General features: G+C 46.3%; 12 protein-coding genes across 15 annotated transcripts; 6 read left to right on the forward strand and 6 right to left on the reverse strand.

Annotated features, from left to right (window-relative positions):
* The first annotated feature begins 1,328 nt into the window (after positions 1–1,328).
* On the forward strand, positions 1,329–10,701 carry LOC128307359 (cytochrome P450 4c3-like). The gene is made up of 5 exons (XM_053045150.1): positions 1,329–1,548; positions 4,639–4,754; positions 9,070–9,349; positions 9,426–9,495; positions 9,579–10,701. Exons 1-5 carry the CDS (start codon positions 1,329–1,331, stop codon positions 10,534–10,536), a joined length of 1,644 nt encoding a protein of 547 aa, XP_052901110.1. The 3' UTR covers positions 10,537–10,701.
* A 1,163-nt stretch (positions 10,702–11,864) lies between these two features.
* Positions 11,865–17,494, reverse strand: LOC128306457 (cytoplasmic FMR1-interacting protein). Its single transcript, XM_053043978.1, has 8 exons — positions 17,337–17,494; positions 16,890–17,115; positions 16,541–16,720; positions 14,844–16,352; positions 13,177–14,556; positions 12,872–13,110; positions 12,643–12,790; positions 11,865–12,574 (listed from the first exon to the last, which is right to left on the reverse strand). Exons 2-8 carry the CDS (start codon positions 17,097–17,099, stop codon positions 12,377–12,379), a joined length of 3,864 nt encoding a protein of 1,287 aa, XP_052899938.1. The 5' UTR covers positions 17,100–17,115; positions 17,337–17,494; the 3' UTR covers positions 11,865–12,376.
* Positions 17,495–18,371: 877 nt separating this feature from the next.
* Positions 18,372–21,840, forward strand: LOC128306856 (zinc finger protein 91-like). The gene is made up of 4 exons (XM_053044484.1): positions 18,372–18,591; positions 18,652–19,514; positions 19,583–20,341; positions 20,409–21,840. Exons 1-4 carry the CDS (start codon positions 18,445–18,447, stop codon positions 20,758–20,760), a joined length of 2,121 nt encoding a protein of 706 aa, XP_052900444.1. The 5' UTR covers positions 18,372–18,444; the 3' UTR covers positions 20,761–21,840.
* Positions 21,841–29,331: 7,491 nt separating this feature from the next.
* Positions 29,332–44,323, forward strand: LOC128306321 (mucin-5AC-like). Its single transcript, XM_053043785.1, has 7 exons — positions 29,332–29,340; positions 34,730–34,985; positions 35,056–35,570; positions 35,657–36,108; positions 36,233–36,504; positions 36,580–37,693; positions 37,780–44,323. Exons 1-7 carry the CDS (start codon positions 29,332–29,334, stop codon positions 44,321–44,323), a joined length of 9,162 nt encoding a protein of 3,053 aa, XP_052899745.1.
* On the forward strand, positions 38,697–55,707 carry LOC128306322 (uncharacterized). The gene is made up of 6 exons (XM_053043786.1): positions 38,697–38,848; positions 51,223–51,727; positions 51,838–51,840; positions 53,745–54,341; positions 54,420–54,718; positions 54,800–55,707. The coding sequence occupies exons 2-6, from the start codon at positions 51,514–51,516 to the stop codon at positions 55,007–55,009; spliced, it is 1,323 nt and encodes a 440-aa protein (XP_052899746.1). The 5' UTR covers positions 38,697–38,848; positions 51,223–51,513; the 3' UTR covers positions 55,010–55,707.
* Positions 55,708–56,236: 529 nt separating this feature from the next.
* Positions 56,237–59,427, reverse strand: LOC128306954 (5'-3' exonuclease PLD3-like). Its single transcript, XM_053044635.1, has 3 exons — positions 58,064–59,427; positions 57,320–57,459; positions 56,237–57,220 (listed from the first exon to the last, which is right to left on the reverse strand). The coding sequence occupies exons 1-3, from the start codon at positions 59,042–59,044 to the stop codon at positions 56,803–56,805; spliced, it is 1,539 nt and encodes a 512-aa protein (XP_052900595.1). The 5' UTR covers positions 59,045–59,427; the 3' UTR covers positions 56,237–56,802.
* Positions 59,428–60,997: 1,570 nt separating this feature from the next.
* On the reverse strand, positions 60,998–67,694 carry LOC128307006 (DDB1- and CUL4-associated factor 10 homolog). 4 transcript variants are annotated; one of them, XM_053044707.1, is made up of 8 exons: positions 67,614–67,694; positions 66,330–66,642; positions 62,932–63,045; positions 62,475–62,844; positions 62,211–62,366; positions 61,978–62,037; positions 61,646–61,893; positions 60,998–61,581 (listed from the first exon to the last, which is right to left on the reverse strand). In XM_053044707.1, exons 2-8 carry the CDS (start codon positions 66,515–66,517, stop codon positions 61,065–61,067), a joined length of 1,653 nt encoding a protein of 550 aa, XP_052900667.1. In that variant the 5' UTR covers positions 66,518–66,642; positions 67,614–67,694; the 3' UTR covers positions 60,998–61,064. The 4 variants fall into 4 exon arrangements, with proteins under 4 accessions (XP_052900667.1, XP_052900668.1, XP_052900669.1 ...); XM_053044708.1 differs by having other exon boundaries at positions 67,650–67,691; XM_053044709.1 differs by having other exon boundaries at positions 60,998–61,521; positions 67,447–67,689.
* Positions 67,695–68,849: 1,155 nt separating this feature from the next.
* On the reverse strand, positions 68,850–70,040 carry LOC128307224 (26S proteasome non-ATPase regulatory subunit 9). The gene is made up of 3 exons (XM_053044981.1): positions 69,858–70,040; positions 69,455–69,775; positions 68,850–69,298 (listed from the first exon to the last, which is right to left on the reverse strand). The coding sequence occupies exons 1-3, from the start codon at positions 69,942–69,944 to the stop codon at positions 69,080–69,082; spliced, it is 627 nt and encodes a 208-aa protein (XP_052900941.1). The 5' UTR covers positions 69,945–70,040; the 3' UTR covers positions 68,850–69,079.
* Positions 70,041–72,432: 2,392 nt separating this feature from the next.
* LOC128307049 (uncharacterized) lies at positions 72,433–74,584 on the forward strand. Its single transcript, XM_053044766.1, has 3 exons — positions 72,433–72,640; positions 72,708–74,072; positions 74,154–74,584. Exons 1-3 carry the CDS (start codon positions 72,451–72,453, stop codon positions 74,525–74,527), a joined length of 1,929 nt encoding a protein of 642 aa, XP_052900726.1. The 5' UTR covers positions 72,433–72,450; the 3' UTR covers positions 74,528–74,584.
* On the reverse strand, positions 74,562–75,324 carry LOC128307051 (ragulator complex protein LAMTOR3 homolog). The gene is made up of 2 exons (XM_053044767.1): positions 75,166–75,324; positions 74,562–75,085 (listed from the first exon to the last, which is right to left on the reverse strand). Exons 1-2 carry the CDS (start codon positions 75,207–75,209, stop codon positions 74,755–74,757), a joined length of 375 nt encoding a protein of 124 aa, XP_052900727.1. The 5' UTR covers positions 75,210–75,324; the 3' UTR covers positions 74,562–74,754.
* A 915-nt stretch (positions 75,325–76,239) lies between these two features.
* LOC128307184 (cation-independent mannose-6-phosphate receptor) lies at positions 76,240–80,697 on the forward strand. Its single transcript, XM_053044921.1, has 3 exons — positions 76,240–77,267; positions 78,334–80,260; positions 80,564–80,697. Exons 1-3 carry the CDS (start codon positions 77,157–77,159, stop codon positions 80,668–80,670), a joined length of 2,145 nt encoding a protein of 714 aa, XP_052900881.1. The 5' UTR covers positions 76,240–77,156; the 3' UTR covers positions 80,671–80,697.
* Positions 80,698–80,936: 239 nt separating this feature from the next.
* LOC128306495 (uncharacterized) lies at positions 80,937–108,196 on the reverse strand. The gene is made up of 9 exons (XM_053044027.1): positions 107,978–108,196; positions 106,326–106,390; positions 90,589–92,008; positions 88,950–90,522; positions 88,268–88,876; positions 85,533–85,556; positions 83,420–84,651; positions 81,872–83,342; positions 80,937–81,793 (listed from the first exon to the last, which is right to left on the reverse strand). The coding sequence occupies exons 3-9, from the start codon at positions 91,845–91,847 to the stop codon at positions 81,281–81,283; spliced, it is 6,681 nt and encodes a 2,226-aa protein (XP_052899987.1). The 5' UTR covers positions 91,848–92,008; positions 106,326–106,390; positions 107,978–108,196; the 3' UTR covers positions 80,937–81,280.
* Between the last annotated feature and the right edge of the window lie 4,494 nt (positions 108,197–112,690).

The following is a 112,690-nucleotide window of genomic DNA, read 5'->3' on the forward strand; positions in this document are numbered from 1 at the left end:
TCTGGTCTGAGGATCTAATCTTTGTATACTGATCTTGACTTATTCAACATTATGTACGACAGCATCGAACAACTTGTTTTGCACATGTTGCAGAGTTTTCCATTACCGACCGATATTATTTGAATGGCCCATCGATCAGACAGTGTAAGTACTTCCTGTTCGCTAGCAAAGGACTCCATCGATGCTAGTAATACCTGCATGAATGTCGCCCTTCTGTCAGCTTCTGACAGCCATCTGTGGGACGTTAAATTTAATGAGACAACCATTTACTGTCACTACATTAAGCGAGAGCAAATAAATTAAAGCATAAACGCAACGAGTAGAACAGTAACTGACAGCCGACCTCACATGCTTTCCAATGTGAGACCATCGGTAGGAAAAGGAAACCCCTGCGCTCGTGACATTCAATGTAGAGCAGTACCGGCAGCAATTGTACCATGCCGCTGACAATAAATGAATAAAGTAACTATCAATAAATACCGAGCAAATGCTCCACCCAATCTCGTTAGACGCAGTCGTGCAGCAAGGCCTTACCTTAACATTGTCTTTAAGCATCCTTAGCCCTGACAGTTATCGCTGTAAAATGACAGAAATAAACAAAACCGATTCGGCGTACCCGTCCACCGACCGTCAACTGCCCGGCCGTGCGGATAGCGTTCGTTTCACCTGTCCGGCCGTTCGATCGCACAAGTCCGACGGTGATCGTTCCCATTCCCGAGCGTTACACTCGGACACGAACGCTGGTCTAATCCGTTCCTGCTCGTTCGTTCGCGCAATCGTTGCTTTCGTGCGTACGCACAGCATTCGTCATCTCTGCACGCGCGCGCTCTCTCTCCCCGCGGTTCACGGCTAGCGGCACACGCTCTGCCCAAAGGGGGAGCTTATAAATATTGGACTATCGGAAATGGACTAAGTCAGTGTGCGGTGACTACTTCTCGACAGCTGACACAGGTTTTTGCGCGGTTTGGCGTGCAACAGATATACCGCTGTGGCACGTTTCCCCGGGGAAGGTGCGCGTGTGAATGTTTATTCTTTTACATTTCCCATTCTATTTGTGTGCCCGGAAGCACTAATGTGCGGTGTAGTGCAGTGAGCGGGTGCGCGCGTGTGGCCAAGACAAAGAACACTAAACAGTGCTTTCACCAACGGGTTTTAATTCTACGCGGTATCGGAGCATACCCTCTAACGTCCAGCGACACGACCAGCACCAACCAAAAATCCTAACACCTATCAAAACAAGTACGTGTGGTGCAGAATAAAGGCGAAGCGTACCAGACCAGAGCTTCGTGCTTGCAATATTCAAACGCATTTGAGCAGGCCAGGCAAGCATGGAGGGCCTTCTCGGCGGTAGCCTGCTGTTGAGCAAGCTGTCCAAAGTGTTCACACTGTTCTCGCCCGTAACGCTGCTGCTGCTGACCACCGTATCCTGCGCAATCTACGTGTACAACCGCCGGCGTGCCCACATTGTGCGGAACATTGAAAAAATTCCCGGCCCTGCTGGGTTACCCATCATCGGCAACACGCTGCACATCAACGTGGACCACGATGGTGAGTAGATGGCAATGCAGTAACGGTGACACACTCCTGCGATGGACGAATTGGTTCCAAAACTCGCACCACCGCGGCCTTGGGCCCTGTTTGTCCCTAAACAGCAGCTTAAAGATAGCGCTCCAATCGCACGCTGGTCGTCATCGTTAAAGAACCTTCAAACCGCACCACTTCCTTGTTACCGACCTACTCCGGTTCATTTCCTGCTTTAGCGTGCCAACGACGGTCACTAACTCTAATCACCAGCACAAACAAAATCCTTTAGAGGCTGTGAATTTGTCGGCCGAATACCAACCGAAACGTTTCAATCGAAGCATCCACAACACACATCGAAGAGGTCGGAGCGGGGTCTTCAAACACAGCGACAGCCATCGCTGTTGTTATCAACCTCATCATCACCATCCCTACCACACTGCATCTGGGTTAACAAACCAGCGGCAACTCAACCCCAACACGCCAAACGAGATGATATTTTGTTCGCCTGAATGGGCTGTTGGTGTTTTATCTGTGCGTGTCTAGCTGGTTTTTCTTTTACGGGTGACACGTACCAAACGAGCTTCTCAACAAAACATTTGCATTTTAAATTGTGCCAATCGAATGAGATGGGGAGCAATAGTTTTGAATATCTCGTATCTGTGGGGAGCTAGTTTGTTATTAAGTAATATGTTTAGAAATATTTTTTCCTAGAAAGGGATTTCTAAAACATCGACTAGCGGGAAAGGGTTCGTCGCTTATTTTTTTTAAAACAAGTCTTTCGTTTTATCGAACGGTTTATGCTCATTATTCGATATTGTAAATTATTTTATTTGCACAACAAGTATCGAAACGATAAAAATAACAAATTGAACAATAAATAAAACAATAAAAAAATAATAAATGACTTTTTTGATACAGAAAATCGCAATAATCGCTTCGATATTACGAAAGACTTGAGTGCTAAAAAAAACAAGCGACGAACCTTTTTTCTCGCACGTTCAATAATCTTCCGTTCGCGTTCGCACGTACGGGAAGAGCAAAACCCGACCAAATGTGTGGTGGTCAAGGTGAGCACAATTACCTGCACTGTCTTCAAGTGTACTTGAAACATGCGCTCACCTGCACGTGCCCGAGCATTTTCAAGTTGAATGATTTTGAGATTTTCACTGTCAGGGTAAATGGGCGTCCTGGCGGCTCGGTACGCTCGGTGTACGATGCGCGCAAAATAGAAGGGCCCGTTTGCATTGCGAAAGCCACCGCTGCTACTAGCTGGCTGCTTCGTATCGGTGTTACGGGTGTCGCCGCATAACATATATCCGCCCTCCGTGTGCATCACCTTCACCTGCCCGAGCTAAACGAGCCGAGTCCGATTGGAGAGGTTGCATAAGCGGACCAGCTAGCTAGCTAGTAGTAAAAAAAACTAATAAAACTAATCATTTTTCCTACTTTTAACCATACCACGGTATACGGTATACCGGTCACCGGGCCATTCATTCAAATGCGTTCGTACAGCATGCTCGCCTAGGGGGCTTTCGTAAGATCTTACCAATCCCGCCCGTGAAGCGAACGAATACGCAACCCCGCCACAGAGTGTGTTTTTGGTGGATAGTTCGAACAAATGAAACTAGCCGTTTTAAAAACCGATTCCAAAGCGCGACAGACACAACTTTACAATATCTCCTTGTTGCTTTTTTTTTTTCCTTAGTTATTCTCCCTTTTCCTCTTGCTTTCGTGCAACAAAAAGGGAGAGTTCAGTGAAGGGGTGAGTTTCCTTCACTCTTCTTCTTTGCCTGCTTTTGATCAATCACTTGTTGAACGAAACCCGCTTTCAAAGGGGGGGGATTTTCGGACCCGCTCCCCGCTTATTGCATCCTGGCAAAGTTGTACAACCTTCGCCTAATCTTCAACCTTTTTTTTGTTTTTTTTTTCTCGGAGAAACTAAAACCTAAGGAATAGGCAACAACTGGTGACATAATAGCGGGTTGATGAAGGTTTGTTTTATATTTGGTAAGATCAAATCCGGATAAATCGATGCTTGAAAAATAGTCAGGGTGAAGAATGCTGCCTGGGAAGATCTTTGTAGAAGCGAGAGAAAATCATTTATGATATTGATTAATATGACTTATTGTCGTATCATTAATTTAAAAGATTCAACCTCTTTATCATTCTTTTTTTAACTTCTCTCTTAGGGATATTTCATTTCCAATCCGTAGGAACACATTCCGAAAACAGCAGTCAATGAAACGTTAAATAATTTTTAGAAAGATCTAAAAAAAACTGTTAAATATTAAACAACTTTCACAGCTCTCATACGATGAGGACGATGCTTTTGCCAATGCAATTTCAAACGATTGTCCCAAACTCGCTGCTTTAAAAAAAAAGATGAGGCGAATTTTGACTCGATCTGGGGTTTTTTTTTTCAAATACCATATGACGAATGGACGATGACGGTGATGGTGGATGGGGTACCATACCCGGTACCCGGTACCCGGGGTTTGGTTTGAAAGATGCGGTTAGTTCATTCACAGTTACCGTAAGCTATTGTGCCTTTGTGTGTAACACGCAACACGCATTTTCCCAGCAAATTTTCTTTCCACAGACCTAGATGTCGTCCACCCGGTCAGCTGTTGCACAACCCAATGCTAAGGTCTTTCACCGAAATAGTGCGATGATGCAAAGGGTGTATACAATGATACGCGACGAAACCGGTATGGGGTTTTTGCGTTTTGACCGCACCTAACCTTGGCGCTAATCATCCCAGATTGACACATTGTTAAAGAAAAAAACAAACCAACGTTTTTGAAAAAAGCTTTAAACACCAACACCAGCATGCAATGGCGTGGCGGAATAGTAAAACTTCCAACTCATCTTGCAGCTAAGAGCGAAGTAAAGAATATAAAAGTGGGAAAAATTTAATCAAACGAATACGAAACTTTAAAAGAATCCGGAAAAGGGGAAAACCACTTCAAATTAACCATAACGTTAATGGGTATGAACTGCAGCGAATGAATTTTGTTTTGTATTTTCTCTTCAAGAACTTCGTTGAACCATTTGCGTCAATCTAAAAATGAGTTTGCAGTTTTTTTTACAAAACGTGTACGATTTTTCTTTTAGAAATTTTCAACCGCATCATCGCTATTCGGAAGCTGTACGGGCGAATGCAAGGGTTCAGCAGAGCCTGGAACGGTCCATTGCCGTATGTGATGATCTCCAAAGCCAGTGCTGTTGAGGTAAGTATTCCAATACACCATTTTAACATAATGTTGAAGATTAAGCCGTACGCCGTACAGAAACATTGGTCTAAGAAGAACTACCTTTAGTGTGTTTTTAGAATACATCTTTTTTATTCGAAAAGACGTCAGAGATATCGAAGTTTACCTCCAATAAAAATCTCACAACTCTCACACTAACTTCCTGTGCAATTCTGCGAAACTAAAGCTAAAAGTTTGTATAGTCATCATATCGTAAAAGGACAGCGTTTTGTTATCATCTGCACCATCCTCCTGTGAGGTAAAAATAGAGGAAGTGTAACAAACCTTCAGCAACCGAATCGATCATGACCTCGGCATTGTCTCTACGGTTTGTTGATTAAATAGACACGATGGCGCTAACAACGCGTTACTTCCGAACATGCCTTGTCAATAAAGCATCAGAGGTCACCTCCCCGAAGCTAAACACTACGCCGAAGTAGAGCAAATAAAACAATACTGAGCAAGAGGAAAATACGGTTGACCAGTCAAATCCATTTGAAACGGCATAAAAATAGCCATGCGGGAAATAAACGTACCTGAAAATGTCGTAAAGTTTATATTATTATGATTGCAATCAAAACCCCTCCCTCCACTTAAGTTATATAAACTTAACTATAAAAACCTTCATACACTTTTTCCGCTTGTATAGCAACGTACCTACACGCATGTCCCTGCAGATGTATACAGCAAACAATAGACGATCTTTAAAATATCGAAAAACTCCATTAGAAACGGAATGTAAAATCATTCCAGTCGCGCCGGACGCTGATCTCACTTTCAGTACGTGTTTGACAGCTGAAAATATGTGTGGTTAAGTTAGTATTCATCTGGGATGTTTTATTTATTTTGTTGTTTCAAAGGTCACCATTCGAAGATCAAAGTATCGTCGGTGCATTCTGCCACTCAACCTCAAGCCTCGCACCGCCAGATATTTTGGCACGTTAGCATCATAAAGATTCTTGCCAAAAAAAAAACAAGTAAAAAGAATACAACAGATTACGTTAAAACCCTGCTCAGCTTGATGTTTTCACTTCATACTCGCAGCGAAAAGCGAATGTAAACAAGTTTTGCTGTGCGAACGGGATACATTCCCAACTTTAAACAGAAACCGTGCCATTAGATTAGGATGCCAAAAAAGAACCTTCTGGATCTTGCAAAACCAGAAAGACGAGCACACTAACACCGCTTACTATAAGCGGGAAGTGGAAGATGAACACTGTAATCACGCCAAGAACATCGGCATAGTCATAGAAATTCATGTTCTGTTCTGTTCTTTTGCAATAGATCTTTTAGTACATAATAAATGTTCCAACTACTGGCAACCCCAAGTGATTCTTTGAAGAGTCATGATTCTTCAGTGATTGCCTTGCATTATACTCTTTGCTTCATGCATCTTCAGAGAATTAGGAATCTCAAGACATGCATGAATGTTTAGAGAAGATTCACGACTCTAAAGACATTCATGAGTTTTCAGTTACGATTCTTCAGTAATTCTTGGATCTTTAGAGATTCTTGAATCTACTGACATCCATAATTCTTCAGCATTTTTTAGAATCTATAGATACTCGCTAACCAGACAACATTTAAGAATCTTCAGAGATTGACGAGTATCTTCAGACGTATCTTGATAGATCTCTTCGACCGATAATTCGAATGATTCCTCGCAGAAGCTTCGTTCTATCTCATTCGGTGAAGTTTCCAAAAATATGTTAATTAATTACTTGACAAATGTGCTAGTTGCTAAAAATGCTGCTTGATATTCGCCAAGAAAGCTTAGCATACTGTCAATTAGTTGCATATTTTAACATGCAGCCTTCGGCAAAACTTGTTTTAAAGTTTCTTTATTTGCTTGTATTTTCGGGAAAACAGTGTTTATTTCCTGAGCTACAGACGTCATTCACCGAATGTAGGAAATTCGATTCATTGGCAATTTCGCTACGGTAGAGTTAAACCGGTTAGCAGACATTAGTCCGGCTCTACCCACTGTTCTATACAGTCACTGTCACAGTGTGCAGTTTAGAAAATACACAAAACAACCGATCTCCACACACCTTGAACAGGGTAAGCGGTGTGAGAAGTTGTTTTTGAAATGGGTTGTTAACGTCGTCTAGACAAACGGCAGAATATTTCACGTATCGATTTGCATTCTCAGGCGACAACACGGTCCCGCTACTAACGCTTGTGGTGCTCGGATTCGGGATTTAACTAGCGAAAGTTTTCTCACGAATCTGCCACCGTTCAATGCCAGTTGCGGGTAAAACAAATCTTTTTTAATCACACTCCATTACGAACCGACAACGGCAACACGATACGCTAAATTTCATCTAGCAAACAAAAATAACGAGAACCCATGTTAACGGTTGTACTTTAACTACGCAACAAAACTGACCGATGAGATTGATGGCCATTGGATGGAGCTGAACGTCTTTGCCGGATGCCGCGGCTTCGTTAGGCATCGCTGACTGACTACATTATACAAATTTATTTATCGCCCAACCAGTGGTTTTATTTTCGGCAAATGGAGGTTCAACACCATGCCACCTTTTCTGCCCCATTTTGTTGCTTGTAATCGGTACCAATAGTGTCCAATTAAAATAATCTTTGTTGATTACGCATTTACGCGTTTGTTTCGCAGTAGTACACATCAAGCGGTTAATGTATCACCTCTGTATCGCCAGCTACATTTTAATTAATGCAATTTCTTTCCACTAACAAACGCAACGTATTAGTCATAAAAAATATATTTAAAATTATGTTACAACAACTGATTGCATAGTGCAACGCATACGCAGAGAGCATCGACATTCAAACTGCAGCAAGTGCCCACTACCAGCAGTGAGAGTCTATTATGAGCTGCAGACAACAACCTTCGAATAGTCGTATCAGAAAATAGCGTTCAGAAAGAAGGAAAAAGAAAAATCCCACACGTGTCGCCTTTCAGTTTTGTGTGTCAGAAGCATATCAAACTCCCCACCACCCACAAATAAAAAGACAAACAAGAAAAAGAAGCAAACGGCGTCCTCGAATCCGGACCCCCCCCCCCCCGTTCAAAAATGGTCCGGATTGCCCGTCTCTTTTTATTGCCAATCTGCCAACGGCTTGCCGAGAGATAAGTTTTCGATAGAGCTACGGACGCGTCCGAAAAGTTCAAAGCGTTGGAAGCTACTCAACGCTTTCAAACAGGTTGCGGAACATAAATTTCGATGATCTTACATTAGCGTTTTTTTTGTTTTGGTGAGCCGAATAGTATTAGAGTGCATGCAGTGGTTTGTGTGTGTCTAGATTTTTTGTTCCTTTTAATCAACTGCATTTTAATCTCAAGGAAGTGTGCACATTAGCTAAAGAAGTCGTCTTCTTTTATCGTATCGATCTCACATCCACTCCCAACGACCTTGGGATTTCAAGATCGTCCGTTGCTCTATCATGGCGTACCATGGCGTACCGAAAGACTATTTCCCGACACCTATTCCGCATACAGCAACCTACAATCATTCTTGAAATCATAAGTGCAAAAATGTTTTATGTACAAATTTTGGGTGGAAAGTTTGTTTGGGCCCCAAACATTAAAAGGAACTTCATTCGTAGGTATTTTCACGTGTCAATCGTCCAAGTTATTGTCCAAAAGTCCAACGACCCTAGTGATTCAGCTGTGGTTCGAGGATAGAAAAGCGAAGAATATGAAGTGCTCGACGTCTGGACAAACACTTCGTGAGACGGGCATCCTTCCGAGGTTGCACACTTCATCTTGGAGACTTGGAGGAACATTCTTACCTTCGCTAAGCATTAGAATAAATATAGATTGGTCCAAATATCGACCAGCACAATGCAATCTAACATCTGTCAACCAGATATGGCATTATTGATACAGATGTGCGGAATGGCGCAAATTTGTGTACGGCAAAATAAATCATCTCAGGCATTTGAAGGTATTCCTAGCCGGAACTCCGCTAGACATCAAGTCGCAAGATCCTAGAGGTGTTGAAGAACAGCTGGGGTTATGGAAGCTGTGCTGACGTCGTGTTGGAAGATTCTGACAATGGGCAATATCCGGGAGTGCTCACGAACCAGAACAGCAAACAAGAAAAATTATCAGCAATATCTGTGACGCTTGCTGTTTTTTTTTTCAAGCATTCCACTTAGTTATCGGATTGTGTATTTGCATACCTGATGCTCCTCGCGAATTAACCTTGGATATTTGAATATCTGATCCTTTTTCGCGATAAAAGGTTAAAGCAAACATTGAAATTGAATAACTGCTTTATTATCTAACGTGTGTCTGTCCACTTCCTCGCAGCGCATCCTTGGCAGCCAGAAGCATATCGAGAAGAGCCACGATTACGAGTTCCTGAAACCATGGCTGGGCACGGGCCTGCTTACCAGCGCGGGCAAGAAGTGGCATCCGCGACGCAAGATCCTGACACCGGCCTTCCATTTTAAGATACTGGACGACTTTGTGGACATCTTTCAGGAGCAGAGTGCGGTGCTGGTGAAGCGCCTGGAAGCGGAACTGGGCAACGAGCAAGGATTTAACTGCTTCCCGTACGTGACGCTGTGTGCACTGGACGTGGTGTGTGGTAAGTAGAGCTCAACCACTGACGACATACTGACAGCATACTGACGACATCTTACGGTTCACTGCACACTCTACAGAAACGGCCATGGGAAGACAGGTGAATGCGCAGTGCAATTCTGATTCCGATTATGTGAAAGCTGTGTACCAGTAAGTGTGCGAACGGAACCAGATTTCCAGGAATGTTTTTTGGGGATATTGGCTGGTAATACCCTAACTTTATGTCTCCTCAGAATTGGAAGTATCGTGCAAAATCGGCAGCAAAAGATTTGGCTACAACCAGATTTCATCTTCAAGCTAACGCAGGACTATAAGGACCACCAGAAGTGTCTCGGCATACTGCACGAATTTTCCAACCGCGTCATTCACGAAAGAAAGGAGGAGATCCGGCAGCAAAAGCTAGTTGATGACAAGAACAACAACAATGCGAACCGCCGTACCAACACGAACCAGGACGGCAACAACAACAAGGACGACTATCTCTCGCATGAGGAGCTCGGGCGCAAGAAGCGGCTCGCCTTTCTGGATCTGCTGATCGAGGCGTCGCAGGATGGTACGGTGCTGTCCCACGAGGACATCCGCGAGGAGGTGGATACGTTCATGTTCGAGGGTCACGACACAACGTCCGCCGCCATCTCGTGGATTCTACTGCTGCTCGGTACCGAACCTACCATCCAGGACCGGATCGTCGAGGAAATCGATCAGATCATGGGCGGTGACCGGGAGCGGTTCCCAACGATGCAGGAACTGAACGAGATGAAGTATCTGGAGGCCTGCATCAAGGAGGGTTTGCGGTTGTACCCGAGCGTGCCGCTTATCGCGCGCCGACTCACCGAGGACGTGGATATCGATGGTTATGTGCTACCGGCCGGTACTACCGCCATGATCGTGGTGTACCAGCTCCACCGCAATCCGGAGGTCTTCCCGAACCCGGACAAGTTCAACCCGGACCACTTCCTGCCGGAGAACTGCCGCGGCCGGCATCCGTACGCGTACATCCCGTTCAGTGCCGGGCCGAGAAATTGCATCGGCCAGAAGTTTGCCGTGCTGGAGGAGAAGTCCATCATTTCGGCCGTGCTGCGGAAGTACCGGGTGGAAGCGATCGATCGAAGGGAGAACCTAACACTGCTCGGGGAGTTGATCTTACGCCCGAAGAATGGTTTGCGCATACGTATTGCAAGACGCAACTGATGCATCGGTCAACCGGTCTGCTTGGCATAACTGTCCGCTACTAGGTCCTCACATAGCCGGTGAGAAGGTAGTGTGCGAATACAGAGCAACATTACGATACGACTAATCATAACCTAACATTTAGCATTTGGAGCGTTATGACAATTATGTAATATATATATATATAAAAAGACAACATAAACGGAATCGTTCCGCGAACTTCGTGCACACTGCACAGTTGCTCAGTTATGAATAAATCAACACGTTTATTCATAATTTGACCAATCTGCAATGTACTGCTTTTCTGCTGCTTCTTGCGAACTGGTATTGTTTGGGGAGTTTGGTTTAGTGTGTGATTCATTTCGTGTTTTTTTTTAATTTTATAGCACGTATCTTGCATACGCATGTATATATTGGTTTTTGAATATATACGTTATTATGTAAGCTACCATAGTCGCTATAATTCTCGTACGTGGATATGTATCGGCAAACTCTCACTAGAAGCTATACAACACAATCTTGAGCATACAGTTTGATTTACTACAGACGGTTCCTGACGACAACGAAATGAAATTCAAGAGCCAAAGCCTTTCTTATACACAGCAGCAAGATTGTCGAGCTACGTACTCTTAGCGACGTGAAGGGAGGGAGTGATTTAAAATGATTTATAAGATTACTACAATAGGGTAATAAAGTAAAAGGCGTTCATCTTAATGTGTGATATTTTCTACCGCTGACCTCTGCATTTGACTTTATCCGAAAAGTATGCAAGTAATTAAACTACAATAGAAATAACAAAACAATAAAATACCAATATTACTAGAGAATGGTTTACATTTCCCTTTGTTTTCTTTGTTCAGAATAGATATATGATGGAATAAAATCTAGTTATACACACTGCAAAAAATAACTTTCTTCTAATGCATATTAATAATTTGTATTTACGACGTTTTGATACTTGGTACATTCATTCATTCATCGCCTGCACACATGTTGACTGTAGGCCAATAAAGGTGTTTATGATGATTTCAGTAAAGCATGAAAATTTGCCTATTTTCGCTGAATGGAAGCGCACTAACACCGCCAGCTGTAAAACGATAGACAGTGCCCATTTTGCCTACAACGCCTAACTTTTAATCCCGAATATTGCCTGGGTTTCCGCAAAACCATACAGAAACCGCGTAAGATATGGAAAACGTTACGCAAGTATGTAACTCATTTCATTATTTGCCATTATGACGACGGTTTGCATGTTACCTAATAGTTAAATTGCCTTAATTTTGAATTGAAACAAAATCGATTATTTAGCGTAGCAGTGGCGGTTGGTTCACAATCGTCATGATGCCAACACGAAGTACTATTGCAAATATAGTTCCTATTCGATTGTGAACCAACTGCATAATCGGTACACGACGCGGTACACCGTATACCCCACCCCTAATGGGGTCAGCAAAAAGCATATTTGCACGATTTTTTTCAAATGTGTATACAAATGTAAATTTATGTGTATAATTATACGTAAAAGTGTAGAGATGTATATAAATATAAACCAATGCGCGAGCAACGGTTACATAAACATATAAACAATTGCTTTAATCTAGCCTGGCTGCATCAGAGCACAGAACAAGAATGAAATAATTAAATTAGCAAAAAAAAAACAAACCTTATAAAAATAAACATACAAGCTCAGTTGAAGGAAATCCAACATAGATATAAAAGCAGTATGTGTAATACATCCTCGTGAGTTGTTCAACACACAACGTGAAAAGCTGCATTACAATTTGGCCTAAATAATGTAGGTATTTGAGTGTTTGTTAATAAAAAAAATGAATTGCTGTCGAAGAACAACAACATGCGCACTTTACTGAGTTCGTAGTTTGTTTGGATCGTGGTAGTGCGAGGGCGCTACGCTCGGGTGTGGTGGAGGCGGGAAACACCGAACGTGCTCCACATTCGATCCTTCGATGTCGTTGCTTTTCAGATATTTGTTTAGCACAGCAAAGATCTGCGAGTTCAGCACCTGGAAGCGACGGATGCGATCGACCATGCGCTTCAAATTCTGAGGAGAAAAATGCAAACAAATGGGTTTAGATAAAGCGATAAAAAAAAAAATCACATAACACATACAATTCCTTTCACCGTATCATCCTTGCCGTCGACGCGTTGTACACGTAGAATGTGGTAGCAAAAATCAAGTGCTTCGAACTTTCGCTGCTGGTTCAGCAGCACGATAATAGTGCAACCGGCCCAGTGAAGACCTTCGCCGAAAAGTTCTCTGCAACAATTAAGAGAAGAAAAAACGCTCAGTTAGAAACGAATGCCCTTCTTAACGTCGCGCCAAAATTCCACGACATACTCGACCATATATTCCGTGCCAGCAACCGGTATGCAGTAGACAAACTGTAAAGCTGACCACAGACGATGAAATTCCGAACATTCGTCAATGTTCATCACACCGTTGATTGGTGGCGGACCCATCCAGATGGGATCGTCCAGGAACGATTTAACGCGCCCAAGAATCACCTCGAAAATGCTCAACCCACAGCACAACCGTTCGCGCGTCAACAAATCACCTTCGCGTGCAATCATGGCTTGCTGTAAACGCAAAATAAATCATAAATAAATTTATCAAAGCGTCTAGAGGTAGGCGAAACAGTTTACCTTTGCCGTGCCCAACTTTTCCACATTCGGCACTATCTGCAGTGAGGCGTACTTTGCCTCGAGTCGCTTCTGTTTGCTCTCCGGCTTCTCGCCATCCTTGCAGAACGGTCTGGGCAGTATGTTCTGGAACGGTGCGGCATGCAGCAGATCACATACCTCCTCCTGCGACAGGGCCTGTTCGATCAGCAAACAGAACAGCAACGAATTGCCCATCTCGCGGAACGACTGGAACAGTTCCGTTTTCGCATCCGGGTACTGGACGATATCAACCAGATGTGCCTGATAGTAGCTCAGCACACCAGGCGACCCATAATCGCACAGCGGCAGCTTGCAGCACTTGGGCATTGCGGACATCAGCGTCTTCGTGAACTGCAGCAAATTGCCCTGTACTAGCGGTTTAACGATATCCTTCAGTATGATCTCCATCACGACCGCTATGCCCTGATAACCGAGCAGGCGACAGATCGCATGGAAATGGGGCGCACCGACAAACCCCCCGTACTGGCTGTACTGCGTCGAGTAGGCCGCATTCAATGGTTTCGAACCCCACAGATAGTAGTGCGACATAACCGGTGCCTTATCGCGCGTGATCGGCCCGGAAAACGCAATCTGCAGCTTGTTCCGCACGAACCGGTTCGTGGCCGCATTGTAGCAGTAGTTGGCGAGAAAATCGTAGTTCAGCTCAACGAACACGTGCAGCGTGATGCGACCGTACGGTGCGAGTACGTTGTGATTCGCCTCCTTCAGCATCGCATCAAAATCGTCCAGCGCTAACCACTTCGAGAGCAGCTTGTGGCACAGCTTGTTCACTGACAGCAATGCTTCCAGCTCTACCACGCCGGTTATATCGCTAGCCTCGAACCGACAGATCGCCAGCTCCAGACTCTTCTGCATATCCGCATTGATGCGCTGCGTGATTAGCTTGTTCAGATCAATCGAACGTCCCAGCAGCTGCACGTGCCGCTGCTTCAACAACGTTTCGTACCGATTATTGCGCGGGTACGATTGGAAGTTAAACCCGAGCACCTCACACTCGACGCGGAAACGCTTGTCGAGATAGATGCTACCAGCCAGTTGCTTGTAATGGGCAAACACCTGTTCGCTTAGCTTGTAAACGAACTGATCGAAGCACAGATTCACCTCGGCCTCTACCTCGTCGTAAAGGAATTGCTTCCGGAAGATGGTGAGCGCGTACAGGGCAGAATCGTTGTACAGATCGAGCGGATAAAGCACATACTCCATCATTGACGGTTCCTTTGTGCGTAGAATGTGATCGGTCAGAATCCAGGGCATTGACATTTCGATCGGAAACTGGATGCGCTTTTCCATGGTGATCAGGTCGCTACACTCTTCGTTGTGTTGATGGCGAACCGTGCATTTCTAAAACAGATGTAAAAAGAATGATTTATATAAATGTTACATTCTTTAGTTCATTTATAACAGGTTTTTAAAGAGTTTTGGTTGCTTTGTTCCTTCTAAAATTTGAAGTACTTAGGAATTCTTTTCAGGGAAGATATTTCTAAGTTTCATTCTAAATACTTCCCCGCTTCGTCTATTTACTCGACTATGATTTTGTTTCCTCAAATTTTAAACACCAAGCGTTTTCTTTTTTTCTAATTGAACATGGCGAAAATATTACAAAAATTATAAAAAGTAGCTTTACTTACATTAACCTTTCTGCCCATTGTCATCTCGAGATAAAACTCCCGGTACCACAGCTGCGATAAATCGCAACACTTCTGGAGCGTTTCACTGAAGCTAAGCAAGTACGTCCAATAAAACGATGCCTTGTGGAATGCATCGATCTGCGACAGGCAGGACCCGTCAATGTCCTTCCTCAGCGTGCGCTTGCCTCCGGACTTGTCCGCTATCAACGATTCCAGCATCGTGCGCACCATATACAGCTGGGTGGAGGATGGGCCAACATTCAGGCGGGGCACATTGATCGGGAACCCACTGTCCGGATCCTTCTTACCCTTCAGCGCTGGATCCTGCGATGGTTCCGTCCCCTTCTGCCAATCGGCACACGTTTCCCGCACGGACATCACGATCGACCGTATCAAATCTTTCTTGTTCTTGACCGCCTTCCGGAGCGGTTCACGCAACACCAGCTGCACAAAGTCCTGCAGCTCCGCGTAGATGCTGCGCCTTATCGCTTCGCACAGGACCGTTTCAATGCGGGCCATCAACACCTGCAGCCCTTTAATCATTGCAATTACCTCAATCAGTGCAAACTTTTCATCCTCGGAATAGTTGTACCGTGTCGCCCGTTCGTACTCTTCCGCCTCGGCCGGACATTCCTTGTTCTGGTGGTGATCGGTCGGGTGCAGCAACTTCCACGAGTACAGTTCCGTCACGACGGATGTCCATTCGGACAGCAGCTGCAAACCTCGCAACGCCAAATCAGCGGTAGATTTATTTTCCGCATCCGTCGCGTTATCCTTGTACGTGGTCGTTACCTCGTTGCTGTAGCGCGACAACTCCGAAATGTACTTCACGTGGTCTTCACGAATCGTCGGCAGATGCACCATCAGATCCGCCTGCGGGCTAATAGCGGTCGAGCTAGACAGTGGCCATTTGCTTGGATCAAAGTGTTTGCTGCGCTTAATATAGTTAAACGGCGCTATCTGCATGTCACCGAACAGTGGCACCACCTCCAGGTTTTTAAATATACGATCAATCCGATCCAGCCGCAGCTTCTTCTTTTGGTCTAGCTTGTTAATGTTACAAATTTCCGAATCCATCAAAAACAACCCGAAACCCATCACCTTCACCAGCATGTGCTTCTCCTCCGGCGTCATGTACATCTTCGAGTCGTACATGTGCACGCAGATATTCACCACCTCGGACAGCAAATCCTCGTACCCCGGAATCTTCTCGAGCGTATCCTTTACCGTGTCGCGGATCTTGTTCTGCGTCGCGAGAAACATGGACAGATTCTGCGACTCCTGCAAACTGTGGGAGTCCGTCATTACTTTCAGAAACTGGGCCGCCCGACGGTACGTGCTGTAATCGTTTTTCACGCTCGACTTCATGTTCTTTAGCTCGTCCAGCACCGCGAACATGTTGATAAACTTGCCAAGCGTTAGCAGATACGCTTCCGACACAAAATCCTTACGCTTTTCCGCATGGCATAATCTTTTCACCTCGCCGGAAAATGCTTCTATCGCTTTGCGCTAAAACGAGACAGTGAAGATTCAGGAGGAAAAATTACAATTTGTTATTGTGTTTGTAAAAAACACAAAGTCAGCTGAGTCACGCAGACTGTTAGTAAATTATAGATTGATTGTTTGCTGGTTTATTTGTTGAGTGCTGGATTGATTGTAGTGAATGTGAAGGAGATATTGCATGACCGAATGCTTACTTGGAAGTACATGAAGTTCAGCAATTTGTTCACTTCCGGACTGAGGACTTCGACCGTTTTCTCGTAGATTTCCACCCGATTGGGCTGTTCGTTCGATTTCGGTTGCGGTATGGCTCGCGAACAGCAACGCCAGGTGTAAAGCATAACCGCATGCTTCTGGCCCTCGTCCAGTAGTTGATTCTAGTGGTAGAGCACAAGAAACCGTCGTAAGTACACCTTTATTTCTCATGCAGTACAGGATGCAGCGGATGCTGCGTGGCATGCCACAGCGCTGTTCATGCTTGAGCACATCTAGCCTCCGAAGCTACATCTAGGGCAGCACAACGTCTGCGAACTACTTGATACGTACCAGGTTAGCATGAGTCGTTGCTTCCTCGATGTATTTAGCGATTCCCGTCACGAAACCGTTCCGATCCTCGAAATTTGTATCGAAGTTTGCTTGATACACCACGGAACAGGGCTGAGCCTCTATGCATGGCTGCTCGTCTGGCAAGGGTAGCTCGTCCAGTACCTCCACGTTGGACAATGCATCCGCTAGCGTTATCTTTTCTTGAGCCATTACGTGGATAGTGATGCTGCGAACCAAAACGGAAACGATTCTTTTAAGTTAACTTTTTGCACTTTTTGTGCACATCGTATTTAGGCGAAGCGTTCTCGGAGTGTCATATATCCCTCGGTTAGCCGAGATTGTAACTATCGACAGGGCACTAAATGCAATCAGAACATTTATGCATGAGTCATGCGAAGAATGATGCATCGATACCAGTTCGCTCCAAACTCGTACAATAAAACTTACCGTCAAAAGCGGATGTCACCAATATGTTCTATGAAGTTGATTAATATTGATTGATGATGCACAGTTAACTACATAGAACACGATAGTTGTACCGTCTAACACTAAAACTATTACTCTATGTCCCTTCGCAAAGAATGTAGAAACTCTTTACTTAATTGTAATATTATTATCAACTAGTCCCATTCACCACCTTACTGTACAAAACATATTTTTTTTAATGAAAACAGTCTAAACTACCGATTACCGTCTAAACCAACGCCAGCGATTTACGCTATCGTAGCGTTTGGCTATGGTGTGGTGTCGGACTTCGTACTTGTGCCTGTGTTAGTGATGTACAGCGACAGCCGTCAACGCCTTTTAATCTGGGACAGGTACAGACGTCTGGTTCAGCGAAAAGAACTATGAATACAGGCAGTCTACGAGATACGCTATTATAGCAAACCGCTATAACCCGGGAAAAATTCGCGTAACTCGAATTTCAGCGTAAGTCGAATCCTGGTGCAAATTCGTTAATACTTCCTTTCGCCACAGAGTCGACATCCTTCTATGCACTTAGTTTATTCATCAAATCAGGTGATTTTTAGAGAGATTACATTAAAATAAGATAGAAAGAAATGTTTTACATAAGGTATTTACGATAAATTTTTCACATTATTGCTTAGATTGTGTGCTATAAACTAGCTCATCTGTCAAATTTCCAAAAACCGCGTATCTCCGAATCCGCGTATCCCGGGGACTGCCTGTATTCTAAATTTATTGTTTGTTGCAAAATAAATTTGAAAATAATTTATTATTTGAACTATTGAATAAACTTGACTTTGTACAGCTCCATGCATTTCTTGCACCTCACTGTCACATCACATCTGTCAAAACTCCTGCTTTACAATGGCTGCCCTTTTGTTTTGGACCAACCTTTTGATTCGAAGCTACACTGCTACACAACAACCGTAGCAACCTGCTCAAAAACAAACACCAGGGATGGTAAAATGAGAATCGGATTGAGTTTTTAATATTTTAAACGTGTGTAATAACCGGAGAGACGACATTCAACATGTTTAGATTAGACATTAAATAGGTCGTCGAGATTAAACAGCAAGATAAAGCTGCAATGGAGGTAAAGACAGATCAGCCGGTTTGTTTTGATGTTTGTTTACTGTGTCAGTTAAAGTGCACCGATCGGCACTGCTTAACTGAGCGGATAAATATCAGCAATGGCCCGATGGCTGATGTTATATGCAAGCACTTCTGGTTGTCGGTAAGTAGGTTGGCAGTATATTTAACAAAACAGTTCGATAAACTCTTTCCTTTACTTCAGAAATCCTCTTGTAAAGGGCGATACATCTGCGCTACATGCTGGGACTCCACGTATTCCTTCCATAAATTCTACATCGAAATTGAACGAGTGCACTCTGTACATCCAACAGTAACGATTAAAGAAGAGTCAGCTTACACAGAACATAAGCAATCCTGCTCAACCGAGCAGCTGGACTGGTTGCACGATGAAAATACTTTGCTAACAAGTGCAAATGAAGTTTACGTAAAAGAAAGCTATACTGGCAGCGATACTGAATCGACAGTGGAGCGCACGGATGCTACTGATCGAGACGCCACATCAGATAATGATTCCAATATTCCTTTATCGGCTCTCAAGGATGAAATCACAGCTTCCCGCATCGCGCAACAAAAAAACGCTCCCGAAAGACTTTCGCCATTCCCCGGTGTAGGATTGTCGTTAAGCCGAATAATTGGCCGTAGGCTCGAGCTTATCTGTCACGACTGTTTCCGTCAAGCGAGTTCCGATACCAAATCGCCCAAAAATGTAACCACCGCAAGCTTTACCTTCGCCGCATTGTTGAAACACTATCGGCAAGCGCACAGCAAGGCTGGTTATGCAGTTTGCTGCAACCGAAAGTACACGCGTAGAACGTCCATAAAGATGCACCTGCTCTCACACGGTAGGAAGGCTACATACTGTTGCATTCCCTGTGGTATAAAGTTTCGCAAACAGGAATCTTTAGACGAGCACAACCTGCTCATCCATACGTCGGAGGAGGAAAAACAGTTCAAGTGCGGACAGTGCGATAAATCGTTCGCGACCGAGCACCTGCTAAATTCGCACGGAACGTGGCATGAAAATATTGCCAAAAAGAATATAACTTGCAACATTTGTAACCTATTGTAAGTGGGTTCGCAAAACGTTTCCTAATAATAAGGACTATAACATTGATCTGGTTTTCCTCCCGTAGCTTTGCCAGTCAGCCATCGCTGAGAAAGCATCTTGCACTACATCACCCATCGCCGGAGAGCACTGAGACGCACCTGGTTTCTGGCAATAGCAGCAGTACCGAACCCAACGAAGAGCGGCTAGTTGGTTGCCAGTATCGCACACGCATTTCGGCGGCAAAAATCAGTGAACAAGACGAGCTTATTAAGTGCCACTGTCTGTTAAACTGTAGCAAATGTGATTTTATCGCGGATAGCTTCATACAGCTCAGGCAGCACATGATGCAGGCGCACGGTTTGCGACGTTGCGAGGTTACGTGCTGCGACCGTACGTACAGTAAGCGTCAATCGCTCTACGAGCATTGCTTGGTGCACGAAAATCCCGAATGCTTCCGATGCGATGTGTGCGGCAACAGCTACTCCAGCAGCCGCAGTCTGCAAAATCACAAATGGCGCATACATACACCGGCCGCTGAGCGACCCTTCTGCTGCGATGTGTGTGGTGAAACTTTTGTGAAGGATTACATGCTGAAGCAACATTTAGTGCACCATTTGGCGAAGCATAAGCAGCTAAACTACTGCCAAGAGTGCAAACGTTCGTTTACGACGGCGACGGTGCTCAAATCCCACCAGCAGACGTTCCACGGTGGTGGTTTCAACTGGATCTGTGATATCTGTGCGAAAGGGTTTAACGGTCGCACGCTGTTCGAAAATCATCGTTTAACACATTCGGTCGAGGGAAAGACGCAACTTAAACATCAATGCGACCTTTGCAACAAATGGTACGTAGAAGGGTTTTGTCCGCAAATTCCTTTTTTATTAATCTGTTTATATTACATTAATTTATAGGTTGCGAAATAAAAAATCCTACCAACAGCATCGGATACGCTGTCACAGTAGCGACGGACCGGTGACATGTAAATTCTGCGGTAAGGAGTCAGTTAACGCGAGTGCATTAAAGTCTCACATACATCTGCATCACGCATCACGCCCCGAATATCCCTGCACGTACTGCAGCAAAAGCTTCAAGACGCCGTTACGCCTGCGGGAGCATGAAGCCACACACACCGGTACGATACTGTACCGATGCCCGTGGTGTACGCGTACCTTTGCCTGTGGTTCGAACATGTACAAACATAAGAAGGCGGCCCATCCGCAGGAGTGGGCTGCCTCGGTGAAGAAACGGTTCGGGGAGCGTTGAATGAGGTATTGCGCTGTATTGTGTTCGAGATGTCAATTGTCAATCGAATCGGATTTATCATATGCTGGCTAAAGCAATGTTCCAAGAGTTATGAGTTATGACCTTCTTAATTCTTACGAAAGTTAAGAATTGTTATCTATCTGAGGTTTAGAATAACCTTTCCATTAAATTCGCTTATCATATCAATATTTATGTTGGCCATTCCCAGGGGTCGGTCAGGGACTCGTTAGTGTATCGTCAGGACTAACTATCCAGCTACGGGTAAATAGCGTCAAAGAAAGCCAGAAAGGGCAGGCCTAGACCTCTTCAGGTTTTTGGTACCGATAAAGAAAAAGACCATTTGTTTTAAGATTTGTTTATTGATTGTGGTCAGGCAAACTAGTATTAAATAATTTTTTTCTCGTTCTCGTGAAACTGTAACCGTGGACATGCAATTAAAAATAGCTCAAACAATGATTATTGCTCATAACAGGCTATGCTCAATGCATCCAAAAGGGCGCTCCGGAGTTGTTAGTGTAGTCGGCGCAGCATCAGAGATTTACAATAGCCAACACGGTGGCTCTTCTTTGTGCGAGGTCCCACAAGCCTCCAAAGTCCCTACGCATTATCCAAAACGTGATGGTTTCTTGCCGAACCGAAAGTTTCCTCTCATCAGCTTTCTAAAAAAACTTCTTAAGTTAGATGCCTTAATTATCCTGGCATTTGCAATGGATTACAACATATATTTTTGATTTGACCAGAGCTATATATATATGAAGTTGAAAATATCGCAGTCTGGATGAAGGGTATGAACATGGTTAGGGTAATACAGAAAACAGCTTGAGGCAGTTTAGCTAGTTGCAATTGAAACCGAAGCAGAAATGAAGTGAATATTTCTTCAATAACATCTCGACGGATCGTGCTACGCTTGAACTTGGCTGGAACATCCAAAACATATTGTTTAGCTTGAAGAAGGCTTGATGTCTTTTGCTTTGTACTGACACTAGAACGGCGATGACTTGGCGCATGCTTGAGCTTGTTTGTGTAGGCTACTCTTGTGTTTTCTTTCTTCCGTTTCATTATTTGTAATAAACAAACCCCCCTAACAAATGCACACGTACTCCACGAGAAATGGGTAATCATCAATGAACAACATTATTATTCGAACGTATCTGTTTGCCAGTTATGTCAAGTTATGTGAGTTTTATAAGCCTTGCCTTCTTTCCATAGATTATGTTACATAGTGTGTTGTGTATCTGTAGCTTTTTTGTTTCTCGCTCTCTTACTGCTCTCACCTACCAAATGCCCCATCGAATGAATAGCATTTAGGCCACATAACAACATTGACATCGATCCAGACGCGCGCAGATTAAAATATTCATCGTCTTGCACAGGCAAAATGCGGGGTACCGCACCATGAATGGAATCCAGTGGAAAAACAATAAAATTGATCCACAAAAGCTTCCTCGATGTGCCGGGGGGGGGGGGAAAACATAACACACCGCACCATTCAGCCGATATTACGAACGCCGAGGGACAAGACACACGGCCGTGCGAGATGAACAGAGAAATAAAACTCCCGGTACGTGGAAAGGTAATCTTCCACCAAAAACCAAATGAGGAAAAGCAGTGCGGAGTAAGGAAAATGATAACAGCGAATAACGAACAAGAAGAAAAAACAAATACGAAACATACACAGACAATCAATGAAGTGTGTACTCTCTCGGCAATAATCCTAAAAGAATAGGCTTGATCAAATAATGAAAAACCAACGTCCTTAGGTGGGGGAAGGAAAAACGTACCGTGCGGAGATGCACAAAGCTGTTGGAGAGATCGAGACACAACGGAGCAGTGGAAAAGGGGTGGTTGGAAAAATGTGCGAACGGTCTGCTGTGTGCGCATGAAACACACCGGGTGGGAAATAGGTGACAGACGTGGAAGAGCCCTGGCCAAGAAGAGCAAGCAATGTGCAGCACTCGAGATGAGCGCTAGACATCGGGTGACGGGAGCCTCACTAGTGCGCTTGGGTAACTCCACTGGGTGCCGACTTCATGCCGAATCCGGACGCTCCAACGAGTATTGAAAGTGAAACGCTAATGGTACCTACTCACCAACAACATCTCCACATAGATATAGGCACATACATACATACACACACACACACACAATCAGTGTGGCTGCACAGATACCGCGTCCTCTCGTCCATCGTTGATTCCTCCTGGCTTCGCATGCTGTTGCTGCTGTGGGCCCGTCGACCCAACAACACCTCGCGGCCCGTCTCAATCTCCCCAATTCCCCCCCTCCCTCCGTGACACCTCTCGTGCGACCCTTTCTCGTGTGATCCTCTCCCCATCGGCTCCCCTACCCCTATTTTGCCCAACCACCTAGCCGCCTGCTGTTGGCCGTTTTGCCTGGCGGGTACCGGTTTTAGGAATGCATTCACCACCTCCACCGAAACATCGGCTGCGCGCGACGGCGCGAAGGAATATGCGGCGCTACTTGGCCTTTTTCGAGCGTGCTGGGCTGGTTCGCTACCATAGGGACGACGCAACGTTCAGTAAGCCGCCGACTGCGCTCAAGAGTAGTTTGCTGTCTACTTCGATACGGTTTCGTCGTACGTCGACGTCGAGCAACGAACAAGAAAAAAAAAAACAAGTCACTTTTTAAAAAGCTCTCCTACTGCTGCATACGGTAAGCACCGGTAGTGTTTTTAATACGGAATAGAAGAAGAGGCGACGGAGGGCGAACAAGTCTTCAAAAACGTGTGTGCATAGGTTTCGAATGTTGAGCAAAAGCTGCACCACCGTTCTAGTTTTTTTTTTTTGTTTTATTGTGGAGCTCCGTCTTAAACCAGCTCTGGTTGAAACCCCTCCAACCGGTAGCGACAATCTCGTTGACCCCCTACCCATTGAAGTGTGTCTCCAAAAGCCCCTCTCGGATCTCCGTGTGTGAACGTCTAGTGCTACTACTAATTTCCAGCCAACGTGCGAGTAGCAAACCGTCGCACGACAGCATCACACAATCAACACCAAACCGAAGAAACTTCAAATGGAATTGGAATGCGCTGCGTAAGATCAGGCCCAGGCTGGGGCTGCTAACTGGCTGAAACTAGCCCCGGGTATCTAAGGGCATTCAGCTCTGCTGTGAGTGTTTTGCAGTCAGCCTGCAGTCGGGTGTAATTGTCTTGAAGTTGGCCTACATAGGGTCTCAACAACAACTAAACCTCGTGAGATGTTAGGCGTGGTGGATGTGGTGCTAAAGTGTGACTACGAACAGATACAGATGCCCTCAGGGTGGTCCCTTTGCTCACTTGGTCGTACGTTTCCTCTTTTCCCCCTGATCTGTCGTGCAAGCGAGCCTCGAAATCTTTCGCAAATCCCCCACTCAAAAGGACGTCAGAAATTGCAGAAGATCTTTAACGAAAAGACACACAACGGAAACCTGAAGTTTTAAACCACCGCGTGTGTATCGTACGACGGTGTCGTGGCGGTGTGTTTGACTTCTTTCGCCTGTATAACATTATCTCGTATCTCGAGTGTGCTTGCCCACTACGGCGAAGGATAAGTGAATGTCTTGGCCGTCTTTTTCGTATTTCTTACCTTCTAAATTGCAAAACGCGAATCCAAAATCAAAACAAAACCCGTCTATAACATCGTTTTGCTCCAAACATCGCTCAACAGTGCGTATCCTATCAGAAACACAAGGTAAGCGTTATTGGGTCTGCTGTACGTCTTTGTTGTTTTTTTTTTTGGCTGAACACTGGAAACTTATCTGACCAGATACTTGAAGAAGTAAGAAAAAAACAACATCAAAACAACTAACGTTTGTAGATCTCCACATCAGCGACACCATCGCCCATTCTGCATCAATCAACCAGAAACGAAACCAGTGCTTCCCCTAACGAGAAGCGTCATATCAAAAGTGACGTTAAGTGTCTCAAATTCCTACATCCAGTGTTCTAGTTCACTTTTGATCGCTGCTTGATCGCTGAACATACGCTTCCTGGTACGGTTCGAGACAGGTCTCGGCTAAGTGATAGCTAGTGGTGTAACCTTCACTTTGCCTACCCTACCTGTTTACACCCGATGATCAGCGATCCATTCCCAGCTTATATACGTATCGGTGTCCTTCACATTTTGTCGCCTCCGTGCGCCTAGGCTTAGGTTTTTGCCAGCTGCCGCTGGTATATACATAGGAGTAGTTTTCCCTTTCTTTTAAGGCCGACTCTTGACTGCACCGGTCAGAGGCAACCGGTAACGAGCTCCACCGCAAACGCTTGAGCGACGGGGGCAGGAAAAAAAAGGAAGAGGGCAGAGAAAAAAACTAGTCTAGAAAGAGAGAAAGGAACGCGTATCCGTTGACTGTTGCGTTGGGGTGATCTTGCTGACACGGTACACGGTTGCGTGAAGCCGTACCACTCCAAGCAATCGTCGTAGTTGCTGCTTCCTTTTTAAAAGTTTCATCAAATTGTCTACTACACATCGGCAGTAGTACACGATTTAGGAGAGAGATAGATGCTTCTCAAAGACCTGTCGATGCTAGGGCAAAGCCGTTGGTCATTAGACATCGACAAACTTTGTAGCAAAGTTGGAGGGGAATTGGGCAAAAATGGAGAAAAAAAAAATAACAACCAACAACTGCAATTGTTGGTACGCTCGCATCTCCTGTACGTAATGCAATAAGATCATCAGTGGACATGAAGCTCGACTTTCATGCGGAAGCTTAGGGTAGGGCTCCTATTGCCTATCGGCAAACAACTGCGCTGGAGATACCTTCAAGATGTCACCAGAAGTCATCGGAAAGGTGCACACGGCCAATTCGTTGTGCCTGTGTGCAGACATTCCTTTGCGCGTGTCGTGTTGTGTTGGTCCACCGAGCGTCTCCTCAATTATCGCATCTGTCATGTATATGGTAAGGTTATGTAAGTGTTTTGCGTTTTTTTTTTTGCTTTTTCTTTATTATTATGTAATTATCATACTGACCCGAACATGATGTGTGGCTCATTGATTCACGCTGTCGCCCGATCGAGTCAACGCTGATACGGTGACTAAGTGTGACACTGCGCACATCATCATTACTAAGCGATTGGAATGTTGGGGTTGCGTTTATACCGCATAGTTGACGGGGCCGCATACTTGGCAAACGGTCAACTAAACACCATTTTGAACGCACATTGGTCATGCCGTGTGTGTGTTTTTTTTTCCTCTGTGTTTTTTTTTGTGAAGCAATCTGGGGTAATATGAATGCATTTTGTTTCTTTTTCTTGCTTCCATTTGCAAACCCCAACTGGAGGTGCGGATTGCGCACTCTTACATTTCTCCATCTCATGGGAATCGGCCACAGCACAGACCAATATTCAGGAGGCAGTTCTATTGTCTCGCAGTGTATTGAGGTAGTTTTTGTTGTTGTTGTTTTCTGCTGCTACTTCGTTGCTGCTACTATATCTCTCACTCTACGCGGCCACATCCACAATGGCCACCGTTTGGAGACCCAGCGCGCCTAAAATGGTGGACGCTGGGGGTCTAGGAAAACAAATGCCCGAATAGTGAAACAAACCATCGAATGACGACACATGCATTGTCCATTATGTTCGGGAACTGGTGTAAACGTGTAGTGGAATGCAAGCGAGCGGTTTGGATATTGAAAGATCAATTTCTGGGCTCCACGCATTCCGGTTGCGGCGAGCGATTGCACGTGTATTATAGAGGCGAATGTGTACTTTATAAAACACCGTGTGGTTAAGCATTCCAGATGCAAAAAAAAACACACACGTCACACGGTTCTGGCTTGGCGTTTGGGTAGAACGAAGACTCAGGATATGCACTGTGGGGTGTTTGCAAACCTGATTGACGTCCATTGTCGATATATACACCTGGTGTGTCATTTAACTGCTAATTTATACGCAGCTAACGACTCCTCATACCCAAAACCTTGAGATGTCTATTTCTATTGTATTGCACAGCTAGCGGGTACGGGTAGTCTCATACACCTACTATAACCTCCTAGTCGTCCACAAACCCCGGTAGCGAGCTGCCCCTCAAACCAAACCTTCGCAACACAGGAACCACTACCATCCGGAGATGGTAATCCACCGGTGGAAACTCATCAGTAAATCAAAGTCGGTTCGAAAAAGGAAATGGAAATGGAACGGACAAATTTCGTACTTGAAAATGGTATTCTAACCCGGGCAGCACAAAAGCGTGATCACGGACCTTCCGCAGGAAAGAGCAACACCATAAATCGTGGGCCTTCTGTCATGTATAGGTCGCGGGTGGCCCCCGATGATTCCCCTTTCGAATCGTGAGTTGGCGTTAGGTTCTTCGTTGTGTTTTGTTTGGTTTTTGTTTTTCACTAAGTTCATCTTGTTCTTAGAATCTAAATACAAACCCCAAACGGGGTTGTTGGTTGCGTCTTGCAGGTCGTGTAATACCCCCTTTAGGGGCCCCCCAAAAGGTTCGCAGGTTCTTGAAACCAGCCATTCCACTGCCTGCACAACAACCAAAACCGTGGCAACATGTGGAGCACTCGCCTTAATCCATCACAATGTCGGTAATGCAATGCATTCCACTGCTGGGATCGGTGATCGTGCAGGGCTTATTGTTCCACACACCAATGTTCCGGTAGTGTTTGAGGGGGGAGTTTCACGTGCTATTATCGTTATAGTTATTTAAAGCCCTTTTGCCCTAAAGTAAGGGTTTTCTTAATCTACTGTGTGCGTTTTTCTTCCTTCTTTTGGTTAGTAAATCGAACCACCCTAACACCAGGCTCGCGCTAGTTGTAACCTAGTGGTTCCGGGTGATTTCAATGCTCAGTGAAGCTCTTACTTTTCCCCACGTTTCTTACAAGTACTTTCATTGAATTCGCGAACAGGAAACAGCGCGAGAGCTTGTCGGTATTGGAACCAGAAGAGAAAAAGGAGCGCGAATAAAAAAAACCCACACACAACTTTGTACACTACGGGGGCAAACAATCGCGCGCGTACTGCGTAGATAGTTGGCCATTTTCTCTTTCGTCCAAAAAAAAAAAAAAAAAGAAACGAAGCAACAACAGATTTGCCTTTTGCGGACCTGCCGAGGGTAGAATTGCAATGTAGTTTCGTAGCTTGTAATGCATGCGCCGCTCGTTGGCACGCACAATATACAGTCGCGACCGTTCCGAGCTTTTTCGCTTCCGGCGGTAATGCCTTCGATGCCTTTTTGTTGTTGCTGCTGCTGCTGCTGTTAGACGTATCGATACGTATCGTACGGGGCCCCCGCCGACTCATCGGGAAAATCTTTGGCTACGATCGCGTGTGCCTGGGTGCATTTTGAAATGTCTATGTTAATTGCATCATTTCGCGCTTTCTTCCACCGTGTTTGGCCACGTTTTCCCTTTTTTGCAGGGGACTTCCCCCCTCCGCCGTATTTAGCTGCACGCGCTTAATTTGTGTGGCTTGTTTCGGTGCTGCAAGACAGCATTTTTTGATTAGGATGGAGTTTCTGCCGGAACGCATCTGTGCAGGGCGAACGGAGGATGCGCGGTAATGAGGACGGATCGCTAGAAATGGTTGTCCGATTGGCAAAATGCCGTCCCTATATGTTCTATGGAGCGTAATAAGTAGATCACCGGTACCAATGTGGAGCGAACGCTTGCATTACACTGCCCGACACATGCTCGACACATGCGGCGAGTGAGTGGAACCATTTCGCGCATACCTTTCGCGCATTCGCTGGGACAGGAAAGTTTCCTTTTCGGACTGGGTCAATCAGTGGTAGAGCTGTTGGAACTACTACGTCTAGCAGATAGATAGACCTGCAGGCCTGAAAACTAGTAGACCTCACAGAAAGCTATAAGCGTTGGTATATCTCATACTTTCACACAACCTCCTTTTAGCAAGAATATTGAAGTTAAAGCAACTTTGAGGAGGACAACAAAAAAATACTCGACGGTATCTTAATGCGGTATCTGCACAGTAGTCCCGCATGAAAGTTGCTGTTCGGGAGGTCAGCTAGCTGGACTATGTCCAGGAGCTTTCTGTTACTTGTCTTATTTGCTCAACATTCGTCGAACACGCAAGATTCATGGTCTTGTATTGCAGAGTAGTCCTCCCTAGAAGACTCCCATAGTAGACGTGGAAGTCGCTCATTCTGATATTATCATATAGCTGCTAGTCTCCCCTGTAACTTATCTTCATTTCCAAATTTCCTGTACAGATTTTTCATTTAGGATGATGTGATGCACTAAACCGGGTAGGAACGAAACAGTTGTCCCAAAACAAACTCCTCTACATACAGGAGCCTGCTGTACAGAAGGCAAGCAGTACACGGTACGTGTCTCAGTAGAAAAACCTCCCGTCATTCACAGTCATTCACAACTAACCACGCCTGCCTGTTTATTTGTTTCACCCCAAATCTTTCGACAGCCGATTTGGGAGATCGCCACATCAACCACAGAAGCAGAAGGCGGACGAGGTGAAACGTCATCCTCACGTCAAAGGTGCAACGTACGGAGAACCGCAGCAACGCAACCCACGGTTCTGTGGGGGTTTTGCCTGTTCTGGGCCTGCCCTGGTGTCAGCAGCAGAATCAAAATCGGAGGCGAACGAGCACAACCATGTTTCCGGTAAGTCGGCAACTGTCATACATCTACCTATATGCATTGTTTTTTGGAGGGGTCTAACCGATGCAGCTTGCGATACCGTTAGCAGTTGCTGTTGGGTAGTTAATACACCCGCGTACGGCTCTATTAATAGTTAGAATGGGTTTGTGCATTCTGACCAGGTACATCCTTAATTGGTTGCACTTTCCGCTGGACAAGCGTTTACACATTGTTGTCCTAACCCGCGCTACAGCCATCGACTAAAGTAGCGATCGGTACAACGTGCGTAGAAGGTGTAGAAGTCACGGCAAAGCGCACTCTAAGCTAACCACGCAAGCTCCCAAAACAAAACCAACGAAAAGAAAAAAAACTCACCATAGCTGTTTCGGGTAGAATGGTGTGTGTTGTAATATCCCAGAACCACCTACGAAGTGAGTCACGCTTTTGTGCGTGATCATCATTCCGATCCCGTGCAGTTAAAATCGGGTACTGCTCGTACGGATTTACAGCTTCAAGCCGAATTTAAATTCATGCTGGGACACCGCTCACCGGTAATGGCCGTTCCCAGTCGACGCTTTGTCGCAAGCGCTGTGTCCATTGCCCCCTTTTGCGTTCATCCGAAGGGGTGAGTTCATTTCTAACCCGCGCAACGTTTCGTCACTGTACTTCTCTGTTTTTTTTTTTCGTTGTCTATTGCTCCTCTTTGTTTTAACCTTTTCGCCTTACCTTGATGATTGTTCATGTCAAAAATATTTATTTGGCAAATGATGCATCGTGTTTGTTTTTCTTCGATTTCTTCAGTTCTGTGCTTCATCGTTTAAATATTTACACACGCAACATTTCCGTAACGTGGTGGGAGTTGGATATTAGAAGAGGGGAACAATGAAGCGCTACAAGATATAAGTAGCAACATCACCAGTAGCCTCACAGGTAGCTTGAAAGTTGGCTACCGAAAAAAAAAAACATAAATTTACCTCATGATTTAATAATAATGTAATTAAAAGCACACAACTTTGGACAAATGTTATCCAGGTTCCATTAAACCTGTGTCTGCGCGAAATAAAAAAAAGCGAAACTTCTCACAGGCAGTAATTAGACTACAATCGGGCTATAGCAGCACCGGACGGTGGTGTGGTGACGTGTGAAGCCTGCTGAGATGGTTGTCTTCGGCATGATCAGCCATGCGTTACACCGATAGGCAATGCATGCTGAAGATAATGAAGCCTCTTTAAAGGGAAGAAGAAAAAAGAAACAAAACACCATCACTCGTTTGGCCTCGTAACCCAGTCATTCAAGTCAAGAGTTTCTCATATAGATTGTGCACTGTTGTGCTCGTGTGGTGAAGATGCGTTTCCTCTTCCTGCCAGCAAAAAAAAAAAACATTACGTATTATTACAATTGCATGACTGTGCACACAACACAGTCAACTATTACACGCGCAAAGGCTGATCGATTATGGTTAACACTGGTAATATGTTAATCTTGTGTGAGATTTGCTATTTGTTGAGATGGGGATTGTAAGATGATTAGAAAGGAGGTTAGATTATTTCATTATTCAACAAGCGTTAACGCGTGCCAGTGTTGGATATACACAACCAGGGGGTGGAAAAATAAAAGGAAAGATACCGAAGTGATGTGTTCATTTTAACAGCAAACAATACCAATTTCCACTACCGAAAGCTTCAATAGTTAACGACAAAGAGATGCTGCTTGTGTCATTGTTTGCTGCTGTTTTTTTTTTTGTTTTTGTTGTTTGTGCTTAGAAGGCCACCATATTGATTTGACCTTAAAGGTAATGAATTTGATTCATTTGTACAATGAATTAAAAGCGAAGCCCAGCAATAAGTATCGGATGACCGAAACGGTTCATCGCACATTGGGTGCGACAAAACGTAGCATTCGAAATGAATGCGCTAACTCGCGGACGAATGTTTGCGAAAGCGTCATACGCACATCGGGCTGGCCACACGCGCTGTGTTGCAATACGTTTTATCGAACCTCGAGCAAACACAAAACCGAACGCTACCGGCTCAAACAATTTCACTTTTACTATGTACACACTTCATTTGCATCGGTGCGGTAAGAAGTGTCACTTTCGCCGGTGTCGCACATTCCGGTAGTAGCTGATACGTCAACATGAGCGTAGTGTGTACGCTAATTAGTAAACCGCGACCACTGCGTAGGGATATTACGATTAAATAGCGTCATAATCGTACGGCAAAAGACGGAACTAGGTAACAAAGCGTGTTAATAAATACCTCGATTTCGTTGCCGTTGCACGGGCCAACCTTGTGAAATTGGGCGACCCCGCGGGCGTGATGTCACATAGCGTTTTGCTAAGTGGGGAACGCTGTATATGTCCGGTATGCGACCCAGTCATGCAAACACATCGAAACGTAGCCAATGTGCGGTCTATTTCGTGCCCCTAAATGTGCCAATTCTCGCCCGGTTTTGTTCGGTTTTGTACGTGATTCTACGCATCCATAAACATCAGCTTCCAAAACGTAACGCCGAGCGGTTCGCTTATCCACGCGCCGAACGTCCCGAATAAAGCACCGAATTAAAGCAAATGGCCTCGAGCGATTTTTATATTTTCGGGGTTGGGGCGGGTGGGGGTGCAGCCTCATTCGTTCGTTTGAAAGGAAAATCGGCATTTTAAGCCCGTAAGCGGCGTATCACCGCACCACCGATGACCGAGAAGCTTGCGATCAATTTCTGGTTATGGGTCGGGTCTCCCATCGGCCATTATGTTTGGTGTCCGCATTTTTGTTTTTTTTTTTTTGGGTGGAAAACATTACGCTATTAGCCAACGCACCCGAAAAACATCCTGCTAGCGATGGAACAGGTTTCAGTGATGTTGCTTGCCTGTTTGGTTTGGTGCTTCTTCTGCTTTTTGTTTTTTTTTTGTCATTTCTCCCTGCTGTTTCTCTCCACTCTTTTATCGGCTCTTCCCTCTTGTTGTAGCTGTAGCACAACACTCAAAAACAAAAAAAAAACCACAAGCATTACGCAACGGCTTTTGAGCAATATCACCTTTAGCTCTGTTGACGGTACCGGTTTCACGCCGCCTTCTTGGCGGAATAGGCACGGCGGGGAGTAACGCGGGAAACGTGGGCTACCACATTAAGCAACCCGATTGCAAGACTGGGCGATGATTAGCCTGATACGCACACACTGTTGGTGGCAAAAAAAAGCTGATAACTCGAAAGAAATTCCAAACCGCGTGTACGAAAAACAAAAAAAAAAAACAACCGTGAAGCAACAGAACAGGTTGCCAATTTCGGGGAGGGAAGGCCTTTTTTCGATGTGACTATTTAATCCTGCTTCATTTTTTTTGTTTCTGTTGCGTGTTATGGCACTGGCTGCAAGTACTTTTACTTTATCACCTCCGGTGAACGTTGCTCTCCTGTTCGATAATTGATTTTTTATCGTCCAACCGCCCAAGGTCCTTCCCTCCAATGCGGCAATGCGTGCTGTTGCGTGTCCTTGTTGCGACACGGCGTTACATCCCGAATCATGTAGCTTGGGATGCACAACTGTCACATGCGTGCGGAGCGTGACGCGTTGAAGAATTTTCGTATAATCCAGCACCCATCCCGAAAAAAAATGCAACCTGATCCGCTCCACGGAAAAGGAAAGTTTATAAACAGCATCACACCAAGAGGGGGAGGGGATGGGTGAGGTACAAAAGAAAAATGGGAAGGCACCATCCCCCACCCCTCTCCCCCTTCCTTTCCTTCGCCCAAAAAAAACGAACGGGACGATAAATTTAACCCTCACACCCGTTCACCTTTTCAACGCCGCGATCTTGCCCATCCGGCGCGAGATGGAATTTCCGGATGACACACCTTAACCGCTGTCGGAGGCCACACCACACTTGAACCAATCAGTTTCACCGGTCACCTTACACACACACACACAGACACACAAATTGTGTGTGATTCGATTTTTGTCCACCGATCTTTCACCGGTCCACACGGAAACACCCCTGAAGTCGGGAGGATGGTATTCGGGGCTGGGCTCACCGTGGGTATTGCGCGCTCACCCATCACCATATCAACCTGATGACGCGGCCCGGAATAGGGGGGTTAACTGCCGTTACCGAAGATTCGACTACAACTTTCACTTAGCGCTGTGCCCACCGTACGGTTGTTGTTGCTTTCGTAATGGCAATCAAAACAACACACCACACCATCATCCACCATCACCCACCGCCGCACAATGGCATAAGCCGTTTAGTTTCCCACATACGCGTACGCGGCGGAAGGCGGTTGGGTGAGGTGTGTGGACAGGCGGGACTTTATGTGGAGCCAACCTGCCAGCTATTTGGATCCGGGAAAGGATATTGGATGGGAGGGAGCTTTTGCTTTTCTCTCTCTCTCTCTCTCTATCTACCTTTCTTTCTCGTGCTTCTTCTGCCGTTGTAGTGTTTCGTAATACCTGTCGTGGTGGAAAGATACTTTTCTAGCCCCCCCCCGAAAGAGAGAACGTGCCAGAAGTCATCGGACGCCGGACCAAACAACCAAAAAAAGCAACATACATGAGCTTTAATGATGCGTGTGTACGGGTTTTACAACCATGAAGCACGTTGTTATGCTTGTGAACCTTACTGACTGCTGCAATCATTTGTCGGAATAGAGGAATTCCCACTATTCTTGAAGTTTGACGGTGTAACACTTATGAAGAATTGCTTATCGTTCCAATCAATCTTATCTCTGGACATTGGTTCCGCATCTCAGAAGCAAAAGATAGATTAGAACCTCAAGAATTCTGACTACGTTCAACCGAACATGGGTTCCAAAGAGTTCTGACTTCGTCGATCGTTTGGAACCGGATTTTCAGTTAATTTTATTCATTGAAGGCGGCAAAAACCCTTGGGTGCTAGCTTGTTCTAATCGTCGGTCAAACATTAAACATATTATTTACACCTAAGCTATTTCGCTTCAGTCTGTTAAAAGCTAACCCAAGATAGACATCTTGAGCGTGAGTTTGAGGCAATTCGCCAGAATGACGAACTCATAACAAACTCCGGGCTAACAAAGGGGCATAAAAGTTAAAAAGTATTTCGCCGCTATTCTACGTGGGTTGTCTAGCTCTCCATTCGGACTACTTGTCAGAATTGCGAGGTTGAAAAGAATTGTTTTCGTATATAGGCACGTTAATAGAGTTAGCGCGTCCCAATGCCCAAATATGCGACTGTATGACATCTCTTTGATACGTTTGATGTGAGATGATCGCAATCTTTTGAAAGCTTTTTGGGGGATGGATCGTTAAAGGAAAGCAAAATTGGAGCTCACTTCCAGGGAATGTTGTACCATAAAAGCGAGATGTTAATCTTCTTGGGCGCTTCTGAGCAGACGAGTTCTACCGCAATCATTTAGCATCGTACAATTCTCTTCTCACTTTTGCACAGCTTCACAAAGGAGCGGAGCTATTCTTGGCAATAGCGATTCTAGCATTATGGAGCAGCAATGAATCACTGGCAGCCGACAATAACCAGCGTGTCGTTTGCTACTACACAAACTGGTCCGTCTACCGACCGGGTACAGCGAAGTTTACGCCGCAAAACATAAACCCATACCTCTGCACACATCTGATCTACTCGTTCGGGGGTTTTACGAAAGAGAACACGTTGAAACCGTACGACAAATATCAGGATATCGAGCAAGGTAAGTGCACCACCATCGACCATTTGCAAACGCTTCCACACGACATCATGTCACCTTCCCGCATTAACAGGTGGATTTGCAAAGTTTACCGGCTTGAAGACGTACAACAAAAATCTGAAAACCCTGCTTGCGATCGGTGGTTGGAATGAGGGTTCATCGCGATTCTCCCCGTTGGTGGCGGACGCGGAACGACGCAACCAGTTCGTGAAGAATACGATCAAATTTTTGCGCCAAAACCAATTCGATGGGCTCGATCTGGACTGGGAGTATCCGGCATTCCGCGATGGTTCGAAGCCGAAGGATCGGGAAAACTACGCCCAACTGGTGCAGGAGCTGCGCGAGGAGTTTGAGCGCGAAGCGTCGAAAACGGGCCGACCAAGACTGCTGCTGACGATGGCGGTACCAGCCGGTATCGAATACGTCGAAAAGGGTTACGATGTGCCGAAGTTGAACAAGTATCTCGATTGGTTCAATCTGCTGTCGTACGATTATCACAGTGCGTACGAACCAGCTGTAAATCATCATTCGCCGCTGTTTTCGCTGGAAGAAGCGTCTGAGTATAACTTCGATTCCGAGCTGAACATTGTAAGTAGCTCAGCTACATCCTACCATGTCAGGAGTTGTGGTCTAACGTGCTATTTTTGTGTCGTTGTCTTTTGCCCTTTCTGCAGGATTACAGTGTGAAGTTCTACTTGAAAGCTGGAGCAGATCGTGAGAAGCTCGTGCTGGGTATTCCGACGTACGGCCGATCGTACACGCTGTACAACCCGGACGCTACTGACATTGGAGCACCCGCCGACGGTCCGGGAGAGCAGGGCGATGCAACGCGCGAAAAAGGCTACCTCGCGTACTACGAGATCTGTTCGAGCCTGAAGGAAAGCTCCGACTGGACGGTGGTCCAACCAAACCCAAAGGCAATGGGACCGTACGCGTACAAGGGTAACCAGTGGGTCGGCTACGACGATGAAGCAATCGCCCGCCGTAAGGCGAAGTACGTCGCGGAGAACGGGCTCGGTGGTATCATGTTCTGGTCGATCGATAACGATGACTTCAGAGGTACCTGTCACGGCAAACCGTACCCGATCATTGAAGCAGCGAAGGAAGCACTGCTAGCTAGCACCGAGTAAGTACCGATCCGTACCGAGATCTCAAGCTCACGTAGACAAGAACGTACAGCGCGGGAGCGTGTGGCGTTGCGCAACCATCGGACTAATTGTGTTTTTTTTTTGTTTCATCAACCATTTCAGAGTGGGCATAAACGATGTTGCTTCATCGGGCAGACCGCGGAAACCGAACCGTTCGCGCAGTCGCCCCGGTTCGGCAACGCGCAACCGTGTGAATACTGACAACAATAACGAAATTAAGGCATCGTTCAAAACATCTCAAGGGCGCAAGGTAGCTAGGCCGGCACGCGTTACCACGACCAGCACCACCACCACGACCACGACGGAAGATTCTTTGTACATTGGCGGAAGAACGACCACCCCGCAACCACCAACCACTCCTGATCCGGGAGCAGGTATATGTCGCTTACACGTGTACAGAGGCGTGATCGAGACTAACGTTCGTTTTCCTTTCGTTTACCCCTTTGCAGACTTTAAATGCGAGGATGAAGGTTTCTTTCCACATCCGCGAGATTGTAAGAAATACTTCTGGTGTCTGGATAGTCCCAGCCTTGGTTTGGTGGCGCATCAGTTCACCTGCCCATCCGGGTTGGTGTTTAACAAGCTGGCCGATTCGTGCGATTATGCGCGCAATGTGATCTGCTCCAAGACCGTCGCAACCACTTCCACCACAAGCACCACGAGCACCACGACGACGGTGGCAACACCGACAACTTCAACCACGCAACGGCCCCGCATCACGGTACCCACCAACCGGAGCAACTTCTTCAACCGAGGAACGTTCACCACCACGACCACGACTGAGCCGACCGTGGAGGTAGACTACTCCGATGAAGATAACACCGAAACCCAGCCGGAAGAAGATCCCAAGGTGATCAAGGAGCTGATTGCGCTGATCAAAAAGGTCGGTGGTATTGAGGAGCTGGAGAAGCAGCTCCAGGCACAGGAGGATGGGTCCATACTGCTGAAGGATGCGGAATCGGACCAAATATCGACGACCGCACCGACCATCAGCAAGTCCCTGTACGAGCGTGTGCTGAGCCGCACTGGTAACGTTGGGCAAAAGTTCCGCCCGGCCATCACGTTTACCCAGCAGGATAAGACGGGTTCGCTGCCGGAAAACAAATACTCGTCCGTGGTGCGCAACTCGTATACGAACAGTCGCGTTGGGCCCCAGAATGAAGGGCTGGACCAGTTGCCCGAGTTTGAGGGTGTGTTCCGCGAAAAGCCCAAATACGTTACGCTGAACCGGGTGCGCCCAACGAAGGCAACGTCGATCGAGGATCGGTACGACGACGACGACGATATAGATGAGGAAGAGAACCAACCATCTACGTTTGCGACGAACAAACCGACCTCGGTGCCGAAGTATGTCAGCATTAGACGTCAGCGTCCGACAACGATTGCCGAGCAGGAGGGTGAGGAGGTAGAGGGTGACGATGCGGCACAGGACGAGGACAGAGAGCCGGAGAAAGCTGCTGCTGGTGGGGCGCAGTACAATACGGTGAATCGGAACTGGTTCCGCAAACCGACGGAAGCAACGACTGTGGCAGAAAGTGAACCGGAGCGTTCGTCTCCAAATCGGTAGGTTGAAAGGATACTAAAACAAATCTGGCGTCAAATCTGATCTGGCGTGTCATCACTCTCACTTCTCTTTCGTTCGTCTGCAGCTACAACACCATCGACCGTAGGCGGACGACCAGCATACCGTACACCAGCAGTAGGTTGCAGGATGCCGAACGTGATGATGTAGGCACAGATTCTTCTCTTTTGGTACCATCTACAGACTTCCAAACCATATACACTACAGCTTCCACCACCACGATCGATCCATCACAATCTTCAGAACCAAACTTGATACCTTACAGCACACGACAGTATAGTAGTGTTGAGCGCGTTAACAGCAACACCATTAGCAACGACAACGACCGCAGCGGCAATAGCGAAAGTAGTAGTAGTAGTAATAGTAGTAACGATAGCGATAGTAGTACTAGCAATGGTAGCGACACTGCTGCCACCACCAAACCAACCAATTTAGCATTTTCGAGCGCTACAAATGCCCCGAACAGTGACAGTAGTGCTGCCGAACTGCCGGTGCAGCAGGTCCTGTCGAATGTCGATTACCAGCCTAATCCGGAGGTGACTGACACCACTGTACCAATTGTTTCAACTTTGCACAAAATGGACGATGGTATTAATAGTGACGGTTCCCAAGCAACACACAGTGAAACGACGCTAGAGGTAACCACCATACTAAACACAGGTGAAAGCGTTACTGGTAGTAGTGTTAGCAGTCTGGACGCTGGTTTGGAGGGTAGTGATACTTTTGCTAATAACGATAAGCGCTTCGAGCCACCGTACGACGGTGGTGTGCAGGGTTCCACCGACTATGAGGCGATCGTTACCACCATCACCACGACGACCGGTGTGCCGTCTGTGTCGACGACCCTCCCGGTCTCAGCTACGGCTAGTTCCCTCACTAACGATGCTACTTCTAACTCAGTTTTCAAATTCACAAGAACTAGGAAGCCAACGACTACCACCGCTACACTAGAACCTGTCACTAACCCTAGTCGGAAAGTTCCCCCGGGAAGTGGTGTCGCTCCGATAAAGGCAGCGCCACGCCCATTCGCAGCAGGCGCACGTCGCACACGTCCGACGCGCCTGCCAGATACTGCGAACAGCTTAGCTACCACTTCCGCACCAGAGCAAGAGTCGACGACACTCCGATCGGTAAAGGTGAGTTTTTCCAATGCCCAGAGATTTGATCTTTCAGCAAGCCGGCAGCGTAGGGTCGGCACCGCTACGCCCGAGAGTAGTGAAGTTGTAGATGGTAGACAGAGTAATGAGCAGACGCCCGCGACGCGGGCAACCGTGCGCGGTAATCGTGGCCGGGTGCGGTTCCGTACCGCGCCCGAATCGTTGGTCGCTTCCACGCCGTTGTCTTACGTTGAACCGCAAAGCGCACGCTCGGCGGACGGGGTTGTTAGCACGACCACCACCACGCAAACTACGCGTCGCCGCTCGAGACCATCTACCGGAGAACTGGCCGCTAATCGTTTCGCAATCGGTCGCACTCCACCGTCCGGCTTTACGACGAGCGCACCGACCGCGGAACCGTTGACGACGGCGTCCGACCGTGGTTCGTTACGGCGCGTTAACTTTAGTCTATATAGTGGTCGTCGCACGAGCGATGCAGCGCCGACACCATCGACCGAAGAGCCACGCATAGAGACGGAAACGTACGGCAACGTGACACCGTTCGATCAGGGAGAGGTTAAATCGTACACACGCATTGCGGAGGATCCGTTCATGACGCAGGAGCGCATTCTGCTCACACTCGGTACCGCGTTGCGCTATGGGTTTAGCAGTCGTAACGAGCTGACGAGTGGTACGCCGAGTCCCACCTTCCCGACGCAACCGGTGCAAGAGTTTTCCAGCACACTGCCGTCCGCCTCCCGGTCCACCTTTAGGGGTCGTCCATTTGGGCGTGAAAATCTGGACAACATGGTAAACAACGGATTGGCTGAGAACTTAAATGACATGTCCACGGAACAGGCCAATCTGCCATTCAATGAGGAGACCGTCACACCGGACGGTAGGTTACTGAACGAGCTCACCACGGTGTACAATGTGAATGCTGCCGAGGTCGATACGACTACGCCCCAGCCGAGAAAGCTAGTTTCGTCCAGCTTGAGAGATCGGTACACAGCCAGTAGCACCACCGAAGCCGTCGACACAACGCTGAACGTTGTCGTTTCGGAGGTCAACACGAACAAAACCTTCATCCCGGGACGCACGCGTCCAACGCGCCCGGCACGGTTGCGAACGACACTGGATTCTAGCACGGGATCTGCTGCCTCGGAGCAGGAAGCAACAAGATCACCGTCGCGTAGACCGTTCGTGCCCAGGAAACAGCTGAACGCTGATGGTGTCGTCGGATCTCGGTTGTCTGTGGCGGAAGAACCGCTCGGCAACGATGTGACGGAACGGGCGACGGGTATTTCCACTACCAAACGTCAGCGGGCAAACCGCCGCCGTACGACCACCACAACGGTAGCTGCTACCGCGACGACCTCAACTGAGGAAAGTCCTGTCGCTAGACCACGGACCACATTCAACACGGAGCAACGCCGCCAACGGTTACCAGGTAATCGGTTTTTGAAGACATCTTCAACGGCGACCTCCACTGAAGCGTTTACCGCGGAACCCACGTTCCCGGACAGCAATGTGGCCAACTCGGACTTTACCACCGTCATTACGGACACGTCGAACGAAATCGCACCGGGTTACGATCTGCTGAACAGTGACAATTTACTCAACCTACCAAATCTTCGCACCAACGAAGATCTTGATGAGGAAGATGAGACTGAAAGCCTATCCACGCTAGCCGCATCCGTTACCGAAGCGAATCCGAGTGCCAATCTGGTTTCCGCCAGTCTGTCGCCGCAGAAACCATCGTACACGCCTCAGAAATCAGACGGTACGCGCATTACCGATAGCCAGCAGATTGAATCGGAGTCAATCCCAAGCCGTAGTTCGACGCGTGTCTTCGGTGGTGGTGTGACGAGACGCAAGTTTACGGGCAAGTTTGTCACCACCGAAGCACCGGAACCGACAGAGCCGATCAAGAAGTTTGTACCGACGCGACGTAACCGGCCCTCGTTCTCGTTGGCCCGCAACGGTCGGCTGTCCACCACGACGGAAGAATCGGTTGTCGCTACTACGGCGGACGGTGACAGTGCCGTGTCGGCCGGTCCAGCACCATTCGTGCCATCGCGCAAACGGAAACCGCTGGTACTCGGCAGCCGCACAACGACGACCGCGGCACCGCTGAATGAAGCGGCAAACGGTGACGACACCGCTCAACCGTCGGCACGCCCAACGAGGCGTCGGCAGGCGTACTCACTGAACCGTCCCGCACGACCGCAAGCGTTTGAGAATTCGTTCGACAAAGCAACGGTCACATCGAAACCGGTCGAGCAGAAGTCGATCAACCGCACCTCGGTACTGTTGCCGAAGAGACCGAACCTGTTCGCGCGTACTACGACCACCACCAGCACGACCACCGTGGCACCACCGGGGTCGGATGCCACCGACAGAACGACGCTGGAAGATAGGTTCACCTCGTCGGAGGAGCAGCGCTACAGTGGTGAGGAAAACGAGGGTGACAATGAGATTCAACGTCAAGGTAAGAAACTGTTCGGACAGCTGGGCAACGACGCTAGCAATGGTTTGGTGCCGCAGGACGCCGAGACGGAGAAGCCACGTCCGGAAGCGGCGTACGGTGGTGTGCGACGGCCAGGATCCCGCGTGGGTCCAACGCCGCCACGCGTACAGCCGAACGCGGGCAGCAATCGGTTCATCTTCAAGAATAACCAACCGGCAGCGCCGGGTAATGCGGACGCTTCCGCATCAGCGACCACGCAGCGCACATTTACCACGCGCACCCGACGACCGTTCGGCAATGTTGGTGGTTACAAACCGACGGCACAGAACGGTACCGTGCTGAGCGGTGACCCGGGTGTACCGGTGGCAGGCAGCGTCACGACACCGCGCCCACGCTTCACGCTTACGACCCGCACGCGGCTCACATTCGGGCGCCATCGGTCGACGACCGTTGCGCTGCCGAACAAACCGGACGCTGGTGTGGAGGGCGAACGCGTCCAGGTTGCCTCGACGCTGAACGATCTGGAGCAGGGGGCAGGGTTCGCGACACGTCGCTACCAGCCACGCAAACCCACCAGCCGACGTAACTTCACCTCCGTGAGCGTACCGGTCACGTCGGTCGGTAGTGGCTTGGGCAGCTTTTACAATGGTACGCGCGCGGGGCAGAACGTAACACTGCCGGCGGTGTTCTTACTAACAACGAAAGATACGGCAGAAGGTGTAGCACAGACAACGCCACAAACGCACAAGGAGACAACGCTATCCGTGGCCGAGTTTCCCACCGACGACACAAAACAGCCACACTCATCAACGACCGCTTTTACCGTTGCCCCTATCGCTAGCCAGAACGGTACGGAGGAGCTAACACCACCAACCACCACCACCTCACCCTGGCTACTCGAGACAGTAAGCGAGGCCGAAAACACTACCTCGTACGAGGATACAGTCAACACATTCAGAACCACCACCGAATACTACACCGCATCCGATGAGACTCACTACACGACACTCAATACGGCTGACACGATCTACACGATTAATGATAATATCGATATTGATGATGTCAATGTATTGCAGGACCGTAGTAGAACGTCGACGACCACCGTCAAGCCGACCACGCTGTACCACGTGTTCTCGATCGATAAGGAAAACGAATCGGTCCCGTCGTCGACCGAGATTTATCGGACCGAGGAGCAGGAGATTGAACTGCCGGCGGCGAACAGGACGGACAAGCTGGTGAAGATACACCGGGTCGTTGAAATCTACACGAAGAACACGAGCAATCCGGACGAGCTGCCCGTCATGCAGAAGCTTGGTGAGATCAATCGGAAGATTATCATACGGCTGGTGGAGCCGAACCGGGCCAACAATCGGACGGGTAGTGCGACCAGTACCAGCAGCAGTAGCTACACGACAACCACGCTCGGCAGTGGTGCGCCAGTGACGGAGCGGGTCCTCGACGATGAGGACGCGGATAGCGGACGTGGTCGCACTGTGGTACTGTCGTCTAACAGTGTGTTCACCGTGGAGACGTCGACCATACCGCTCGAGGGTTTGTTCGATCCGGAGAAGGGTGTTGGGTTCCCGACCACCGACATGCCACCGCAGGTCGAGACAGAGCAGGATACGGCAACTGTGGCGCCTCATCAGGAAATAGAGCGCATCTCGAGTGTAGATTTTAGCTCGGCTACTGGTGCTAGCCCACCGGAGCAGGACGATGAACTGCCGGCGGTGACCCAGCTGGCGGCGGAAACAGATCGCTACGTGCAGGTAACTAGCTTGCGGCCAGACCTGACGGACGATACCGATACGGAGCCGGCCAACGAGGACAGACAGAGGGGCAACGGGTTCAAACCACAGACGACTGACTACTACGGTCCGGGTGAAGAACTAACCACTACGGTGGTGGTCGAGCCGGAAGACACCACCTTCAAGAGCGTCACGCTGAGTTCCACCCGAACGACACCGGTGGTATCTTCCTCGACGCAGCGCGAAATCGTGCACAAGTACACACTGCCGGCGGAGTTCTCTTTCCAGGAGCCGTCGAGCGAAACGACCACCACCAAGACGACCACGACGACGACACCCGCAACGACCAGCTCATCCTCAGCACCGGAGCTACTGACGACCACGGCGGCAGACCTGCCGTCCGACAGTAGTACGGTGGTCGATCGCGTCCAGTCGCTGGTGCTGCCGAGCAAAGAGAGCAAGAGAAAGTACACCAAGCGCCCGGAACCGGTCCTGACTGCGTCGCGGGTGTCCGACTTTGCCTACAGCAAGGACAGTTCCGCCGAAGCTGACAATGAGCGGGTGTTCGCCACTACCGAACCGTTGTTCACGACCGAACCGGCACCGATCACGACGACCAAAGCGACCAACACACGCCATTACACAAACAACCGCAAGTACGTATCGTCCCTGTCGTTGCGTCCGAACTTTAGCACACCGGACGCGGCACAGAACGGCGGTGGTGGTCCATCATACAGGAAGTCGAAAGACATCCCGGTGGTGCCACTGCCGAAGGTGATCAGCTCGAAAGCGTCCACGTACCGTGTACCGACCACTACCGAAACGACGACGACCACCAGTACCACGACCACCACCACAACCACGCCCGCACCGATCACTAAGATAGACTTCAACATCAAGTACGTGCTGCCGGTGAACCTGCCGGACGCGCAATCGCACGAGCTCAAGATCGAAAGCAAAAACGATAAGTACAGCATACCGCTGTCACCGATACTGCGGCCCGATTTTACCACGCGCGAAATCTCCGGCGAGCGGCAGGATCGGCTGCTGTTCTCGCCCGTCTACCGGCCGGAGCTGGATAACGATGAGCTGACGCGCCAGCTAACCAGCGACGCCGATCCGGTTGCCCTCGAGGCGGAACATCTCGATCGCGAAATACTCGGCGACGGTGACAGTAGACAGTCGGCGGAGAGTGGACAGACGCCGCTCGGCAGCGGTACGGCAGAACAGCTCGTCAGCCATAGTATACCGTCGTCCGCGGCATACTTCTTGCGCCGTACGGCCGAGGTTAGTTAAGGCATGGCCGGCGTGTTTGCCGGTGCGATATAGCGAACCACCGACATGGCATCAAAACCCTGGTTCGACGATGGTCAAAGATGGTCGAGAGAACGGAAAGCGCGCGACACAGTTTGCTGTTTTTTTTTCTTCTTTATATTACTGTATATCTCTAATCTTTGTGGACACCCTTGACCCCACCCGGGGGCAATCACAAGCAGGTTCATGTGTGTGTGTGTGTGTATCTGTATGCGTGCGTGTTTTTATGTGTGTATGCGTGTATGTGTCCATGTGTGAATGTGAGACAAATATGGTATGTCGGATGTCGCAAAATAGTCCGACAACCCCATTTTACTTAACACTCCCGAGGGTAAGCCAAAACACTCTACAAATAACCAACAACCAAGAAAAACAAAATGGCATAAATTCGGAATAAGGAATTTTATCTAATTGTGTGTGTGTGTGTGTGTGTTACTGTTTTTTTGCTCTGTTTTGTTTCATCCATTCTTTCCCTTACCTATCTGATTAATTTTGCACATACTTCCATTTTGTTTTTGTGTACCTTACACCATTTTGTTTTTTAACTAATTAATACACATATCCCTTACATTGTTGTGCAGCGGAGTGACTAATTATTGTTGCCATAGGAACCGCCAAGAGGTAGAAATGAATGTACAGAAGCGAAAGTCCTCCCCGGTTGTTTAATGTGTGTGTGTTGTGAACTGCATTCCAACTGAAACGTACCTCAACCTGTTACGTACTCCAACTGCTGTGTGTCATTTATCGATTACTGCATGTCAATGACAGTTTTCCATCTAATGTTTTATTTTTTGGTTTATTTTACTAACAAAGTTGTTTGTTTGTTTTTTTTTGCCTTCCAACCTCTGTGACATCTAATTCCAAGTCGGTTTGGTGGTTATATAATTGCATTTTATGAGTTTTATATTTTACCCAAGAAGATGTGTGCTCGCAGGTACCGTTGACACTCTGCAACTACTACCATCGGACAAGAATTCGTCAAAAAAACAAAAATACCCCGATTTGTGCAAAACGTCAAACTCTACTACTGGTTGACTAGCGATTGGTGACGCGTAGTGTTATGGCAATTTTTGGTGCATTGTTACTTGGGGGCGTTTCATGGTATCTTTATATGGATCAACTCCCCAACCCCAAAAATGTGGTTGTGTGCAGCAAGTTAACAAACAAGAGAACAAAAAGCACACCTGCTACCTGTCCCCGTAAATAATTAATCTTATCTTTCTCCGCTACTGATATTTAAGTCAAACTGTGTATATTAGAACAGTGGTTTCGCATAATGTTATAGGTACAGTAAATACATCGATGTAGAATCCACACCAGTACAACCAACCGTATTACGCCGATGTCAGTGTCAGCAAAGACGGACAAAGAATCACACCACTATTACTGGCCCTAATTATTTATTCTCCGTTTGTCGTGCTCTTTTCGCATTCTATTTTAAATCTCCATGTTTGCCGACGGATTTATTGCCTTTTTGACGTTGGAAATGGTCACCGTGACATCTTTCCCTGCAAAGCCAAATATGGTCCCAGCTGTCATACGCTAGTCTTTTTACCTAAACAATTTGATAGTATTGCGGTCGACCATTGACAGTTGGACTGATAACTTCTGAAGCAAATGGAGGAAGTACACGAGCAATGCGAGTGGATTGCGCTTCATCACCGTGCGAATAAATACACGGTGATGAAGAATTCGTGTTTTTTTATCTTAAACATCCAAGTGTATTTTCGAAACAATCAGAGTTGAAATTACAGACCGTATTTCAAGTGGAGAAACAAAATGTCTGCCGTTAGTTAATGCCTATTTTAATAGTACTTTTTAAACTAGGTATAACAAGTTGATTGTGTTTTTAATCTTTACCGCATATAAAACGTTCCGTGTAAGTTTGACAAGTTTTTAATCCTGTGTGGTACACTTACACACGCATTTTGTTTGATATGTTTTAATCTTTGTTTGTGCATGTCGTGTTGGTTTTTTTTTTTAAATTTAGACGACGCATTTTACGTCTGTTTTAAGGAAAAGGTTAGAGTAACGCTAGAGCATGAGCATGAAAGGCAGAAACTGATGAAGCTATGGAAGGGTGCAAAAGCTTGAATTGCACGATTTGGTAGTAAGGCCAAGTTTTATCTTAATACGTGTGTTAGACGAAAGTGACAGCTAGTGCACGGAACATGAGGAACTCTTCGATAGTTCTGTTGCTAATCGAATGCATTAATTCCCGCTATACGTTACCTTAAGCTAAGCTGGATGTGTCAAGATATTTAGATTTATATTACCATAACAACACTACCGAGAACAGAGTACACAATGTGAGACACCTTTCAAGCTAGAAACTACTAACGACGCGATTTCTCAAGGGGCAGTAATCCGAAAACAAGTATTGTAAAAACAAACAAACAAACAAACAAATCATACATACAGTTATAAAAATTACTCCCATACCAATGACAGTTTGTAAATTATTGAGGCGCATTCTAGACGTACAGCCAAATTTCTCCCCAAATCCTTGAGAAAAGTATTTGCCGAGTCGACGAAAACACGTTCCAAAAGAAAGCTATAGGGCAAAGAGTCATTCGACGAGAAGTTGTCTTAACCTCTAGTATTCTTAAAGGACTAAGGACCTTAGCGTTGATCTTGGAGAAAGTTCGCCGAATGTCTGTGCACTGTGCGCTTACTAACAAACAGAATGACGCACTCTCAAACACTAAGTAATGATTCGGTTTTAACCTTACATTCCGTCCAAGATATACACCGATAGCCAATTATTCAGTAATTCTTCTCGGCACTCACGAAACCGAGATGCCCGCTTACTGCAAACAACAAAACCGGTATTATTAAGTAGCTATCTGTCATTAGTATTCTTACGTACACGATTATCAGCACACAGTTTGATTGACGGTAGCTCTGATTGGTAGGGAATGTGCGCAGAGACTAAAAACAAAAAAGCAAGATGAAAGAATGCCACACGCGATACCCGTCATGGGAATGTATCGCATTTAAAGCACACTTTGATATTACACCATGTCATGTAAATGGTGCACACTGTGCAGTAATATTGAAAGTGAATGTACAATAGTCTATTAGGTAACGGTTAGGGTAGACAGACGCTAATAGGTATACTATATTTTTTTGTTCCAACAACAATCACGTCCATACACTGATCACCAGCTGTAGGGTAAATATATACTTTCGATAAGCTGTAAAATATATTGCTCTTACCGTAGCATTTTAAGCCCGTCAGCACGAGACGGAGTAATAGGAGAAGATGTAACGTCTTGGCAAACAAATTCATTACCTAAAACACGAGAAGAAGACGATAGGACTGGCAGGATTCCCAAGCGAATTGTAAACGCATAATTTCTTTCCGTAACATGTCGAACATTTGGTTATGGTTTACCGTTTGGACGACCCTCGCGCCGCAGGATGGCGCAACGTTCAAAACGTCGAACTAAATATTGCGTACCGTACCATTTTTTCTGGCCTCAGCTTTATTAGTCATTTCTTTGGGTTCGTGTCCCACTTTTTAAAACCCCATACTGTTTGCCTGCCACACGTGATTTGCTTTGTTTAGCATACAATTTATGGGCCTGATTGGGAAGCCGTGTTGTAACCCGTACGGCTTTTTACCGGCCGAACCGGTCGTGATGTAAGAATTGGGGAGAGTCTTACCATTGCCCGTCCAAAACTCTTGGATGCTTCTCAACTCTCCGTTCATTGTCAGTGGAGAATCATTCTAGTATGACCGGTAATTAATCTTCAACGAAGCATGGTCAACGGTTGAGTCGCGTACCAGCAGGCGTTTTGATGCGTACCTTCAAATGCCCCGCGGTATACACCCGGACAATGGTGTCCGGCACCAAACAAATCAATACAGTAGTGCAATTGAAGTAGCACTCCGGCTGCAAGAGCGTGGGGGTCTGATCTCGCCACGCTTTGCTATGCCTATTCGATGCAATTATGAATTCAGGGACACCCACCATTATACACCTTGACAAAATGGAATTTGTACGGCAAATGGGTTTGTTGCGCATTTACATCACACCACTCCGGTGGTTATTTTTGTGCAACGGGCCCGTCCGAATATGGACCGTGTAATGGAGGCAACTGAAAGTGCCCGTGTGATATAAACAGACCTTGTGATATTAATAAGCTTGATGATTGCTTCACACGGCCAAAACGGATAATTATGACAGTTGCTCTTAACTTACCTATCTGGTCTTTTTCTTGTTGATGTTGTGTGCAATAGTTTATATATTTATTAAGAAAGCGTATTACTGTTAAACATTACCACTAGACGGTTGGGTGTAGGTTTATATTGCGTTGCATACGCAAAGGTTACATAAAAGGAAATGGAGACGCTAACCTGATTTTTAACTCCAAAAATGGTACAGCTTCCCTTCGTGTGAAGTTTGATGTAAGCAGGAAATTGTGTTTCTGCGTGTGTGTGTCATTTTTTTCCTTAAACATTTGTTGCAATACCGCTCGCAACATCTCAGCATCAGGTAATTGCCTTAAGCTTTACCTTCGCTTCTTGTTTTTTTTTTGCTGCTGTTATTGCTGTAAAGCCTGAGACGGTAACTTTCGAAAGGCACCGTCGGAAGATGATAATGAAAGGGAACCATCATGTAACAGGAAGAAAATAAATTTAGCACCTTCTTTCCCATTTCATCGAATCGCCAACATATTTATACATCTCCGCTTGGCCTTTCACCACCAGCTGACCAATCTTGCGGCCGAGAGTGCATCGTTACGTAAAGCGATGACAATAATATCTGCCCATGTAGGGAAGATGATGCGAGGGGGAGATTCGAGATCACTTTTCGGAGCGGGAAATAACAAACAAACCCGATCCAACTCCACCGTTCGGCGTGGACAAATGTTTGCTTAGGCAAGCGCGTGCTTAGGCAAGGCGAACACAATGTGAAGTACGGTGTCACCAAACAACGGGCGTCCGATCTAATCGGTGCACCGTGGGTCACATGGGGGGGCAGGCATGATTGGTTGCAAACGGAGAAAACTTTCAATTCCAAACGGAATGATCTCCGGGGACGCTCGAACAGATTGAACGGCAACGTAAAGAAGGAGAGAGAAAAAAAAACGATTTACGTGAACACATCTACTATATACACGTAACTTTCTCCCGTTTGGTGCTGTGTTGTTGCATTCCTGCAGCTTTTGCCCTTTTGCTGAACAAAAGTAAAATTGGAAATAGCGAACCCCATTACCAACTTTCACCCAGGTTGATTATGGTGCCCAGGAATGCTAACCGGTTTCGATGCAAAATCAATCAATCCCGGCCAGCGACGAACGGCGACAACAACAACCGCACCGTTGTCGCTCTGTAGCGATTATGCAATGCTTTGTTTATGTTAACACACAACGCACTATAGAAGAAAGTAAGCTGAGGCAAGAATTGATGAGATCTCTTCAGAGATACGGATGTCCTAAGAGCTACGGACGGCTGCACAATATAATCCACCTTGGAATCGAATCTCGCCTAAGAGTCGGATAATGCTATTTCTACAAGAAAGTCTTGTTTATTGAATGAGCATATCAATATATCATAGATAGTCTTCAGATCAAAACAAGAGATTTGAAATCAACATCTAGTGAGTTTACGATACGCTTATATAGCAAGAATTGATGAGACATCCTAAGAGAAGCGGATTTCCTAAGAGCTACGGATTGTTTAACCAGATATATCCACCTTGGATTAGCATCTTGTCTAAGAGTAGGATAATGCTATTGGTGCAAGAATATCATGTCTATTGAATGTGCAAATAAATACATTATAGATAGCCTTCAAATCAAACCAAGAGAATACGAATACCCCAACGCACCTCTCCATGTGTAGCACCGACTCAAGACAAGTCATGAATCATAGCAAACTTATACGCAACCTTGGATCGCTACAGCTAATGCCGATTTACGATACGAAGGCAAAAACAGAGCTTAGACGCTTAGAGATCCTGGCATATCCCCAACTGTAAGCTGATGCGGTGTGCCAGAAGTTGAGCCAGATGTGTGAGGCAAGATGGCAACGGTTGTAATTAACCATAACAGAAAACAACCACGTGGGTGTGACAAATTGCACACCGCAGTCCACGCAGTACCTTCTTGACGCCCAACGCCATTCGGTGCCCTTAGTCATTCGGGGCCCTATTGTGAGTGGTATGGCAGCTATACCTTCACTCGCATGATTAGCTATTCTGAAATCTAGCACATGGTTCCAGATCCAACACGCAACCGTTCAACATTAAACAGCGTTAGGTTGACCATGCTGGAATGTTGTTTTGCAGTGTGTTTACTCTACAATGTAAACTACTATCGCACACACACACACACACGCACTGTTCTATATTGCGATCTCTGCAGAAACTAAGCCTTCTTTTCCCTATATTCTATTTGTCTATCTCTTTTGATGGTATAGTTAACTGCAAGTTTGCAACGAATTGTGTAGATCTATCTTAAAGAACAAAATATCTCTAAACCTCTAAACCAACTAGCGGGATGCAATAGGGGCACACAACGTGATTTTGTCGACAATACACACTCCATCATACACTCGGCACACAACAGAATTGGAACATTTCAAAGATACAATAAACCCGAAGACTAAAGTTGTGCAAAAACACCTACACTTTACCACCGATGAGACAACTCTGTGCGGCACACAAATTTTTGCCGCCAGTGCCAAATACAACTGCTCTATTTGTCAATCTACAATCTCTAATGACACTAGCGCTACACTTGTTTTTGCTTATTTTGTCTCTCGTGCAGTAGTACAAAGCTTCTTTATGCGTCTAATTTAATCTCCATCTCTTTCCCTTTCTCTCTCTCTTTCTCACGTTTATCCTGTACTACTCGTTACCGGCGTCCAGGTGCGTCCACAGTACCGTCCGAGCTTGAGACGTCCATCCGTAGGCGGTAAGCCAAGCAACAGCGGGCCGCAGCAAACGTCCAGAGAGCAGCCAGACACCACGACCGAACGCACTAAGAGCACGCGACGCTCTGAAGTGCCCTCTGCCAGCGTCGAGCAGGCGACCTCCGATCAGCAGCCGACAACAGCGACGACGCCGGCCCCGTCACTGCTGGTGCGCCGTCGCCGTCCCACCACCGCCTCGAGCTATCTGGCCAAAATAGCGAACCGACAGCGACCGGGCAGCAGTGTGATGTCATCGACGGAGGAAACTACCACCATCGCCACCAAGTCCGAGGTGTCGCAAAGCCGTGTCGGCCGTCCGAACCTCACCAGCAACGGCAGCATACGGCGCAAATATGGACCCGCTAATAGAACCGGTTACACCGGCAGCAGCACCACGGCGGCGGGCAGCGAGAGCACCACCGCGATCCCCAACGCCAGCAGCGAGACAAGCCCCGGTGCAGGTAAGATGAGGCAACGCCGTGCCTCGTGTGTTCGGCGCGCACAGATGAAAGCGAAAATAGTGTGTCACCTTACCTCCCCTCCCCCTTGCCGGTCCCTTCCTTATGCCGAGCTGGTGAGGAACCCAGTGGAAGGGGACAGAGGCAAAAGGGAGCTCCTATTGGAGAGCCCACGGAGGGAGTCCATACGGGCGAAGGTCGAATGGAACGAGTCCGGTAGATGATCTGCTTATACAACCTCACTCTCGGTCATGCAAATATAAGATCGGGGGTACGCGTCTTCTCACTCTCATGATTAGCAGCCAATTCGTTATGGTAGCAAAAAGGGGGGTTGTTTTCGCCCGCTGGGCATCGCACAAGATGAAATCTCGACCCCTTCCCCATCAAACAAACAAGCACGCGTTCGGGACGTTTGTCTGTCGTGATGGAAAGTTTGGCGTTCTTTTACCACGTCCAGCTCAAATTTCGGACCCGAAGATTTACGACATGATCATCATCTAACTCTCCGTTTTTTCTCACAATGAGCCGTTGACATGTCCGTTTAGGTTTTCGCATGAAGGTGGTTTGTCTCTACATTTAGCCTTTCATCATTTATAATGTGGCTAGTTGTGAAATATTCCCAACCGTTGCCGAATTTGTTTTACAAATGAGTAATTGGATGTAATTTTCTCAAATAACTATTCGATTTTGTGCGAAAGCTTTAGGAACTGGACCAACTGGATCGGAATTGTCGTTGCTAGCTAACCAAGGCTTTGCGATCCATTGGAACAAGAGATCTGCTCTGAATCTGAAGATGTCAAAGCTCTCCCTAAACAATCATCATCCACTATTCCAGTTTGCGCTCAGTAACTTCAAACGTAGAAATTAATTTAACAAAGTTTTATATTTCCATATCATCAAGGAAAGATGTCGAGAGTCCAATTTTCATCTGAATTGTAACGATTTTGATGATCACAGACCATCTTAAATACAGGATCCTTAAGCTTCTCTTCCTGCTTTACTACCAAGGTTAATTCTACCATCTTAAAACAGTATCTTGATCAACTCCAGATCAGATACAATGCTAATCTGTCCGAGGATCTCCAATGATGTTGATTGTCCAACTGAAACGACCGTTGGCGTTTGAGTCACTTTCCATGTCTGACACATAAACTCTCCCTCACGAATGTGTCGATCATGCATAACCAAATTCCAAATGCTATACAGACAACGAAACACCAATCCAGCCTTCGAACGTGCTGAACAAATTAGATATTAATCCTGGAGCGGACTAGCAACACCACATTAGTGAACTCATAGACAAATAATAGCAGCATTCCCCGACATGCTGTCGTCGTGTTGCGCCACAGCCACGCATTATTTCGACAAATATTTACTCCCACTTTCAACCGCGAGAGCTAGCGCACTAGCGTGCAGGATTTGAAACCACGATTTCAAGGTGATCGTGTCGACAGTTTCGAATTTTTCAAACACGGTGGTTCTCCTTGCATACTTGCTGGGTATTTGAATTTTAAATCACGCAGCAGGAGCTGGTTGGCACCTACAGGAAAAACAACAGTGCTCAAGTCGCCCCCAAAAGCCATCCTCTCGGTCGTAGTACTATGCCGGGGACTGATATGGGAAGACGGAACTTGGCATCTCGAATGCGCCCACGAATGCGGGTAGAGCCATCTGCATAATTAGCCAAAGCTGTTTTATCGATATCTTACTTGCATGTGATGAAATTCACTCACCCTGTATAAACTCGATATGCAAATCGTGGCTGTATTCTTGATTTGCTTCCAAAGGCGCACCGCATTCACATGGAACAGGATGTGTGTTCTGGCGGGTGCATCTTGTAGGATGGTAGCACATATATGACTACGATCAACTCTGCTTTGTGTGTTGCGCTTGACGCAAAAAGAATGATGGGCCGGGTATTTTGCAACACTGACAGATTCTTCGGTAGGATCGACAGCTTCGTTAGCGCTAATTGAATGTTTCCTTCTCCATTTGTCTTTGTGTATCTTTCCTCATGCAGAAGTATCCACTCGACCGGTAAACTCATTGTTTAAACGGCGAAACAATGGTTCGCCGCTGACGCGCACTACAACACCAACGCCCCTAGAGTCAATCCCAACGTCCACCGGCGCGCCAGTGAGCAGTAAGTTCTTTAAGAAAAACAAATATCGCAACGGTGCGCTCGGTACCGGGCCGGGCTCAGAACGGAACGTTAACGAGCAGCAGGTTAATGTACCAGTCCCCCAGTCGCTGGATGTGTCCGGTGTTGATCAAAACATCGAACCCAGCATACGGCAGAACAGCAAGCTGTACAATGCAAAGAATCGCTATCAGCAGATAGGCGAACACGACGACGGTGAACCGATCGAGCAGGAACTGCTCGACGCACTTACCACACTGTCGCGTGCACCGCTGCCAATCGTCAGCACCACCACCGTCCGCAATGGGTACGAAGGTGTGGTGGATAAGGAGTGGGTCCGGCAGCAGCAGAAGCAGACCCAGTATGCAGCGGAAGTGAACGGACGGGCGACGACGCACAAATATAACGTTACGCACGATTATCCTAACACGCTCGGGTACAGCGCACCAATACATGCGACGTCAACGCACAAACTGCGTAAGTAGTGATGAGGGAGGAGGACGTGTAGCGTGTAGCAGCGCCGATGACGCATTGCTTTCTCCACTATTACCACAGAGACACCCATACAGCGACCCCGTATTGCGACGCACTCCGAGTATTACTACCAGCAAACAACACCCGGACTGATCTATACCTCGCCGATCGCAACGGCTACGATCAGTCCACGGCAGGACACCACCGTACTGTCACAGTTCCCCCGAAACCATCAACCATCCCCGTACGAAAGGCAAACTAGCAGCGGCAGAAGGAAGCAGAAGGATGATGTTACCGGCCGCACCTATCGTCCTGCTCCAATCGATTACGACTACTACGATGATGGAGATACGCGCAAGGTGGGAAAATCCAGCTCGCAGGTAATTAACCAGTGCTAGATAAACCATAAACGCGTCAGCCTTTGCTTCTACCAAGCAGCTAAGCTTCTTCATTCTATTCAGGTTAAAGTGATCATGCACGGACCGGGCATTATCGAGTGTCTCGATCAGGGCAACTTTCCACATCCGCTGTCATGCAAAAAGTTCATCTCTTGTGCCAAAATGGAGATCGGTGGCGTTATCGGTTGGGAGTATACGTGCCCGAAGGGTCTCAGTTACGACCCGGTCGGTGGCATCTGCAACTGGTCCGCCGGGTTGGGTTGCAACGAGTGAAGCAGCACAGCGGTGGGTCAAACACCCAACCAACAACCGCACCTACTCAATACTGTTAAGCCGTGTAAATCCGTCCTTGCGTGTTGTGGTTAGTGAAACGAAGCGAACCAATATTAAGACTGGTGTCTGCTCTCTTCCTTTTTGGGCTAGCATTTTATAACATCGTTAATTGTGCAGCTACATACCTCCCGTAGCGGTTGGCAGGAGCAAATGCTTCCTATTAGACCAGCAGTAGTCCAGCCTGCGACCTGGGGGGTTGAGCCAAAGCCGAACGATCAGACTATAGAATTTAGGTAATATTCCAATCTCTGGAGGGCACACTTCCGTTGCGAGTTAGCGTTAAGCCTTTATTTTTTGTTTAGTTTATTCCCCTAGTTGTGTGAAATATTGGGCGTCTACCTACTTTTTAAAACGATATGACAACTTTTTCTTTGTGATAAAGTCTAAATAGATTTCTCGAACAAAACCGAAAAAATAGGACACAAAAGCATATAGTTTGCGGACGTTCGCTTAGCTGCCCAGTACCCAATGTTTATACGAACTTTAATTCAATTTTTATCACAACCTTACCAGCATCGTTATGTTTAAGGCACTATTTAAATTTGAACATTATTCAAATCCAATATCCTGCTACTGTTTTGCTGCGTAATGTTTCTTTCATTTTGGGTTTTTTTGTTTATGAGTCAGTCTCACTATTTTCAAGCACGAAAACGGTGTGGCAAAGATAGTAACATTGAAAAAACATGAAATATAACAGTAGGATTGTTTCCACTCACCATGAGATTCCTACATCCAGTGGCTTTATCTTTCTGTTTATCTGTTTGATTTGCAACAAGGACTGAATTGCATCTTACCGCAATACATGAACTTAACATGTGCAAGAAAAAGAAACTAACTCTCCTACTCGGATAGCAATACAACACACAACATTGTTAATGTTAAATTACTCCATTTTGTAATAAAAAAAAATAGATATACGACATAATATATGGTAAAGATTGGATTTTTTGTTCAGTACCGAAACTTCAGCTCAAACTATCCTTGTTATAAATTTCTATTACTTTCGACGTCGATAATGGGATAATGGGAAACCCGTAAGAATTAACGACAAAAAAAATTAAAAAGAGTGTATATAGTTACCAAAACTAAGTGGTTTCTATTCGCAAAAGTGATACATCACTGATAAACGGAAGATGGAAATCAGGATTGACTTTCTACGTACTGGCAATGACATGGAATTTATTATAAAATAGGCATTAGCTACAAGTACTGGACAACGAACAACATATTGACTAGAGGGAAGAGAAACAAACGCTAAACTACTTTGATTTCGACAAACTGCTACACATATCTAATCGCGCTAAACGTTACGGCTTACAATTAAGGCTAACAATTTAGACTAACACATTTGAGACTAACAATTGAGCACAATCGAAACGTGAAAATGATATTACCATCGAAAAGTTTCATTATTTTCCTTTAATCGTATAGAATGTTTACAAAAAATGTAGCACGTAGGTTTTGTTTTTGGTAAGAAAATTTTGCCCCCGTCCTTTACTCGTTCGCTTAAATTGTCACTAACCGATTTGCATTACACTAAGGCACATGGAACTCGTGTTTGTTTTATAAAGGCGTCAATGTACAAAGTGCTATGCGGCATATTGTGCACGAAACAGCTTGCACATTAGCCGCATCCACCCGGTGAAGCTGTACAAAGAAGGTAGCAAAACAGGCAGAGTAGTGTTTAAAGTTTGAGCATCGTGTACTGGTGAGCATCGTTTTGCCTACACAACCTAGCTTAAGCGCACCGCATACTTGCTGTTCCAATCGCGCTCGAACACGGACTGTAGCTCCTGTATGATCGTACCGTTGGTATCGAACGACGAAATGACCATGCCGATGCCGGCCGTATCGATAAAATAATCGCCGGACCAGTTCGAGGTACCGATGTACGCCGTATTGTCCGTCACCATGTACTTGTTGTGATTTACGCGCCCGAACGGGATCTTCCTTTGATCGTCCGACGCGGGCACAATGAACCGGCGTATCTGTATGTCCACACCGTTCAGCGCGTTCGACAGTGCCTCGAGCGAATGGAGAAAATATTCTTCCGACGGTCGCGAATGGTCCCAGAGCGAGATGAGCAGACGTAACGATATCTTGCGCTCGATAGCCGCTTTACGCAGCGCATCATCAATGTGCGGCCAGTAGCTGTTTGGGGATAAGCAGGGGTAATACACCCCGGGGGGGCACTGTGTTACCATCTTGTGCTCGATTGTTTTTACGCGCCTCCACCGTACGTATACTTACTGAGTTATGCGCGTGTAAAGCGTTAATGGAAAGTAATCCATTACTGATATGTGTACGAAACGGTTTGCCTTATTGATAACGTCTATTATTGCAAACAGATCGTCTGTTCGCCCCGCTGGTGACATCATTGGTGGGGAGCTCTAAAAGAACATACAGACGGTGTGGATTTAATGAAAGATAGCAACTTAATTAGGGCAATTTACTTCCACACTTAATTTAAAGATGATTCTTAAAAAAAATAAACTTAAAACTAACGAAAGCAAGGAAAAAACTTGATGCAAAAAAAATCTACGTTTGAAAAATTAAATTAAAAATCTCCAATATTTCATCTTAATGACATTAATGCCGTTTTTAAAATGTTCAAAAAGCTTACTTTTTAGTATCTATAAATCATATTCGTCTCCAATATCTGAATTTGCTACAAACTGGAGAAACGGATGCAACATTCTTCGCCGGTATAATGGATTGCTGCAGCGGACAATGATCGCAAAGTAGTTGTAACACTTAGAGAAGAATGAAACTTCAGTGTTGCAACGTCTCTTAAATTCGATATTCAACAACAAAAAACGGTTGTAACATTGAATAAATAAATGCATTGATCTTAAAACAAAATCCCAGTAATGTCCCAGTGTTTGGTCCGCTAACGCGTCTTGTCAACAATAAATTAGTCCACAATCAAATAAGCATACTAAAATATACAATAAAAATAACGTAAGTAGAATGAACGATAAAATCAAAACTTACCGAGAAGTAAGTGTCCATCGCAGTTTTCCCGTTGAATTCGACGTGTGCGGGCGCCGAATAGTTGTAGCTGGCGGTATACTCTTTCGGCCATTTCGGGGGCAACCGTGCATCGGGTGCGCCCATATCCCAGTACACGTCGAATATCTTGGCGAGATCGTGCACCAGGCAGGAACAGTTGGTGCCCAGCACGCCGAGCTCTTTCACCTGCGTTAGCGATCGCCAGTCCATGTTGGCACTGCCGAGATAGAAGTGCTGCCGGTCTATAATCCACACCTTCGTGTGCAGTACACCGCCGCCGATAAGGCGTGGAAAATCGACCGACCGTACCAAGGCAGCACCCTGCTTTGCTAGCAGATCCGTGTCCAGGTTGGGTGAGGCGGTCGTCGGTGCACTTTGGGCGATCTTCACTTGCAGCTTCCGTACGGTGCCAGCTTCGAACAGTTTGCGAAATATCATCTCACCTTCCCGGGCGGAGGAGTGATTATAAACGTCCGCCCCTTTCAGCGTCCAGTAGAACGACCCAATCTCGATTGTGCCCTGTGCCAGCTCGAGTAGCGTCATCCAGGCCTGGAAGGTTGTTCGGAAGGATGGACTGTCGTCGGGATATGTCATACCCTCTGGTATGCTTTCCACCAGCTCGATCGAACATTTCTCCGCGCAGACCGGTTGCCCAAACCGGCCAATACCGGCCCGGGCGGGTTCGTCCCCGGCCCGATCGCTATGATCCATCAAGGGCAGCAGCACCACCAGCACAATCAGCACTAAAATGATCGATATCGGTATGCAGGAGGACCATCCGTTCTGGCTCCAGCGGTTGTCCCGATATTCCGAACGCAGCGCCTTGCTTTGATCCCACAGCTCAAAGTCATCCTCGGGGCCGTTCACCGACGTTGCCTCATACCCGGTTCCACCTTTCACCGCTTCCGACTCTTTGTCCATTGCCGGACTTTGGCTGCGGCCCATCGCAAGCTGCAATTTCATGGTTTTCTCTTCACTAGAAACGCGCTAGTAAAAGCACTGCCAACCGTACGGAAGTTTTGGCTACAAAAGGTAACCACATTGGCCCACAAAACAGTTGGCAGGGTGAAAAAGCTAGAAACACACAAAGGTTGATAGTAGCTGTTGTTGATAGAGAGGCGTTTTTTTTTTATTTGGTTATGGTTTGCACAGCTGGCACACTTTTAACTTATTCACCAAATTCGCAAATGACACAGGCAACACAAAGGACACTGTGGCGGCGACCTTGGCGAGACCTAATCCTTACCCGCAGCTCAGTTCACATGAATTATTCCTGTTTGCTAGTAAAGTTTTCAACACCACATATGCGTGGCGTCCTTGTTAATTCAGCACGGAAAACACGGACTAAATTTCTTCACCTTTCGTCGCTTGGCTTTTGTTTTGGACCGGAGCAGAACTGTCAAATGAGAAATCGTTCGTCGTATTTCGACACCCGAACGACAGCGATTCACTCGAAATTCATTTTACCGATCATGTACCTCTTTTTTGTTCCGTTTGAACAATGAACATTCCACGAATGTGATTATTGATCGATATTTCTTTAAACGCCGTTAGTATACGCTACTAGCAAAACTCTTATATCATGTTTTAACAGCAATTTGAAACATCTTCGTCTTGACATAACCCAAACGACAAAGTGCTCGACTGAGGGTGAATTTCGAGTGGAATTCATGGCTTCACAAGCGCCTTCACAACGGCTTCATAGCAGAAATTGTGAAGAAGTTTTTGAGAGTGTGTGCGTGAGGTTCATCCTGTCTCGAGAGCGTTTATCCCAAGTAACAAATATTTTCTTTCCCAATTAACTGTTCGTTGACGTTTGCCAACGATACAATAACACAAACAAATTGTTTTTTTTTTATTTTATTCACATATAAGTAAGCAACAAATTGGATTTGATGTTTAAAAATTTGCCACATTAACCCAAATCACCCAAATTTGGCTGATGCTCAGTGAAAATTGCCTTCACCGATGGTGACATGCGCTAACCTTTGCTACCTTAGCAGGAGCGAAGACTCGCGTCGTATGTTCAGCATGTTCGTATGAACTCCACTGGCGTTATTCCTTCAGGCCTATGGAACTACTTTGTAGCACTTGCAAGTAAAATCCAAACCATTTATCCACTTGGGCACTTCAAAAACACACAAAACTTTACGTGTCTCCAACACGATCCGTCGTCGTCAACACACAGACAACACTAGGCTGTCATGACAGCCCCATCTCGACACAGCTGGCCACGCACACACCCTCATATTCGGGTGGGTCGAGCAAATTTCATGCAGATTTTTACAGAGGAGCTCATAAAATTCATCCTTCGATGAACGAATTGTCGTTTGGGAAGTTACAGTTGGTGTAAACAATGTTCAAAATGAATGAATTTGTTCAGTCTTTTCAGCTGATTCTTGTTCGATTGTAGTTCATCGAAAGTATTCATCCGGCTGACTCTTAACGAAAAAACGGAATCGAATGTCTCAACGCGTTCGGTAGAAAGGTAGGTCAATACAAACTTCTGGGCGACTATATGAAAAAAAAAATACAAAAAATTGAGGTTATTCGATGCTTGAAACGCACGCACACTACTGCACGCATGTTTTCTGCGTCGTTATTTTAGGTTATTTTTACAAAATACCACCTCTGCTGCCTTTACATTATTCAAGAGTAGGAAATATATGCATGGTAGGTAAAAGTGGAAGTCAAACACCAGTGTAACCTTTGTTACCATCGAGGGTTCTGTAGGCCAATGCTGGTGCTAGCGTGGGCTATTGGTAACTTGGAGGTGGAATATACAGGAGAATGCAGAGATATAAACCACACAACGATTGCTCGAACAGAAACAATTATGATGTCGGAATTCTTTGATTCTTGTTTCTGATTCTTTCCAATAACCTGAAGATTAATCGTAGATATATATTTCCATAGTTTATTTTTCTCTTTTCCATCCCAACGTCTCGTATACTTTAGTTCAGTACTTGGATGCCTAGGCGTCTCAACTTAACACCGGCAGATTCCAGACAACATTACCCAACAGGCAGCCGGTAACGAGCAATGGGAACCGTGGGCTAAACTGACTGCTAATGACAACGTGCGGGTGGCACGACTTGTACTGTAGCTCCCGCAGGATCTCCGGTGCGCTACCGTTACTAACGTACTGCCGAGCGTACTGCATCTCATTGCAGTGCTCATTAAACGCTAGCAACCGCACGCCGTAATCATCATGCGGCGAACATATGACCCTCCCGTCTGGTGAAAAGCACGCCTCCCGCATATAACCCTCCACCTTGTTCGATTCTTGGATGTAGTAGAGCAGCCGGGTACCGTCGGCTGGCACGTGTTTGGCCGTACGTTTTCTCGCCACGTTCGTTTCCGGTGGCCACACAGCCTTCTCGTTGCTGATGGTGGTGGGTACATCGCCTCCATCCCCATTGGTTCCGTTTGGCGGCAGTCTTAAGTGTGGTGTATGTGCGAGGTTTAGACACGACGCGCCCGAATGGCTCGGAAAAACGCTGCAAAAAAGAGTATACCGTTAGATGTTGTCGGTTTTGTAGCTGTTGTGCATTAGCTACGCACTTGTTGATCACATTCCGCTGCATAGTGCTGCTATTGCACCATGTCGATTCGCTCAGAATAATTCCGTTGATTTGTTGCTTCTTTTCATCCACAAAACCGCTGTGAGTATCCTCCTCCTGATCGTGATCCTGATCCTGCTTCTGTTCTGTCTCCGTTTGCTCTTCCTCTTCCGGGTGTAGGTTCTCTTGATCCGTGTGAGTGTCGTCGTCTTCTTCATCCCAGCTTTGTATATCATGTACAACGGACCACTGCAATTGCATAGACCATTCACTTATTATTCTACTTCTCCTTTAACCTAACTCTCCTGTATCCCGGACGTAAGTGTTACTTACCTCGGTTTTTTCGTCGTAGGAAAGATTTCTACTAAGAGCGCACCAGCCTTGAGGATGTATCTTAAAAAAGCATTCCATTATAGATAGATATGTGCAAGTGTGAAGAATTATTTAAAAAATGCTTGAAGTATAACCACAACTCTCAAAAAGATATCCGTAACTTCAAATACAACACGTTGTACCTATTCCTTACTTTTTGAACCAGCTCGTTCAACCGTAAGTTGCATACATACCGTCAATCCGCTAATCATTTCCGCATCGTCCCCGGGTGGAAAGTCGCTCACGAACTCAATGCGATTTCTCTTTCTGCTGTGGCAGACCGCCGGAGTCTTGCGGGAAGCGCACGGGAACCGTTGCCTACGCATCAGATTCAGTCGGTGAATGTTTGGCTGACGAAATGAGTGCAAAAGACATCGGTATGTGGTAACAGTCGAGCCTACTTCCCTTTGCAACACGCACAACAACTTCAGAAGAGAAAAACACAGGTCCCAACTTACGCGAAAGTCGACGAGATCGCCGGCAAAGCTGGGAAGGTGTAGATCGTGTACAAGCATTAAGTAACCGCTGCTCGTGCAGAGCACTAGGCGCGTTTCATCCGGTGCCAACCGACACCGCATCAGTCCCGGCATGTAGAGCAACCGCTGGTACGTACAGCCCTGCTCCGTGCTGTTGTTTAACTCCCAGCCGTACACTAAACCGTCCAGTCCGGACGAGATGAGAATGCCGGCCTGTTTCGCGTACTCGATGTTTTTCACCCACCCGCTGTGGCCGTTTAGTGTGCGCAGCTTCGTGGACAGGTTACGCGAATCCCACAGTGCGACCGTCGTGTCATCCGAGCAGCTGGCAAAGGTACGATTGTCGACGAATCTAGAGCGTTTGTGAAGCAAATAAACGTGAGAAAGTCTGATGCATTTGCTGCACGGGGGTTGACAACAAGCTGCTGTTACTACATACCTGATGCAATTAACGCTTCCATCGTGAGCGTTGTCGACAGCACACACCTGCTTTTCTGTGAGCGGATCGAACAATACGATGGATTTATGTTCACATGCAGCAGCCAGCACCGTTCTGGAAGAAGTAAATAAAGAGTATGGCATTAGTAACACAACTGTTAACTATTTCTTTAACTTATGATAGAAAGGGACATCAGCGGATATGACATCAGCTTACGGCGAGGAGGTTGACATCCGAAGGAGTCATTCCCGAGGATCGACTCTTGTATACTCAATTATCACAGTCAGCAGCATCTACCTCGTCGAATTCGTTAAAGTGACAACTGACCCAGGTGTTAACTTCCACGACGACTTCCATATCTCCCAGGTGTTAACTAACCACGCACTCTACGGCGTATACCTCAACACCAGGGGATTTATCAATAGACCATTCTGTCCTGAATTTTCCGGTGTCTTCCAGGCGTGTCAGCGATTCTTCATCACAATACACCGCACACTCTAGCAATAAAGCCTGGCAAGTAGCACATATGTTTGATTTGTCGTCTCACTACCAGTCTGCAGTGGAGGAACGCCATTCTTCCGCATGAGTTGCTTTTGCTAATCACTCAGCTGGATACCAGACGTGCAGATCAACCTGTCAGTGGAAACTGGTTAGGTTTAAAGAGCTACCTCCTCGTTGAAGTTGATTCCTGTCCAGGGAAAACCAGGAAGAAAAGAGTCGAAGGTACGGCTAGGGTTTATCGAGCAGAAATCTCACATTCACCAAGATCTCTTGGTAAGATACGGCAAAAGAGAATTATGTTGATTTGTTGCAGTACCTGATTGACAATGTTTTTTTTTTTTGGTATGAATTCAAAGTACATGATATCAATTCCATGGAAAAATCATTCAATTCTCCAACCCACCAAACTCCTCCGTGTTACTTCTTCTGTTTTTGTTGGTGGCACTCCTCCCTTTAGGGCTTAAATTAAACACCTTATGTATTATTTAACCACATCAATTCGTATGCGAAGCGGTTCGTGCATAAATATGGTGTTGCGCTTCCCCCCTGTGGCGCGGTATCAGCTCCAATCAACATCTGTCCGATCAGCTATCGGCAAACTCGGAAGTGATTCACGGCAAGCGGGTATGTTTGCAGCAAAGCCACTACAAGCAGCAAAAACAAAACGGCTAGCTGCTGCACGGCGACGCTGTCTGGAGGTCCCGAGCCCTGCGCAAACCGTGCTGCGGGTTATGGTCAGGGTCGTAGTAATGCATGAAGAAGCACGCCTTGAAGAAAAATCAAAGGTGGTATAACCGCACAACAAAGCGGTTTTTGCGAATCGTATCGCGATGGGCAGACGGCCGACAGACGGCTCATTTTATCATCTGCATGATGTGTCTGGAGGTAGCGGCGCAGGTATCGAACTATCGAGCTGCGATTGCGCTAGAGGTTAGATTGTTGAACAAATTAAATGTTACATGATGTTGCAAACATGGTGCCAAAGCGCGAACCATTGTACTGTACGAACTCCATGTCTGCCGGTGGTGGCTTTACGTTATCTACCAAAACCTAGGTAAAAGGAAGGTGTTGATGTTGGAACACGGTTTGGTTTTACCTTCCTTCAAAACTCGTTTGGGTAGCCGCCGTGCCGACCCGAAGGCCGAACCGTCAATATACCTGGCCGTTGCTCAATCCCAGGAAATTTAACACTGTTAAGGTCAGGCTAGATGGTCCGACTATCACATCACCCTTTGCTTGCTGCAAGATACAGAAACTCAGTGTCTGCACAGATGTAGTGCCGTCTTGAAAGATTGAAATTCGACCCTCTTGGTGTAACTGGTTTGCCGCAAAAACAACGAAAATAAAAAACCCCACCAAAGCCACTTACTAACTAGATTAACTCGTTATTCGGTACGTTAATGGGTACCTTTTCTGGATGATTCACCCCAGCAGTACTCGGTGGCGGAAGTTACATAGGCGGGAAAAACCCTCAACGACAAGGCGACATCTTCGGAACTGATCCGTTTTTGGGTATTAAATTGATTGATATAACACTTAATGGTGGAGTTAAAAAACAAAAACTGGTTTACAGTACTGATTGCCACCAATAAAACCGTCCAAAGAAGACAAAAAAAAAACAACCGCACCATTCAAAAGACACATCAGCGAGACTCCCCCTCCCCAACCATAAATGCGCCGCTATCGCTATGCCCACGGTGAAGTTCGGTAAGACGGTGTCTTTATTTTGTTTGAACGGGGGGAGGGAGTTTTATTTGTCTCAGCGCAGCGTATGCGGATACGAGCTTAAGATTATTGTCTCCGTGGCTAATTCGCACAAAACCGGCGTATCAACACCGGTTGGCAGTGGTGAAAACGCGGAAGCCGGATATTATGGTTGGATCTGCCACCGGAACGGAACAACGGTCGACTAACCTCGCTTCCATGCAAACCCGAAAAAGAACGGCCATAAACTTCACCTCCTCCACCAAAGAAAAATACAAGAAAAAAAAAAGCGAATGTTGCTGCAGAATGTGCGCTAGGGGCGCTGCAGGGGGTGGGGTGTTCTACCTCCCCACAATTGCGCAAAAAAAAAAAAAAATCTCCCCGATCTAATGGAAATCGATCAATCAATTACGCCCGGAAGTTGATGTAGGGTGGTGAAGAAAATGCGAACACCCGTTTTGAGACGCCACCAATACACCACGGTGACGCCGCCTGACATTCTTCATCTTTGGTGGGGAGAGAGGTTCCTTCCGTTAATAAATATTGTGTAATAACAATAGTAATACAAAAAAAAACATCACAATACGAAGAACCAACAACACATACACACACGAAAAAAGTGTCGCTGAAGGTGCGATCATGCGATCAAACCAGAAGCAAATTTTCGAAGGACGTCCGGGAGTTCAACAAGCTTTTTTACCGAAAAGCGGAGGCCGCCGTTTAAGGTGACGTATATTGCTGACGTGTTGCGTAATGGGGTGGGCTTAATGAGCCCAACAGTTGGGCACGGTCCCAAACAACCTGCACCTGAAAGGATAGCCAATGTACCAGTCTAGTGTTGAGTGTCTCTGGTTCGGATCCATGAAGCACTGATTCAGATTTCATTAATCTGCATGAATGTTTCAACTGGACGAATGAATCTGAATCTTTGTTTTAAAGATTAATGACTCCTCAAAGATTAATTAATCATCCAAGATGTATGTGGCCTGCAAGAAGCACGCCTGATATCATACACATTCAGTTTCATTAATCTCATTTAGATTGTTTCGAAGGATTCGTGAAGCATCTTAGATTTATGACCTCCGAGCAGCTCACTTAAGATTCATATAAATGACTCCCCTGAAAAGATTCCTGATCCACAACACTAGTAGATACACAATACCCAAGCGAACAAAAGTTCGAGATGTACTTACCCATCGGGAGAAAATTCCAGGTTGCAAATAGCGCCACGGTCCTGCCCGCACCGGTGCGGCCGGGACAGTTCATCCGGCAGCAGCTTCGGCTGCAGCGACCGGAAGATGGTACGGTGGATCATGTCGGTGTCGCCAATGCGCGGTGGCAGACCCCGCTCCCGCCTGCGGTACCATTCGTGCAGCGACATGCTTTCAATGTCACGGGTATACACTTAAGGGCGGCACGCCACAAACGCATGTGGACGCTTGTTATAGCGCGTGAAGGGACGACGACCGCTTCCGTCCGCGTGGGTGCAAGGCTGTAGATATTAAGCTAAAAAATAAAACAATATTCCAGCTAATTTGATTGCAATGTGATACGGAAATACACGGGCCTGTTTAGTTTTTGTATGCTAATGAAAATGAATTTTAAATAAAGTATTTCCTCTTCCGAGATCTCGTACGGGAGGGCTATCTCTCTATCTCTCCTCAATGTCAGAATTGGGCAGTTATTTATTTTGTTTTTGGTTTCAGTCGGTTGATTGATGGATTGATGGTGGCAATGAGGTTGATTCTAACTGTCTGTACGGCTGTGGTGCATAATCTGACACTTTTTCGGGTCAAACATCACCGATAGATCGCCATGCCGTACACGGATATGTCGCAAACACGCGCTGAACACTGAACTTGAAATGAACCCGTCCCCGTCGCAAGGTGTGTAATTAATCACCAACACATGTACCGGGGCTCGATCGGATAAACGCAAAACAGCACGACAACAACAACAAAAAACGCTCATTTGACCCAAATTCCTGCGTACGTGAACGGCAAGGGCACAACCGATCTACCCAGCCCGAATCCCCCCACAAACAGCACACGTTGCTGGTCCTAAGGCAAATCCGTTCTACGTTACACTGCAACGATGCATCTGTGGCAGGACCACACGGTATCAGCAGGCTAGAAATGACGTTATCTTCCAAAACGTATACACAACGCAGCACACAATACCGGCAAAATCCCACCGGTGCAGTAGCCAACCGATTCCCATTCACTTTGCACAAGTTCCTTACAGTACATCTCATGCGTGGCGTGACGACAAACATGAAACTTTTGCACAAGCAGGAAACCACCATTTAACCTTTTTTTTATGAAAGAATCTGTTCTGCAGAATCGCGGCTTCACACAGCAAGCAAACAAGATCAACAGATCAGCGAAACTTCGACAAGACGGCGAACATAATCAGTGGTACCGCGCGCCCACACGGTGCGAACGTAAGAAGAACGTCTGTACTGTACTGCCGCTCACCGTACAATGCAAAAAAAACCCGCCTCGTAGCGTTACCGTACGGCAGTTTCGTAGCGTTACGCACTGTTGGGTCAGTCGTGCACGCCGCACTGATACTGTGTGCGGTGGCACCAGCACCCGGGACCGCGTTTTGGCTTTTGGGAAAGGGAAATCCCACCACATAAGCCATGCTGCTGAAGAGCGAAGCTGGGCCGCTTACTGATGATTTACCAACACAGTGACGGCGGGTTGCATGGTTAGTGCCTGCAAGCTGGTACGGTCTTTACAGATGATCGTGCGGTACGATGTGGTAAAACGGTTGCGTGGATATATGAGTGTTGCTTTAGTTTGCGGGGCCATGCTGTGCGGGTGGCGGATATAAGACACAGGCCGATAATGTAATCAATCATCTGCTGGTTTCGGTAGTAGGGACATGTTAGCAGCAACAGGTGTCATGGCTATCTTGAATTTGTTTGGAGCCATTCTATGGGGCTCACAGTACGATCGTGCTAATGGAAGATGTATGCCCTCTTTGGCAAGAATACGATTTCGTACGACATTCAAAGACATATCGGAGAAGTCTGGTGATAGAGGATGTCTATGTTCTCATCATTTTCTAAAATCTCTCAACTCTGAAGTCTGAAGAAACTCTGATGTTTTGTATTAGGCAAATTGCACAATGGACCAGCCTTCCTGGTTATTGCCGGATCTAGAGAATAGCCTAGTGAATTTAAAAGTTTACTTTCAGACTTCAAACACTTGGACAGGTGGAGTTCAGCATCTAAAAGAAGCATTACATAAATAATACTGATCATGTGATGAAGAGCGTGCCAATACGTGTAATTCGCATGAAACTTACCTAATAAGTTGTTTAAATAATCCATCGAATTTGATTTGTTGAATGTAGCCAATCGTGAAAACGCGTTGATCGTCAACTGAGTCTCGCATCAATTTAATTCTGCTGTAAGAAAGACAAATAGCTATTAGTGTTTAAATAATACTTGTATGGTTTTTACAAAGTAGTAAGTAGTCTGTATTGCAATCATTACCAGATCATTGTACTGTCCAAAAGTAGGTTGTTGTACTGCTTGCTATACGTTCAGCTGCTGCAATTCATCTCTTTAGAATTTAAAATAATCTTACTATTTCCAAATTTACTGCCTTATTGCAAGCGCGTTTCAGATGCATAAAGAGACGGAATGTTTTCTAGCAGCGGGCGAATATTGATATTATACATATATTTTTTTTTGTTTTGTTTTCAGCTGTGTCTATCAACGAGTTGTTCAGTGTCAGACTATTTTACTATTCTAGTTGTGTGTAACAATTTATTGAATTGTTATGGTTTTATACAAGCAACCCGTTCGCTATCGCGAAAGAAAAATTAAAGATATTAAACTACGATTATGCGTCATTGTAATGACAAATGATCATCAATTAGCCTGACTAAATATTAAATAATATGCGTTATAGGATGGCTTTGTTACAGTTCAGCTTTTCAGTGGCTTTAAGAAAAAGCCCAACTGGGTTCCCTCCGCACTTAAATCCATTTCGATAGTGACGTCGCCGCCAGTATTTGCTTTGCGCACCACAAATTGCAGCTTGCCGCCCCGGGCATTTTGAATCATAGCTTGAATTTGACTCAGTGCTTTGAAGTTCAGCGACGTTAATGTTCCAATCTGTAAAATCTTGTCCTGGATTGATATGCCCTGCAAACGGGATGATGTAAGTTAACATTAGCACAATCAGACAATCGCGCTCGCTGAAACTTTAATGAAAGCAGCAGCATTCGCTATAACTTGCTAAAACAGTGTTAACTACAAAACATTACACAAAGGACGACAGAAAATTAGTAAATTACTTACCATACGATCTGCTAGCTTGCCTGGTTCTACCCGCTCCACTAAGACGAACGGTTCCAACGGTGGCTTTGTCACATTCACCTTACCACCATCATCCACCTCCATCGGTTGCACTGGGTGTTCATCTGGCACGATGGATGGTGCTGTATTTCGTTTCTGTTCGAATATTAAGCCCATTTCTTTTTCGATCGTTGTCATCAATGTTTGTCGGTCGTTCTGCAGGCAAATGATTGCATGACGCGCTTTCCGCACGGCACAAACATCGATTTCATTTCGTGGATATCCTTCATCGTCTATCAGCGGTTCGTGCATCCCAATATTGTTCTGCAATTCACAAAAGAAACATAGTGTTCACAGCTTGCGCTTTCCTCCAATTGCTCGCACAACCCATGCTGTTTGTACGTACCTCTCTCAGCACCATGCCGTGTAGTTCGATCGACGCATCTAGGCGGGCCTTTCGCTTCGTAAGAGCATCCAAAGTTTCAAGCGACATTTTGCATCGAATTTCGCTTTAATGCGTCCCGATACACTTCGTGGTTGCCGCGATATAGAACGTTAAACGTCTTTCATGATTCAACAGCTTACCTTTGTTTTCATTCGCGTACTGTGTCACCGGTCACATTTGACGTTTCTCGTCCTGACTGTCAAGCGTGGCGCAAACCCGATTTTTCGTGCTGCGTTCAAATGGAGGGCCACAGAAAATACCGTACAAAATGCTGCAAGTATCCCGATTGTCGGGGAATGTTACTTGCACCAATGTATCATTACGTAAAATGCGGCGGAATAAGCTTCAGATGAGCATTTTCTTCAATTCTTCGAGTTTTAACGATACGACACAATAATCCATTGGGTCTTTCTAAATTGATACTTACATACCACAAAACCTCTCAAGACGTGGGCCGACAAAAAAACACTGCAGATGAGCGAAAGAACACTCTACGCGTTCCCCGAATCGACAGCTTACTTTAGTGTCGATGTGTGGCGACGCTGCGTGGCGTGACGAAATGGCGAAGCTGAAGATGGCGATTCTTCTACAACTGACACGTGCGGAATCATTGTGCTTTATTGCTCTCTCCAACAAACAATCCAAGCAGCTAAAGCGAGCAGGCATGACAATTTTTCTGGAAGTAACACATTCGCGCCAATTTGAGCCACATGTTCGGATAGACGCTGCGATATGGAACATGCTTTCTATGGAAAATGCTGCAACAATATTTCACACGACGCATCTGAATGATTTTAATAACAAAAATACCACACATAGCCTGGGAATCAGCATTGAAATATGATGTATTTATACTTTTAAGGAACTTTCAATCACCTTATGAATAGGAACATTTACTTTTGTACATAACTAATGGAAACGTGAGAATAGTTCTACGATTATGGCACTTTTCAGTCCTCCGCATACCTTTCCACCTCCACCTCCATTTGATGTGCGTAGATATCAATTCCAATGTTGTCGATCAGCTCTGTGATTGTTTCCCACTGTTCCATGTAGCGCAGATATTCCAGGCGAGCATTGCGCACAAACTTCATGTCGATGCCCTGGTGCACTGTATCGACATTAATTATCAGCGGTGAGTCTATTTGAATGTTCCACTGTACACAACATAAATGAGAAGAATGTCACACAATGTATATTGTTCGAACAGTACACACTTAAACGTCCTTCCAATACTAACGGCATGTAACAGCAACTGTAGGCTTCTAATATTACTTTCCAAGAAAGTCTTCTCGATTACTAACAAGTACATTACAATCTGCTCCATTTTTACAGGTATGATTATTACACTTTGCGGATGCGCGAGGACAGTGCCGTGAGTTGCTTTCACTTTTAGAAGTATTCGACAAATGACGCTTCGCTGCAAAATTTCCATTTGTCAAATTTTGGAAAGAAATATTCCAGTCACTCATACCCACACTAATGTATGCCTTTAACTACGAGTGATGGAGGGACGTTTTACTGCAAATTTTCCATTCGTTAAGTTTTGGAAAGAAATATTCCAGTCACTCATACCCACACTAATGTATGCCTTTAACTACGAGTGATGGAGGGACGTTTTACTGCAAATTTTCCATTCGTTAAGTTTTGGAAAGAAATATTCCAGTCACTCATACCCACACTAATGTATGCCTTCAGCTACGGGTGATGAATAGACGCTTCGCTGCAGGCACTTTTCATGGGAAACCATGAGCGCGAGCGACTTTGCAGGTCTTGAGATAGTGTTTGTGATTGAAAGGATGCATGGCGGATAAGCGATCCCCAGCCTTTAAATTTGTAATAGCGCCAGCTGCTAGTCGTAATCCGTACTACAAGCAGGATCGTTATTTGGATTACCCACGGGCTACAACGAATAAGTGAATTAACGACTTCAAACACACGGTAAGTTTGGAGTGATTTGAGGGTAAATTATTGTGATTTGGACAGCCAGAAGGTTTACTGAGAACGAAATTAGACGCAAAATGTCATTTTTGATATCATTCATCGGGATTATCCGTGTTATAAATATAACCGAACAGTCAACTCTTGACATTGTTGGACAATGGGTAATGCAGGGTTTATTTTTGTTTTTTATTTGTCAAATTGTATTTTTCTAATTAAATTGCTTTTTTTAGTATGTGCAGAAATTTTTATTAAAACGTATTTACTTCCTTTATTAACATTAAAAAACTCATGTACAAACTAAAGGAAGGATCAAAAGTTAAGTCAACAAAAAGAATGATGTGACCGATGTGCACATACGATGCCAGGCTTGAGGTAGCGACCACCAGAGGGAAGCACACGTAAGATTTGTTTAAAATCTCAAGCACCAACTGAAAAGTGATTTTTGTTTTGACAGCAACTGTTTGCAACAAGCGTTTCTGCGTTCAACACGGTGCCAAGGGCTTCTCTTCTGCAAATAGGTGTATGAAAGCATTCAATATTTTCGAGTGGAAGTGTTTTCTGGTTGTAAAAGTACAATTTGAATCACCGACTGTAACCCCAGCCCAGCCAAATGATGTACGATCAGCAGATCGATGAAAGGGGCTATCTGTTGTACCGTAATCGCTACAATGGTAAAACGGAGCAAGACAACCCGAACCTGCTGTTTATCTTGCTGACTATAAATGAAAAGTATGCCGGTTCCCGCTACAGCACATACCGTTGTGCTGGCAAACTGCACGCACTCCAGAAAGCACTGTACAGTGAGTATGCATGCCTGCCGATGCTGAGGGATTGTTAATACGATTTCAATTTTCTGTGTCCCCGCAGCATCGTACATTCCGTTCGAGATGGTCCACTCGATTCTAAACCGTCATCAGCTGCACCTGATCGATAGTGCACCGTCCATCAAACCGTCCCAGCTTACGAGCGTCGTGCATGACATTTATTTCGCCGCCACCCGGATGGGCTACTTTGACGAACTAACGGCATGCCCGAACCTGGACGCGGTCAGTGCGATATTGGCCAGCTTTTTCTGGGCCGTGTTCGATCCAAAGCGCAGCACACCGGTGTCAGTGCTGGAGCTGCGCCAAACGTTTCTACTGCTGTGTGACCATACAAGCCACGCGCAACTCGTTTGGGAACACTTTCGTCTCACCAGTGACCACAATCTGTGCGTGTCACGGCACCGTTTTGAAGCGATGCTTACTGTGTTATCGAAGGTGCTAACCTTTCTCGGTGAACCGGATCATCTGCGACCGTCGATGGTGCAGCAGATTACCGGTGAATGTTTTGCCAACTATCCGGGGTTGGTCGGGTTAACTGAGTATCAGTTTTCCTGCCTATGGAAACTATCATCACTGTTTTCGTACTACGGTAACGTGGTATCGCTTTGCAAACGGCTCCGTGATACTGAACACACCACACACGGTATGCTGTGCACCGGGTGCCGGAATACGATTCGTGGGTTACGCTTCAAATGTCAGCGCTGCCGGCACGTATCCCTCTGCATTGAATGCTTCACAACCGGTTACAGCAACAAGCGACATAATATGGCGCACAAGATGTATGAAATTAGCGGCAGCGATACGGATGATGGTTCGCGATGTAGTGCATGGGTTGCGAAATTGTGGCGCTGGTTAAAGGCGAACGACAATCCTGCCGCTAACACGGGCGTTACCGCAACATCACCCTCCACCTATGAAAATTTGGAAGCAAAACTGCTCGATACGAAAGCGGTTGATTTGATGCAAGGCGAAGAAGTATGCGTGGTGGAGGAACACGACGGTGACGGCGAACGTAAGAACACACAGCGAAGAGAATCGATCGTTAACAGTACGCTAAAGCGCAACATGAGTCTGTTTAGTAGCGTCGAATACGGTGTGTTTAACAATAAGCAGCAAAAGAATTTGCTAGCCAGGCTGGCAGCGCTGGTAGAAACGCTCGAGGAACAACACGAAGCCACCCGCAAGCGGATGGTGGATTGTTGGCAAGGATTGACGGACGAACAGCGCCAACCGGCTGGTGGCATGCACACACTGTTGGACTGTTTCGTGGGACAAATCGCGGAAGGATTGACACAGCTGAAAGATATCGGAACACAGCTCGGACAAGGTTTGCCACAGTGTTCGAGCACACCGTACCGTCAGACAGCACTTACATCCGATTGCTCAAGCGACGCTGCCACAAGAGAAAGTACGATTCGGAGGATCCTTTTTATAGGGGATTTAAGCAGTCATTTGCTCACGTCTGTTTTGTTGGTTTTCATTTTTATAGAAACGGTGGGACGTTCGCGTATAATGGAAAAGACGGAGCTGTCTGTGCGTGACATTAGCACCTGGTTCCACATCGAGTTGGACTGTGGTCAGCAGACGGGCGAAACAGACGCGAAGGACGGCAACCCACAGCCTGAAATTACCGAAGAACGGACGATCAAAAGGGATGAACTGTCGTGCCGCATGGATCGATTAAAAATGGACACCCAGATGGTAAATTTTCGCGATCTGCTGTTGAAGGTACGTGAGATTGTGGAAGATTCGTACAGCGATAATACGGAGCTGGCCCGTTCCACACAGCAGATCGAGAAAGCGCTGGATCGTATCATTGCTGAAGAGGAGCTAAAGCGTGCCCAGCAACAGCAGTTACTATAGATTGTTTAAAATGCGCGTATTAATTACATCACCCATATATATATATATATTGTATCACCGTATCGCATGACATTTTTTTTCTTAACGCGGCATGTTTGGTTTACATTATTACGAGAATAAATGTAAATTTATAAAAGAATGGTACACTAACGGTCCACCATACATTCTGCCTAGCAAACCACGGATTGAAGCGACATTTTACACCATTTGTTAACGCTTAGCAGTATTCACGTTTCCGTGACGGCCACCTTCACCTCATCCAGCACCAGCTCAATCTGTTGGTCGAGTGCCAGTATGTGGCCGATGTTACAGCTTTCCGTGCCAATGAAGGTAACCAGCAGTGGCAGTTTATTCATCTGCACCACCTGGTAGCCAGTATAGATAGAGATGATGTTTCGATTTCGACCGAGGCCCAGCTTGTTCGACTGTTCCGTCGCCATCGTGAATGTGGTGTGGAACGATGGCTTCATAATCATGCCGAGAGATTTATCATCACCGACCTTCATCAGAGGTACACCGTCCCGATCGGTGATGATGATGCAGTTCAGGCCGGATACACTGTAATGTAGTTGAATGATAAAACCGCGGCTAGCGGGTCGGTTTTTGCTGAACCTGTTTCGTTCAAGTACTGTACGTACCGTTTCCGGATATTGTGGAAGAACCTCTTCACATCATCCGTCATTCTGGACCTGGTTTGTTCCAAGTGGAAGTTTTTGCCCCTTCAATTATTGGTTATTCGTAGTTTTGCTGGTCTGTAATTCTGCAATAGATTCAGTGAATGCTAATGTTTATTCTTCCTCCGCCTTTTAAACCGTCACAGATTGTTTTGATAACGATGACAGCAAAAGAGAAGGTAAGCTCATGGTACACTTCCACTCAAATCTGCCATATTGGATTTTGCATTCATCGGGTGACTGCGAAAAATCCGATGGTATTTATTTCAAACGGCAGTTTGTCGATCAACGAGTTATTATGTTTGCAGTTATTATTTGACGAATCATTCGTCAGGGTGTCTACTCTTAGAAAACGGTTATTTTAGTTCCTTAATAACAGTAACATTTTTGGTACATAGATTTAATATTCCCGTTCAAATCAACGTAATTCATTCGAGTTCATCGTGTCGTTCATTTCTCGATCGATCGAAAACGATGAAGAAGACATAATACACTCTCGTTGGGAAGATTCAAAATGGAAGACATAATAATACCTGGTTTATTCTAAAAGCAAAATAAAGTAATACGTAAAAGGTACAATTTTATAATATAGCAGTTCATGTTTTCTTTTTATTTTACTAGCCAATTTAAAATGCGTTTCATCATGGCGTGTTTGACAGTTCTGTGTTCCCTCTCTTTTTCTCTGATGTACCAACGGACAGAACAAAAATGTAAACACAGCATTAAAATATTGTGCTAGTAATAAAACGAAAAGATTGGCATAGTTTCCCTCCCATCCGCAGGCACGTTCTTTGTTTCAATTGGTATATTGTTGATTTGTTCACACTATTCATATATGATGCTGTGTCATTTTCCGCTGTGAAAATAGTCCCCGCGTGAAACGTTGCTGTTCAGTGGAAACGAGAGGAACTGTTTACTTCGGCAACTCTCCAGCTGACTTAACGTGGAGCGCGCACGTGTGTGGGTGTGTGCATTGGAGATTTGTTTTTCACACCGGCGCACATACGGTCGCTTGTTTAACTCTTGATTCGACCGTTGCGTGTTGCGGGCGAAAAAGGACGTGTATTCTGGGGCCAGTACGCTTGCCCTGCTGTGCTGCTACGAAGGACATCAATAACAGTGAATTGTGTTAATGTAAGACAAGGAAAGCTTCAGAGTGTGTGGATAAAGGCGGCAAAATAAGGAGCGTTGTTCTAGGAAGCAAGACGAACAAGGGAAACAACCAAGAAACAGTGTGCATTTCGATGAATTTGTTTTGTTGTCGTTTGCACGGTAGTTGAAATGGGCGAGCAGCCAATACTGTGCGATTTTTAACGTGTGCTAATCATTACATTTCAACCTTCAACTGCAAACTTAAGTGGTTTCGCAATAAATCGACCCAACAGTGTCCCGCATATTGCGTATTCGAACAGGTGCTAAACCCCTTTCGCTTGTGTCCCGTGTGTCGCGCATTGTGATAAGAATATTATATTATCGGTCACAAACAGAACGACTTTACCTGTGTATGTGTGCGTCTGTGGGTTTGTTGTTTGTATGGTCCCGTCTCGTCAGTGCTCATTATCGTGGGGTGAGGAAAGAAAGAAAAAAGCCACATGCACACAAGGTACAGCAATGAAGAAATGCATCCACCCCGTGTGCTGACCTAAAATTGTAAAAAGCCGACCAACGAACCCCAATTCGGACAAAACCAACATATAGAGCAAAGCGTGCGACAAGTGTGTGAGTCATCTCGCGCCGACCATCGCGTGCGTGTGTGCATTTTGCAAACAACGAAGAAAATACGCACAACGAAAAACAGAAAAACAGTAAAGAATCCGTAGTAGTTAACGTCTTTTCTTTGGGGCTTTTTTTGTACGGCATTCAACGAAAATAGACCTCCGCAATCCCCCTCCCTTTCCCCATCCGCCCAGCAAGTCATCCAGTCACTCCATCCTAGCCCACCACCGAAAAGCGGCATGGCGTGCCGTCGTCCTTTCAGGGTCAGCCCTGCGTCCGGTGGCCGGTTATCGATTGGTTTTATCATCGTCACTCTCGCGCTGATGACAACGGCAGCACAATCAAAACTGGTAGGTGGTTCCCACACTGCTCCAATCATAGTCCTACATTCCAAAGCCTGCCATCAACAAGTTCCAGCTTTTCAAACGTATATTTGGCAACTAGTAGGTTGTTTGGTATCGGTCTCGCGCATCCCAATCTGGTAACATTCTAGAAGAGGGGTTTTAGATCTGAACTCCACAGCGTAGGAGCTCCAAAGCCTCCACAAATCAATCCCTCCGAACATCTTTTGGGCATGATGCGATTGGTTAACGCGAGTAATCCAATATAACGTCCAGCGATGTCTATACTTCTTGCACTGTGCCCGTATATATCGCTTAGTCATCAGGTTTGGATTGCTTTGACAACACAGCGCCAATGTAGATTGGTACGGTATCATACCACCGATAAGCTATACCAACTGGTCATAGCCAACCCAGATAGTACGCTAAAGCATTACGAACAAAGAGAACTCTGCATCAAGTGGTGGTATTTTTAAAGTAGTACAGCATTTTACATGTAGGGATTAGTTTGGATATTTTTACCAACTTCAATTTGCCTTTTTCTGTCTAAATCTGGTGTACTAGTAGTTGAGGCATACGTCGGATATGCCCAGGTCCGGATATCATATCTCCTTATACTGTAATCTTTTGTGTCTTGATAATGCTTAATGTTGGTTCGGGTCCAAATATCCAATCCTGCTGTGAGGATCTTCTTGTCGATGTATCTCGACTGACATATCTTCAGAGAATTGAATTTGATGTCAGAATAATTGCAATAAGGGTTTAATATTTATAGCGAATATTGTTTCTATATTTTTAAAGAAATACACAATTGTATTCTGTGTTTTTCGTTCGTGACATTTTCTGTAGAACTTTCCCCAAACTTATGTCACCGGTTCTGAGCAGCGGTTATTGCTTTTAAAGAGATCTTGAGATATCTCTTTAAAGATATCTTGAGATAAAGATGTTTGAGATGTAGCAAAAGCTATTAGGTGTAGTATGTTTAAAATCTATTTAATTATTCAAGATAAATGGCCAGGCCGCGTTGCTTTTAAAAATCAATTTTAATATAAATAATTTTCTTGTATGCTTTTAGTTGGTGAATGGCACCGATTGTATCATCCGCGAGCCACTGTACAACGTTACGTTTGACTTTAATGCACTCAGCTCGGATCTTAATCACCACGTGATGTCCGAGGAGAACAACGAACGATTCTTCTTCAACGTGTGCGATAAGGAACAGCCCGGGAAGGATAACCGAACAGGCACGCGAGCGTATCTGGTGCGTCAGGACAAGCGGATTACGCTCGGGTACGAAGCACACCTACAGCTGAACGACGGACGGATGCACTTTTCTTTCTTGGGCGAACCGTGCGGCAACGGTAGCAACTACACGCTGGACGTGATTCTGCTGTGCAGCTATGAGCGTACGCCGACCGATCTGCGCGTGATCCCGTACACACCGGACCAGTGTCGGTACTTTATCTTCTGGGATACGCCGCTCGCCTGCCAACCACTGCCGACCACGCTCGTGGCGAACAGATGCACGGTGAGCGATGGTACCAACCGGCATCTGTACAATTTGTTACCGTTGGGTAGCGCCAACCATGAGTTACCGTTGCCGGATGGATCTCGGTTTGTGGTGTCCGTGTGCAAGCCGGTACGCTACGGGCATCTCACGATGTGTCCACCCGGGACGGGCGTATGTCTGGTGAACGGTACGGAGTATCGTGACTACGGGCAGGCCGTATCGGATCCCAAAATTGATCCATCGGGTCGGCTGGTGATGGAGATGCGTTCCAAGTCGGAAGCGTGCGAGAACTCGTTGGTTGTGTTTGAGTGCGGCAAGGACGATGGCATCGAAACGGGGCCAATTTACCGTGGTCGGAAAGATAACTGCACGCATGAATTTGTCTGGCGTACCGCACTGGCCTGTCGGGATACGCGCCCCTGCTCGGTGACCAATCCGATCACGGGCACACGGTACGATTTGGGATTGCTGGCGAATCGAACCTACACGTTGACGGCGCGAGACAACCGGACGTACGAGGTGGGTGTGTGCCGCATTCCCGCGTCCAGTCACTGTCCGCTGGATGCGGGTGCGTGCGAAGTGTCCGCAAAGCAATCGGTCGGGCTCGGAGCGATTTCGGACGAGCTGCACTATGATACGACCGGCGCACCTTACTTGCTGTACCGATCCGGTGCTGTATGCGACGCGTCTGCGGAACGGCGGTGGGAAACGCGGCTGGAATTTATCTGTGAAACGGACCCGGTGGAGGATGGCCGTACCGGGACGGTGGTACCGCCGATCGTGGTAGAAAACGGCGAATGTCAGCTGGTGGTACACTTCGAGACGGTGCTCGTCTGCGAACCGGCTCTGATGGCGTGCGGCGCTTACAATGAATCCGCCATCGATCAGTATGTGGATCTGTCCCCGCTGATGGATTCCACCCAGAACTACGAAGCGCGCAACCGTGGAGAGCAAGGCCGACGCTATTTTCTCAACGTATGCCGACCGCTCGTGCCGCAGTATGGGTTAAGCTGTCGCGGTGGTGCTGCCGCCTGTGAAGCTACGTTTGACGGTGTCACCGCACGAAACGAAACGACGCTTGGATTCCCGGACGTGTCACTCGTGGTAGCGGGCGATACGGTGCTCATGAAGTATCTACGCGGTGACCCATGCCGGCAGGATCCGCTTACAAACTTATCCACCACCGTGGCGTTCCGCTGTTCGCAAACGGCTGGACGCGGCCAGCCGGTACTCGTTGAGATTGAGCACGGTTGCCACTATCGGTTCGATTGGGCAACGGCGGTTATATGTCCGCCCGAGCTAACCGTACCGTTCGAACCGAGCAACTGCAGCTTTCACAATCCATCGACGGCAACCTGGATGCCGATGAACGGTGTGCTGGATGAACTGTCACTGTGTGACAAACGACCGGTTGCCTCCGTAGACTATCGTACCGGATCGCTTAATATCCGCTACACGGAGCCTGATCCGGTTAACTGCAGCACCACGAACGGTAAGCATACGTTTGAGGGGAGATTTTTACTTTATTTTGTTTACCTCAAGGGGTTTACCAATAGTGGTTTATTAAATTTCAATTTGTCATAATTTTTCCAAATTTCTGTTTGTCATGTGCTTGATGCAGGTATCGCCTTTGGTAATGTTTGAATGTTTACACTTTCGCGTACAAAAAAAAAATACTCTGAAGCTAACATTTGAGGTAGTTTTCTTTTCTTTTTCGAGCATCTCTCCCCTTGAGGTGCATTATAATTCCTATTAAAGTATTCTAATAATAATTCTACATAACATGTGGTTGCAGGTGTGAAAACGTACAACGTAACTGTTGCCTGTGCGCCGGATAGTCCGCTCGATCGAGTAGTGGTAAGTGTTTTCTTTTTACATACAATCACATCACGTAAACGCTAATATGTTTCTTAACTCCGCAAATTTGATTTATTGCCGAATTTTTAATGAGATTATTCGTTGTTGATGCTGTAAGAGCTGAGCTGAGCTAGAGATACCGTTTCCTACTTGTACAGTTAGACATGGTACAGCGAAAAATGGTAGCCAAACCACGTGTGATCGAAAATTCAACTTAAAAGTCGCTGTGTTTACATAAAAAAAAATTTTCTTTTTTCGTCAATGAATTTTGTCGCGAATGCCTTGATTACCAAAGATAAAATTCGCTGTATACCTTTCTGTATCGTTTTGTTCAATATATACACATTATATTTTAACATTCACAAGCTAGAGCTACACGTGCAGTAGATGAAACATTCGAGAGGTACTGAGAAGTGTTGATAATGTAATATCTTCGGTACAGCAACAGTGAATATTGTAGCAATTAGAATGCTGATATCACATGGTTACACCATGTCAACCGTCCGGTTCTTTTAACATATCTAATTGTCTTTTGCCACATTAAGCAACTGCCTGATGCAATAACGGTAATGAAATTCTTTGTTTTAAGATTACATGGCGCATCGGTAGATAATGTTGGCGAACGTTGTCCGATTTTGTATCTAACTATTTAGTGCTAGTTGACTGAATCGACCTTACCGTTGCTAATGATGTACGGAGGTTCGGATTTAAGCATGGAAGGATCGCTAAAGCTAGCTAGTGGCTCACCGTTGGGACATCGCTTGTTCGGTGTGAGTTCGATGGGCGGTGTGCTTTCAAGCGATGGTGCCGTCATCTGCGTGGCAGTTTGCAGCAGGTTTAGCTTGTCGACTGATGCCATGCGTATGTTGTTGGACGCCTGTACGCCCTTGAGACGGTACGGGTGGGGCATTGCGTACCGCAGCTTGTCCCAAAACCACGGATCGTCACACCGCACGTATGTGTTGGTTTTTAGGTACGCGCGCAGTTCCGCATCGAGCGTATCTATGTCGCCAATATCTTCGTAGATGATCGGTATGACACGATTGCGCTTGTCCGCTACCGACTGTAGGTACGCGGTGTTAAACTCCATCTGGCCCCAAACCGATTCGATGTAGTTTGGCGACAGCAGGATGATGGTTCGCCGCGATTCTTCTACCGCTTTGGTAATCTGAGGAGTAAGACGGATGGATTTAGAGGATTAACATCATACTATGATGGGATGGAATGGGTGCCACCGGTTGCTAACCTGCGAGGAAATCAACTCTCCCGGCATGAAATCGCGTACGTGCCAGCAGATCTTGAAATTCATCGGTTCCGACTCGAGCCTGGGCATCAGCTTATTGACGACAAAGTCTTCGTCCTTGTGCGAGTACGAAATGAATGCGTCGTACCGTTTGTCCCGGTCGACCTGCTCCTCTGCTACCAACCACCGTAACCGATCGTGCCTGAACAGCCACACCTTTACCACATGCTGGTAGCGTGTGTACAGCCAGTAGATGATAAAGCCAAACACTGCCAGGCAGGTGATGGTCACGCAAAGCACCACGATCAGCATTGTTCTGTAGTCGCAGAGTTCTTTCTGTGTGCCGGAGTTGATTGGTTCGCCGTTCGCACACCGGAGCCCTGTGAAGTCCGTGATGCGTGCTACGTTGTCGCTTACGAATTGTAGCAGTGGCTCACCACATTCGCAAATCCATGGATTAGCCGACAGGCGGACGTTGCGCAGCTCGGTTCGATTTACAAGCGCTCGGACGAGCAGAGCATCAAACTTCGACAGCTGGTTACCGCTGGCATCAATCGCGACCAGCCGATCGGGTAGGCTGTCGTACGGTAGCGTAGTTAGGTTGTTGTTTGCTACATTCAATTTTCGCACACTGTTCCAACCTTTGCCGTGCCTCGGTAGCGTCTGCAGCATGTTGTTTGCGAGGTTCAGCTCGATGTAGCTATAATCATCGTCCCGCAGCACCGCCGGACTGGGAATGGCGGGCATGACAGTTAGATTTTGACCGCTGCAGTTCATTATGAGTGTGCGATCCGCCCGCCGATTATAGCAAGTACACTCGCGCGGACAGAACGTATCCACCGCATCTAGCTGGCAGATTAGATCTGCTGGTGCGACATTGTACGGTGTGCGGAAGGCAAGTTCCGGTGGACTGGCGCACCGAGCACCTTTTATCGGGAATGACGCTTCACTGTGACCGTTCCTGCGTATATGTTGCACAAGGTTATACATGTGACAGTCACAGTTTAGAGAATTGTCATCCAGCAGGATTGCTCTCGGCAGGCTGGAGTCTTTAACATGTTGAAAGTCGAGCTGCGTAATGTTGTTCGATTGCAGATTGATGACCACGGTTTTCGACAGGAACGAAAAGTTGATATCGCTCAGCTGCGTGATGCCGTTGTGGGACAGATTGAGATCGACCAGTGCGGGCATGAACTTTCTAAAGTCCAGAAACACTGTGACGATCTCGTTGTATGACAGATCAAGACTGGTTATACTGTCCAGGTGATTGAACGGAGTTTGATCCAGCGAGTATGGTATGCCATTTTGATATACCACAGGGCTACCGTTCACATGTAGTGCCACCCGGTTGTGACTGAGATCAAGCGTTGTGAGTAAACTGCCCTGATCCTCGAACGCTTTCACATCAATCACATGAAGTTGGTTGTATTGAAGGTACAGCTCTTCCAGGTTTGTTTTCGACTTCAAGAGAGCTCTGCAAAACAAAGACAAAGACAAAGTAAATAAAATAATTAATACACTTTCCAGTTGGATCGGCTGAAGTTGGCTTACCTATTCAGTGCCGTTAGATTGTTGTGGGAAAGATTTAGAACGCGCAACGGAAGCGTATCCCGAAACAGAGTGTCTGGCATCGTTAACAGTTCATTATGTTGTAAATATAGCTCCCGCAGATTGACTAAACCGTGCAGCAGTGCCTCCGGTAAACTTTGCAGCAAGTTATCGCTCAGATTGAGCACCTGCAATTCGGTTGCTCCTGTAAACAGTCCTTCTGGTAGCTCCGTTATCTGACACTCGTACAGTATAACTTCTTGAAGCTTATTGAGCCCCGCAAATAGTCCATTCCCCAAGACGAGTCCCGTACCTTGCTGCTTGGTAGCAGTGAAGTTGGTCAAATTGATATTATTCTTCAACAATCCTCCCGGCATGCTGGTCAGGCGGTTAGAGTTCAGCTCTAGTCTCGTCATAGCTGGCAGCTCATCAAACACATCCTCCCCTAGCGTGGTGAGATGGTTATCGGAGAGATCGATTACACTCAGCTTCGGCAGTTCCACAAACTTGTCAAGTTGCTTAAGCTTGTTCTTGTACAGATTCAACGATTCGAGGTTCTTTAGCTGGGACACCAACCCGTGCGGCAGCTCGGTCAACTCATTCTCCATCAGTTCCAGCGTTTTAAGGTTGGTTAGCGGGCGTAACAGCAAATTTGCTACACCGGTGCCACCGTCGCCACCGTGCAAATCGAGGAAGTTTAGTTTGATAAGCTGTGCGAATAGCAGCTCGTTATCGAGCGGCAATACGGTGGAATTATTCATCGATAGCAGCTCCAATTCGTTCAGGTTGGAAAACAGTGCCGGTTCAAGTGGTGCGGGTTCGCTGTATTTAGCATTTTCGACGAAGTAAAGTTTCTTTATATTGCTAATCTGTTCCCGATCAACTAATCTCGATAGCAAGTCCACCAGCGATTGATTTCCAACCGGCATCGGGCAGTAGGAATAGTCTAGCTGTTGAAACTCAAAATTGGGAAGATTTGTGATGTTGTGCAGCAAATCGAAATTGGGCTTGTTTCTGCATCGCACTTGTAGCTGCTGCTGCATTTGGTGCAGTGTTAGAGTTATGATGAAACCCGGACATTTCAGTGTCCATTCTGAACTGCTATATGCCATACCATTGCAGCTCTGGTCACCGTTTGTTTGGGCTTGGAGCACCAACACGGCTAAAATGAGAAACCAAACAGGAGCCACCATCGTGGAGAAGTACCACGACTTTCGTTTCGACAGGTGAATTATCTGTAAGCATAAAGCATAACAATAGTGATAGTGAGAATGCATTTGTTTGCAGAATGGACGTTGAGAGCAGTAATCTAATCATTGTTTATGCAGGGTTTTCCCTGCTTCGTATGATGTAAACAGGATTGGCAAAAGAGCTCGCCTTGTTTTGAGTTCGGAATAAGCTAGCATCCTATTGAATATTGACACGTAACACTAAATCACTGAAATGTGATCGTACCGATCGTACGTGACTGCAAGCTTTCTCTATTTTGCAATTGCTGTGGGCTATGGCTCCATTACATTGTGAGGCATTTAACAGTTCATGACATTTTTGAGATGAGCTTCAATGAAAGTTAGTCATACCAGTAAAACGCCTAGCCAGGACTAGCAGATAGCTTTAACTCTTATTATGCATAAATGAAAACGGCGCGATTCGACCGATCGAAATGGCGTTGTTGGGTAATGATGTCTCGGAGCTTGTCCATTGGCTGCCCATTTTGTAAAATGGATGATTCGTTCCGACCTTTCTATAGTACAAAACGCAAAACTTACAGCACTGAAACATACATGGGGTTGGTGTGCGTGTGTTCCTGTAATGAGCGGTTGTTGGTGATCGATGGAGCCAGCCATTCAATGCATGTATGGAGACTGTTTGTTGCTGTGAGTTTGACAACGAGATGACGATCGCGCCACGGTTCGCACACCCTTGCAAGCTTATCGATTCACCACAACGCGCTACAATGCTACTGCTATGAACCGGTTTTGTTGATGGCGCACGTCAAAATCTCGACACAGCTGTAGGGTTGATTGTTGTATACCAGCGGACAGCATTTTATAAATCGATTCTCGCGTTCACGACACACTATTCTGGAATGGAATAATGCGTTGTTTAAACTCACCTTTCCGGTTAGACGCTTGGCTTGCTAACTGCGCACCAACGACGGAGGTGTTGGTGTTGTCTCGGAACTTTCAGCTTCTCAGGCACCGTAATGTAGTACCGCCGGTTTTGAGGCCGGGATTTTCCCGTGACTGGTTCACTACACGAGACACGTGCGTGCCCGTGCGTTGCATATGTGTGTGCGTGCGGCACAACAAAATTGTACGCACCAGTGTGTGCGACCGTGCGTGCCTATTGTTGTTGGTCGCGAGCTATAAACAAATGCAACCGTTTTGGACGATGACGTGCACTGGCCGTACTGGTATTGTATAGCATGGTGGATAAACTACACGCACCCATACATTTATCTGCACGATATGTTCACTACTGCACGAATTATGGTTTCGGTGGGGATGCGTTTTAAAACGCACGCAACGTCGTTATACACGTCTGGCGCCACGCGCTGTCGAGAGCAGACTGGAATGCTGAGAGCTAGCGTTTATGCTGCTCCCCGCTCACGGTGCGGGTACAGGGTTTTCGCACACTGGTGCGGCTAATTGGCGGTTTTACCATTTTAAAAGGCTACCAATGTATCCTTGCCTTTGTGGGTAAGTGTAGTTGCGGGTACATAATCCAGAATGTACAATGGAAGAAATGCATATGTAATTTACTGTGTTTTCTCTTTCTAAACTCGTCTGAAAGGTAAAAACAAAACTTAAATGGGAATATCCAGATCTATGAAAACAACTTTTTCATGTAGAACTTTTACAAGACATCAAAAAAGGATTGTGTCTTTCTTTAAAGTAAGCTTTTACAAATCTGAGACCAGAGACAGATGCATTCAATTTGCAGCAGTTGTAACTGTATTACAAACATTCACTGGGAAATACGCCAGATCAGTGCGATCTACTTCTAATTTGGTCGAAAACCGAACGGAAATTGAGATGATCTTTAATCACTGATGTAGACAAGTCCAGGACGATTTGCAGTTCCCAGCACAACAACAGCAGTGGCAATGTTAAAGATATCTGATTTGCTTTATAAGCGAGTTTTTTAAATGAGTCATTTGCTTGACAACCGAGCTTAAAACTGACCCCTGCCGTGCAAACAAACCGTAGTATTGATTTTGTATTTGAGCGAATTGGAGACGGGAGCGGTAATGGAGTCGTAAATCAAATACATCATCTTACCAGGGCGATTTACGCAAACGAGGCAGAACTCGTTATGAACACGATACGTTACGAAACCCTTAAGCACCTAGAAACGGGAAGATCTAGATTAAAGAATATTCTTGTATTAGAGACACATGAAGCTTATCCTGAAGGGAGTAGTGTCTTATAAATAAGTGTCTTCATTGTTTCTATCTTAATAAGGAACTAATTACTGTGTTATGCACGACGTAGCAAATCTACCAACAACCAGTATGTGTCGTGCAGTGTCGTTGTTTGTTATTTTTATAGACACTTTGAGCAGGGCAGCTACATTCGCCTCTTCAATGCAGTGTCGTATGACATTAGGTGTGTAAGGAAACATAAAAACAGTTTTAAAACTGAACAACTCAGTCACTAACCCATATCTGTTTTATGGCTCATAAATAAAGGTCTTTGTTTCGAAAACAGTTTCAATTCCTTTATAGGTTGATCGCTCTGTAACTGTTGAAATTACAATTCCTTTACCCCTTGGTTTGGAGTTGTTATGTGTTCTCCAGGGGCCAGGGAAAGGGGTTGTCGCTAGGATTTCCTTCACCTTCCGGGGTTTCCACCGGGGTTAACCCGGAACAGCATCAGTTTAACCACCAAGATGTGGTACAGGAATCGGGGATTATTGTGAATGATTGAGACCAATATCACGGATGCCATATTCATTTATTTATGCCTCCTCGTGCATAATGGGGTTTCGCTTACAATCTTACACATACACGGTACATTAATTCTAGTATTATTCACAAGTTAAATCTAGCCAAACGAATATGCCGGATGAGATTAATTTAAAAAAAATATGGGAAGATTTGCACAGAATGCAACAAACAAACAAAAAAAAAGGGTTTGAAGTAGATGCATTTGCATTAGACACGACACGAGTATGTGTTAGATAGGGTAACTGACTCCGAGTGAACACTTCTTAAATTAATTAAACACACAACTTCGTACGGGATATCCCCCCGATAAGGAAATTAGCCGGGATTACCCGGGCAAGGTTTTCTTTTTTTGGCAATAAAACGTAGGTAAACACACCTAGGTGAGGGAGTTGCATTGGTCAATGTGTAGTGAGGTGTGTTTGAGAAAGAAATGCCAATTAAAATTACGCAAAACTAACTTGCTAAACCGTGGTAGGTTTCTTTGATCGTTTGCCTTATGCTAGTAGTAGCTTTGGATGGTGCAGTAGGATTGGGGGGGAAAGGAAACGGGGTCAAGTTAGTCAAATCCTTGGAGCAGGTTATAGAATAAGCTATGATGAAAATAAATGTATGTTCGTAAAATGATTGCGTACACGCGAAGCACGCGAATAGGAATACTAATGCCCTAGTTGTGTGTCGAAAACAAACGTATGAGAGTGCATCTTTAGCGTTTGAGTGCTTCGAGCATGATGGGTGCGCTTTCCGTACATGCTCGCATCAATTTGCTACAATGCTCAGTCTATTTGGTTTTGATGCCTTTTTCGCCGTCCGTCACATGCGCTGTGGTCGGGGCCCATCCATCCATTCTTTGCCGGTTTCGGTTTCGAGATTTGGTTGTGGCAATATCCTTGACACTAGACGTCACTCTGCTTTGCATTGCTGTTGATGACAAACGCACCGTTAATGTGACCACTGACGCGGTACGGATTCAACTGCTGGTGATAGTACACCGGTGGTGTACCGGCGGCAGTCCCATTGCCACTAATAGTGAATGGACCGGAGGCGGGCGCAGTACAGGCGGTGGGTTCGGTTGGCGGTGTGGTAAGAACGGGTGGTGTGGCGGGCGCGGTTTGCGGTTTAATAAGCTCCATTTTGTCGTCCACGGAGGCGCCCTGCAGCTGCTTCATGAAGAGACCGCCGGCGGTACTGACACCGGACTTGACAGCGGTTCCGGCACCGGTTCCACCGCGCACCTTCGGTGGGTGGGGCATGGCAAAGCGCACCTTGTCCCAAAACCACGGATCACCCCAGCGCACGTACGTGTTGGTGTGGAGATAGGCGCGCAGTTCCGGCTCGAGATCATCGATACTGCCAATGTCGCCGTAGATCACAATGATCAGACGGTTGCGCCGCTCGGACATCGACTGCAGGTGTGCCGTGCGGAACTCGAGTTGACCCCAGAGGGACTCGAGGAAGTTGGTCGACAGGACGATAATGGTACGCCGTGATTGCTCCACTGAGCTTGATATCTAGAAGAAGGCATGAAAGGATGCAAGTTAGACGAGAGATGTCTACGTTATGGAGGGCATTGCAGATATTCACCTGTGAGGAGATCATTTCACCCGGTGTCCAGTCGCGAACGTGCCAGCAGAGCTTGAAGTTCATCGGATCACGCTCCAATGTCGGTACCAGATGCTCGGTGATGAATGCTTCGTCTTTGTGTGAGTATGAGACGAACGCATCGTAGAGCTTATCCTTGTCCAGTTCCTCCTCGGCAACGAGCCAGAGGCAAATACCGTGCTTGAAGAGCCATACCTTCAGCTCGAGCTTGTACGTGTAGTACACAAAGGAGAGTAGAGCTGTTAGACAGGCGATCACTGATACGATGACGCACGCTAGCACGATCGTGTGCGTACGGTCAATGCAGAGATCCCCGAGGGCGGTGTGCTCCAGCGGCCGTCCATCGGAGCACCGTAGCCGTCCGAAGTCCTCTATACGGCGCTGGTTAGTGTGAGCGAACGCCACAAACTGTGTCGCCTCACACTCGCAGGTCCAGTCGTTGTGGGCAAGTCGCAGTGTGTTCAGTGTGGTGCTGGCCGTCAGCAATTCTGCAATGGGCGCGTTCAGTTCCGTGAGTCTGTTGCGGCTGAGATCGAGTAGTCGCAAGCCGTTCGGCAGCTGGGTGGTTGCTAGCGTCGTGATAGTGTTGTTGGATGCGTACAGCTCACGCACCTCACTCCAGCCCACGGGCACTGTTCCCGCCGTATCCGGCAGCAGACTTATGTTGTTGTTCTCGACGTGCAACTCAATGAAGCGATAGCCGAATGTGGAGGGCCGAGGTAGTTCCGGAACCTCCGTCAGTCCTTGCCCACTGCAGTCCACTATTACGCCCATATCTTCCGGACGTATATAGCAACGACAAGCGGAAGGACAGTGGCGTATCTGTGTGGTCGGTGTGTCTAGATCGCAGAGCAGCTCACGCGTCGGTACGTTCTTGATCAGTGTATCTTGCAGGTGCTCCGGTCCTTGACAGGTCAGCGTATCCGCTACCAGCTCCAGACGATCGTAAACAGCGGTGGCCAGCTTGTTCTGTATGTACTGTGCAAACGCGTATACGATACAGTTGCAGTTGAGGGGATTATCGTTGAGCAGTATGCGTGTTCTGCCGGTTTGCTCCTCTAGGCTGCGACGTTCCAACAGTACCAAACGCTCCATATCAGCGAGATTGATCTCGATGATGCTGTTGTGGCGCAAATCGACCGTAATAGCGGGTGCCAGGAACTGCAGGTTCGCGTATGTCAGGCTGGTGATGTTGTTGCGCGTTAGATTGAGCCGCTGCAGTTCATGTGTGTTGAGCAGCAGATCGCGCGGTACCGCTGTCAACCAGTTAGACGACAGATCGAGCTCGCGCAGTTGGTGAAGGTGTTGGAAAGGGGTACCATCCTGCACGAATATACCGAACTCATCCGGTGTGGGAATATCCGTCGGTTCTCCATCGTCGATGTCCACCGCCGGTCCAGGCAGGGTATTGAGCGTTTCGAACGACAACTGGTTAGCTTGCAAATGAAGCGTATGCAAGGTGGTCGTGAACCGGAATGCATGGAGTTCGATCGTATGTAGCTGGTTGTGGTCGAGATAGAGTTCCTCTAGCTTTCCCAATGCCTTTAGTGCGTTTCTAGAAAAAGAAAACAAAAGGTATTTTAAATCTGATCTGAGGATGGTATGATGCAAATGTACTTACGCCGAGAGTTCGCTAATCTGGTTGTGCGATAACCGGAGAGTATGCAACTCAATCGTATTCTTTAACAATCCATCCGGAAGGCTAGTTAGCTGGTTGTGTTGCAACTGTAGAATGTACAGAGCTTTTTGATCCTGTAGCAGATCCTCGGGCAATTGACGCAGTTGGTTGAAGGCGAGATTCAGCTGGGTTATATTGGGCGATCCGTACATCAGCATACCGGGCAGACTGGCCAGTCCCGTCCGCTCCAAATTAACCTGCTCCAGGGCCGGCAAATTCTGCAGCAGATCGCGTGGTAACGTTTCGAGTTCGACCCGCTGTGACGCTAGTTTCAGTTTTCTCAGTTCCCGGTTTGCGCGAAACAGTCCCTCCGGTAGCGTGCGAAAGTTATTAAAGCCCATCGCCAACTCGGTCAGACGGGGGAGATCAGCGAACAGGTCGCTCGGAACGGATTCCAGCTGGTTTGCGGAGAGATCCAATCGCTCCAGTTCCGGTACACCGGCAAACACCTGCCGGCTGACCGTTCGCAGCTTGTTGTGCCAGAGTGTGAGCAGCTGCAGGTTTGGCAGATGGCGTAACAATCGTGGATTAAGCTCCTCCAGACTGTTGAAGCTTAGCTCGAGTATGCGCAGTTTCGGTAGGGCGTCGAAAATGGTCGGCGATAGTTGGAAGATGTTGTCCCGCATGTCGAGCCAGGTTAGGTTTGGCAGGTATTCGAACAGATCCGGTCCGATATCACTGAGTTTCGCGTTACTGATAGCGAGCCGGTCGAGATTCTCCAACCCGGCAAAGTGGTTTCGGACCAGCGACGCACTGTGCTCATGGTTCGCATTGTTCTTCAACCAGAGTACCTTCACCTGTGTGGTGCCCAGGAAAGAGACCAGTTGGAGGATGGACTGGTGGCGGGGAAATGGACAGTCATCGATCGTCAGTCGGTTCGTGTCACCGATCGCGAGCTGCGGTATCTGATCGAAGTTATAGCGCCGGTTCCGCTGACAGCGCATCTCCGCGTACTGATGCGGTTCGATGCGCAGATGGACGGTCGAGTCCGCTTCCGGACAGTCGATCTCGGTTTCTGCACCGGTGTACGAGCGGCAGGAGCAGTTCCGCAGGTCCGCCGGACAAATGCCAAAACCGTCGAGTCCAACTCCTCCCCGGTAACCGGTAAGAAATCCTTGACCAGGGTGAAGAAGTTGTAGTAGCAGTGCTGCCAGAACTGCAGGCGTCCGTAGACGAGGCCGCGTGCTTTGCGAAGCCTTCATTTTAAACGTGGCGTATAGCGGATTTTTGATTGTGACAGCTTTAGTTGTTTTTTTTGTTTGCTGACGTTTTAAGAATAGGTTTCTTAATTAAGACACAGAGCTCTGGGTAGATGACACCAGGCGACGATACATTTTTTGATGTTGGGATCTTATTGGTCTGTCTGCAAAGAAAGGGAATAGAAAGAAAAAATCTATAATTGACCGTTGTTTTCAGTGTAAAGACATCTCTCAGTAATTGGATAAAATTTCTGAAATTACGAGAACCTCACAGTTTGCTTTGTTGCGAGAGGAGTAAGAGGTCTACCCAACTGGAGCTGTCAAATTTTATTCTACAGCTATTTATCGCTACACGGCGAACCAGAAATTCAGGTGTGTACGTTCACTTAGAGCGTTACGAGCGGTTCTGGTCCGTTTCCTTCCCGGTAACTGGACGGTACGATTTTGTTGTTGCATTTTGATTCGCAGCACTTGAGCTAACGGAGATTTCTCGTTTCTTTAACAACATCTTGGTTGCAGGTTCTTGCCCTTTGCTTCACCGTACCATGCAATACGCGCGTTACACAAGGACAGCGGTGTAAGTGCACGGTCAAGCGAGTTTCGAAGTAGTTTTTTTTTTCAAATGTTTTATACGGTTCCGTTTCGTCGATCGCGATGCTGGACTGCTTACATTCGTGGTAGAATTCTTTGCAGAGGGTATTCTACCTTATCCGTCGGTACCTTTTTGGAAATATTTGCCAGAAATCGAGGAATTCCAATAAATCGAAACACCATGTAGTGTGTTGCAATGAATGGTGATCATTGATTGAGGCTAATACACACTTTTTCTCACAGCCGGCTTTCACTCGGCAAGTGAAAATGTGGAGCGAAAATCGCTTCAATAATTCCTCCGCACCTCCCACGATTTTCCGGAGTTGTACGATTACTTAAAAAAAAACAAAACAAGAGAGCAACAAACGAATCCAGCTCGCTCGGTGGGAAAACGCACCATTTCCATTGTCCACTTCCGGTGGGCAAGGGATCTGCACTCGCGCGCACTACCTTACTCTTCTTCCGTCCCCGGTCGAGTGCACCGGGCATGAAGATTGAGCACCAAACGATCCCACACCCATCGCGAGATGTGATACTCCGATAAGAAGCGTCTCGAGCGTGTTCGGTGTTGGTAGCTCACCCCCATCCGCCACCACACTGAAAAGCAACCGAACCGTGGCTTTCCCGGTTGGTGGATTGCCTTACCCTTTTCGGAATGGTTCATGTTTAATTTGGGAATTTATTATCGACCCTTCAGAGCGGGGTCGATCTCGGGTAGCCCTCCCGCCGCACCCTTCCTGCAAGCCCACCAAAAAGTTTGTGCGACCGATTACGAACTTCAGGTGATATAATCACCAGAAGGGGGCCTGTACGGGCATCTGAAACAGCTCGGAAAAGAGTTCGTTTTTTTTTCTTTACTAGCCACAACACACAGGCAAAGTGATTGAAACTAAAGGATGGTACAAAGAGAGCAAAAGATGGGCATGCAAGTGGAACGGTTTTTTTCGTTAGGTGGAAGGGAGGGGAGGGTTGCGTTTTCTTTCACCTTTTCCCTCGCTGTCCCCACCCATTTCTTTTGACCTCCGCACCAAACAAAAGGGAAAGCGAGTGAACGGAAGACAGAGGAAAGAAGCCAGATTGCCGGGTAAGGGGAGGGGAGGGAGGTAGGTCGGTCTCGATAGTTTTGTTCCATTTGTTTTCCACGGCCACCGAGAGTTGGCTGTGTGTTTTCATCAATTCAATGCCATTATTAAAACACGACCGTGGAAGGCCATTTTCCATGGGGTAGCGGTTTCCTCCTTTGCTAACCACTGACTCTTGTTGCAGCAACAGCGGTGGGAAACGTGTTGAGTGTGTAACCATTTTTTTGTTTGTTGCTTTAGTGAACTGCATTAATGTGTGTGGGAGCATGGTTTTGGTGTAGTTTTTGGTACGTTCTATTATTGAGATATAGATTAAAACGTGATACACCACCTACATCGTTGTACGGGTGTAAGTCAGAGCTATAAACGCCTGAAGGTATGCAATCTATCAACATCTGATGAGTATTTGGGAACTGAAGAAGTGAAAAGAGTAGGCAACACTGTCCCTTAATACACTCATTTAGACCGCAGCAAAAGAGCTATTAAACCTAGAGATTGCATACTTTGAGGCGTCTAATACACTATCCACTAGAATAATCTTTAGTAGAGTGAAAAATTCATGGTAATTAACAAAAAAACAAGCTAGAAATGTTCCAAAGAAACACTCTCCACTTCTCACGCCAGTCACAGGTGACATTCAGCGTTTCGCTTTCGAACAGCCTTCACAAAACCCCCGTTCGACGTGACATTGATAATCAACAACCCAGGTCTGGTCGTGACCCCGGTACAAATATCACTTTCGACACCGATCGCGATCACACGAAGAAAATGGCTGGGAAACACGCTTCCACACAGATTGCTGTTGTTTGTCGTCTCTAAAGCGAGCGCCCCATTTGGTGTTTAAAAAGTAAGAGAACAAGCAACAAAAAACGCTAATTATTAATTTCACATGGGCATAAGATTGGAATCGGTGGATGATGCGGAAGGTAAATCGGAAGTTTACAGCATTTCCCACGTACCGGAGGCTGGAAATGGTTGGGGATAGTGTGTTTTCCCCGTAGGTGAATTGTAAAAAAGGCAGAGGAGTAGCGCTTCATTTTTTAGGCTTACCTATTTCCACCCCATTTCGTTCTCTCTCTCTCTCTCTCTCTCTCTCTCTCTCTCTCTCTCTCTCTTGCTCCTCCTGAAGCACTATCGTTAGCGTTATTTTATTTTTGTGTTACAGTTTTCCATCCGATAAATCGACCAGCTTGCGAATGATTATTCTCGCCCAGGTGTATTTTGGCCGGGGTTCGTCTGCGCGAAATGAACTGTTCATGCAAAACCTTACCACCCTTCATCCCACCCTTCCCGGAACAAATCCTCCCCCCCCCCCCCCCCCTTCTTCAATCCCTTTTGCTCCACTATTTTTTTAAAATCGAAAAGAAAAGCACCGATAAGGTTCAATTTCCTCCCGTCAATCGATTCCCAAACCGATGCCAGTCTAATTGATTTTCCAGCACGGAAATGTACCCCATGTACACACCACCAACCCCCCAACCATCTCCCCGTTTTGTGCATTGCTCGATGGTTTTTTTTTCTCTCTTCCTTTCGGTTCGGAAAATGAAGATTTTCCTCTGCTTGCTTGCACGCGTTTATATACCCCAATGTTGGTATTGTAGTACCGGCGCGAATGTGTATAATTCCTTCACGGTTCTGTTTTCCGGATTTTACGGGTACGTTGGGCCGGGTACGGCTCCGACTTTCCAATCGTCTAATACCCGGGTGTTGTGGTGGCGCACGGAAACCAATTCTGTGCTCTGTGCGCTCTATCCTTTTTCTTTGGCTTTTCGAGAAGGGAAAGGAAAAAGGGGAAGTTTTGGGTGGGGTGGGTGGGGTGGGTGGGGTGTGGTATGAGAAAAAGGGAGTGGAAATTTGGATACGGTGTAAAATAGTGAAAATGGTCGCACTTCGCGGTACAGCTTATCCGACGGAAATGGAGCACGATTAGTAATACCATTCCCCCTTTGTGATTGGAATTGGACATTGAAAGTCCAGACATTGAAAACTTCAAGAACTTCAAGACTTTATTTTTAAATAAATGTTCTATTAATTATGAAACAAAGTATCATCGAACAGTTGGTAATTGGAGGCTCAGAAAGATCATCACATATATATCAAAACACCTTCCAGTTCCTAGTGGTGCAGAAGCAATGGCCTTGATGAGTGCTTCCCAACAAGGTTATCAGAACTCTGGTGTGATGTTCCACCGTGTTCAGGTGATCTCACGTACGTGCAACAGAGCAAAATTTGGTTACGTTAGGCAAAACTTTAATTGGTCTTCCCGTCGCTCGCTGTGCAGTTGCCGTACACAAACAGTCAGTCAGGTATCTCCCGGAGGTATTCTGTCCTCAGATACACAGCACACTAGCCGGCCGCTTGTTTATCATGCCGCGCGCGACGTACGGCATCAACCTATATCTGTCCCGCTGTGCGGTGACCCAACCCAACCACCGTAACGTGTTGCCGAGGCACGAAAATTCGATAATCTTACCACGGTTGTCCACATACCGATACGGTCCAGACACACCCGGTGTGTGTGTCCCCCCCCCCGGGTTGATTCGTAGTTGAAGAATTGAATAAAAGTCTGGCGCAATACGCCACCCGGAATGGGTGGTGGCACGTGGTCCGCAACGGTAGGCAAAATATGATACCCCACGGACGAGACACGGACACAACATGAAATCAACGTCCAAAACTGGCACAAAATCGTCCAGCGGTGGTCAGAGGAGGTGGGGAAACAAAAAAAAAAAGGGTTGCCCCTTTTGTGTGGAGTGACAGACGACGTCCAGCGGATAATCTGCTGGCTCCGGTTCCGGTGTACAATTTCTACCTCCAAGGGGTTTTAACGTATCTTCCGCAGTGCTTTTTGATGCAGACAGCAAGGGTAAAGTGCAAGTGTGTGCAGATTTTTTTTTGCATGTGCAACCCAGAAACCTCACTGCACTGTAGGCAGAGCCGTGGACAGAAAATTTCCATTATTGTGTAAAGATTATGGGATATAAGTTTTTGAAAATAATCTATAAAACAATTTTAATAGAAAATAGAGTATCTTTTTTCCATTCCACACAATGCTGTAAATGTTGTTAAAAATAACGTCCATTGTAGTATTAGTTTCGGTTGTTAAAATCCCGGTGTGCACGAGAATTTAGTTCGCTGGAAAGGTATTATTTTCATGCCCCACAAACTATGGCAAAAATAAACAAAAAACACATATTTGCTTAAGCATTCATTCATCCAACAGCTATATTTCTCGGGAAAACCCTGCCTAGCATGGTTCCCCATGTCATGCTGATGCGTTCGCTGAAAATATACCACGTCGACGAATGCTTGACCACAAAATTCCCGGAAGGTTGTCAATTAGTGAGAAGTTTTAGTTGGCGATGAACTAGAACCCCACGAACAAAATTGTCATACTCTCTCGTTCTAACTGATCTACAAGCAAACCTGCCAAAGCGAGAAAGCATGAGCTCGATGGGAAGTGGGGCCAAGACCCTATTGAATTTTAATGAACCATCAAATATAAGTGAACAATCATTTAAACTTTTATAGAAGTTGAATTGGTATTGTTTTTTTTTTAAATTCACCAAACAGAATTTAGGTGCTAATGCAATAGATTAGGCGTCTACGTTATATAACAAAAGTACAAAACATAACGTCTGTAAGTAAATTCAACAATGCGCGAGAAAATGTCGGCGTCCACTTTTCGGGTAAACAATATTGGGGAATCAGGTGTTGTTGGCTGAAACATTTTCCATCAAAAAGCGTGATGCTGTTTCACCATCAAACGTGGTGTGAAAAGTTCGCGAAACAATCTAAAAAACAAAACAACAAGATTTTCTTCTGTTTTCGCAACTTCAAACCCTGGCAAAATGGACCCCTCTTTTTTATGCACGGTGGAATTTGTTGTGGACATGTGGCTTTGGTATTTGAGCGGAAATAAAATATTCGTTGCGCTGTAAAACTATTTCAACACACATGCCCCATCACTGTGCACTGTTCTATAAATATATTTCTCATTTTCCGCACTGTTGTACAGAGGCTGTATGCTCTTTTCCCGTTTATCTGTACCCCTGGGGGAGAGGGGGAATTACGAACAACGAAATGGAAACTGCACAAAGCATATTGAGGTTAAAACAATGTTCATTAAAATAGCATCAGCTTCGCGTTGTTTGGCAGGCGAATAGCAAAACACAGCGGGCTTACGGCTAACAGAATGGCGTTGCACGCTTGTGAAGCCTTTCATCCCCACTGGATGATGCATTTCATTGCATCCTCATATACATATCGCAATGCAAAAGCCCCGCGTGTGCAGCAAAATGTTGTTGCACTTGAATAAATTGTGCGTAATATCGCTGGGCTGGAAAATCCTTCCTCCAACCCCCCACCCCCCCTCCCTCCCGCCCCCGAACACGTGTGGATGTTTTCCCTCTGTTGTACGTCTTCCCGTCTTCGCTTGCAACGCGTTGTTTTTGCAAGTGTTATACATTCGCTTCCACGCGTCAACTTGCACGAGCTGAAGCGCGGAGATCAAGCCGATCTGCAGCAGCAGATCAAAGCGAACGGCGAATAAAAAGAAGGAAACGGAGAACAAAACCGCATATGTGTAAGGAAAATTCGTTTGCCTTTTTTCTTTGCGCTATCGTAAGTTTTGCCGCTGATCTATCGGGCGGAAATGTGCACAAATTTTCGATCAAAAAAAAAAAAAACCAGGCAGATGATGTACCGATTTTGGGGGAAGAATGAAAATCTGTATTGTGTGTGTGTGTTGCGGCTTTTGTTGCGTCCATTTTAATGTTCTGTTTTATAACTGAAACCACCGCTTCTTCTTACCCACCTTGTTTCTTCAACCGTTTTCCCACCCCTTTTTTTGTGTGGGTTTGAAAGCGTAACAATTATCACCGTACCACACGCGTTACCCCTGGCATCGGCCAAACGGTGATGACATAATTTACTTATTTCTAATGCAAGAAATATCCACTACTCCCATCGCCACTGCATGCGTTTTGTGTGGCTGCTTTTTTCTTTCTGCTACACCAACTTCATCAAGCGGCCGCAAAAGCGCAAGAAGAGAGACCATTGGCCGAGTTGGTTTCGAGCGCTGGGAAAAATTCGCCACGGTCTGGTTAGCTTTTTCTTTTATTTCGATCTCGTTCGCTCTTCATAAAATGGTATCGCGGTTCGTGCCACGAAAAAGCGCTCGTAAAATAAATGCAGGCTTCTTTTACACCACCCACACCCCTTCCCTTATTATAAAGTCATTCATAGCTACTATTACGGTGGGTGAGTAAACCCCCCCACGTAAGGTCCGATCTGCGCGTTCGGGCATCATTTTAGGTGTGTTTGCGGTAACAACAATCCATTCGCACACTGGTCCACTTTGCGGACATTTTGTTAAAGCGCGAGGCAGCCCCGGGTGGTGGAAAAGGGAAAGGGGAGCGAAAAAAAAAACAACGTTTAATTCCATGTACACTTATTGTCTGTGAGTGTGTGTGTTTAGGTGATGAAACACTTGCACACTAGCATCAGGAAAACAAAAAGTCAGGTGTAAATGATGCGTTTTGTTTTAAATTCAAGCACTCAATCTGCGTGCCTGTAAACGGGCCACTGATGAGTAGTAGTAAGGTTTATGTAAGTATACCAGGCGCACCCATTACACCACCGTCCGCTTTGTTTCATAGTTTTGACAGTTAAAATGATGATTGTTTTTGCATTTTGACAGGAATCCTGATTTTTCTTTTACGATATTTATTAAATAAATCCCACTTTATTTTTTTTTTACTTGTTAATTCAATAAAGCGAAAAGAGATAATTATTTTCTGTTTTTGTTTTTGCTATTCTTGGGGAGATTAGTGGTCAAAAGTGTCAGATGAGTTTGCTTTTGATGCGATGACTTGTAGGGATTCTCCAAAAGGGCCGATTTTTGACGATAACCACCTCGCCTTCTTACTGCCTCGGTAACCTAAAATTGAAGGTTTTCTTTTTCGTGTGTGTTTTGCTTCGTTTTGTTTTTTTTTTGGTTTTGTTTTGTTATGGGCTAATGTTACAGTTTCGCCCCCACACACCGTACGGTTGCGGTTAAGAATTCATTTGGCGCCAATGGCCGCACCAGTTTCGACACGCACGTACAGCCACGCGTTGAACGGTGGTACGATAATTAAAGTAAACCCTTTCCTTTTGAAGGTTGGGGGGGGGAGAGGGGGGGGGGGGGGGGTGTAGTTGAAGAGAGAACGGTTGTTTTTTTTCTTGTGCGAGATTTTTACCCTCGTTTTTTTTCTGTACTCCACCACCCCCTTCCACATACCTTGAGAGGAAACAAATCGGAAGACTTAAGATGTGGGAAATAGGGGTGGTGTGTGTGTGTGTAGAAGGGGGTGAAAACACAAAATCATGCCGAGCAGCAAGAATTACAGGCAGGTGCGGGACCATTTGGTACACTTTTGGGTAGGTCCATTTGGTGAACCACCACCTACCACCCCCACCCACCCCTCCTTCATCCATCCGTCGCTAGAGACTTGTGATGGTTGCATACGGCCAAGGCGACGAACGTGCAAAATTGAAACGTGGTTTACCGAGTAGCACGATTTAGCCTAACGGTGCAACATCTCGCGCCGCATCCTCCCTCCCTCGCTCCCCCCCCCCCCCCCATTTCCCCACCAACCGCTTGCTCTCTTTTCGCACTTACAACGGACGGTTTTAAGAGGCTGGCTAAGAACGAGACGCCACGGCAGGAGAGAGAGAGAGAGAGTGGATGGCAACATAATTGATGGAGAAAATCGGAGGAAGAAAGGGAGAAGAGGAAGGGTTATGTTGCGCTATTGCGCCAACAATGAAAATGGATTCGCGATGGGAGCCAGCGAGGGGAGGGTAGAAGATGAACAGATGAAGCAAAATAAGAAAGGAATGAGAAAAAAACAGGTCGGCTTGTGTGTGGTGTGTGTCTGTGAATATTCTCTTAGTGTTTTGAACGTTTTCTTCCTCTTCAGCTTCTCCTTCTTTTCCCGTTTCTGGTTCTTCTTCTCCTTATTATTTTACATCCCTTTACTGTTCCCGAACTCCCTTTCAATCCCTTCGCCCTGTCCCTTTTGCCTCATCTTACCGCCAATTCCCAACTGGCTCAGCTTGGGCTTGCCTTGGTTTCGGTGGCCAATGTTGCGCCAACTGGGGGGCACTTTTGGACTAAAGACCCCATGAGAAAATGACGGCGGCGGGGGGGGGGGGGGTTGCTTCTTGCCGTGAGAAGCTGGCACGCACGTGAAACCGGTAAACACACGGGAAATGCGTACCCGTTTGATGGAGGCTTTTGCTGCGTTGTTGTGAGCGGCTGGGTATGCTGGCAACATCATGCGATCATTGCAAACAATCGACGGGGTAACCCCGGCACGAAAAATGATGATGAACGCGGGGGGAGTGAATTAATCTTAATCCGAAATCGTAGCAACAATAAACACACACCGCGGGGCATTAATAAAACGGGACGGTTGGTCACAAACTAGCTGAAATTGCTCAAAACAAAAGCCTTCATCGTGGACGCGGATCGCGCTCGCAAGATCTGTCATGAGACGAAACGAAATTTCATTCGATTGGTGCATTATGTGTCGCTGTATTTTACCTTCTTACATCATGGGTAGCTTGATCTAAATTTAATAAACGATACACTGGAACAGTGCGTACCCTTTTTTATTGCAATAACGTCGCCGTCGGTCGGGTGGCAATAATAGACAATTACGCTTAATTAGTTTACCACTAGTTATTAAGTGGAAGTATGGGCCAAAGGGAGGGGAAAAAAACGAGGGAAAGGAGGAGAAGGAACAGGTGGGAAAGTGGTAATGCCACAGCAGTATGAAAAGTGAGCCGAGAGGTGTTGAGTTTTGAGCCCAGCAAGTGACTGTTAAGTATGATCAGCTTGTCAAACGTTCATCACGTTTCTAGAGGGAGAGGGGGTAGGAGGGGGTGGTTTTGTAAAGGGTTTGGCAAAAGTGGAAAAGCTTGTGTGTGGAATGAGCAAAATAAAAGGTTCCAACCAGCCACTCAATTCTGTGCCGTTTAGTTTGTTAAAATTAATTTTTCGGTCTCAACTCACCCCCACACCCCCACACCCCAGAAATCCCAGGCCTCCAAAATGTGTACGATGGCAGGAATACCATGCGAGGGATAGAGTGGGTAAGTTTGTGTGTGTGTGATGTGTCGGGAGAGACCATTAAAGTTTACTAGACGGAAAAGCACTTGCTGTCTTGCTTTATTTTCGTTTTTTGTTTTAAGGGATGTTTTTCACCCCCCCATTATTCCATGAGTTCCAGAGTTTCGTTTCCCAACCCGGGGCCAGATTTTCGTCCGATTTTCCCAGGTTTTTTTTGCTTGTGGCAAATTCCATTTCACAGCCAGGTTTTTGGGGAAACTAGGGCGGACCGGGTGGGGTGATTTTCTCTTTTTCGGCACCATTATGCGTCGGAGGGGGTGGGTTTTGGGCGCTGATTTTCGAGGTAAGCTTCGAGGCAAAGAGCTAACGATTTCCATCATAATCGAGTAAAACTATGAAGTGTAAAGTGATTCTCTCAGGGGTGTAGAACATGAGATAGGGGAGAGTCAGGTAACTTATTGGAAGTTTGCTGGCGATTGTAAGATATTCGATTATTGGGATCACATTCAGATTCAGACGGGGGATACAGAGAATCAGGTACAGATCACTAAAGCAATACGTACAGGCTGGAGTGTGTCCACTACTGTAACTCTTGAGCTTACAGGATAATTTATGTAACTATTCAAGGACTCAAGTCTCAGGTAACTATTCTAGGACAAAATGCTGACGATCTTTTGGAACTAGAAGACTATATAAAAAAGTCATCTGAGATCTCCTCCACAACCTTCGCCCTCCGCGATACAAAAAGCTGGGATCTTGGATACATTTCCACGAACAATATATATATACAGGTTATACAGGGTATATAAAGAAGTTAGAAGTATGTATCTTTGATAATTCCATTAGAGAGTCTATAATAGATCCAAATCTTCACATTCTGGATAACTCCATAAGGGATTCTATGAAAAGGGGCAGATCATTCCATATATTAGAAATCTTAAGCTTTAAGGATGAATCTGTCATATAATTCAGGTACTGGTCTGTATCATGACTTAATTGGCTTGACTTGACTTAACTGGCCATTTGTATGGGCAGCTAAAAGCGGATAAGCGTGGAAACGTCAAACTGAATGTCAAAAAACTGACGTATGGTATCATTCCAGCCAGTCTTAGATTTTCACTACCCGGAGTTCCCAGGAGGTTCAAAGCCTCTCTAATATTTGACAACAACAACAACTACCCGGAGTTTATTAATTTGACAACCCTGCACAGCTGATGGCTGGTGTTGCACACCTTCTCCAAATCTGTCTCTCACCCTCCCATGCACCCGGTGTCGGAAACAATGTATTATTCTGCTAACCATGCACCCGGGGACGGTACCATGTGCGACGGTTTCGAATTGCATCATTAGCATGCTGCCACCCCTTGTCGCAGACATTCCGGAAGGCTATCCGGGCGAGTTTCCACGCGTAGTCACAACAGGCCACACGCTAATGGTGAGCGCGAATTAAGCGAGCTTAAAATCTCGACTGTCACCACACATCCGCTTTACGGAGGAGGCTCACAAGCGTAGTGTATGAAGTGTGTGCTTATTCTCTTTCGCCCTGTTGTCGGTGCTGTCGTGCGATACTATCCCTTCGTTCGTGGAAAAGGCACGCGCAGCGATACCGACCAACAACAGCAAAACTGGGTTTTTCGCTGGGAGTTTCATGAGTTCGCGTACGGTGGCGATTAGGTGCTGGCCACCGAACGTTAATCCCTCCAAATCGGAGACGCTTTTCGCCGTCATCTTGTTTATTGTTGGTGGTGTTTAATGTCAACGGATTCCGCTGTTGGGGTCCATATTCTGTACCGGGAAAGATTACCCCGAAACCGAACAGAATGAATTATTCGTCTTCGCATCTGGTGGACCTCGTGAAGACATCCCATTAGGCATGTCGAGTCACTTCCCTTGCCGGGGAGTTATGGATTCGGTTCCAAGACAAATCGTTTTCAATTGATCTCGGAAGCGGCGAGCGCAGCGTCGCCTAAAATAGTACAATTCTTCTAGCAATTCGTTCGCCCACAAATGTTGCCTTCGTAAGGAAACGTGTCGTGCTGCAAGAAAATAAAAGGAAGCGAAGTGTTTGGTACTATTTCAGCAGCCCGAACCCAAAACGACCAGCAACTTCCGGAGCAGCAGCAACTCCGTGCCACATCGGGGGTTTGGTTTCCGAAAGGGTGGTTGGGCGTTACGCCCGACCGCGCATTTCAACAGTCTGCTTTCGCTTCGAATCGAACGTTTGCCGGTCTAGCCATCCGGAACCCGGGCAGGGGTGAGTACACCGTACGCGCCCCACACGTTGGCGCTTGCGAAGGGAGTACCGGTGCCGGAATCAATTTACAAACATCCGGACATCGAGCGAATTGGGTACGTCCGTGTGTCGTCCACAGGTGAGCGGAACGTGCGGGAGCTGTTGTGAGGTCGGAAGCGAACCAAAAACAGGAAAGGTGGTACCGTACTCGAGTTCGAGTTCGTTTGCACAAACAATAGTTTGTCCCGGCCGTTCGGCGTTCCTGTTTCGCTGGTGGAAAAGTAAATCATCAGCCCGGAAAAGCTGTGGCTGTCCGATGTGGTCACACCGTTTGCCCGGAACGCATGTTCCGACCATTTTCTGGGCGTCGTTTTCATCGCAAACGGGGTTTCCTACAACTACCGATACCCGGTGTGGTTATTTTGCGAGAATGTCCAAGGACCGAAACAGTTTCGTGAAGAGGATTTAGCCTTAGTTGTTTGCAGTTGTTGTGCACCTGTTGACAGTTTGTGCTATGCGAAAGTTTCTTACATCATCCGGAGCATCCGGGCTCCGCTGGGAGATGCTAATAGCGCTGCCTACAATTCCCTCCGGTGGCAAGTTTGTTCTTCACCGTCACAGCCCGGAATGTATCGACATTCGAGAGCGATTCTGCTTTGGTGGATAGTTTTACCGTGAAAGTTTTCACAAGACAACGCTACTCTTTGTTTGGCGCTGTACGAAGTTTTGCTGTGCCCTGTCCTTGTGGTGCTGAAGTACAAGCGCAGTTCAAGTGCAAATGGTTCACCTCTTGGAAACACTTGGGAATAGCGGAACGGAGAAGCATGCGAGAGCCCAGAAACGCTTAATACTTTTCGCCTTGTTCGTAATCCGTTCTGTGTGCACCGCGCACGTTCTCCCGTTGGCACTCCCGTTGCGACACCATCATCATCCAGCGCCGTTCCTGCAGTGGTTGCACTTTTACGCTGCATTCCTTTCGGGTCAGCATTTACAGCCCCTGACTCATTCATTTCGGGGCTTGTGTGCTGGCGGGGGAGGGCACAGGGCACGGGGCACGGTGGTTTTGTTGTAATTCCTTTAGCCAGTTTCCCATCGCTAGTTACCATCCTTTCCCGCCTTACTGTTGCTTCCTGTTTTTTTTTTCTGTGCGCCTGAAATGCGTCTTCCTCTTTCAGAGACAGATGCGCTAGTAGCGCGCGAGAAGCGCTAAATAAAAACAGCGGAATGGTAAAACAAAAACGTAAACTGTGCACCAACGGAGAACGGAGGCTTTAAGGTTAAGTACCTCTAAAGAGTATTGCGTACTGCGGGCGAGAGTGGAGAGGCACTACATTCCAGCCGCTCCAAACACTCTGCACGCCGTACGCCAAAAGCCCTTCCAGGGCAGATTGTTCCAGGGAGGCAGAATTCCTCGCCGACTCCCGGTGTATATACGTCCGGATGTTTTCCGGCAAATTATCGTGGCGCGAACGCAAGATGGCGCACGGGAATGATGGTTGTGATGTGCCTCCGGCAAGGTATCTAAATTGCTGCCTACTTTGTCAATCAACGCACCACCTGCAGTAGAAGTGTTCTGACAAGAAGATACACGGCGTGATAGATACTTTACGTCACTAAAAGATCACTTTTTATACACCGCAAAGCACTAGCTGCCGGAGAAGTTGGTGGCGTACTAATCGAAAACTGATCGCTTGTGGAGTCACTGTGCCCAGAGTGTAACGGAATGACCTCTGACCCAGATGTCACGCTAGAGAGCGTGCGAGTATAGGTAGTTTAGAACTTGGTGTGGTTCTGGTGTGCGTCTTCTCTGTTTGACAGGTGGCGATCGATGCTTTTGCCCTCAGCACGCGTTATCCTTTAGCGCACACTGCGCGAAGAAGTTACGAGGACACAGAAGCGAGAGATAGGGTGAGGATGCGCCACAAAAGCTTGGTGCGCAAGTATTGTACCAGGTTCAGAGCGAAAGAGATGAAAGAATGGTGCAGGGCGCATCCCCCCTTTCCACAGAGAGCAGGTTAAAAGTCGATTCTCATCCATCATTAAACGGGACAGGAAAGAAGCTTTGCAGGTTAGGTTTTGTGCAAATCGTTCCGAAGAGTAAACGAACAAAACAAGATGAAGTCCCAACAACAGCATCCAACAACCATCTGTCGCCCCATTTGCTTTTTTTGTTGTTGTTGTTGTTGCCTGGAGCAGATGGTGTTTTCTGATGGGGTTGTAATACACACATCGGGAAACGAACAAATGGAAGAAAAACGAGCCATTTTTTAAAGCGACCGAAAAGGTAACACAAAAAAAGTAGTCACTGCTCTTCTCGTTTGCTGGTTCAGGAAATTATATGTCCACGGTTGCGTTGACCAGATGCTTCACCCGTGTGTGTGTACGGCAGATAAAATCACACATATTAAAAGGATTGGTTAAACAGAAGCGAATACAGAATATAGTATGTAACTTACCTTGTGTTTTTTTGTATGTAACTTGTATGTGGTAGAACTTTGCGTTTGGAGACTGCGTCAGGTCGCTAAAACACCGAGAGGTGGGGGGATAAAAAGAAAGAAAAGGTTGATTGCGCGCACACACTGTAGTTTTATTGGCGTTTGCCGATGCTGTGCGGTTGCTTGAGTCTCTGTGGTCACACACCGGTGATTGATCTGTATGCACTTTTTTTTGTATTACGCCCCGATCGTACACGCACAAGCGTTTTTATCTCCCTTCCCCTTTGGTGTGGTGGTGTGTGTGTTATGCAGAGGATATTGGTTTAGTTGTTTTTTGTTTCTTAGCGTTTAATCGCTGCCAATTTTTGTTATTCGAACGCTTGTTTTTTAGTTTGTTTGTTGGTGTGCTTTTGGAGGTGTTGTACATCACGCAGTCGAGCTGATTTGCGTTCTCGCTCTCCGACACACTCGTCTAGCGCACGGTCGCATAACGTTCAACCGGCAAGGAAAGGACGCTTTGCGATCGAAGGTGATGGAAATTGAACTGTCAAATCCACCAACCGAACCGAACATCAGGGGTAGTGGGCACCCCAATTGGCAAAAAAAAAAGCGAAGAATTTTGCCGGAGTTGTGGCGCTGGAGCTTTATTTCCAATTTCCAATGCTCACACCTTTCGCAAAGTTCGCTTTATTTCCACCAAATGATGTCGGTTTTTTTTGTTGACGTTTTGCGGTTTTTTGTGTGCTTGTTTTCTTTTTATGCGTGTCACTTTTAATTTTACTTGCTGATGGGAGCTGATCGTTTGTTGGGGGGAGGTGTTTTGTACTTATTTTACCGATCCCGAACCGTGTTGTTCCGTTCGACAAAAAGGAGCTGGTGGGTTTGTTTTTTTTTGTCTCTGTTTGTTTGCGCTTTAAAACGCTTTTTGGTTTGCGTGTGTGTTTGTTTTTTGTGGGTATCGTGTGGGTGCCAGGTTTTTCCACGACAGAGTCACCACGCCGCGGTGCGGACGAACGTTTGTGATATTCTTGCACAAAAATCGACCCAACGCGGCTGGTGTTTTTAGAAGGGGTGTCGGTGCGTTGACTCGTGGTGTGTTGTAGCCAAGGTTTGGAGTTTGATTGGTGTTCGATTTAGATGGTCCTGGGAGAAGGGGTTGCTGTGCTGCTCGTTCCTTTCCCTCCCAAAACGCTATCCCATCAGATATATCTATTAGTAAAACGTACGCGCAAACACAAACACCAAAGACCTGAAAGTGTAACCCAAAACGCACAGGTGTGCACTGCCCGGAACACGTTGCGCAGGCGAAAGGATATTTGTTTGTATTCGTCGACACGCACTCGTTCCGTGTTTTGTTATTCTTTCTGGTTGGTTGGTGGGGTTTGCGTTTCAATCTCCTTTTTTTGCCCAATTTCCAAACTTAAAAGGACACTCACATGCTCGCATGTGGGGAGGTTTGGTTTTTAGTACACACACACAGTATTTAGAACACGATCCGGGTGAACAATGTAAACAATAGCTATGAAACGCACTCAAATAATTTTTAATCACTATCGCAATACAACCAGAAAGTATACACACATACAAAACACATCAACACATTAGGACCACTGTTCCGAAACACACACAGCCACACGTCCTTTGGGCAAAAACACCTCTTAAATCCGACTTACGGTTTTAAATTTAAAGCATGCTTCGGAAAGCGTTTTTTACTTGGCGGGTTTTCCGCTACCGGAGACTGTGCCACCAGAGAGCAACAGATAGATACAGCCACGAGAGATGCAGAGCCAGGTCTGCCTGCAACAACCGTCACGGCGAACGTCTACCGAACGAATGGCACACTCACAAGTCTTCCGCAGCAAAGGGCACTGTCTGCAGAGCGTAGCACCACCGGCAACCGGCACTGGAAGGTGGCCAGTTCTTCGGTGAAGGAACTAACAGGGAACTCAATTGCTGCGTGAGTGCCACGGTGCGCGATCGTGCCTGTTCCAATAAAATACAGTGTGTGCCCATTTTTTCCGTATTTGGCTTTCATAAAATTTTGTTTAAAACAACGAAAGAGAAAAATATTTCTTTCACATTATCACTAGAATTTTCATGAGTTTTAAGTCTTTTCTTTGGTGGTTGCTATATACACAAGGTTTAGGAGCTAGATAATATTTAAATATTTTGAAGATCTTGTATAAGATAGGTGTGATAGAAACATCAACAAGGTAGAATTGTTGAACGTTAATTGAAAATCAAAATTAATCCTTTACATTCTAGCGGTAGAAAGCGTTTTTTGTACCATTTCAAGTTATACTATTTAATTGCTATTAATTTTAGGTGCTTTAAACCTCGAGAAACAATTACTCAATTTTATTATACTGTTAAATATTTCTTATTTTTTATTATTGTTTACAATTATGTAATTTACATGATAGAACATGTCTTCACACGGCAGGACTGGGACAAAATCCCAGCCCTTGCTAGTTACGGGTAATTTAAGTCAAAGAAAGCCAAAAATGACAGGAAGGAAGGAACTTCTTTTATCATACGTTTCTCGCTGTCGGATGCTGAGTTCGTATCAACGAGAAGCTCGAACATCAGTTATTGTCTGACAAGATGTAATATATTTCACCAAGCGCTAGTTGCCACAATGTATAATAACCCGTAGCAATGTGTAAAAATGTGGTCATTATTATTGCAACTGCAAGACATTCATCCAACGCGAGATGTACTCAGTGACCTAATTTTAGTTTCAATTTACCTTCGTATGTGCAACACGAACAGCATCGCAGCATGCAACGGTCGATGCAGAATCAATGACCGTATAAAATTTGGAGTCACCCGGAACTCGCCCGGAACCGGTAGCAAAACAACATGTTGCCTCAAGATGCTGTTGCTGAAACCATGCCGATAATGTTGATTCATGTGCAACTCTTTTTTAACTAAAAATAGTAATCGCATCAAATCACGGTACAACCGTTGCTGGCCCAAGCGCGTACGTTATCGTACGGGAACGTTCGCTGTCTGCATGGTGAGTGCCCACGAAGCGTTTCGGGGGTGCGATCGGGCACGTTCCAACCTTCCGAACGGTGAGTGACCCAGACGCTTTGGAAGGGAGAAACGTAAACAATAGTACTTCCAGCCGGAGTTGGCCGGCCATTTGTGCTGCTTTACCTTGCATTTCTTGTTCTAGCTCTGTTTCGCTGGGGTGCGTGGAACTCATTTCGTCCGAGTGGAAACCATGGGAAGCGAAAGAACTGCGTACGTACATGCATGCGTTTGTTCCGGAGCAAATGCAACCAAGATGCAACTCAAGCCTCTTGAATGTGCAATGAGCAGGAATATGTTATCCCTACAGGGGTTTACATGGAGGGGGTTCTGGTTGCCTTTAGAGGAAAAAAGAGAGAGAGGAAATGGAGAAATTATTTTTAAAACCAAGCCTAGCCAGTCTTTCCTGTTTTTTTTTTTAATCTTTCTCTTGTTCGGTTCGATGTGTAGGTTGAAGATGCTTCGGGAGAAGTTTATGCGCTGCATCTGGCATGATTTGCAAGACGCTGAGCGAACACATGTTTCGCTCGTCTTCTTTCCCTTTTCCATTAGCATGTAAAAAGTTTCGAGTGGATCTGAAGTAGTTACAGCATCGAACAACCTTTCGCCTCCACAGTGCCAAGGAATTCTAGGCGGAAATGATTGTTTGTGTTGGGAATTCTGTTTGGTTTCCAACAAAAAAACCTTCAATTAAGCAATATCGAGTGATGCGCACGTTACCTGAAGAATATTCTTCTCAAACGCGTCGTCCAAGCAATTCTTGTGGGAAGAACTATAGCGTCTAGACATGCTAGACATTCTAGACAATATGTCAGCGATCGGAAGTGGTGTACCAACGGCCGGATGTGGTTTCGTATTACTTCGCGACGCGCTCTGGTAGGTGTGAACACCGTCAATACCACCCAAGACGCTCCGCATCATTCTGCCGGAAGACTTCCAAAACAAAACTGTAGGGCAAGGAAAAACCCCAACTGTGCCTGTAGCCCCGTTTGAGAAAGAACCTTCTGCAGGCGGCACAGCGCTATAATGACGATTAAGACACATTCGCTATAATTACCCCGGGGTCCAGGGACAAAAGCCTAACGGCAACCAAAAACCGTGCCTCACGGCCAAGAGGTACTTGGCGGCGCTTTAACAAGCGTGTCCTGCTGGTAAGCTAGGGCCTACCTATGTCGCTTTTACAACTTCATCATCATCATCCCCGTGTTTTGGCCGCCTTGGGCCTTTGAGGTCCTTTCCCAGCGAGGTAAGGTTGGCAATAGGACGTACGTATAGAAGAGAAACATAAAACTGGAATGTAGAAAGAGCAGCGGAAAGATAAAAAAAATGGTACGTCTAAAGGTGAGGAGGAAAATAAACAGAGAAATAATAACGATAATAAAATCATTCGCCCGGGCACTCGTGGATATTTGTGTGTGTATAACTTTTCTGTGGGTTAGAAACGTAAAGGACGAGAAGAAGTTTTGTATATCCCGTGGCTTGCATCATAAGCTACGATTTCCCATCGAGATGCATCAGAAAAAAGGGATTGGGAAGGTCTTAACGTACAAAAGAGGTTTCTTACAGGGGTTTCCCATACTGTTATATATTTTAGTTTATCGTTCAATTTATTCCATGTACTACGAAATAAGTTAAATGGATTTACAGGGTGTGTCAAAAGCTTAATTAAACAATAAACAAAAACAATTAAATATATAACAAAAATAATATTTTAGTAACCCTGTAAAGTACAATGGTGCAGTTTGGGGTGTTGATAGCAAAGTAAAAAAAAATATGATGGGAGCTTAAAACTCCCTTGAAAAAAAAAAATACTGGTACAAATAATAGGAAAACAAAGGTGGAAGGTTTAGAGGACTATAGTTGTTGCTCCTTCAGTCATGTGGAATGGTGCGCGTCGGCTTGTTTCTAGTCCTTCGTCTAGCGTCGCTAGATGGAGCAGGTAGACTGCAGCTGGTTGTCTCGTTGCGCCTGCTGTACTGTAGCAGGCGCTTGTTTGCTTCCTTCGGTGAGGTTATGGACTGTAACGCTGCACCAACCATTGCCGGTTTAAACTCTCTTACACAACAAGGTAGAAATGTACAAACAATTATTTAAATTGACAGAAGGAGCGAGAGAGATAAAAAGCCAAGAAATCAAGAAATTCTAGCTCGTCAGTCTTTTGCTTAGCAATGGGGTGGTGTAATTATGGACTGGGATGCAAACAAAATGGAACCCCTTCCCAATAGAAGGACCTCTCGACGACTGCCACCAAAATGTCAACGCAACGTAGAACCCACGCTCCAAAACAGGGTGTGTTGTTGGGTACAGCTTTGTTTTCCATCGAAAAGGATGGCGTGCACTTTTCCCGCGTAGCGTCGAGTGGCGTCGTGTGTTGAGAGCGACGGCGATGCATTACCGTGTGCACCGGGCATGGGGAGTTATTTGTTGCTTTTGCTGCTTCTAAAAAACAACAACATAACATCACCATTATCATCATCATCAGCGCCGAGATGATGCACCGTTTCGGGTGATGCTGCTTTTGAGAGCACGCGGTTGAGGAATGGGACCGGTTGATTGCATAATGGTTCCTGCCTTATTAAGACACAATTCTAACGATGCTTTTGTTTGTTGGTGACTTGGGCTGTTCTTAGTACAGTTGTTAACCAGGATACAGTTGTTTTGCAATAAAAAGCTATTTTTGCCGTGCAGATTGCATAATTGTAGGCGTGTTGGAGAGATCATTAGTACATACGGCGCAAAGTATAGCATTTGCGTGCGAAGTTCGTTATATTTGGCTAGTTTTCGGCCGCGAAAGCATAACAAATATCGATTTTGTATGGAATAGATTGTTTTTAAATTAAACAACCACTCCTAATATTAAAATAAAAATAAACATCCCAGTGAAGAGTTTGTTACCAATAATTAAATCATTACGCCGCACTGTGCAATCTCCATTAACTCATTAGGAAGGTATTAGAAATTATGTTCTAGTATTTATCGTCATGCCCACAACTCTCGTTATAGTCATGCGTGCCATACAGCATGCCTGTAACGCAACAATGAGCCTTTGTCGGCAAATCCTTTTGCCGTGCACGCCGTGGTTTCGGTTCAAGATGTCTTCATCTCTCTACCTGGGATGCTGTGCCGCCATTGTCTGAATGGACCCTTGTGCAGGATGAACACATCCGTCAGGTGGTTCGGTTGTTGCAGGACGCCGTCGAAAGTACGATGTTGAAGCACTCACCCGCACTCTCCCTGTTTTATACCCCGATCCTGGTATAGGAATTAACGAAGAAATGGTCATGATTGCTACGAAGACCATCCATTTCTGGGTTTTTTTTCCTGTAATGCCTGTATGTGTCGGCTTCGAT

This window comes from Anopheles moucheti, chromosome X (assembly GCF_943734755.1).
Source record: "Anopheles moucheti chromosome X, idAnoMoucSN_F20_07, whole genome shotgun sequence".
Classification (NCBI taxonomy): Eukaryota; Metazoa; Arthropoda; class Insecta; order Diptera; family Culicidae; genus Anopheles; species Anopheles moucheti.

Bases quoted from the DNA above. Each gene is read 5' to 3' on its own strand.
- LOC128307359 (XM_053045150.1), top strand. From the start codon at position 1,329: ATGGAGGGCCTTCTCGGCGGTAGCCTGCTGTTGAGCAAGCTGTCCAAA. The intron at 9,350-9,425 runs GTAAGTAGAGCT...CACACTCTACAG, and splicing joins TGCACTGGACGTGGTGTGTG to AAACGGCCATGGGAAGACAG. The intron at 9,496-9,578 runs GTAAGTGTGCGA...ATGTCTCCTCAG, and splicing joins TATGTGAAAGCTGTGTACCA to AATTGGAAGTATCGTGCAAA.
- LOC128306457 (XM_053043978.1), bottom strand. From the start codon at position 17,099: ATGGCTCAAGAAAAGATAACGCTAGCGGATGCATTGTCCAACGTGGAG. The intron at 12,791-12,871 runs GTATGTCGTGGA...TAATTGTTGCAG, and splicing joins GGCACGGAATATATGGTCGA to AGAACTTTTCGGCGAAGGTC. The intron at 12,575-12,642 runs GTATGTGTTATG...TTTTCTCCTCAG, and splicing joins ATGATACGGTGAAAGGAATT to AATTTGAAGCGCATGGTCGA.
- LOC128306856 (XM_053044484.1), top strand. From the start codon at position 18,445: ATGGAGGTAAAGACAGATCAGCCGGTTTGTTTTGATGTTTGTTTACTG. The intron at 18,592-18,651 runs GTAAGTAGGTTG...CCTTTACTTCAG, and splicing joins GCAAGCACTTCTGGTTGTCG to AAATCCTCTTGTAAAGGGCG. The intron at 19,515-19,582 runs GTAAGTGGGTTC...TTCCTCCCGTAG, and splicing joins TGCAACATTTGTAACCTATT to CTTTGCCAGTCAGCCATCGC.
- LOC128306321 (XM_053043785.1), top strand. The intron at 36,109-36,232 runs GTAAGTACCGAT...CAACCATTTCAG, and splicing joins GCACTGCTAGCTAGCACCGA to AGTGGGCATAAACGATGTTG. The intron at 37,694-37,779 runs GTAGGTTGAAAG...GTTCGTCTGCAG, and splicing joins GAGCGTTCGTCTCCAAATCG to CTACAACACCATCGACCGTA.
- LOC128306322 (XM_053043786.1), top strand. From the start codon at position 51,514: ATGTCATCGACGGAGGAAACTACCACCATCGCCACCAAGTCCGAGGTG. The intron at 54,342-54,419 runs GTAAGTAGTGAT...CTATTACCACAG, and splicing joins GACGTCAACGCACAAACTGC to AGACACCCATACAGCGACCC. The intron at 54,719-54,799 runs GTAATTAACCAG...CATTCTATTCAG, and splicing joins TGGGAAAATCCAGCTCGCAG to GTTAAAGTGATCATGCACGG.
- LOC128306954 (XM_053044635.1), bottom strand. From the start codon at position 59,044: ATGAAATTGCAGCTTGCGATGGGCCGCAGCCAAAGTCCGGCAATGGAC. The intron at 57,460-58,063 runs GTAAGTTTTGAT...ATGTTCTTTTAG, and splicing joins CGATGGACACTTACTTCTCG to AGCTCCCCACCAATGATGTC. The intron at 57,221-57,319 runs GTAAGTATACGT...ATCCCCAAACAG, and splicing joins CTTTACACGCGCATAACTCA to CTACTGGCCGCACATTGATG.
- LOC128307006 (XM_053044707.1), bottom strand. From the start codon at position 66,517: ATGTCGCTGCACGAATGGTACCGCAGGCGGGAGCGGGGTCTGCCACCG. The intron at 63,046-66,329 runs GTAAGTACATCT...TACTTCTTCCAG, and splicing joins CTGGAATTTTCTCCCGATGG to AACGGTGCTGGCTGCTGCAT. The intron at 62,038-62,210 runs GTATGTATGCAA...TGCTTTTTTAAG, and splicing joins AAATGATTAGCGGATTGACG to ATACATCCTCAAGGCTGGTG.
- LOC128307224 (XM_053044981.1), bottom strand. From the start codon at position 69,944: ATGTCGCTTGAAACTTTGGATGCTCTTACGAAGCGAAAGGCCCGCCTA. The intron at 69,776-69,857 runs GTACGTACAAAC...TGTGAATTGCAG, and splicing joins ACGGCATGGTGCTGAGAGAG to AACAATATTGGGATGCACGA. The intron at 69,299-69,454 runs GTAAGTAATTTA...TCCCGTTTGCAG, and splicing joins GCAAGCTAGCAGATCGTATG to GGCATATCAATCCAGGACAA.
- LOC128307049 (XM_053044766.1), top strand. From the start codon at position 72,451: ATGATGTACGATCAGCAGATCGATGAAAGGGGCTATCTGTTGTACCGT. The intron at 72,641-72,707 runs GTGAGTATGCAT...GTGTCCCCGCAG, and splicing joins ACTCCAGAAAGCACTGTACA to CATCGTACATTCCGTTCGAG. The intron at 74,073-74,153 runs GTACGATTCGGA...TCATTTTTATAG, and splicing joins CGACGCTGCCACAAGAGAAA to AAACGGTGGGACGTTCGCGT.
- LOC128307051 (XM_053044767.1), bottom strand. From the start codon at position 75,209: ATGACGGATGATGTGAAGAGGTTCTTCCACAATATCCGGAAACG. The intron at 75,086-75,165 runs GTACGTACAGTA...ACTACATTACAG, and splicing joins TTCCACAATATCCGGAAACG to TGTATCCGGCCTGAACTGCA.
- LOC128307184 (XM_053044921.1), top strand. From the start codon at position 77,157: ATGGCGTGCCGTCGTCCTTTCAGGGTCAGCCCTGCGTCCGGTGGCCGG. The intron at 77,268-78,333 runs GTAGGTGGTTCC...GTATGCTTTTAG, and splicing joins CGGCAGCACAATCAAAACTG to TTGGTGAATGGCACCGATTG. The intron at 80,261-80,563 runs GTAAGCATACGT...ATGTGGTTGCAG, and splicing joins TAACTGCAGCACCACGAACG to GTGTGAAAACGTACAACGTA.
- LOC128306495 (XM_053044027.1), bottom strand. From the start codon at position 91,847: ATGAAGGCTTCGCAAAGCACGCGGCCTCGTCTACGGACGCCTGCAGTT. The intron at 88,877-88,949 runs GTGAATATCTGC...GCCTTCTTCTAG, and splicing joins GTGAAATGATCTCCTCACAG to ATATCAAGCTCAGTGGAGCA. The intron at 81,794-81,871 runs GTTAGCAACCGG...CTTACTCCTCAG, and splicing joins GAGAGTTGATTTCCTCGCAG to ATTACCAAAGCGGTAGAAGA.